The sequence below is a fragment of the Pongo abelii genome, chromosome 2, assembly GCF_028885655.2.
Source record: "Pongo abelii isolate AG06213 chromosome 2, NHGRI_mPonAbe1-v2.0_pri, whole genome shotgun sequence".
Taxonomy (NCBI): domain Eukaryota; kingdom Metazoa; phylum Chordata; class Mammalia; order Primates; family Hominidae; genus Pongo; species Pongo abelii.
Window position 1 is genome coordinate 188,282,416 of NC_085928.1, and position 121,896 is coordinate 188,404,311.

At 36.6% G+C, this 121,896-nt stretch overlaps 1 long non-coding RNA gene across 1 annotated transcript; it reads right to left on the reverse strand.

The window, feature by feature from the left end:
* Window positions 1-5,412: 5,412 nt before the first annotated feature.
* On the reverse strand, window positions 5,413-102,051 carry LOC134761130 (uncharacterized). The gene is made up of 5 exons (XR_010139417.1): window positions 101,932-102,051; window positions 88,487-88,555; window positions 62,889-62,941; window positions 12,841-12,990; window positions 5,413-6,344 (listed from the first exon to the last, which is right to left on the reverse strand). It is a non-coding gene; the product is annotated as an uncharacterized LOC134761130 (long non-coding RNA).
* Window positions 102,052-121,896: the final 19,845 nt, after the last annotated feature.

Sequence of the window (121,896 nt, forward strand, 5' to 3'; positions counted from 1 at the left end):
CCAATCACAATTCTCAATCATGCCTGTCCAGCGAAATCCCCATAAAAGGCCCAAGAGGACAGAGTTTAGAGAGCTTCCATACAGCTGAACATGTGGAGGTTCCTGGAGGGTGGTGCACCCCTGGAGGGCATTGAACCTCCACGTCCCTTCCCATACCTCACCATATGCGTCTCTTTAACTGTATTCTTTGTGACATCTTTTACAATGAACTGGCAAATGTAAGTAAGTGTTTCTTTGAGTTTTGTGAGCTGCTCTGTCAAATTAATGAAATGTATGAAGAGGGTCGTGAGATCCCATATTTATGGCCCATTGGTAAGAAGCACAGGCTAAACAACCTGGAGCTTGTGATGGGCAGTCTGGTGGGACTGAGCCCTCAACCTGCGGGATCCAATGTTGTCTCAAAGTAGATAGTGTCAGAATTGAATTGGAGGACACCCAACTGGTATCCACTGCAGAATTGCTTGCTTGCTTGTTAGCGGGGGAAAATCCTCATACATTCAGTCACAGAAGTCTTTTATGTTGATTGTTGATGTGTGATAGCAGAGAAAAAAGTTTGCAGTTTTAGCGATTCAGATCCCTGGTGCAAGGTCAGGAGAGGGAAAACAGGAAAAGGAGCTCCATTTCTCTTCTTGTACTATGATAAGAGAAGTGGTGGTTGTGGGCTGACTGCTAGAAAGAGAAAGAAAGTACCATGGGCCAGAGGAGGTCCCTGACTGTGGGCTAGCAGACTATGACCTATGGAGAAAGACACCAATGAGAAATGCCTGCAAAGCACCACTGTCTCACTGTGTCCACTTCTGGCTCTCTAGTTACACTCCATTATCCCTAACTCTTGTGTAAAAATGTCTATTACTAGCAAGATTTTGTGTTTGTGGGCTTCAGGATATGAAATAAAAGGGGCAGTAACCATCCCTAGGACAAAGATGTGTGGAGACAACACAGCAGCTGCAGGAGGGAAGATGATGTTATAGAATACAGAATTTAACACTAAGAAAGAATTTAGAGTAAGTGCTATTCAGGAGTAAGAAACAGCCACGGAATTGCTAAAAAATGGGAGACAGGAGCATCATTGAACATCCTACAGTGTGTGGAATAAGGGCCAAAGCCATTTTATCTAGAGATTGAAAGAAAGTGGGAGACTTCAAAAGGCTAGAAAACTAAGGACTGGCAATTACACACTGAATTATAATTACTGGGTTTTCCATTTCCCCAAAGAAACTCGAAGAATTGGTTTATATTTTCTCTCTCCTTAAGTCTATGTATTTATATTTCATGAATAAATAAGAGAAACAAATAAATAACTTTTGGAACAGAAGCAAAGACTTCAGAAAGACCAAAGTGGAAGATACAGATATGGAAGTCATCTATTATATGTAGGATTTTAAATGGAGATGCAGATAAAAGAGAAAAGTTCATATAAAAAGAAGAGAAAGGATGTTTTCAAGTTGGAGAACAATCCTATTAGGATTAGAAAGTGAAAAAGCCCTTGTTCTGTGTATTAGTCCATTTTCACACTGCTAATGAAGACACACCCAAGACTGGGCAATTTACAAAAGAAAGGTTTCTTGAACTTACAGTTCCACGTGGCTGGGAGGCCTCACAATCACAGTGGAAGGCAAGGAGGAGCCAGTCACATCTTACATGGATGGCAGCAGCCAACGAGAGAGAGAATGACAGCCAAGCGAAATGGGTTTCCCCTTATCAAACCAACAGATCTCGTGAAACTTATTCACCACCACAAAAACAGGATGGGGGAAACCGTCCCCATGATTTAATTATCTCCCACTTGGTCCTTCCCACAACACATGGGAATTATAGGAGTACAATAATTCGAGATGAGATTTGGGTAGGAACACAGAGCCAAACCATATCACTCTGTAACACATATACGAAATCTACCAGCTCTACTGATTTCACTATTCTGGTGACACTTGCCCTACCCCTGACTTGTGGAGTCTATTTGCAAGAGTTACTCTCTACTAAACAGATTTTCTTGGTTTCTGTGGTAACACAGGGAAGAAATATCTGCAACTAGGTGGAGTCACTAACTGTCTATTCATGGTGCCTCGATGTGACTGAGACTGCAGGTGACCAGTTCCAAATATAGTTTGAGTTGTCTTGAAGAATTCTGATTTCATTTTTGTTCTTATGCCTGCCATCTCCAAGTCTACTAACTTTGATTCCTGAAAGAATATTTAAGATCCAATCTCCTTGATCATTCTACCTGGCCAATGTACAATTCCAAGTGGAATATTCAAAATTGAAAACACTGTAGAGGAATAAGTATGCATTATGAAGAATAAAATATCTTTCTTAATCTCTGAAGAAACAAATAATGATCTCCTAAAGGATGAAACAATAGCAATGTTCTCTAGAATGGAGTAAGTTTAAAACTTACCTTCAAACTTGGTAAAGAGAAAATCCGGGGCCTTGCTCTTTAGGTGTGGTCTGTGGGCCCACAGCACAGGCATCAGCTGGGAGCTTGCTAGAAGTACAGACTCCCAGACCTTGCCCCAGACTTACTGAATCAGAATCTTTATGCAATTCTTGGGTTATTAATATGCACACAAATTTTAAGGAGCATTGTGCCAGAGTACTGAAGAAAATCCCCAGAGCCTACCTTGGCAATAGTGAAGATCTATGGAAAGTCAAAGGCAAAGGTGGATCCTCTCACCCTCTCCCACCCCTTCACCACCAGAGCAGTTTGGCTTTAGTCTGTGTCTTTTATGTATTGAGGTCCCATATCAAACTTTAAAAATATAACCTATTGCTTACAGAATGTTTAAAAATCATCCTTCAATGTAGTGAGCAGAATTATCTTTAGTCCAAAAGTAACTAAAATATTTCCCAACCTGTAGGCTAGGGCTGCTGGTGGATAGACTCACCCACACCACCCACACCTGCTTTGTCTGGAGCCTCAATTCTTAACATCTTACAGTATTTTAAAAATACTTGTAGATGCCATTAAAATAATGAAACATACTCACTTAAAAGTGGAAATTAAACAAAGAAGGACAGGGATATCTAATAAAAGCTTGATAGTGCTCAGCAAATGGAGAAAGAGAGAAGGAAGAATAGCAACTGAAATCTAAATCATAGAAACTGGAAGAAGAGTGGTTTTCAACCAGCAGATGGTCAGCAGTGGCAAATATTCAGAGAAGAGAAGCAGAAAAAAATGGTTTAGGAGATACTAAAATGTAACTTCTATGCACAGTTTTCAGTTGTTGATTTATTTGTCTGTCACAGGAAGCAGAATACAGTGGGTTATGTCATTTTATAACCATAATAATGTTCTGAGCCATACCAGCTGCCTTGGCCTGTTGCTGTGACCTCAAACGCAACAGATGAGGACTGAGAAAGGAACATTGGATTTGGCAATTAGGTGGTTATTAGAAACCGCAGAGAGAGCAGCTTAAATGAATAATAAAGATGAACTCCAAACTGCCTGGGGGTGAGAAAGGGAAGCTAGCACAAAGGCAAATTTAGATACTTTTTCACTCTAACAAAAATTTTGCTAAGAGGAAACAAAAAGTAGTTTGAATAGATACCAGATTTAGGGATAATTTTTTTAGATGCTGGAAAGATAAACAAGTTTGTATATTGAGGGAAACAAAAACAATAGAGAAAAGGATTGAAGAGGGAAAAAATAAAAGGGATGGAACTAGTTCTTATGAGAGACTCACTGGCATAGGTGGAAAATGGAATTATTTCTGCTCTACTCTTTTTATGACAACTATTTTATTATGAAAATGCTTAAATATATAGTGAAGTTGAAAAAATGTTTCAGTGAACACCTATATATGCACCACTATATTCTACCATGAAGATTTAACTCTATTTGATCTATCATATGTCTATTTACTATTCAACCCTTCCATTAATCCACTTATTTTTGATGCATTCTGATGTAAATTGCTTTCCACTAAAAACTTTGTTATGAATTTCATTAATAGAAGTTTAATATTTATTTGGCTATGTAGCAATGTGGGGTGTGGTAATATCTCATTGTGCTAATAGTGTTGGGTTTTGTTTTACATTTTGGTATTAGAAGGTAATCATCCATGTCACCATATTACAGCCCTTTTGACAGATTACAATTGTTAGTTTATATTTGTCACCTCACCTAGAATGAACTCCTTACAGACAAGGCCACGTTGTATCATTCAAAAGAATTTTTTTAGGTCAAATTTATATACAATGAAATACAAATTTCACATGTACATTAAATGAGTTTCAACAAATGTGCATGTTTACATAGCCCAAATTCCTATCAAGATTAGAACCTTCCCACCACTCCAGGAAGTTTCTTCATATCTATTCTCAGCCAATCCCACCACACACCCCGAGTCACCCAGTGTTCTGATGTTTTTCCATGTAGATTATATTTTCCTGTTCTAGAACTTTATATAAATGGATTAGTGCAGTATGGATTCATTTGTACAAGGCTTTCTTCACACATCAAAATGTTTTCAGGGGACATTCATACTGCTGGGTGTAGCAATAGCACATTGCTCTTTATTGCTGAGTAGTAATTCATTGTTTAGCCATTCTCAAATAAGAGACTTCTAGTGTACCCAAAGCGGCTTTGAACACTCTTGTACAAGTCTTTTTAGGAATATGTTTTTTCGCGTATCTTGAGTAAATACTTTGAAGCAGAATTACTGGGAGTTATAGTAGTTGTATATAAAAAGAAACAGACATACCTTTTTCCAAAATACGTGTACCATTTTACCTTCCCATCAATAATGTATGAGAGTTCTTCTTCCTCCAAATCCCCTCCAACATGTATTACTTTTGGCCTTGCCATGCTGCTGGGGGTGTAGTAATATTCTCACTGTGCCAATAACGTTGGGGTTTTATTTCACATTTCGGTATTAGACGGTAATCTTCCATAGCACTCATGTTATAGCTCTTTTAACAGAAGATTGTAATTGTTCTTGTTTGTCACCTCACCTAGAATGAACTCCTTACAGACAAGGCCGTGTTGTATTATTCTTTATTTTTTTGCTAGTATTTAGCCCAGTGACTGTGTTCAATAAATGCTTGTTTAATTTAATTGAATCAAACATGTTCCTGCTGGCAGTTCTAGCAGCGGAGAAGTCAGCATGGAAGCATCTCCCTCCCCCTTCTTGTCTGTTTTTAGAGGATCAGTTTGCCAGTGGCAGTATGAATACAGAAAAGAATGACAGTCCCACAGTAGGAAAAACAGCATGGTATGTTCCAACTGAAAGCAGATATAAGCTGGGAGTTGACTCTTCCTAATATTTAGATACATATTTCAGAGTAAAACTTGACTCTGAGATAAACATTTCAGGTGGGTTTTTATCAATTATATTTCAGCCATCTGGATTTTTGCTAACAGATACCACAGACAACTACAATGTGGATAATAATCAGAAAGTAAAGCACAACTTCCAGGGAATAACAAAGCGTATTTTATTTCCTTGAAAACAGCACAAAGCTGAAGGCTAAAGGCTGTTTTATTTGTATGTAGTAATCCACAAGAAATGTGATAAAATCTTTGAAGCATATTATGTTCTTGTGATATACCAAAAGAAAAAAAAAGAAAAGAAAATCAAACAAAGCAGCAACACAGCTTTGGCTTAGAAACATCTGAAAATAGTCATATACAATGGCTCTGAGTTTATTCATATAAGATTGAAACATTATTTGTCAATTTACTTCCAAGAGTACATGGATGGAAAGCAAACTTTACAAAAAACTATAAAGATGAGAAATGCAAATGATTTGTGAAATTATGACAAATCAAGAAATTCTTTTGTTGTAACAAGGAAATAGATGATATGTTAGAAACATTTTCAAAGAGAAAGTTATTATTTGCATTATCCCTAAGTACTTCTGGTCCACAGTATTTTTCAAACATTTATGAAATATTAATATATAACCAGGTACCAGGTACCAAGATCTGATATATGCCATTCAGAATATGATATCTGAGAATGAAGCGATTCTACCTGTTAGAATTCTTTTCACATTTCTTCTCATTCCTTTGCTAAGATTTGAAAGATAGTACTCTATTCAGGAGAAGGGAAAAGTGGATTATGAAAATACATTGAATGCCTTCTATGGCAGGCTCTACTAGTTGTCCACAAAATGTTTTCCTTTCTGGAATGGCTCTAGGCCATTGGTGAGACACGGGTATATTTTGTAACCCTCCTTGCATTGAAGAATAACCACATATTGATTCTCAGGAGAAAAGTGTGAACAAAAGTGATGCAGACTACCTTCAGGGCAAAACTTTAATGAAGAAAACAAGGCTTCTCTGCTGTATGTCTTTCCCTAGGTTTGAAGGGAGAGGATTCCACGGTGCTTGGACGGTAAAGCTACAAGGTAAAAGAAGCAAAGTCCTCTACTCATACACAGACAATATGCAGCCTTCTTACCAGGAATACCTGCACTCAACTGTTGAGTGATGACTTTTATTTTGTTAAACTACTGAAGCTTTACTAACTATAAAACAAAGGGCCAATGGTGACCTTTGTTACTTCAATATTCTAACCAAGTTTGCACAGCTTAGAACAACAACAGCAAAACTAGGATTTTAACCCAGGTCTGCCCGGCTTCAAAATCTAGACTACAAATTAAGCCCATACATCATCGTAAGTCATAACATAAACTTTTCAGAAGTATAGGAAACCTTAGAGATAATTAAGTGCAAAGTTGCTAATTTTATAAAAGAAAACTGTGTTTACGTGATTTAGTGGACTTCACATAGGTCTCCAAGTGAAACAAGAAAAGTTCCCGTGTCCCCCTCGCAGGGTGTGCAATGAGGGTGTGGCTCACTTCTTCAGTGCCCTGCTACTCAAACCTCTAGCGGAGCATACAGACTGGCAGGCTGTAGGGCTCTGACTCCACAGCAGTGTCTAGGGGTGAATGTTTACAGCTCCTGAAGCCCCAGTGGGCATGTGTTACAGGGTGCTCTGTAGTTTTGCTCTTTTAGTTTGCCGTCTATAGGCGGCTTCTGTTAACCAGCTCAATTAGACCCTCTACCTTGTTGCAAGGACAGAGGGCTTTCTGTATCCCGGGTTCTTGCCTTGGTGTACTGGAAGAGTCGGATCACATCTGGGCTTGAAGAAGAAGTGCAAGGTCTTACTGAGTGGAAGTAGCTCTCAGCAGATGGGGGAGCCAGAAGGGAAGTGGTTTACCCCTGGAGTTGGGTCGATAGGTGGCCCGGGCTGTCCTCCCACTGTCCCAGCCACACTCCACGTCCTTCTGCTAGTCAATGGCCTGCCGGCATTCCAGTGCCTGTCAGTGTGCTCTTCTGCCGGCGTGAACCCCTCAACGTCCTCCTGATGTCCAGCCACTTGTCTTCTTCCGTTGATGTGTTCCTCTGCCATCCAACAGTTTCTGCCTGCCTGCTAGGGTCTCGGGAGTTTTTATAGGTCTGGCATGGGGGCATGGCAGGCCAGGGTGGTCTTGGAAAATGCCCACATTTGGGCGCCACGGCAGAAGTGCTTGTCCTCACCTAGGTCCCTAGGGATAGAGTCCTAGCCAGGGACCACACCCTCCTCTACCTAGCATTTCCCTTCCCCACTTCCGTATCATTTAAAGGGACCACGCTCTTCCCTTCCCAGCACTCCCTATCATAAGCAACAAATTTGGGAAAAGCAGATCCAATATGCTTTTTACTATATCATAATATTGAAATGAGAAATATTTATTTAAAAAGGCTCAATTTATAATATATATTAATTAATGCAAGGAAGTAATTTTCATTATATTTAGAATTTATCCCTGACTTTATTACAAAAATATGTTTACTCAGAAAGGACAGAAATAGCTTTGCATGTCACTTTCTCTTCTTGTTTATCATGTGTCTTCTGTTTTATGTATTTGTAAGCATTTTACCCACTGGAAGAAGGCTTATAATTACTTTTAAGCTACTGAGTTTTCATCATGTCATGCATAAAATACTGTAGAGTGAAACAACTATTCTTCAACATAGAATCATGAATTGTAGCCATCGGAAAACTTTTAGAGCTCATGTTATAAACTTCTTATTTTACAGCTAAGGAAACTGAGGCTTAGAGAGTTGAAATAATTTTCCTAAATATACAAAACTAATTACTCATGAAGCTGAAATAGACTGCAGATATCAGCCTTTTTTCCTAACTTACACCCTCAAATATGAAATAAAATACTAATTTTAGAATTTTTTGGTAACAAATATACCCAAGCCAAAATAAAAAAATCATAGAAATTAAGAAAAATAATAGGGTAATACATCTCAATTTGGATATTCATCATAGTAAGAAAAAGTCATGGTAATCAAAGAGATTATGGGACAATAATTGTAAAATGGACATTAATATCTGCTAACAAATGTGTAGTGTAAAACTGGTTCCATTACTAGGATTCCACATAATAACTATCTTTATTATGTCTATGATTCTATTGTAGTTACAGTCTTTTCAGGTCTACTAAAAGAAGGCTTTGTTCTAGTTATAAGAAAGTATATATAAAGTATATATAAACCTTGTTATTTGGTTTTTTTTCTAACACAATTCCCATGAAGTATCATCAAAAAACACTATGTCAGAGAGAACAAAACCTCCCACAAGTCTCTTGCTCATTGTGCAATTATCAAAAAAAAGTGGTAAAATCTATGCACATTTGTTTCCAATTTCAGTTTAAGGGACCAGGCTGTGAAATCATAAATCATGAGTCTCTGTAACCATCTTGCTGGATGAACACCAGCATGAGAAACCCTGGAGTGCTCATTAGCCCAAAGTTTTGGCTGCTCAGGACTCACATCAGTTACCCAACAGTGGGCGTTTGATGGGAAAAATCTTTGCAGGGGTTTCTGAAAACTCCACTACTGAACATTTGCCAACTATAGAATAAAAGCATGTATTGGTCTTCCAGAAAGAAAATGAGCATTTATTTTCATACTATTATTGAAAGCCTGACAGATGCAATTATGAAAGTTCTCTGATTAAGGATAGGAGACTGCTGTAGGACAGAGACTTAAAGGAGAGTGAACTGTAAATTATCACAATTTGGCTTATTTTTCCTTTTTTTTTTTTTTTGAGGAGTCTCTCGCTGTCTCCCAGACTGGAGTGCAATGACACCATCTCAGCTCACTGCAACCTCCGCTTCCCGGGTTCAAATGATTCTCCTGCCTCAGCCTCCGAGTAGCTGGCATTACAGGCTCCTGCCATCACATCCAGCTAATTTTTTGTATTTTTAGTAGAGATGGGATTTCACTATGTTGGCCAGGCTGGTCTCAAACTCCTGACTTCATGATCCACCTGCCTCGGCCTCCCAAAGTGCTGGGATTACAAGTGTGACCCACTGCACCCAGCCTGGCTTATCTCTCTTATTAGATCATTGCATTTAGTGGACTTAAGTGCAAATGTTGAAAGGCACTGAAGTTTGGTGTGTTTTGCTTAAGAAAGTAAATACAAATACTTAGAGAAATACAAATACTTAGAGTAAGTAATACTTAGAGAAATACTTAGAGAAAGTAAATACAAATACTTAGAGAAAGTAAATACAAAAATAAATAATAATGAATATAATTAAGACTATGGAGAATCCAGCTGAACTGGAAAAAAAAGAACCCTTAATTAAACTAAGCTCTAATTTTCCAAGGCCAAAATTTAATAATTTGATGGGGGTCATTTCCAAACTACCAGGATCAAATGGTTACTGGTGATCTAAGCTGCAAGAGGTAAAGAACCATTATCTAACCTTACTTTTCTTTACACTGCATTTGTGGAAACCAGCATTATGTTTTAGTCACAAGTGAAACTAGAAACTTTTAACTTGGGCCTCAGAAAGCATCTAACTCCACCACCTTCCCAAAGGAACAAAGATTTTGGATAGAAGTGTTGCACCTGCAAGGCTGGACACTGTGGCTCATGCCTGTAATCCCCCCCACTTTGGGAGGCCAAGGCGGGCAGATGACCTGAGGTCAGGAGTTCGAGACCAGCCTGGCCAACCTGGTGAAACCCTGTCTCTACTAAAACTACAAAAAAATTAGCCAGGCGTGGTGGCATGTGCCGGTAATCCCAGCTATTCAGGAGGCTGAGGCAGGAGAATTGCTTGAATCTGGGAGGTGGAGGTTTCAGTGAGTCAAGATCATGCCACTGCACTCCAGCTTGGGCAACAAGAGTGAGACTCTGACTCAAAAAAAAAAAAAAAAAAAAAAAAGAAAGTGTTGCACCTGCTAAATGTTCAACAGTTACTGGTTTTGAGAGACAATCGGGAAAATGCACCTCATCCTATACTCTCATTTTTCATTGCCCAAATTTAGTTCCTTTCCTAAGTGGGTCCTTCTGCTACACTACTACTCAATTCCTCTGCTATGCAACACTGAATATCTCATTGGTATAGCTCTTTATCCTACACAGCTGTAGAGTCTGATGGCCCCAGTTTCTCTACATTCAGAGACATCTTTCCAATATTCAGATTACAGCTGCTTTGCTTTGCCTTACATACGGTAGCTGGTTGTTTGAGGCAGAGAGGTATGTTATATGGAGGCTGTATCTGAAGCTTCAAGATCATTTTAGTATTTAGAAACTCGAGTGTACTGCCAGTTACTGTAAAAGGAGCAGATTTGAGAGTTTCCAAAACGTTAGAAGCAATGTCTTCTCTATACAATTAGTGATGAAAAGTAGTCTACCCAGATGTTTGGCTTCCAATGGCCATTTCAACACTTTGGATTAAGTCATTGTTGGCTGCCTACAATAGCCACAGAACAGGCCTGACTAACAACCTGGATTCTGAAGCTGAGTAGGACTGGCAAAGGGGTAGATCCTGCAAGTTCTCAGTAAGCTTGTTGCCTCCGTTAATTAGACATCTAGTCTCTATAAATCAAGACTTTAAGAATAATCTCTGGTATCCTCAGTTGTGCTACACATAACACCCACTGGAGGAAAAAAGTGAGCAAAATGATAGAAAATATATTCACTATATCAATGTGATCATGAAATAATGTAATGTGAATTGGGCACTTTACAAGTATGATTGTCCTTATGGGATGTGATTCTATGGATAAGAGAATAGAAAGTGACTGACATTCGCTTGTTAAATGCTTTAGTTAATAGACAGGATGCTTACTTTCACTTGAGCATCACGAATTGTTTGGATGCAACATGATTCTGGAACACAGATGTCAGGCAAATTATGCCTTTTAGGTCTGGCCCCTGGCCTTTCTAAGTTCCATGGAAATGTGGGATGATTTTCTATTCCAAATTAGCTAGGGCAAAGCAGAGAGGATTCTGAGGGAGGCATCTTTGCAAGAAGAGTGTCTTTCACGATTTAATTTCCATAGCAATTTAAGGAAATGGTGTGGGGGCGGGGACAGGCAGAGAGATGGTAAAATAATTGCTCAGATCTGACAGGGTGTGAGAAAGCTGAGCAGTTTCATGTGCATAATATTAACCTCCACACATTTCCAAAATGGCCTCTTTATTCAGCAAGAATATTCTCAACATCTATGAATAGCGATTTTGAAACTGAGTGGCATCAATGACAGGTCAGAAAATGCCACAGGGCATAACAATATATATATTTTCAAACTCAATCTGAAGTTTCTTGTAACATCAAGTTAAGTGGTTTTAAAATATATACTGACATCTCTCAAAGATTATAAACTTGTAGTTACTTCTGCCTTCTGTTTTATTAGAAATTCACAGTGACAACAGTCAAAATAAAATCTGACTATGGCTATACACTAAGATGATTCTTTTACATGGAATTTAAACATGTAAAAAGTGGTAAAAATTTGGTTGTTAGACAGAATTCAGTCTTTTATAAAATAGCCTGTGTTTACAAAGATGGCTTTATGCATTACACAGAAGATACAAGGTGATAGTACTTCAAATAATAACTACGAGGTCAGGTGATGAAGTGACTAGAGCATTACCTTTGAAACCAGATTCATGGGGATGTTAGTCCCAGTTCTGCCACTCACTGACAATGAGAATTGGGTGAATCAGTTAACCTCCCGGATCTCCATTTCCTTGTTTGCAACAACAATAATACCACTTTATAGGACTATCAAGAAAACCAGTTTCAGCATAAGTGAGGTTTATCTCACAAGACCATAATATAGAAGGCACTCAATAAATGCTTCTTCTTATTTATTTTCATCCACAAAGAACCACATACTTTTTTTCATTCTGCCTGCCTCATAAAATTAGATAATAAGATTACAATTTATTAAATGAAAAACATGATTCTTATTTTCTTGATCATTAAAAAAATAAGTTAACTTCAGGTGAAATAATGTTGACCAAATTACAATTCTTAGTTCACTTGGTAACATAGTAGCTGACTCACTGACTCCTTCTGTGCTATAAACACAACCTGAGTCCTTCTGAGAATAATAGCTTGAAACTTATATTTAAAATTAGACAGGGCAGCCTGGGCAACATAGCAAGATTTCATCTTTACACAAAAATGAAATAGTAGCTGGGTGTGGTGACACACATTTGTGGCCCCATTTACTCAGGAGGCTAAGCTGTAAGGATCACTTGAGCCAGGGAGGTCAAGGCCGCAGTTGAGTGTGATTGGGCCACTGCACTCCAGCCTCGGTGACAGAGTGAGACCCTATCTCAAAAGAAAAGTAAAATTAAACAGGAAAAATGTTTTAAAATGCATATTGATTGGATGAATCAAAACATTAAAAAAGTACATCCTAGAAAATAGTTTTTGGAATTTCTATCTTTAAAAAAAGAGATTTTAGGTAAAATGACTACTTTTATTTCAGAGACAAAAAAAAAAATCAAGCTCAATTTGGATCACTCCACTCCTTAGGCTAAATAGCTATCAGCCCCTCCATAGCATGTGACAAAATGCCCAAATTCTTACCTGCACATTCGATAAATTGTCCCATTGTTTCTTCTATCCATAACTTTGTTCCATTGTTTCTTCTACCACATTTTCCACACATCATTTTTGTATACCAATGTGTCACTCAAAATGAGCTTCTCATTTCACACATGTCATAATCGAAGACCTCTGTGGATGCAATCACTGTGTTTAGAGTATTTTAGAATCTCCTTTACCATTCTCATGCCATCTACACGTCTTAATCACATAAATTCCTAAAATGTCAGTGCACATAACATGTTTTCCTCAAATCCATTCCAAATTTACATTCCTTCTCTGAAATCTTAGAGAAATTCTTCCTCTCTCTCTCTCGATGGATTATGATGGGAGATTTTATCTCTTTTTGTTGTATTACATTTACTTATTTGTGTCTTTCTACTACATTATAAAATCTTAATAGCAGAAACCATGTAATTCATCTTGATCTGAATAGGCAGGAGTATTAAGTTGAAAGGTGCAGATCTTAGAGAAAGACCTTCCCAGCTTGGACACACCTTTCATTGACTACTGTGTGGCATTGAACAAATTACATCTGCTCTCTTAGCCTTACCTTCTTTGCATGAAAATTCATACAGTTAAAAAAAAAATGAATGAATGTACACTTTCCTAATATAGAAGCAGTGAAGGTAAGGGAAAAACACCCAATTGTTCTGCAAGATTTGAAATTGTTCAATGGTTAAAAACAAACAAAAGACTATCAAAGAGCTATTTCTTATTTCCAGATTGTTTACCAAAGCTGCTTTTCAGAAAACCAAAGGGAAAAGTTGAAAACGGCATTGAAAAGGGCAAAGAGCTTTGGAGTGACAGACAAGAAATCTTAGCAAATGTGGCCCTGATTCTGCCACTTGATGGCTGTGTACTCTCAGGCAAAACCTTCACCAGTCGAAACGTCACCTTCCACCTCCCCAATACGAAGTGAGGGTATGAGAGGTATTAAGTTCTTACAGATTTTCCCCCCTGTGGTAGTAACAGTTGTCCAGTTCAAGCTAGAGGCAAATAATAAGAACCAAGAAGCAAGCAGAAATGCCCAACTCCCACCTCAAGGTCAGAAGACTGCAGTGTAAGCCATTCCATAAGCTCAGACGTCACTTCTACAACAAAGCCTTCCTTAAAGCTACTATCTAGCCCAAGGCAGAGTACTCCTTCTGCTATGAACTAACTTTTGTTTGTACTTTTTTGCTATCACTAATCACCTTGTATTTTCTTATGTATCTAGTATGTCCGTCTCCTCTCACAGTCTATGGATTTCTTGAGGATATGGATCATATGTTTTATTATGTTCGTTACCCCATACAGCTTGTAGCTCAATGAATGTTTCATTATGAATGAGTGAATCAATGAATGAATGAATAAGTGAATAAATAAAAACTTAGAAGAAACAAAAGTTATTAAAGACCCCCAAAATGGAATTTTATATATATGTCAACTAAGGTATATTAAAAGTAGTTGCAATATGTATATAAAATTTCAGCAGTTTTTACCTGGTTGCTTCATGCCTCGATATGTATCTTTCTATTCTATTTGAATGGTATAATTTGCTATGTTCGAACTACTTTAGTTGTGTGTTTCTTGTTTTGTTGTTAGGGAGCTATAAGATAAAGGAAGAAATCGGCACCAGCTTCTGCTGTATCATTGACTTGCTATTTCCAAGTCATGAATATCAACCATAGGCTAATTTGGCTATCTTGCTTTCTGACAACTTTAATTTTAGGCTTTTATAACATTTATAACATTATAACATTTAAGAAAATGTTTTGTACATCACACCATTTAAAAAGCCTAGTTAATGACTTCTCATCGGTATAAATTACAAACTATTTTCCAACAACAACGGGAAGGAACTGTCTCAGTATATTTATATAGGAAGGTGACAGCTGCTTAAGTGTAGGTGACTTACTATCAAATACCAAAATAAATTCACTTAAAAAAAATGTGGGCCATGCGCAGTAGCTCATGCCTGTAATCCCAGCATTTTGGGAGGCCAAGGCAGGCAGATCACCTTAGGTCAGGAGTTCAAGACCAGCCTGGTCAACAAGGTGAAACCGCATCTCTACTAAAAATATAAAAATTAGCTGGGCGTGGTGGCACATGCCTGTAGTTCCAGCTACTCAGGAGGCAGAGGCAGGAGAATCACTTGAACCTGGGAGGTGGAGGTTGCAGTGAGCCAAGATCATACCACTGCAGTCCAGCCTGGGTGACAGAGCGATACTCCATCTCAAAAAAAAAAAAAAAAAAAAAAAAAAAAAAGTATGTTTGGCTCGCTAAATTCTGGTAACAAGATAATGCCTGACAAAAATCAATAAATTAGTAGATGATGTTCATTAAAAGTTTTCTCTCCATGACATCACTCACTTTAATGAACTGATGTCTGCTATTATCAGCTAACATTTCTTAAAAGTAGTTACAAAAGAAATTACCCTTGGAAACCAAAGATTAAAGATAAATAGAACTTTATTTACCTAGTAATTTTGATGTGAAAACAGTTCTCACAGAGGGCTTAACAACTGCTGTCAAAAATAAACTTTCCAAAAGAATTCTAATCTTTTTTTTTTTGTTTTTGAAATGGAGTCTCACTCTGTCACCCAGGCTGGAGTGCAGTGGCACAGTTATGGCTCACTGCAACCTCCACCTCCTGGATTCAAGCAATTCTCCTCCCTCAGCCTCCCGAGTAGCTGGGATTACAGGCGCATGCCACCATGCCTGGCTAATTGTTTATTCGTGCACTACCATATGGCCATATACCTACAGCACACAGACCTTCTTCTCACATTCCTATCAAATCCTGCTATAAGGTTTTATTTTATTTTATTTTATTTTATTGTTTTGAAATGAGGTTTCCCTCTATTGGCTAGAGTGCAGTGATGTGAGTAGCTGGGGCTATAGGTATGTGCCATAACACCAGGCTAATTAAAAAAAAAATAGATGTATATACAAACATACATACACACACACACATTCACACACACACACACATTCACACACACACACACACACACACAGAGTGTAGACATGAGGCCCAGGCTGGTCTTAAACTCCTGAACTCAAGCGATCCTCCCACCTTGGTCTCCAAAAGTGTTGGGAGTACAGGTGTAAGCCACCGTGCCCAGCTCTAAGATTCTTGATTTGTACTGAAACCATTCTGTAGGGACATCCTCCCAGGGTATTTGCATTCTCAAGAGGAAGAAAAGATACTTGGATATATCAGTTTAGTTTTAAATGCTAACAAAAATGATAAGCAAAAGCATCCAGGATTGTCCATGGATGAGGAAGATTTCCAGGGTTCCTGAAGTCATATGCACTACCTGGCCTCTTGTGCCTTGGCATTCAGTTGAATTAGCACCTCAGCCATCACTGTGTCATACTCCATAGGAACAATATTATAATTAAAGACATAATCTTTTAGTGATAGATTATTATGATAATAATAAGCTACATTGCTCATGTGTTTGGTTTATTGGTAGATGCCTTTGTCTAACCAGCAAGTGGACACATGAGGACAGGACATGTGGTATATGTAAAGATGATTCCTGACCCAGAGGACACACAATTAACAAGAGCTCCTGCTGTGGGATGAACACAGTGCAGACTCCATACCTGGCATTTTTTTCTCAAAACAACACAAAACCCCAAGGGTTTAATTAGTTTACCTAAGAAACCACAGCTAGTTTTTAAAGGCATTTAAAGAGACCTCCAACTCTAATACCTATGGGAACCAACGCTCCTTGATGTCTTTCTCAAACTAAATCTCCTATGTTTGATACATACTAAGCTATAGTCATCCTGGTGACTTAAAAAGCATGATTAGTATAACCTGGATGTATTTAGTAAGTTACATAATGTCATGCAGCTCTATTTGTGCCTGAAAAAACAATGAAAATGTTTCCTCTGCTGACATCAAATACTTCACTTGTTCCATTTCACTTTGGTAGTGCTTTCAAAGCCTCTTGAAATTTGGGGCACTCGCTTGAAAAATTATTTGATTATGGGATATACAATTAATTGGTTTTTGCATTTGAATTTATTGCATAAACATTCAAATATTTTTTAAAAAGGATTGTATGTAGTAAAAAACTGTTGCCATGGGAGCTATATCAATCTTTAATATGAACAATAGTATTGTATTTCTAAGGAGGTTTTCCTTCCTTCAAAACCTTTGGATCTGCAAGCCTGTGACGAATTCTGCTTCTTAGAATGGCTCTCAGCCAGGTAAACCTGTATCCCGTGTTCTATGGCACAAGTCTCTTTATAGATTCATTGATTGCAATCATTAGTAGTCTGCTGAAAACTGGAATGAAATAGCTATGAAATAACAGATGCTTGTTTATCTTTCCTCAAGCAGACAACATCGCAGCTACAACTCTCTTTGAAATAACTATGGCATCATGCTCTAATCACAGTTTATGCAAACACCATGCAGTTGTAGAGTGCTCCTCAAGACATTTTTATACAAATTAATTTATTCAATTTTTGAGAACAACACATGGGTTTTAAACATAGAATTATAATATTCATTTTGCAGATGAAGAAACTGTGGTTTCTGGATGCTGAACAACTTGTTTCTGACCACAAAACTAGTAAATGGCAAAATTTTGCTTTTGTATAATAGGCTGTGGACATAGGCATAGGATAATCACAGTTTTAAGTATTCATGGGCCCTCAACAAGGAACATGATTTGTACAAATTTATACAATTTTTGGTCAAAACTTTGAAAAATACTGTGTCTATTAAGACTGATGCTCAGATGTAAGTCGGTTACTAGTGATTGGACCTAGCTAGGTCCACTGGCGGTAGCTACTGCCCAGCAGCTGCACATCAACTTAATTTTATTTTTATTACTTATCACTATTTTCATAAATCACATACATATTGTGAGTTATTCATTTGTTCATCCAAAAGAAATACCTACTAATCAACTCTGTGAGGAGTGCTAAAACGGTGCTGACTTGATCCATGAATTCAAGAAGCCTGCAGCTATGGAACAGCTATTAAGCAAGAAATTAGTAATAAGCTATGACGATAATTCTAAGATTAGATAATTTTTATAAAACTGTGAGATCTAAACTAGGCATTGGCTAGAAATTTCTCCATGGAAAAGGTGAGATATGCAGAATAAGTAGGAATTCCACAGTTTAAAGAGAGGAGGACAAAATAAACAATATTTATTTTATTTTTTGTTTTACTTTACTGCCTTTTGTGCAAGAAAATATATTTAATAATAATAATGTTTATAAATTTAGGGATTTGCCGCAGTCTCAGGATATACCATGGTGAATGTCAAGGGTATATTCTATCCTGAGTTTTCCTTTACCTACTTAACTGGGTTGGTTAGAACATGATGCACTTAGAAAGTCATGAATTTGATTGCATTCCTAAATGATGATGTTTTTCCTTGTCCCAAGCATGTAATCTGTGGTCATAACTCTGTCATAAGAAAGATTGCCTAAGAGAATGTGGATGGAGTAGTGAAATTTAATTACTAGTGTTCAAAAAAAAACAAAATTGAAGTACAGATGCTACTGACATCATACACTTTTCTGTTTACCTTAAATTAAAGACATCAGCTTATTATACAGTTTATACACATACTATAAAAACAGAGTCTTATATTTCTTTCTGTAGTGGTTGGAACAAAGAATTCATGTTAATTTGTATTGCTTCTTATAAACATTCTAATTTTTTTCAAAGTGTCACTAAGAATTTTGCAAGATTTGCACTATATGTTCTTGAATATTCAGTAGTTATAGTACTATATTTTACATAACATCTGTTGGAAATATCATTATGTAGCATTGTGTGGTTCTAATTGATAGCATATTTTAAAAAGTCAAATCTAAATTTAAAATTTCTTTTTTGCATAATGGACAACCCCAGCTCCACACCAAGATTATGTTCAGGGAAATTAGAGTACAATTAACACAAAATACAAATAATATGTATAAAATGAAATATATTTTAAAATATACCCTGAAATACTGATATTATTCAGGTTATTTCATTTATGAGGTCTTATAATGGCACTTTAGAATATTAACCAATTTATAGAAAACACAGAATGTCAAAATCGATGTAACTTTTTTTTTTCTTGAGACCAAGTTTTGCTCTCATTGCCCAGGCTGGAGTGCAATGGCGTGATCTCGGCTCACTGCAACCTCTGCCTCCCAGGTTCAAGCGATTCACCTGCCTCAGCCTCCCAAGTAGCTGGGATTACAGGCATGCGCCACCAGGCCCAGCTAATTTGTATTTTTAGTAGAGACGGGCTTTCTCCATGTTGGTCAGGCTGGTCTTGAACTCCCGACCTCAGGTGATCCACCCCTTGGCCTCCCAAAGTGCTGTGATTACAGGCGTGAGCCACCGCGCCCGGCCCTGAGGTAACATCTTAAGGACAACTCTTTTATAAATGAGAAAATTCATTTAGTTAAGTATAAGGTCAAAATGCTAGTTAGTAGTAATGCTGGAATAACTCAAATATCTTCACTCAAAGTCTAGTTCTCCATAGGCTTCACCATGCTACCAGCTTTCTATTTCATAGAAAGTTCAAAATATTTTCAAATGTTTCACTTTCAAATGATTCTTTAATCATTTCGAATGCCTATCTGTGTATAGTATGTATATAAAAACAGAATTGAACCTATAACTCAAGAAAAATCTAATCACGTCGTTCATTGCTTTTGACCTTTGTGGATACTAGCATGGTTACTAAATAGTTTAAGAATCATTGCAAAGATATCTTGTAACACAACAGTGAAGAATAGGAAATTAACAGAACGGATAGGAAGTCAGAGATATCAACATCTTTGATTATACCTTTCTGTATAGCTAGTTATCATCTACATATAATCTATCTAGCCATCCATCTATCTAAAAAAAAACCCATTTTTCTATGTATTTATGTAAGACGTATATTTATATGTATGTATGTATCTATCTGTCTACCTATCTGCTGTCTATCTACCTTGCTATCTGCAAAGAAGCTGAAATTACTGTATTGCCATGAATGAAGAGGCAGTCATAATATTCTATACTGAGTAGTTAAGTCATTTCTTTTCATGGCCATAATTAAAACCAGAGGATAAAAACTCTCCTCCTCCCTCTACCCCCTTCTCCCCACTTCTTTTAGCCATGTCACATTTCAATGAGCTATGTGACTTATTCATAACTGCTGGATAGAGGAGGTGGAGACAACTCCAAATCAAACTAGGAAGAAGACACTGAATCTGTCCTAAGTATTGACCTGTGTATATATACATATAGTCATGTGTCATGTAACAACAAAAGTATGCTTTGAGAAATGCATCATTAGGCAATTTTGTTGTTGCACAAATATCACAAAGTGTATTTACACAAACTCAGATGGTATAGCCTACGACACACCTATGTTATATGATACAAATGCTCCTAGGCTATAAACATGTACAGTATGTTACTATACTGAATACCATAAGCAATTTTAACATGATATTTGTTTTTCTAACCATATTTAGGCACAGAAAAGGTACAGTAAAAGCACGGTATTATGATCTTACGGTATCACTGTTGTACATGTGGTATGTCATTGACCAAAACGTCATTATGTGGCACTTAATTGTAATTGTTTATAATTGTTATTAGACAAAGTTCAGCCTGAAAGTTGACATGCAAAATTAAACAACAAAGAACTCAAGATAAAATTGCAAGATTCCTTATATGTGAAGAATCAATGAACACTAGGCTGGCAACACTGTTCTTAGAAGACCATTTGGGTGGGCAGGCAGAGTGCTTCTATTGTGATAAGCATGCAGCAGAAATTCAGTCATCTGGATGAGGATGGGCAGTGCTCACATTTGGGACAGAGGCCTTTATATACATCTAGTAGAATGAACATCGGGAAGGTATAGAACAAGGCCTCAGATAATGAGCTAGGAGACAAAAACTCCGGTTACTAGAACTGCAGTACAAGAATAAGAATGAAAGGGGAGGTGAATTGAGATTTAAACCAACAGGAGTGTTCCTGGCAATAGAACTGCCTAAGCCTCAGGGCCCAAAGCAAAATATAAACTCAGATACAAGGGACTTAACTTGCTGTAGTCTTACAACTTTGAGTCTAAATCATACCACCAAATGATGCTGCCTCATCCTAAATTCATCTCCATTTTCCATGCAAGTAAGTAATGTGGATATATGTCTGTATGTACATTCTCACTTGGTATTGTCTTTCATTTAATCTCGATTTCTGTAAGTTTTTCTTTAGATTTTTATGGATTCCGTTTCTGTTTCATATCAGATTATAGTCATTATCTAAAAACACCAATGTGAAAATTCATTGAAAATTTATCCTGTAATTTACTTTGTGATTGGGTTTTTTTTTTACCTCTACTAGTTATTTGGCAAATTAAACATGGTAACTGTGCTGATATATAAAATGGCTGAATTCAAGATAAATGCTGTATAATGTCCACTGACCACAATCTCAACAAATACCTCAATGACATATGTCTTTGAGTAGATACTTTAATTGTAGTATTCTTTTCTTAACATTGGAGACAGAAACAAAAACACAGGAAATAGGAAAACAAGTTTCTGAGTCATATCTTAATAGGACTACAATATATTTTAAATCTGTATGCTAGGTCAAGAATACTAAATTGAAGAAGCAATTCCTATAGCAATTGGTCACATAAAGTCATAATAAGACATTTCTCCAAAGGATTCAAAGCATTTTTTACACTGAATATAACTAAACCCTTTTGAGGTATGTAGAAAGTGATTATAAACATTTTCATTATGTAAATAAAAAGAGGAAACACACAAAGTGTTCATATAGTAAGAATTCCAAATTTAGATGAATGCATGAGTCTAAATCAACTAAAAATGTAGTATTCATAGTATTCATATTACCTTTTTTTTTTTTTTAATAGATGGAATCTCACTCTGTCACCCAGGCTGGTGTGCAGTGGTGCAATCTTGGCTCACTGCAACCTCCGCCTCCCGGGTTCAAGTGATTCTCCTGCCTCAGCCTCCCGAGTAGCTGGGATTACAGGCACCTGCCACCACCCTCAGCTCTTTTTTTTTTTTTTTTTTTTTTGTATTTTTAGTAGAGGTGGGGTTTCACTATGTTGGCCAGGCTAGTTTTGAATTCCTGACCTCAAGTGATCCACCTGCCTTGGTCTCCCAAAGTGCTAGGATTACTGGCGTGAGCCACCATGCCCGGCCTCATATTACATTTTGAATATTTTATATAAGCAACAGAAAAAAAATGTTGCCTAGATTAAACCAAAAGATATCATGCCTAGGGAGGAGAAGGAGGAAACATAGAAGGGCAGCTGATGAATCAGACTCAAAAGACAGTTTTGAGGATCCAACAAGTAGGAGCTAACTGTCAGCTTCATCTGTCTACCATCACATGATTTTTTTTTTTTTTTTCAAAGTGTCAAGAGAAAATTGGATTGCTTTTGATACAGGCAAGTTCTTGACTTCATCCTGGAAGGAATTCAAGAACTGGCTGGTGGTAAAAGAAAACAGCTTTATTGAGGCAGGGTTAGAGCACTGTGACTGCTCCTGCTTAAGGAGCAGGCTTTTCAGGATTAGCTAGAAAATGGGCGGTAACTTTTGGGCATTGCAATGGCAATGGTAAACTACCATGGTGCTGGTAGACATGTCTTATGGAGCCGTGCTTTCAGGGTCTCTTCCCAGTTTTGGGGAGTCTACAGTCTGGTCCGGAGTCTAGTCCCACCTACTGAGTCTAGTCTCACTTTAGTTTGGATCAAGTGTTTGCCATTTGTCTAGAAAAAGTTCATAAGTAGTTCTGTCAATCTAGTATGTATTCTGAGTAAAATATATATAAACATATATATATAAACATACATATACAAACATATATTATATATATAAATTTTTAACCAAAAGATAAGAAAAAAATAACAAAATATTAAGGTAATTAATATGATAGTAATTATTTTTTCTTATGTTTTTCTGTTTTCCAAGTTTTATACATTAAGAATTGTTTTGTGTTCAGAAAAGTAACATTTACTTAAAAATAATGGTTCATGAAACACAGCAAAGATAATTTACTTCAAGAGGAATTGAGTTTGTTATCTTATTTTCCTTAAACTCACCTATTGATCATATCCCAAGGATGTGGAGAGCAGTACTATGAATATTCTTCTGTCTAAAAATTGGTACTACATAAAATGCCTCACCTACACGTTTTTCTCTTTCTTTTCATATGTTCCCAGGCTGCTCTTTTTCCTTTCGTTTTTAATGTACAGTTGAAAATGGGATGTTTTATTTTGCAATCAGCATGTTAACCTTTCCTTTAACATTTTCCCTACTAAGTTTAGATACATTAAAGCACAGCTTTTTTTCATCTTTCAAGTGTATCTTTTGTTAATATCAATTGATTACTAAAATATTTTGTTGAAAATAATTTTATTTTTAATTAACTGTGGGTAGCCTTTAAAATTTTAACTTTTGAATTGATAATTTATGCTACATTTGCTTTTTCCATTAAACACGGAACAGAGCAGTCAACTCAAAAACAAATTCCAAAAGAATTTGACAGGATATACAAACGGTTTTTGAAGTTTATTGGAAAGGAATCTCTTAAGCTAGGATCACAGCCTTAGGTGATTGTGAGGAAGATGACTAGCCCAGAAGGAGCCCAGCCAGGGAAGTAATGAAAGGGTTGTTTTTCTATCTTTTGAAAGACTGGAGTGGAAGAATGAAAAATATTTACCAGAGACAAATAATTGGGATAGATCTACCTGGAACATATTTAGAATCTACTTTTTATCTTTCAGGCCTATGGAATTTGCTCAAAGTTGTGGAGTAGTAATGGCTATCACTTAAAACATTTTTGAAATTGTGTTATAGTTCTTATGCACTTGTAATCATAATTCTAAAATGATAATTTTTAAACATGAAGTTTTTTCATATTAGGCAAGTATTATGTTGGTATGGTAGAAATACCACAGGTCAGAAGTACAAAAATTTTGTATTTTCCTTCTTCTGCCATATTCTGGCTTGATGACCTTGGATTTTTTACTTAATGTAAGTACAATGTCCTCTACTGAAGAAAAAGATTTAGGACCAGCTGCTGCCATTCATAATTGATAGGGTCATTACGTGGATTATCATTATGTGAATTCAATGAAATATATTTTTGAAATGCTTCAAAAAACTATAAATTTTCATAGAAATATAAGGTGGTAATACTGTTATTATTATTATCATTGCAAGCATAAAATGAGAGACTTGAGTTTCTAAATCATTTTTGATTTCTGAACTATTGATATGTATCATTATTAACTAGCATTTCAAAACAGAAGTAATGTAAGCATCGATAATAGTTTCTTGAGATCAATGAAAAAGAATATTATGTAAATCCCATGAGTTTTGATTTGTATACATTATTTTGAAAAATTGACTTAAAAGCTTCCTTTGAAAATGGATGACATTTACAGCAGCTTCCTATGAATTCTTCATGATTTTAGTACTCTTGAAAGTGACAGATTGACAGCACCAGTTACTGTTTATCTCTAGGAAAAGGCATCAGCAATTAAAACTTCTAAAGGTCTTGGTGAAGTGCCACCTCACGACACAAAAGGATGGTGGTTTGGTCTCCACAGGCTGTTTAATTCTGCAGAGACCCCCAGAAATGGCCTCATTTGCACTAGTGGTTTTCATGTCACAATCCATTAAGAGTTGAAATGGAGTCTGCTGATTTGCTTTATGAGCTGTGGAACAATACTGTAGAGCAAGTGAGAGCAGAAACAAGCCCTGGAATGGGAAGGCTTATATCAAGTCAGGCTGGATGGGTGGGGGTCAGCCATGTGACCTCTACAAGAGACTCTTATACAGACCAGGGGGGTGGAACACTTTTTATATAAAGTGCCAACTCGTAAGTATTTTCAGCTTTGTAGGTGACATACAGCCTCTGTCTCATATTATGGGGGGACGGGGGGGGCGTTGTATGTGTGTGTGTAGGTGTGTGTGTGTTTTACAACCCTTTAAAAATCTAAAAATTATTTTTAATGAGGGGGCCCTAAAAATCATGTCATGGGTTGAATCTGGTCCACTGGCTTAACTTGTGGACCCCTGTTATATACAAACAAAGACATTTGTCTGTGTCAGTCATGTCAGTGACTCTCAGAATATGCTCTACCTTACTCTAGCCTCTTCAAACTTTCTCAAAGTTTTGCTCATAGTTCCATATAATTTAATAATTAGGCCTTTATCCCTCTGGCTTAAATTTCCCTTTCTAAAAAATGAACATTACATACCAGTGAAAAAATTAAAACCTAACTGTGATGGTTAATACTGAGTGTCAACTTGATTGAATTGAAGGATGCAAAGTATTGGTCCTGGGTGGGTCTGTGAGGGTGTTGTCAAAGGAGATTAACATTTGAGTCAGTGGACTGGGAGAGGCAGACTCACCCTCAATCTGGGTGGGTGCCATCTAATCAGCTGCCAGTGAGGCCAGAATAAAGCAGGCAGAAGTAAGTAGAATGGGCAGACTTGCTGAGTCTTCCGGCCTTTGTCTTTCTCCCATGTTGGATGCTTCCTGCCCTTGAACATCAGACTCCAAGTTCTTCAGCTCTTGGACTCTTGGGCTTACACCAGCGGTTTGCCAGGGGCTCTCAGGCCTTTGGCCACAGACTGAAGGCTGCACTGTCAACTTCCCTACTTTTGAGGTTTTGGGACTCAGACTGACCCACCACTGGCTTCCTTGCTCCTCGACTTGTAGACGGCTTACTGTAGGACTTTACCTTGTGATTGCGTGAGTCAATTCTCCCTAATAAACTCCCTTTCATATATACATATATCCTATTATTTCTGTCCTGCTAGAGAACCCTGACTAATACACTAATGTTTGCCGGTTATTTAAATGTATCCATTCTACTCTTCTTATTCCTCATTCTGTCCCTGTCCTGTGCATCAGGTGAGGCATAAAAGCCAAGCAAGTTCACGCCTGTAATCCCAGCACTTTGGGAGGCCAAGGCAGATAGATTGCTTGAGTCCAGGAGTTCGAGAACAGCCTATGCAACGTGATAAAACCCCATCTCTACAAAAACTACCAAAGAATTAGCCGGGTGTGATGGTGCATCCCTGTGATCCTAGATATTCGGTAGTCTGAGGTGGAAGGATCACCTGGCCCCAAGAAGCAGAGGTTGTAGTGAGCCAGCCGAGATGGCACCACTGGCCTCTAGCCTGGACAACAGAGTGAGACCCTATCTCAAAAAATAAATAAATAAAATAAAAGCAAAACAAGTCAGATGCAACTGTGAATATTCCAGGCACTCCTCCAGAGCCCTTTCCCTTTGCTCTCCACTGGAGCCTGGAGTGTGCTTCCTTTCCATAAGCCCTGAATCCTGAAACATTGCTTTCTATACCTGAAGCTCCTTGGTCTCTCATGTTTTGACTTTTGGCCCCTGTGCTTTGGGCTGTCCTCCTGTGACTTATTTGACTTCCCTGGATTTCACATGCCCTAAAGTTTTAAATGAGACCCAAATTATAGAATCCATTTTACTGAGAGATATGAGAATTAAATGAGATAATCCAAGTAAGGAGTCTAGCATATAGGTATTGAAAATCAGTATTTATCAATAGACAGAGCAGTAAAGGGAAAGAATTTCTGGGTTCTAAATGTGTGGCAAAAGAGTGGTAGAGAAGTTGGGGGCTTTTCTACATTTGTTCCTGCTTTCTTGGGGTACAAGATCAGAGGGAGACAGAAAAATGATTATTTTCATAATTATTCAGAGAGTGAATCCAACCTCTAGCTCTATTATTCGTATTAGCAACAACAGGTTCTATACAAAGAGTGGAAAAAGCTTTGCTTTGTTATCTAAGCAGTATAAATTCGGACTTTTAAAGCAGTCGGGGAGCAGCAGCTGTACTGTACTTCTGTTTAAAAGGTTTTGTTCTTTCTCAGACTGTCTGTCATACAGACATTTTCTTCTTTACCCAACCCAAACTCCTTAGAATGGAACAAAAACAACCTCACCACCTATTCCTTGCCACTTTCCTGTCCTACCCTTCTTTCCACATGGACCCTCTAGTCTCTTAATGCCTGTTGCCACTCTATGATCCTTTATGCTTTTTGCATGTTCTCATTTTCCCATGCATTTTCTCTTGCACATTTTCATTTTCACATGAAACGCTTTTCTTAAGTAATCATGTTTATCAGCAACGCTGTGAAGCCTTACCTACCACCCCTTCTGACTCCAGACTGAGTTGTTCTTCCCTCCATGTTCAAAAAAACCTTTTGTGCAAATCTCTGTGAACATTTTATTCACTGTTCTGAAATTATCTGTTAAGCATATTTGTCTCTCCTAGATTGACAGCATATCCTGGACAGAAGTCTTGTTTTATGCATCAGAAATCTCTGGCATCCAGTAGGGTGTCTCTTGAACTCAGTAGTCTGTTGAATAGACTAATGAGTTCTCCATGAATTGTTTAGAATTTTCTGGCAACGTTTTTGCAATTTTTGTTAACCTCATGTCTAACTATAGATGCGAATTTATGTGAGTTCTGGGATTCTATGTCTCTAATCATGTTTATAATGCTCTTTCTGGTCAGAGCAGTAGGTTCTTTGTATTGAGTATTCTGATAGAAACATCACAACTTAAAAGATCTGGATCTATAGAATTCTGATGTGCTAACACCATTCATCTATTTAGAAAATTGTTGTGAATCAAATATGTGGTAAATGCTAGAGCTAGAGACAAAATCACATGTTTTTTGCCCCCAGGAACCTCTCAGGGAGAGAAAGAAGCAGACAAGGCAAAAATCCAGTGTGATAAAAGCCATCATGCATGCAAGCACAGGTGCTATGGTAACAAACGGAGAGGACATATAAGCCAAATTAAATAAATAAATCATGGGATGATATTGTCCCTTCTGACATGACACATAAAGTTAGCTGCTTTTCTGTGGTTCCAGAAAATCATGGGAAAATCTTCCTAGAGAAGTCATCAAACGGGTTCTCTAGCTGGCTTTCTCCCTTTCCCACTAGAAAGGTGAAAAGAGACCACCCCTTCAAAAATCTTTGGACAGGATCCTGTTGCTCACTCCTCAGTGGTCCTTCAAGAAAAATGTGGCCAATTAGTTCTTTCATATGTACAGGCCATCTTATAACAATTCAGGAAAACTTGGAAAATCTGTTCTACATGCCCAGAGGTCTAGGTTTTACAATCATGTTAACTTCCCTTTTTATTTTCCACTATTGCTTATTCAAGGGCTATTATTTTCAGCCATTGTAATCTCTAGCAAAGCAAAATTTATTCTTTATTTGTTGGTTAGAGATGCTTCTCTTAAAGCCAACTGATCCAAATGTCACTGGTAGCATTTTGGGTTCTGCTTGTGAAACCGCCCTCTACTTGGCTTTGCCCTGTCTGGGTAAGTGTCTGCTCTCTGAACATGTTCCTCCAGATGACTTGATTTCAAAGATTTTCTTCCACTCATCCATCTTTGTCTATGACCCAGGACTGTATTTTCTCCTAATCTAAAACGTTCTTCTGAATCTCTATTTGTCATTCTCTTTTATTTTTTTTCTAATAGATTCAAGCTCCTTCATTCATAGCTTACCCTTCAGGGCCTTTCATTTCTATGAAAAGCTACAATGTATATTATTTTCAGATTAAAATGATGCTTCTATATCTTTATTAATAAGGAATTTTTCTACCCTCATTTGATGACTCTGAATCTTAGGTCCAGGCACCATAAACTCCTTTTGAATAATCTACTTAAACATGACTATTCTTCTTATCTCTTCTCACACCTATATGTATATAACCATTAGTGCAACTGTTACTTTGTTTTATTAGGTTATATCAAGCCCAGGTGAATGGGCGTTAGGGGCATTTGCTCATTAGGTGGATATAAGCATTCTTCTAGATCTAACTCTTAAAGTGGCAGACATGGCCAGGTGCAGTGGCTCATGCCTGTAATCCCAGCAATTTGGGAGGCCAAGGTGGGTGGATCACGAGGTCAGGAGATCAAGACCATCCTGGCTAACACGGTGAAACCCTGTCTCTACTAAAAACACAAAAAAAATTAGCCAGGCATGGTGGTGGGTGCCTGAGTCCCAGCTACTCAGGAGGCTGAGGCAGGAGAGAGGCGTGAACCCAGGAGGCAGAGCTTGCAGTGAGCCGAGATCGCACCACTGCCCTCCAGCCTGGGCGACACAGCCAGACTCCATCTCGAAAAAAAGAAAAGTGGCAGATATAACCTAAATAACCCCCAATATGCATGCTGTTATATAATCCCTCCCATAAGTGCAGGAAAAAGTTGAGACTCTCATCTACTTGATGAAATATGACAAAGGTGAAAGGACAGTCACTCCCATAGTTGTGTTACAATATATACAACTCCATCTTAGTAGACTGGAGGGATCCTCTTCCTGGCTTGGAAGAAGTAAGCTGAGGTGTTGTGGAAGAGCCTGTGAGAGGCTCATGTGGGAATCTGTGGGCAGACTTAGAAGTTGAGAGTGGCTTCCAGCTGACCACCAGCTAGGAAAGGGGAACTTCAGTACTACACCCACAAGGAACTGAATCCTGCCAACAACCACATGAGCTAGGAAGAGGACCCCAAACTTCTGAAAGGAGCAAAGCCTGGCTGACACATTGCCTATAGCCTTGTGAGACCCCAAACAGAAGACCCAATTAAGCCATGTGTGATTCCTGGCCCATGGAAACAGAGATAATGTATCTATGTTGTTCTCAGTCTTTAAGTGGGTGGTAATTTGCTATGCAAGATAGAAACTAGTACATTTAATTGGTTTTGCACAACTCAGCGTCACACTCATTTGAGCCTGACAACCTAATATATAATTCCCAAAATGTTTTGTCAAAATCATACTGATAACTTTGAAACAGCATACTTCCTATGTGCCTCATTAGGTATTACAGGGAATAGAAGATGAAGTGAACATACTGATATATATTTAGTTTACAGTCATAAAGTGAAGAAGTATCCAAAAACAGCAACAAAAGAAAATTGATTCTATGGTACATGTTAAAGTCATCTAGAATGCCAGAAAAGGAAAGGATTCGAGGATTTTACAGAGCAGAACACCAACTCCAATTTCCAAGTAGATGGATAACACCACTTTGAAAAGTCTCCATCCTCAATACCAACAATAAGGAGAAAAAGATATATAATATGTGGTCTTTAAAAATTTATAAGAATATAAGATCAGTATAATACCTAACCATACTGAGCTATTATAAATACATGGAAAAGAGATAATATGTGAAAATCCCTAGCATAGTAACTGGCATAGTATGTATAATCAAAATAAGCTGAATGAGATGAAGCCTTAATTTATACTTATAATGTTACAACCCTCTGCAAGTACCAGAAGGCTGCCCAAACAGCCTCTCCAATATCTAGGCCTTGGAGACTAATGAATCCCAAAGAGAATTACGTAATGTAATGGTATCTTGATAGCTGTCTCATGTCTTTCATTCCAAAACACTGATCATAGATACTCTCCAAGCCCTCTATGGCTCCCTACAACTTGCACTAATACACAAAATTGAATAACCTCATGGTGAATGGCAGCTCCTCAGTAAGCTCATATTTTCTCCTTTATGTTGGAGGAAATGTGGGCTTGCTGAGGAGCAGCAATTCAACATGAAGAGGTTTCTTATGATTCCAGCCAGCATTTGGAAGTACAGGGGGCAAGCATAATGATCCAGAGCAATTCTAGATTATTAAGGGGAATGGACCCTCAAGAGCCACTATCTTTTTTCTCCACTCATTTGAAAAGCCGAGTAAACTTGTGTTGCAGAGTACTTCCAAAAGAGAAGCCCTTCCTGCAAAAGATATTAATTTGTGATCAATAAAGCTAAAAGGGCCTCTTATAGAATGCCTAAGTGGGACTCAATAGGTAAATCTATGCGCCACTTTCATTTCTTGTCAGTAAATAGTGTAGTAAAGCCAAAACGTTCAGTACACGTGCTACACGCTATGCAAAGAAAATGTTCCATTTCTCATCCTTTTTTCTTTACTTGGCAAATGTCCTCTTTAAAGTCTCAATTCAAATGCCTCCAATGTCTGAGAAATCTTTTCTGACTCCTTAAGGCAATAATTACCTTATTTACCTTCATACAATACCCTGCTTATATTTCATCTTGTATTTCACTTATCACTAAATGTTTATCCTAATATTATAAAGTCCTTTGTGATAGAGACAACATGAGTGATATAGATTTTATATTTATGTCTTAGCCTAGGACCTGAATCATTATAGAAATTCAAAATCTGTTTGGCCAACAAACAAAATAATCTATACAAAATATATGCAAATAGAGGAAGAATTCCCCAAATGTCAGAGATTCAGTCAGCATCACAAAAGTGGTAAACCTCAAAGATAATTAGTTTGCTTTCAAAACTTAGCATTGACCAGAAATCCTCTACCCCAACCACCAGCTGTCATAGAAAAAACCTAGCACATTTCATAATAAAATAGTTCTTTTGAGGCATGTTTATTATATAATGGAATCTCTACAAATATAATGGTTTAGAATTGTGTTCTCATAAAATAAAATAGGACAAGAAATAAAGAACTGCAGTATTTCAACAACCCAAGTTAATGGCCCAGGCTCCTTTTATTACTACACATACAGAGAATCATCACTCTGTGAGTGCTGTGGAAAGAGAACCTCAGGAGATCTGATGCCAAAACAGGTCACGTGGCCAATGTTTCAGCTTCAATGCAGAGAGGGTCTAATAATACAAGTTATTTAGCAGTCAGTGTGTCCAAAAGCTCTTTACAACCCTAAATAATCCATCATCTCCAAACTCCCTGTGAGATCGGTAAAAATTATCATTCAGTCTTTACAGATGGAATATTTGAAATGTAAAATAGCATATACAAGGCCAGACAGGAACTCAGCACCATGATTAAATAAAAACTCTGAGTTCCCAACATCCAAGCCTTGGCAAAGGAATTTGTCACATTGCCTTTTTATATATAGAGCACGGAAACCCAGGGGGGATGCATAAGAAAGAACTCTGAATTTTAAAGCAATATGGAAATATTTAATTCAGGCTGAAGTTAATAGGTAATCAGCTCAATTCCTCCCCCTCTTGCCTGTGAGTAGCTAGCTGTCAGACTGGTAATTAGGTGACTTGGAAAAACCTACACAGGCTGAATACTGACAGAGGTGGGAACGAGAAAAATTAAGGGACAATGAAGACTTACATGCTGTCATCTATGCCTTCAGGGAACTTAAAAAAGAAGTATTAGCACTAGCAAGGCATTCACCTACTTTGGGTTATTCTCTACACAGAATAGAGTTTCATGACCCATGGCAGAATTTTATAACCGATTTAAGGAAGTTGTTCATCCTGAGAGGTCTTCTTTGCTTTGGACTCCTTGATTCACATTTCTTGTAGCATGTGCTTACATCATCCTGGCTCGATTTAATGACCAATCAATGAAAAACTAGGTATTTCCCACAAATCAGCACTAGGCAAGGATTTGCATCTTGCCTGCTTCACAGAAGTCAAAGTTCGGTTTATAAATTCATCATATAGGAATCTGAGTCCTGACAGCCAAGACAGAGTATAACCCCAGGAAGTAATTTATCTCCCCATCCCCACAGAGATGCTGTAGCTTTAATAACTGATAACAGAGCTGTGGGATAAGCAGGGCATTGGCCATAAATGGAATGTTCTAGTCTGGTGTTCCTCATTTAGGTGCTTTTTGACCTTTGGTGGCTTCTGACATCATGAAATGAGATACAGTCGCTACCTGCTAAGGGACAGAATGAAGAGGGATGAGAGGAAGTCTCAGTGATTCTCTGCTCAGGTGATTTGCAATACCAGAAGCCAGAAACTGAACTTCCCCAGGAATCTCTCTCTCACCTGCATGTTTGCTTGATACACCGTTACAGTTGCCCCATTACAGTTGCTCAAGAAGAAATGGCTGAAATGGAGCTGCTGCCTCTAGCTGACCAGGATTGGAATGCTCATGTAACCATCTGACCTTTTCTGACAGATAAGACATGGTAATAAAAATAAGAATATGCTTCTCATGTCTGAGTGCGATATAATTTGCATAGCATTTTCAAACACATTTCTGAAGGAGATCCTCCCTGTAGCCCTGGGAGGGAATTGGAATTCGGATGAGGTTTTTCTTTTCCATTTATTTATTTATTTATTTTTTTAGATGACAGAACTTAAGCCCATTGTGCTTCTGTGATTTTCCCAGATTAACACAGGTATTAAGTTGTTGAGTCATTTCCAAGCATTTTTGCACAATTAGCTATTTGTCCTATCCCTGTCTCCCTGTCCCCAAACCAAAGCAACTTATGTTTATTCAAATGAGGTAGAGATCTAGATGACCTTCCAGGACCCTTCCAGTGACAGGTATCAGTCACCATATTAATAGCAATATGTCTCTCAGAACTAGCCCAAGGATTTAGTAGATTTCCAAATTACTTTGGAAGGGGCAATGATTATAGTATTTTAGTTGGAACCAGAGAATCACACTCCAAGAAGATTATACATGGTCATAACTTATGTATTTATTTCAGTCTGTTGTGCCAAGAGCTAGAAGCTTACAATCCAATAGGGAAGATAGATATTAAATGAAGAAGTACACAATGCCTTAATTCCTACAGTGCTATTCAAAGGATGACAATACTCCCCTGGATACCAGCTAATATATGTCAAACTTCTTATCAGTAAAGAAATCACAGGTTGTTAAGAGAAAATCATGGCAGAAAATAAAGCCAGTTTTGTAGATCATGATTTTTACTATTGTGGAGCTGATAGAAAAAAAAAAAAAAAGCAGAGTCTGTAACTACAGAAAAAAAAAATACAGCTGAAAAAGTAACCCTGTGGTCTTCTTGCTAGTCACCACTTAAGGAAGTAGAGATTTTTCCAGACCCTTCTGTCACTCTGGGCAGGTGACTGACTTATAACTCAGGTGTGCATTTGCCTGCTTAAATCTGCCACAGTTCCAAACCGTTTGCCATGCTCTATATATAGAGATGACTTCACCCTCTGTTGGAATGCAGCAGCTGTTCAGTAGTGCACACTGATATGCTTCAGAGACTTAGGCCATATCTAATTGAACACTTCAATACTGCAGAGATAGGCACCTTGGAAATATTTAGATAAAATACCTTTGGCCAGATGGAAGCTGGCCAGAATACCAGCATAAAATCTTCATCTCACAGGACTGCTAGTGAGCCTTGGCGGGGGGCTCCATGGAGGGAGGTGGCATCAGGAGAGATGCCAGTCTGTCCTATCCACCCCCTGCACTGTAAACATGACACAAAGAATAGTAGGAAATAGGAGAAATCAGAATTTTGCTGCTTCCTCCTCCTGCCCTTGGCAGACCAAACAGAGCCTACCCTCTGTGAAAACAATCTGAATGTTAATGGTGCCTCCATGTCAGGAAGCTTCCCAGTCGTAATATTCCCCCACAAGACTGTCCCTTCCCCTAGAGGCCAGATTTCCAGCCCTGGAAATTGTTTGGCAGGTATAGAATCAATGGTACTTTTTAAACATTTATTTGCCTAGGATTCATTGCTAATCTTGCTAGGAGAAGCAACCAGCTATCAGGCCAGTTGGCTGGGAACTGGCCAGAAAGTACTTCTGGTTTTGCTACCCATGGTCCACATGACTCCAGCAAGCCTGTGTTGTGCTGGATCTCACTTTTCCCATCTGTAAACTTTAGAGATTGGCAGATTTAACTTCAATTTCTCTTCCAGCTCTAAAAGAACCTGTGCGTATTTTTCACAACACAACTCCCTCTCCCATTCTTTTTTCTTAGAAGATAAGAAAAAGAAAAAAAAAAAACATTAGCAGATGATAATGAAAACATCTTGCATTTGCATGTAATCTATTGTTTAGATAAATATATCCACCTTTAAGCCAAAGTAAGTGCTATTATTTTCATTTAGAAGAATCAACAGAAACACAGAGAAAATGAGTGGTTTGCCCAAATCAAGCAATTAGAAAGTACATTTGAATCAGGTCTCTGTCTTATCAACGATGAAGGGATCATTAACACACTAATGCAATTGCCTCTCCAGATGTGTCATTTATATAGACTCAGGAAAAATATCGAGGTTAGGAATAATAAGTATCTAGCTTTGGGTCTTATCTATGCTTGGATTTAGGGGTTTGGAAATAAAACACACAGTCTGGCCCTCTAGGTTCACAGTGCAGTAGGGGCACTGGCCTAGTGAACCAATGCTTGCCTGCCATATAATGTGGTAAAACACTGAATAGGACATCAAATTTATATTTGGAGCTTTAGAGGGCTGAAGTCAGGGGAGGCTTTGCAGAAGTGTGTATGTGCTACCCAGGCAGAAAAGAGTAGTGGAGCAGGGGGCAGACAGTGAAGAAAGTGCTAGGGAGGTTCTACAAACAAATAGTGTGTGAATGACTGGAGTTTAGAATGCTTGTAATAAATACTGGGCCTTTCACATAGCAAGATACACAACAATCGAATATTTGAACATCCAGGTGGAAAAGTTTATTGGCAGCTGGATATGAGAGTCTGATGCTCAGGGTTGAGGATGAGGTGTAAATACAAAAGCCATTGAGCCTCAATTTTTTATTGCATTTTTCTCTCTCCATTTCGAATATTTTAGTTTCTCTGAAGTGACTGAAAACACAGCAGTGCAAATGACAACCATTTCTGGACAGAGTCACTAGGGTGTCTGCAGTTTGAAGAAAGAAAGCTTTGTGAAATGTATCTTTGAGCCAGGGGTTTGTCTATGTGCAATTATTGCTTTAAGGACATAAGTATAAGTTAGACAATTATGATCTAGAGGAAGGAGGATAGGGAAGAGAGTAAGAAACAAGGGAAACAAAGTTCAGGTGGAGCAAAGCCCACTTAGTGAGTGCTCAATAAGTTTTACAGAAACGCAGAAGTGAGTGTAATCATTTGTTCCTAATAAGTAGTGCCCAACAAGTTTCACAGAAGCTCAGAAGAAACTCAGGGGTCAGGTGTTGCTGTTCCATTGTTTTTAAATGAAGTGTTTGTTCAAGGTACTTCTAGAAATTTATTTTTAAAGCTTAACACTATCAGAAAACATTTCAAAAATTGGTAAAAATTACAATTACTTTTTTAAATATGAGAAAACCTTTCAAAGTAGAGAAAATATTACAGTTGGCCATTCCACTGCTCTAAACCAAAAATGAAGTTATAAAGCTTCTCAGTAACCTGTGTTTCACATCCCACACATCACCCAGTAAACTATTTTCCGAAGAAACAGGAGAATATTACAGAATAAAAAACCTTAGAAATGGGAAATAACTATGTGTGAATGTTGAGGGACACTCAGAAGAGCAAAACCCAGTGGATGTTAAAGAAAACATAACGGGTTTAATCATATTTAAAAGGCCTATTCTATTGCTATATACACTAGAGGACAGTGAATATTTATTCTCTCCACCAGATATTACCATGATTTTAGGTAAGACAAAAGTAACTCAGATATGGATTTTTCTATTATTGGAAATATATTGTGTTGGCATATCCTCAGGTATTATCTTTAAATCCTCACCAAACACTGTGTAGTGGATATTATCAGTTCCATTTTAAAGTCCAGGAAAAACTCAGAAAGGTGAATTGTTTTATCAAAGTCCTAGCATATGTTAGAGTCCAGATTTGATTCGAGGCCACTGACTCAATATCCACCTGGTTACTGCCTACTTTTGTATAACCTGCAAGCCTATGAATTTTTTTTTCTATACAGTTAAAGAATTCAAAAGAGGAAGAAATTTTGCAACATATTGAAATTATATAAAATTCAAATTTCAGTGTTCATAAATAAAGTTTTTTAGAACACAGCTACTCTCATTTTTTATATATTGTCAATACCTGCTTTTGCACAAGGGCAGAGTTGAGTAGTTGTGACAGATAATGAACAATACACAAAAGAAACAATGTAAATAACTATTTCAAGGCTCAACCAAATGTAAGGCTCAATAAATGCAACACTGTTAGTCTTTTATTTTTCAAGAAAATACTTGGACTATCATGATAATGACAAAAAAGAGATTCCACACCCAAAACTTAGTCATATGTTGTTTTAGGAGGTAAGTACCTCCCAAAAGACCCACAGACAAAAATATAGCTTTTTTTTTTTTTTTTTTTTTGAGATGGAGTCTCGCCCTGTCACCCAAGCTGGAGTGCAGTGGGTGATCTCTGCTCACTGCAACCTCCACTCCCAGGTTCAAGTGATTCTCCTGCCTCAGCCTCCTGAGTAGCTGCGATTACAGGCACCCGCCACCACGCCCGGCTGATTTTTGTACTTTCAGTAGAGCTGGGGTTTCATTATGTTGGTCAGGCTGGTCTTGAACCCCTGATCTCGTGATCTGCCTGCCTTGGTTTCCCAAAGTGCTGAGATTACAGGTGTGAGCCACCACGCCCTGCCAAAAATACAGCATTTCTTATATTAAGAGGGTAGTCTAGACTGATTCACTATAGCTATATTTTATGACATTATACCAATCAAATATTCAGAGTCTTAATTTCTCCAAGAAAAAAACTGTGATGCCTGGTCCAAACTTGAATAAGCACATGGAAACATAAAGACCCAGATTAGTTGCAAACATTAAAATCTTAGAACTCTTTTTATTTACTGCTATATACATATATATAAAATATATTAGTTTTACAAACATTTATAATTTTATGCTCAAGTATTGCTTTAGCCAAGGTGCCAGTTTATGGAATGCCTGCTGTCCCATGCTAAGGTGTTTGGTTTTATCTGATGGTGATGGGGAGCTACTGAAGACTTTCAAATATAGGATCAATATGTGGGTTATCATAAATAAAGGGTCAGCTGATGAACAGTAGTCCAAGAAGGCTACCAGTGTATAGACAGAAGGGGAATAAAATGACACCAAAGAAAGGGGATTAGAAAGTTCAAGATAAATGATTTAATTGCCATGGCAAGTGCAACAAAAAGTCCTATAAATCAAGGATTTAAAAATATCCATGGATTGGTCAATTAGAAGGTTATCAGTGACTCAGCAAGGCAAGGTTCATAGGAGTGGTAAGGCCAAACATTAGACTGAAATAAACTGAAGAGTGAATTAGAAGAAATTATAGACTGTTCTTATCAGAGATTTGGAGGAACAGAGCAGAGAGATCGAACAGTTGCTTAATGAAGACGCAAACACAGTATTTGTTTGTTTGTTTGTTTATTTCTTTTCCCTTTTTAGGGTAAGAAATGTTCAAACATGTTTATTGGATGAGGAGAATGAACAGGGGTGGGGAGGTGAGAGTAGGGGAAAATGAAAGATATTAATTGAAGAAGCTGAATATCTAATGGAGCAAATCTTGGCAGGAGTGAGAGGAGATGTGGCCTCAGACATGGCCAGGGTTTGGATTTAAACAAAAAGTGAGGCATCCTTTCTTCTGGCACTGAGAGGAAGGCAATGAGTTTGATGGCAGATATAAACTAGCTTGTGGAGTTATATGTAAGAAAGATTTGGAGAATATTATAGCTATGACCTTGGTTTTCTAGATGAAGGAGGCAAGGTAATTCGCTAAGCATGAAAAGGTAGGGGTTGAGTAAGGATTTTAATAGACCAGTGATTTTTTATAAAGTGTAGATACCCCAAATGTAAAGACAGGTATTTCCTTTCTTTATTTTCCTATTGCTGTCATTTAAGCATGATAGAAGCACTTCTAGAATCTACAAATAAATATTTGTTCCCACTCTATCGGATACTTCATGATGGCTTTCTTTTGTTTTGCAATTTTCTTGTATTTTTTCCCACATTCTACTGGTTATATATTGTTGTTCCCCAGATTAGATAACTTTGAAGAAATATTTTGTGCACCTAATTCATCTACCAACCTCAATCATTGTTTAATTCTCCCTGGACTTTCTGTTTTGGATTATCTTCATTTTACAAGTACTTTTCTGTGGTTAGATATTTCTTTTTTTCTGTTTTATGTGAGATTTGTTTTAAGGACTTTGTTTTTAAGATCTTATCATGGAAGAAAAAAGATTTTCATTTTTAACATTATACTGACCTCTAGAGTAGAAAATGTTGAATATCACCAACAAAGGAAAATAGCATGTTAACTGGCATGGAAAAGATTTGTTTTTAAAACTCCAATAATTCTCATTAGGGGAGTACTCATTTAGAGGAGCATTCTTTTACTTGAATACATAATTAAAATAAATAATTGTATTTTCATACATGGCATCACGGGAAAAAATGTGAAGAGAGTCTCTATAGTCTTAGCCACAGTATAATATTTTTGGAACAAGATGGGCTGAGAAGTCATAATATTCTATTTCACATTTATATAGTGATCTTTCTCTAAAGGAAGTCAAGATCTTAAATAACAAAACACGGAAGAAAAATTGTCCAATTTTTTTTAGACATATCAAGAAAGGTAGAAAGGTGGGGAGTTATGAAGATCAAAAGGCATCAAGATTGAATAAGAAAGAGAGTCAGAGAGTTACAAATTAGATTGAATAACTTTTTTTTGCCACCATTCTTCCCTATTCCACAGCTTATTAGTGAAAAATTAAAGATCCAGAAGGCTGTCTATAATTTGCAACTTGAATTTCCTGAATTCCAGTTCAGCATCTTCATTGTATAATATAGCTTCTCCTACTAGGAAGATAAGTGATATAAGAACCACCAAGTTTCTCATTGACCTTGAGTGGTGGTCCTAATCACAAGGAAAAGGGACACCAGACATGGAACTCGAGTTTCATGGTGCTCTGTGAAAACATCACTTTAAGGTATTAGCACTAGTCACAAGCTTTCTGAATTCAGCTGCCAGATAAAGACCCCTTTCCTAGAAAGCTACCAGGTCATAAAGAGATTATAGAAGTGTCTGATAGAGTACTTCTATACCAGATGCCTCTGGAATAGAGCAGAAAATTCCAAGTATAGTTAGCTGACAGGGCCAGAACATGTCATTTTAGTATACCAAGCATGTTCACATACTCTTCTAATTTAGGTTTCTCAACTATCCAGGAAAAAAAGCAGAGATATCCCTTTTTTTAAACAAATAAATGTTCAGGGGAGTTAAATAATATAGGCTTCACACTGATGTGAAATAGCAAAACTGGCATCTGAACTCATGTTATCTCATTTTAAGCCCTATTTCCCACTCTTCCTTCAGCACTTGAGTATTCCTCATTGACTTCACCACTTTGCTACTTGGGCAAGGCTTATGATTAATGACGGTTTGTATGGTAGGAAGTTTTTCTTTCATAAACAACTTTCATATTTACTGGGTTTGAAACTAGTCTTTAGAAGAACTCCCAAACCACTGGGTTATAAATTGGTCTTGATGAGATAAAGGAATGATTAACAATATTAAGTCATTTCCCATAGGTATACCCCAAGGCTGTTCCAGAAGCTTGGCAGTAGGCAGCTAGCCTTTGAAAATGATGTCAGACTCAAAATGAGGCATAATTTTGAAGTATATTTGATTTAAGTAGAACCCTAGACTGAGCCTCCTTTTTCTGTCTCTCCAACCATAAAATGCCACGCCATTCATATCCATGTACCGAGGCTGTTGTCTATCATACATACATGTATATTTTGGAATCATTTATTTGCATCTTCAGATTAGGCAGCTATGGATGCAGGGTCACATCAGGCACGACCAGAAATGGGTGATGTGTTTATTTTGACTCTCCACTTATACTTTGTATCCTTTTCTTTCATATTGATACCACCTAAGTTCTTAATAATAACCAATGCCTTCTAATCTTGACCTCCAAAAGATAATCTCACAGAAGTTTCAATTTACACTAAAATGTAAATGGCAGACAACAGCATCAACTTCTACTCACCCCAGAAGAATATATATTTTACAAGTATCAAGTCTTTACACAAAATGGGAAAAAATCCATCATAGTGATTGTGGATTTTCCTACAAAGATGACAAATCTTACTGCCATCTTCTACAATGTAGCCTCTTTCCCATTATCCCAACAAGGAGCAAAAACTCTATTCCCCAAAAAAAAGTCCAGAAGGAGAAAATGTTTGTTTACCAAACTAAGAGTTAGAAGGAAGAGAAAGCTAAGAAACCTCCATTCATCCCCTATGACTTTAAGAAAAAAAGAGAGCAACTTCATGTGTATTGAGTTTCCGTTACATATTATTAACTATAATAACTCTCTTTTATGTACTATCTGATTTATTTCACATCACTCATGAGTTTCTTAAAACTCATGATAGAGGTAATTTGTTACCATTGTAATTTTTAAGAAACATGCAGTTTTGAATGTCAGAGTTGAAAGTGGAACTCAAGATTTTTAAGCCAACTGCATTTTCACCACTGCCACCTGTATATGAACTAGTAGGTATTTCTGTTGATACTCTTGGATCTAAAAAACTTTGTCAGCACTACCTCCCAGTGTACTGTCTCTAGATTCAAACTGCATGGGCTCAGTCTCAGCTATACTATTAACTAGCAGCATGACTGTAGTCCGGGTATTTAACTCTGCTGAGCTCAATTTCCTTATTCGCCAGAAAGGTATGATAATAGTACCTACATTGTTAGGATTATCGTGAAGATTAATTGAACTAAACTACATGAAATGCTTAGCACAGCAGCTCAATAGCTGTTCAGATATTATTGCCATTACTGGCTAGGTCAGAGGTGGTCATTTTTGCTTCTTGCATGTCAGCTCTGATTGAGCATTTCGGGAACATTGTGCTGAGAAGAATTCAGAGAAGACCTCTGTAGAAAGAGTACTGTGCCTGATTTGTCCCTAAGAGCAGGATGGGCCTAAGGGAACCAAGTGTTCAGCAAATAGGCTATTCTGGACCTAGGTGAAAGCCAACTCTCCTATGGGTCTTGAACAAAATGGTGCTTTAAAAGATAAATGAATGTTTAATGAAGTAAATAAATATGTGAAGTAATGAATCAACTTAAGGCCTACCCAGTGTAGGTCTATATATTAGCTGAATTTAGTGTCAAATTTTGAGTCCACTTTCTCAGCTTTTTAGTCATCACTCAAAATAGGTGAGTTCTTTAAAACTTCAGGGGATCTCAGAGGAAAGACATTAAAAGGCATTGAAAATATGCAACATCTTTCTTGGTAGATAATGTAATAAGACAAAAGGACTTCTATCTCTAAGAGCCTATGACTCTAGGATTGGAGTATGTCCCAATTGGAGTTGTCCAAGTTTGTGGCATGTTGGATGTGACATTGTACAAAGAAGCAGAGACATGTAGTTCAAATTTAGAACCAGTAAACACATGGCTGTCCACAGTAAGTTCGGGTTGGAGTATTGAGTTTTCAATATAAAAATGAAAACTATCTTTCCCGGCCTTTGAGCTCTGTCCTTCACCTCTGAAAGTTTGCCAGGTTAGTTTCAGAAGCAGGCGTACATTTCTAAAAAGAGAAAAAAGATCTTTAACACAAAAATAAATAACTTTCAGACTTACGATGTAAAGACCTTAGATGAAGTGACTTGAGAAAATAAGGGAAGTTAGAAAAGTCTCATGAACAACTTTGGAGAAAATTATTGAAAATGCTATAAAAAGAATCCAACAATAAATTGAGCTGTTTGAATTTTTAAAAAATCAATAGACTGCAGCTTTAGTTGCTCTTTTTACTTCTTCTAAGACTAGGAAATACCAAATTATTTCATCTTTATTATTATTCCTTGTACTGTATCTATATACCTTGAAAAGAGGTGCCATGGTACAGGCTGAGGCTCAAGAGAAAAATGCAAAAAATTAAAGGGGGATGGGAATGACCTGTTTTGAAAAAGACTACACTTATACTGTTGAAACTGAACCTGAATACAAAGGATTAAATAAGGTCTTTTGTATGATTATGAGCCTCTTAAAACAGAAAATTATGAGCCATATTTTATTATTAATTGAGAGGAGCGTCTACCAGGGCTCAATGACTATCTTCTTTCATTTGTGATGCTATAAAAAAGCACCACAGACTGGGTAACTTATAAGCAATAGAAATTCTCACAGTTCTGGAAGCTGAGAAGTTCAAGACCACAGAGTCTGTATCTGGTGAGAGCCCTCTTGCTGTATCCTTGTGTGGCAGGTGGTGGAAAAGCAAGAGGGGATAAACACTGTGTCCTCACATGGCAGAAGGGCAGAGGAGAGAGAGGCCACTCGCACAAGCCCTTTTAATAAAGGTATTCATCAGTTCATGAGAGAAGAATCCTCATGACCTAAACACTTCCTGAAGGACCCCACCTTCCAACATTGTTGCTTTGGAAATTAAGTTTCCAATACATGAATTTTGGAGAACACATTAGGACTGTAGCAACGAGTACCTTGGAGCCAAAAAGATCCAAAACTCATTTTTCAGAGAATATATATGGCACAAGGTATCTGCAGAGCATACTTTGGGAACTACTGGCGTATTGCTGCAGGGGTATGATATTAAATGTTTAATGATATATGAGTATAAGACAACCACTTGTACACATTTTTATGGCTTACAATGCAATATTGTGTGTTTTTATGCATTTAACTCTCCAAATTACCCTGTGAGGTCTGTATAACAATATTCACTTCAAAGATGTAGAAAGAAAAACCCACAGAGGTGAAATAACTTTCCCAAAGTCTCACAAGTAATTATAGGCAGAACCAGGACTCAGGGTTAGAACTTTGGCTTTAAGTCTTATGCTGTTTCCAGTAGTAACAGCAGTAAACTAAACTGGAAAAGGTTTTGGCATACATATCAACTTTTTTTAGGAGTATAACTATGTTATGGGCCCAAACTCATTAATCTCTCAATATTTCAGAGAAGTCGATAAGAAATTTTTGTATTCCCATTTTGCAGCAGTTGTTTTTCTGTTTCCCTTCACACAGACCCCAAACAATATTTGCTATTCCTTAAATAATGCAGTCTACAGAACCAATTAAATGGAGCGATCCTTTTGCCTACTGCTATGGATTAAGCTGAAAGCCTCTGAGGGGCTAAAACAAGCAGTGTCCACATTGCTGCCTTACACTGAAGTTACCAACAACATTTACCTACTGAAGGGATGCAGCTCTGGCCTGCTTTAATTGCTTTAAGTCAAATCCTGCCTCTGTTGTCATAGTTCTCCGGGAGAATACAGATCCCTAGGCTGTTTAAATGATTTTAATAAGAACAACAATTGAAATCCTTTAAAGATCAACAACAAGGTGAAGATTTTTAGGAAAGTAAACCCAAACAAAATTGGTCCAAAAATATTTGAGAAGTCTGCAACTGATGACTATGGGTGTAACAAAAACTGGTCAGATTGATTTTTTGTATATATTTGGGCAAGCTGCTTCACATCTTTGGACCTATTTTATCCTTCTTAAAAAGAAGGCTATTGAATATATATTTAAAACAAAGTTTCTAATATCATCTTGCCAACCTATGAAGTGTAAGGGAAAGCATTTTTGGTGCCTAATAAATGTCAGGGCCTTCTTTTATGCATTTCTTAATACTTGGGCTAATCATTTAAGGCTTTTGACACTGAATTTGAGCCTATGTCTTAATATGCATATGGGTTTTGTCCCCAACAGAAACTGGATGTACTAAAACACTGCACATTGATTAGGGGGCAGGTACAGTTTTCAGAGGTGGTGATGATACCTTTTTCATTCTTATTTTCAAAATAGAGACTGTAGCTTCAAAAATATTTTGTAATCCCTCGGTGCTGTCCTTCTAAGATTCTTTGGGTCTCTGAAAGCCATGAGTGTTTGTATCTAAATAAGAATCTGGAGCTAGCCTAGAGATTCTGAAGCTTAAGGAATCAGTTTTCTTCTTTTGGGTCTGTAGGGGAACAGGGAGACCAGCAAACTTTTTGCAGAATGTTCTCTTCCCCTGATAGTGGAAAAAAAAAAAAAAAAGCAGAAAAATCAGCAACATGATATTGAAATCTCAACAATGACCTTTAGGAAATGTTAAACGGATAGTGGCAATGATTGTGGAAAGAGAGTAGTTTTTGAACAGGGTTAATTTTCCCTCCAAATCATACTTTGAAACATTAAGTTAAAGCAGTAAGTTTTGTGATCACAAAATAAAAATTGCCAAGAGCATATCATTCAAGGCTAAAAGTGCTGAGAACAGGAGAAAGTTTAAAATAGAATTATGTGTTTCTTAGATGTCAAGATACATAAGCTTCCATATGATCACAGACATAGTGCTATTTCAAAATGCTCCTAAAATGGATTCTATATTATTTATTTTCCAAATTTAGAATTTGACATTTTTGCTAATTAAACAATGAGATTATATGTGAAAATTTTAAAAAAGACAGCTATGATTACAGGTCTTGCTGTGGCACTTTAAGTACATTTAATTCACTTTTCTAACAACAATTTAATAAATTAGGAAATATTTCAAAATGTAAATATACGTTTTATCAGTTTGCAAAGTGATTGCTTTGGTGGTAATAGATTCTTCTTAAACACCAAGTCATGACATCTATCTCATTCCTGACTGAAGTTCCTGGCCTATTTTGGTGAATGTACTATGTGTATTTAGGGTGGAAAAGTATATTCTGGAGTTGTTGGATTCTTGTTCTACAAATATCAACTAGATCAAGATGGCTAACAGTGTTGTTTATATCCTATAAGGTTTACTAATATATTTTTGTAGTTGTTTGAAAATATTATTTTATTACTCAAAAAGTTCCCGTAAGATGAAAACAAAAATACCATGATATTAAAAGTCTTCACTGAAACCACATTTGGCAAAATATCTACTTAAATTACATAGATTTACATAATTTTAATAATCATCATCAAAGAGTCCAACACTGAATTCACTTTACTCATTTTTCCTACAAATATGTTTTGTATAGTTTCTTTTTTTTTCTTTTTGTAACTTTCATTTTAGATTCAGAGGTACATGCACAGGCTTGTTATATAGGTAAATTGCATGTTACAGGGATTTGCTGCACAGATTTTTTTTTCACCAAGGTAATAAGCATAGTGCCCAATAGATAGTTTTTCAATCCTCACTTTCCTCCCATTCTCCACCCTCAAGTAGGCCTCAGGGTCTGTTATTTTCTTCTTTGTGTCCATGTGTATTCAATATTTAGCTTTCACTTATAAGTGACAACATGCAGTATTTGGTTTTCTGTCCTGATTAGTTTGCTCAGGATTATAACCTCCAGCTCCAACCATGTCACCACAAAGGACATGAATACATTATTTTTATAATTGTGTGTTTCCCATTTGCTTGGTTGATTTTCTCTATCCCTTTATTTTGAGCCTATCCATGTTATTTCATGTGAGATGGATCTCTCAAAGACAGCATACCAATGAATTTTGCTTCTTTATCCAGCTGGCGATGCTGTGCCTTTTAATTGATGCATTTAGCCCATCGCCATTTAAGGTTAATATTGATACATGCAGATTTAATCCTGTCATCATATTTTTAGCTGGTATTATACAGACTTGATTGTGTAGTTGCTTTATAGTATCAATGGTCTATGTACTTAAGTGTGTTTTTGTGGTTGCTGATAACGATCTTTCCTTTCCATATTTAGTACTCCCTTCACAACCTCATGTAAGGCATATCTGATGGTAATTCTTTTAGTATTTGCTTATCTGAAAAGGATCTTATTTCTCCTTTGCTTATGAAGCTTAGTTCGGCTGAATATGAAATTCTTAATTAGATTTTATTTTCTTTAAAAATACTGAATCTAAGCCCCCAATCTCTTCTGTCTTGTAGCATTTCTGCTGAAAGGACTGCTGTTGGCTTGATGGGGTTGCCTTTGTAAGCAACCTGTCCCTTCTCTTTAGCTGCCTTTAACATTTTTTCTTTCATTTCAACCTTGGAGAATCAGGTGACTCTGTGTCTTGGGAATGATCATCTTGTAAAATATCTTGCAGGGGTTCTCTTCATTTCCTGGATTTGAATATTGGACTCTCTAGCGAGGCTGGGGAATTTTTCATTGACAATATCTTGAAATACGTTTTCCACGTTGCATGCTTTCTCTCCCTCATTTTCAAGGATGCCAATGCATCAGAAATTTGATCTCTTTACATAATCTCATGTTTCTTGGAGGTTTTGTTTCTTCTTTTTATATCCTTTTTTTCTTTATTTTTGTCTGACCAAGTTAACTTGGGAGAACTGGTCTTCAAGCTCTGAGAGTCCTTCCTCAGCATGGTCCACTCTATCACATCAGTTTGGTTCTTTCTTAAAAGGCCATTTCATCTTTTAGCTCCTGTATTGCATTATTGTATTCCTTAGTTTCCTAGGATTGGGTTTCAATCTTCTCCCAAATCTTGATCATCTTCTTTCCTATCCATATTCTGAAGTCTATATCTGTCATTTCTGTCTTTTCAACCTAGTTAAGAACCATCACTGAGGAATTGGAGTGATCATTTGGAGGTAAAAAGACACTCTGGCTTTTTGAATTGCCAGAGTTTTTTGCACTGGTTCTTTCTCATCTTTGATATTACTGTCCTTTGGATGGGGATTTTGGCTTTTATCTTCTTTGATGCCCTGGGAGTTTGACTGTGGCATATGATGGGTTCGGTCAACTGGCTTCATTTCTGGAAGATTTTAGAAAGCCAAGGCTCAGCTCGACACTGCTGGGCTGCATGTTTTAACTCTGGGGGGCTGGTACTGGGCCCCTGGCCTTGTTCTCTGGCCCCTCAAGGTTAGGAAGCTGCTGCACTAGAGAGACTGAGGTGTTCTTGTCCACTGGCCACCACACTCTGATGGGGAGGGGTGCTGGTCAAAGCATGTCACTGGAGTGGTGGCAGTGGGATCCATGCTGGCTCATGCATACCAACAGCCACAGCAATGTGGCAGGGTGCACACATGTTGGCTTGCGCATGGCGACTGTGGGAGCAGGGAGGTGGTGTTCCTGCACATGTTTATACCAGTAATGACAGCACAGCAAGGGCAGTACACTAGCAGAGATGGAGTTGCTGGTGTCCATGTATGCATTCACACTGGCAGCATTGGTGGTGGTGGTGGTGAGGGTCGGGGGGAGAGCAGTGTTGCCAGCCTCTGTGCACACATTAGTGCTGGCACAGGAGTGAATCTGCATGTTAATGGCAGGGGGAAGCAACAAGGTGGACTCATACAAGCACAGCGATGGAAGATGGCCATGAGCAAATGCATGTCAGTAAAGCATTATGGGAGGGCTGTGAATGGGGTGAAGCTGTGGGTGGGCTGGTTCATGTAAGTGGGGCCTGGTCTGCTGGAGTTCTCTGATAATCAGGCACAGTCTGCCATTGAAGGAGCTATGATGAGGGTTCCTAGAAGCACCCCTGTTGGGTATCCGAGGCTGCACTTCAAGCAAGCATGACCAGACTGGCTCCCCAAGAGAGGCCAGCAGGCAAGAGAGCATCAGATCAGGCATCAGGCCACATCCTACGAGCAAGACTGCCCTGCTTTGTCTAGCTCTAACAGTTATATTGAGGTTAAACTATCCCGGAGAAGCATAGTGAGCCTTGGAGGATGGATGTCCCTGGCTGTGCTTCACTGCGGCTCTTCTGACACCACTCTGGGCTCTGCACAGGCTGGAGTCTTGCCCACATGACCTCTCTAAGCAGCTTTTCCTACCATCTCAGATGCCCATAGAGGTTGAGGGACCTAACAGAATGGGTCCATGGTGAAAGCGGGCCACTCCTCACCTGTAAACTCACCCTTCCCCCAGGAGTCTCTGAGGGCCAGGTCCAAGTCCTGAGGCTCAGCTGCACTACACTGGGTTCCCAGCTTCCTCTCTCTTCAGCCCAGCATCTGCATCCTCTCTGCATCCACTCTTAATGCTTTCCATCAGAAGATCTGCTCAGAGGTGTGTTATAGTCTTTCCAGTGTCCCGGTCTCTCAGTGGGAGATATTTCTCCTGGCTACATCTAGTCAGCAATCTTGGCAATTCTCCAAGGTTCTACTGATAAAACAAACAGAAAACAACAACTATATATATATATATGTATATACACATATATGTAATACACATATGTATATGTATATGTATATATGTGTATATGTATATGTATATATGTAATACACATATATATATGTATATTAGTTTCTAAGACAGGGAGAGATTTTAAAATGATTGTCCAATTATTTATTTCTTCCTTTAATCCTGTTTGTGCTTTATATGTTTTAAGGTTCTGTTATTAGGTGTATACATATTCATGATTATCATATGTTCCAAATCGATTCACCTGTTAACATTATAAAATAATGTTCTTTATATTATTAATACTTATATGTTAATAATACTTTGTCTTCAAGTCTATTTTATCTGGTATTAATATAGTTTCACTAGTCTTCTTCTGCTGCATTTTCTTATTGCATGATATATCTTTTTCTATCAATTACTTTTAACTTGTTTCTTTATATTAATGTGCTTCTCTTTGTGATAGAATATAGTGTCATCTTCCTTTATTTCTAATAATCTCTGCCTTTTAATTAGTGTTTTTAATCAATATTTAATGGCATTATTGATTAGGTTAAATTTAGGTCTACCATTTTATTATTTGTTCACTGTGTATAACATTTCTCCCTCTTTCCCCATTCTTGTCTTCTTTTATTTGTAGTGCTTTAGAATTTAGCTTTTTAACTATATCTATTCACATTTTTTCTTTTCAAGTGGTTGCTCTAGGGATTACTATGTGCACCCTATTTTTCTCAGTCTACTTAGCGTATTAATATGTAGAAACTTTGCAAAATAGTAAGTTCATTTATCCACACACCCTCCACTATGTTTTATGTAATTTTAACATCTGGGTTATCTCTAATTTGTCATCTGTTGTTTGCCTTTTTCTTTGCAATAAAGCCACATATTTCTCACACACACATATGAGTAATTTTAGATTGTCTCCTGGAAGTTGTGAATGTTATGTTGTATAGACTCTATTGTATTATATTGTTTTAAGGAGTATTGTTTTGTTTCAGCAGACAATTCACTTAGTTAGAATCATATTGTCAATTCTCATGCCTGTGGTGGGTGGTGGCTCAGATATAAGATCAATTCTTAAATCTTTACATGTACGCTATTTTCAGTTTGTGTCCTACATAACAGGTTCAAGAGTCAGCCAGTGACAGGCTAAGTTAAACCATGAGACTTGGGGTTCACCTTCTCTGTGCCTCAGCTTTCTGAGTACCTTCCTTTATTCTCTGGTAGCCTTGGTTGTTTGATCTTCCTTGATGGCCAGAACGACTGGGTTCTCTATCACAGATTTGCATTTGTTTTTGCTTTCAAGGCAATGCCTATGGCCACTCTCAGGGAAGAGTCACAAAATCCAAGGAACTCATTTTATACCAGTCACTTGCTACAAGTTTCTACTCCAATCCAAAATCTACCACCACTGTTCAACCTCTAGAATCCTCTGTTAGATTTTATTGTTGTTGATTTGTTTTTCAAATTGTATAGCTGTTATTTGTAGAAGAAATTGGCCTATTAGGCACCCACTCTTCCAGGACAGAAGGCCAAATTCTCATTAATTTCTTTATTTCCCTTCCTCTTGAAGGAAGGGCCTGAGAATCATTTAACTCCAGTTATCCACTTCCAAAAGCATATGCTGCTAAGTCTTGTATTTTAATTACCTTGATGTTTTAGACTCCAAATTACATCATTCTTATTGTTTTATGCTTTCAATATTAATTCAGCTCCACAATACATCTTTCTTACTGTTTTATACTTTCAATATTAGTTCACCTTTACTTTTCTTTGTACTCTTCTTGATGCACTACCCTTCTTTCTATATTTCTGAGCTCTAGCTTAGATTATTTTCTTCTGCCTGAAAAAAATTTTTAGCATTTTCTTTTTATTATTATTATTATTATTATTATACTTTAAGTTTTAGGGTACATATGCACAATGTGCAGGTTAGTTACATATGTATACATGTGCCATGCTGGTGTGCTGCACCCATTAACTAGTCATTTAGCATTAGGTATATCTCCTAATGCTATCCCTCCCCCCTCCCCCCACCCCACAACAGTCCCCAGAGTGTGATGTTCCCCTTCCTGTGTCCATGTGTTCTCATTGTTCAGTTCCCATCTACGAGTGAGAACATGCAGTGTTTGGTTCTTTGTCCTTGCGATAGTTTACTGAGAATGATGATTTCCAATTTCATCCATGTCCCTACAAAGGACATGAACTCATCATTTTTTATGGCTGCATAGTATTCCATGGTGTATATATGCCACATTTGCTTAATCCAGTCTATCATTGTTGGACATTTGGGTTGGTTCCAAGTCTTTGCTATTGTGAATAGTGCCGCAATAAACATACGTGTGCATGTGTCTTTATAGCAGCATGATTTTTTAGCATTTTCTTCAGCGATGGTACACTGAAAAATTTTCTCTTTTTTTTTTGTCAGGAAGTGTCTTTATTTTACTCTCACTCTTGAAGAATATTTTCAATAAATTATAGTTATAGGTTTGCAATTATTTCATTTCACCACTTTGACAATACCATTTATTTTCCTTTCTGTCTTTATTATTTCTGTTGAAAATTTGGCTTTCATTCTAATTGTTGTTCCCTGAAAATAATTTATTCATAAAATCTATATTAATATTTTTTTCTTCGAATTTAGCTTCAATACTGCTATGATCATAAGCCTGCATGTGACTTTCTTTTAAATGTTTCTACTTGGGATTTGTAGGATTTGTAGGCTCCTAAGCTTGATGCTTTTCCTCAATTGAAAACAAATTATTTATCATTACGTTCTCTAGTATCATTTCTGTCCTATCCTCTCTTCCCTTTTATTTTGGGATTAGATTACACATAAGCAGACCTATATACTGTCTCTCTTTTTTTCTCTTTTTTATATTTTCTAGACTTATATATAATTTTGTTTTGTTATTAGAAATTTATTTCTAATCTGTAATCTAGTCTACAAATTCTCTCTTGTCTGCTGTTAATTCCACCATTTGAGTTTTTCACTTTGGTGTTTAGGTTTCTCAGTTATAGAATTTCAATGTGGTTCTTCCCAGTTTCAAGCTTAAATTATTTTATTCCTGCCCTTAACTTCTTAATTTAGTAAGCATACTTATTTTAAAACCTGGAATTGACAACTTCCCCCAGTGGATCTGTTTCTATTATTATCATTATTGATACTACTTTCCAGTCATATTATTTTTACAACTTGCATAACTAGCATTTTGATTTCATGTTTTAAATATTGTATTATTATTTTTAAAATGTCAGCCTTAATTTTAGATACAGGGGTACATGTACATATTTGTTACATGGGAATATTGCCTGATGCTGAGATTTGGAGTATGGATCCCGTCACCCTGGTAGTAAGCATAGTACTCAATGGGTAATTTTTGTAATCCAACCCCTCTCCCTCCATCCTCTAGCAGTCCATAATGTTTATTGTTTCCATACTTATGTCATATGTGCTAGTATTTTCAAAACTTTGCAGATAGTTTGAGTAATAGAAACATTTTGTTTTTCCCAAAAGTATTTAAATTTTTATATTCGGAGTACCTAGCCATCTGGGATTACTCAAAGCTGAGATGCCCACAAAGCTGAACTACAGTCCCTGCAGAAGCCATCTTCTTCTGTATCACAGTTACTCTCTAGTGAGGCTCTTTAGAGTTCCATCTCAGTGTAAGGAAGATGCATCAGGACTTTTACTGGTGGGCCTTGTACCCAGAGGTTTTACTCTAGCCTTGAGGCTATCAAATGAGCCATCCATCCTTTTATTCTTTCAGCTCCCTTGTAGATTTTTTTACTTACTCTCAGGTGAAATATAACTCAAATTCCTCTGATTTTCAATCTTTCCACACATCCCAGCCTGATAATTCCTCACTATTATGCTATCTCCCTATTACTTTCAAGCAAAATTTTTTATATATCAACAAGATTTTCAGTTGACTTCCAGGGGATAGTTGGACCAAGTTACCTAATCTGCCATTATAGGAAGCAGAAATGTAAAGTTAAATATTTTTTTAAAAATTTATAGTATAAGAAGACAACTATTATTTAACTATAATAATATTATTTGCTGGGGTAATTACAGCAAGTTAGGGAAATAATCAAATACTACCTGCAATAGTCAAAATAATCAAATCTATGCACTTTATCAAAATTTTTAAATTAGCATATAGTATTTACTGTTTTTATAAGAAAGGATATTTTTTCAAAGCATTATTTATACATACTACAGAGTATTCTTTATTTAGACATATCACGACTTACCCTACTGTATCCCTTTTTCACAATAAATATCATTCTGCATAAATCATTATTATATTTGCTAGCAGTTTGGGTTATCAGTTTTTCCTTTCATTTAGAAAAATGGCTGTTGTATTTATTTAACATAACCAGCAAATATTCATTGCTTAGTTCTATTTTACTAATTTCTTTTATAAATATTATTATTCTGTTTTTCCACAAGTTCCACAAGTTTGACCTTTTTTTCTGACTTTCTATCTTAAATACTCAGTTCACATATTTCTACTGGCTTTCATTTTTAAAAAATGTGTTTAAGGCCACAGATATGTCATGGTTACACTGTTATGTTGTTCATTTCTAATATAATTCATTATGTTATATCCTGTTTATTATGTTTTATTGTTAAATTTCTATATATTTTACAACTACCATTATTTTACTCTTTTACCTGAGTGCCCTCAGGTAAAAAAAAAATTACAATGACTAATTTTTCATATGACTCAAAAAAGTTTATAATTCTGACACTCCTGACCTATGACCACAGACAATGCCCATGAGATTTAAAATTATATTATAGAACAAAAATGTGTCATTTTGGTTTGATAGTAAATGTTTAATTTAACCTTTTCATCCTTAAACCCTATTTTATTTTGCTCTATTGTATTGCTTGCTCTGAAGAAAGCGGTTGCCATGTTGTGTGGATTTGAAACCTACCAACAGTAAAATCAGAGGGCTTGGAAGCAGATTCCCCTGCAACTGAGCTTGAGATGACTCCAGACCTGGCCAGTACCTTGATTACAACCTTGTCAGTGACCCTGAGACAGAACCATTCAGCTAAACCATCCCAGGTGGTTATAGTCTGTGAGAAAAATAAACGTTTGTTGCTTCAAGCCACTAAGTTTTGGAGTAATGTATTACACAAGAAACAGATAACTAGTATATGTCTCATTTCTTTTCTACCAATATTAAATAATTAATAAAATTTCAAGTGACAAGGTAACATATAGGAAAAAGAGAGTATGGCTAAACCAAGATGTTTAAAACAAAATTATGGTCAAGTCTCAATTGTGTATAAGTAAGGAAATAGAAAGTACTAATCTCTCCAGATATGATGATAAGAAACCTGGCTATCTGTCCCTGGAGTCAGGAAATAAAAATCCAATGTTGAGAACCAAAGAAGATGAATGGAGTTAAATGAATAGTTTATAACTTCCCAAATGCAGTTCATGTGAACAAAGTTCATGGCCATGGCCCAATCTTCACCATCTTACACCTTATTGAGTTGTATCACAGAAGTGTCATTGGCTTACTTGCAGACTGCTGATTGAAATCTGCTCTGCCGTCAAGCTTCAGGTTCATGGCAGTGCACTGTATTCCAATCTCTTTTGTCCTTACATGTATTTAACACAAGGAATTATGGTTTAAATTGAACCTAAAAGCTAAAATTTCTGTGACAGATATTTATTTAAAACCAAATAAGAAATGCTATGCTCTATCAAATCCTTTGGGAAGAATCCTCAAGAGAATTACATTTCCTGCTGTGTGTTTTATCTCTTTCACAATATAAAAGATGGGACTTTTCCTTTTGGGGTGTTTTAAGATCTCTGACATCTGGTTTAGAAAGTGATGAACGTGCAACTTCAGTAATATCTTGCTTTTGTCACAGGAAACATCAATAGACAGAACTATGCCTGTGACGTTCATACTAGTGCACTCTATCATAGCAATATTTTTGTTAAAATTTGGACTTGGTCCTGTCACTTGACTTGTGGAGAATGGGTTATCTTGTTTCAAAAATCTTTGCCAACTATCAGTCATCATTAGTAAAAACATCTTTTTTCTGCCCCGTACTGTCTAATAATTCAATATACATACTTTCCCAATCACATCTTTATTGTCTTGTCCCCCCTCATCCTCCTTTGCTCCAATTTTTCATTTTAGTATAGCTGTTCCAATTTCTGGTGCCTTTTGAAAAATTGTCATAAAGCTTCCTGTCTCTCTGTTTTTATTCTCTGACCTTGGCTAACTGGAAGTCCTGAAACCTAAAACAGACATTTTTAATTCTACTTGTAAAAAGACCACCTATGAATAACTATAAATGTATGATTACAAACAAGAGAGGCATTTGGGGAGACATTCCTTAGCAGACTCCTCTTATAAAGCAGTGCAACATATTGCATAAGGGCTCAGGCTTTGGACACAGGTGGATATGGGCTTACGTTCTAGTTTTGCTATTTGACTATGTGACCATGGGGAGAGTTATGTATGTTCTCCAGGTATCAGGTTCCCTATATATTAAATGGTATTTGCCTAGAATATTACTTGGGTTTAGATATAATGATGTATGTAAAGTGTTTTTTAAAAAGAGCTTGGAATATAATAAATGCTCAGAAATTATCAGCCCTACCTCTCCCAGGAAAGGTTGGTTTTGGTTATGCTATAATATCATAGGTTTTTCTACAATAATGAGATAGATAACTTTTTCCTTTATTGGATATAGAATGAAGAAATTTAGCTCACAAGACAAGCATATTAAGGGAATTATGTGGCCTTTTTAACAGGGTTTACTTCAGGTCCACAGCAGTATATGTGAACACACTGTTGACTGATAAGGGATGTAAAAACTACCTCTTAGGCCTGGTGCGGTTGCTCACACATGTAATCCTAGCCCTTTGGGAGGCCAAGGCAGGTGGGTCACTTGAGGTCAGTAGTTCAAGACCAGCCTGGCCAACAAGGTGAAACGCCATCTCTACTAAAAACACAAAAAGTTAGACAGGTGTGGTGGTTCCTGCCTGTAATCCCAGCTACTCGGAAGGCTGAACCAGGAGAATCACACGTGAACTCAGGGGGAGAGGTTGCAGTGAGCTGAGATCACGCCATTGCACTCCAGCCTGGAGGAAGAGTGAAACTCCATCCAAAAACAAAAAACAAACAACAACAACAAAAAACACCTCTTATTAAGTTCCTGATCTATATGAAGAAATGTATGACAGCCATTAGATAGAAAGATAGATGATGATGATGATAGATGATAGATGGATAGAAAGAAATGGAGTCATGAGAACATAGAATTTGAAAAATTAAGAAAGCTTAAGTAATTGGTAATGCAACCCCTAATTTTACCGATGAAAGGAAAGAGATGATGCTGAATTTGCAAGAACACAATTGTCTCAGATTCCTTTCTCATGTTATTTCCACTACACCAAAATGTTGACTACAGACATTTCCACAGAATCTTGCAAATAGCACCAAAAAATTCATTTGCAACTATTTGTAAAATGCAAAATATTTCAAGAATTTGAAATCGAAAGACCCCTTACAGAAGTTTATTGAAGATTGTTACTTTTTGATAAAGCAAAATATTTTGCCTAAACTAGATATACACCTGCATTTGAATCTATTTCATTGTCCTACCAGACAATAAACGGCCTTTGAAGGTAAAAATGGATTTACTACTTAAAATCATTCAAGCATATGCAGTCAGAACTGTTGAAAGCAGTAAGTGCAGTTATCAAGTAAAATTCCCAAAGTGTATAACCTTCTCTCATCCAGCATGTTAAGCCTTTTGGCAAAGTTTATTAGCATTTTAAAAACACTAAAATGAAAAATAAAGTCTCTCTAATTTTAGAATAAACTAAAATGTACTGAATCCCAACGCTTCAGGGACTTTAAGAAACACTTTCAAAGGGGGAGGATACAGCCAGGTAGAACAGCTCCCACACAGGGCCTGAGACAGTTGGCGTGCTTTTAACAGATCTTCAGAGGGATGGTATTGAGAATGGACAGAGGGAAGACCCAGAAGCTAGGCTGAAGGGGGAGAAAGCTGGAAACTCCGCACAGGGCTACTGTGCACCAGAACTCATTTTTGGACCATAACAGCACTAGGGGAATGGGTGAGGTGAATTGGTAAGGAGCAACCCACTCTTGCCACAGGCCTCTGAGGAGACCCCTTGACTACCACTGACACATGAGTTGGCAGAGAGACCTGCTTAGAGAATTTGAAAAATTAAGAAAGCTTAGAGAAGTGGTAGGGGCAGAAGCCAGCTGATATGGAAATCAGAGGGTTTGGTGTGAGAACATCTGCAGCAGAGCATGTCCAGGGACAGCCATCTTCTTAGGCTCAAGTTGCTCCCACTGAGACTTTAGCCCTCGGGGAACTGTTGGACCTGATCTCTGCAGGGTGGTCTTGCCCATCACATGGGGCTGGTCAAATCTAAACACCCTTTGGTCTGCTGTCCTCTCCTGAGACCCCAGCCTGGCCATGGCTGCTTGCAGGGCAGTCTTGGGTACCCTTGGGGCCTGAACAATAGCTTCTGTGCTGGTTGACCATGACTGACCAGTGGAGAACTCCAGAGAGGCAGCCCCTATGGTGGTACATCAGCCAACCTGCTCCCTCTCCATACTGCAGTTTCTCCTGTGACCGTGGTAACTCCCTACATTGCTTTGCTGGCACCTGTCTGCATAGGCAGGTTTGCTTTTCTTGCCCCACCCAGGCACAGGAGTTCAGTCTGCCTGCCCTTCCCTTACTGCCCTGCCATTGCAGACAAAGCCTTGGTGGGCACAGAGCCAGCAAGGCTCACCACCTTCCTTGTAATAACATTGCACAGAGAACAGCAGATCCTCCTCCACCCTGAGCAATCACTCCTGCTTGTGGGGTGCAGAGAAAGCGCCCAGACCTGAACTTGCCAGCACCTCACCCTGAAGCCAACACCACCTACAGCACAACCATGTGCAGTCTCCAGCATGGGCCCCTGCCAACCCAGCTGCATTGCCTCCAGCGCTGTGGTACATGCCTGCAGGGAGGCAGGCACTCTGGCACCCACTAGCACTCTACCATAGCTGCTGCAGCTCAGCTCCCTCAGTGCAATGAATTCCAAATCTCAAGGATCCAGATCCAAAGAACAAACTCAAGGCCCAATACAAGTCCCCCAGAGTTAGAGCACACAGTCCAGGAGTTGGGAGCTAAGGAATGGCCACCTAAAGTCTCTCAGAAAGAAAGCCAGTTGGCTGAATCCACCTTCTACTACAATCAAACCCTCAAGGTCACCAAACAGGATAAAAGAAATAAAACCCATTTGAAGGTCAGCAACCTCCAAGATTGAAGGTAGATAAGCTCTCAAAGATGAAAAAGAATCAGCAAGGTAACTCTGAAAACTCAAAATGCTGCAGTGCCTTCTTTCCTCCAAATGGCTGCATCACCTCTCCAGCAAGGGTTTTGAACTGAGCTGAGATGGCTGAAATGACAGCAATAGAAATCAGAATATGAATAAGAAAAAAGATCATTGAGCTACAGGAGTATGTTGAAACCTAATGCAAGGAAAGTAAAAATCACGATAAAATAATGCAGGAACTGACAGACAAAATAACCAGTATAGAAAATAATATAACAGACCCAACAGAGCTGAAAAACAGTACAAAAGTTTCATAATGTAATCACAAGTATTAATAGCAGAATAGAACAAGCAGAGAAAAGAATCCCAGAGCTTGAATACTGGCTTTCTGCAATAAGACAGCCTAACAAAAATAAATTAAAAAGGATGAAAAGGAACCAACAAAACCTCCAAGAAATATGAGATTATGTAAAGAGACCAAATCTTCAACTCATTGGTGTCCCTGAAAGAGATGGGGAGAATGCCAACTTGGAAAACATATTTCAGGATATCATCCATGAGAACTTCCCCAGCCTAGCTAGAGAGGCCAATATTCAACTTCAGGAAATACAGAGAACTCCAGTAAGTTACTTCACAAGAAGATCATCCCAAGACACATAATTATCAGAGTCAAAATGAAAGAAAAAATGTTAAAGGCAGCTAGAGAGAAAGGTCAGGTCACCTACAAAGAAAGCCCATTAGACTAACAGTCAATCTCTCAACAGAAAACTTACAAGCCAGAAGTGATTGGAAGCCAACATTCAACATTCTTAAAGAAAAGAAGTTTCAACCCAGAATTTCACATCTGGTCAAACTAAGCCTCATACATGAAGGAAAAATAAGATTATTTCAGACATGCAAATGCTGAAGAACTTATTACCACTAGACCTGCCTCACAAGAGTCCCTGAAAGAAGCACTAAATATGGAAAGGAAAGACAATATCAGCCACTACAAAAACACACTTACATACACAGACCAGTGACACTATAAAGCAATCACATAAGTCTACAGAATAACCAGCAAACATCATGATGACATAATCAAATTCACATCTATCAATACTAATCTTAATGGTATACAAACTAAATGCCACAATTAAAAGACACAGAGTGGCAGGCTGGATAAAGAACCAAGACCCATTAGTATACTGTCTTCAAGAGACCCCCCTCACATACAACAACATTCATAGGCTCAAAATAAAGGCATACAGAAGAATCTGCAAAGCATATGGAAAACAGAAAAATCAGGGGTTGCAATCCTAGTTTCTGACAAAACAGACATTAAACCAACAAAAATTTTTTTAAAAAGACAAAGAAGGGCATTACATAATAGTAAAGGGTTCAATTCCACAAGAATATCTAACTACCCTAAATATATATGCACTCAACACAGGAGCACCTAGATTTATAAAGCAAGTTCTTAGAGACATTGAAAGAGACTTAGATTCCCACATAATAGTGGGAGACTTTAATGTCCCACTGAAAATATTAGACAGATCATCAAGACAGAAAATTAACAGATATTCAGAACCAAAACTCAGTACTCAAATGGACCTGATAGATATCTTCAGAACTCTCCATCCAAAAACAACAAAATATATCACCACATGGTACTTACGCTAACGTTGATAACATAATTGGAAGCAAAACACTCCTTATCAAATGCAAAAGAACTGAAATCATAACAATCTCTCAGACAACAGAGCAATCGAATTAGAGATCAAGACTAAGAAGTTCACTCAAAACCATACAATCTCATGAAAACTGAATAACCTGCTCCTGAATGAATTTTGGGCAAATAATGAAATTAAGGCAGAAATCACAAAATTCTTTGAAACTAATCAGAGCAAAGATAAAATATACTAGTATTCCTGGGACACAACTAAGACCCTGTTAAGAGGGAAATTTATAGTACTAAATGCCCACATCCAAAAGTTAGAAAGATCTCAAGTTAGCAACCTTACATCACAACTGAAAGAACTAGAGAACCAAGAGCAAACAAATCCCTAAGCCAGCAGAAGGCAAAAAGTAACCAAAATAATAGCTGAACTGGAGGAGATTGAGACATGAAAACACATTCAAAAGATCCAGGAATTAAGCAGCTGTTTTTTTTTTTTTTTTGAAGAAAAATAATAAGGTAGATAGACCACTAGCTAGACTAATAACAAAAAAAGAGAAGATTGAAATAAACACAATCAGAAATGACAAGGGGCATATTACCACTGTCCTCACAGATATACAAACAACCATCAGAGACTATTATAAACATGTATATGCACAGGAATTAAACAATCTAGAAGAAATAGATTAGTTCCTGGATACATACACACTCCCAAGACTGAGCCAGCAAGAAATTTAGCCCCTGAACAGACCAATAACATACACTGAAATTGAATTAGTAGTAAAAGGCCTACCAACCAAAAAAGGCCTAGGACCAGATGGATTCATAGCTGAATTCTACCAGATGTACAAAGAAGAGCTGGTACCATTAATGCTGAAACTACTCCAAAAAATGGACAAGGAGGGACTCCTTCCTAACTAATTCTATGAGGCCAGCATCATCCTGATACCAAAACTTGGCAGAGATACAACAAAAGAGAAACTTCAGGCCAATATTCTTGATGAACATTGCAGCAAAAATCCTCAACAAATTACTTGCAAACTGAATCATCCAGAAGCACATCAAAAATCTTATCCACCATGATCAAGTAGGCTTTATCCTTGAGATGCAAAATTGTTTCAACATACGCAGATCAATAAATATGATTCGAACGAAAGACAAAATCCATAAGATTTTCTCAATAGATACAGAAAAGGCTTTCAATAAAATTCAACACTGCGTTATGTTAAAAACTCTCAATAAACTAGTTATTTAAGGAACATATCTCAGAATAAGAGCCATCTATGACAAACCCACAGCAAACATCATATTAAATGGGCAAAATCTGGAAGCATTCCTTTTGAAAACCTGCACAAGACAAGGATGCCCTCTCTCACCACTCTTATGCAACATAGTATTAAAAGTCCTGGCTAGGGAAATTAGGCAAGAGAAAGAAATAAAGCCCATCAAATAGAAAGAGAGGAAGTCAATCTATCCTTATTTGCAGATGACATAATCCTGTATCTGGAAAACTTCATAGTCTTGGCTCAAAATCTGCTTAAGCTGATAAACAACTTCATCAACATCTCAAGATATAAAATCAATGTAAAAAACATCATTATCTTTCCTATACATCAGCAGCAATCAAGCAAAGAGCCAAATCGGGAATGCAATTCCATTCACAATTGCCACAAAAAGAATAAAATACCTAGGAATACAGCTAACCAGGGATATAAAATATCTCTACAAGGAGAGCTACAAAACATTGCTCAAAAGAATCAGACATGACACAAACAAATAAAAAATATTCCATGTTCATGGGTAGGAAGAATCAGTATTATTAAAATGATCCTACTGCCCAAAGCAATTTATAGATTCAATGCTGTTCCTATTAAACTACCATTGAGAGGAGGAAGGAGAGGATAAGAAAAAAATAACTAATGGATACTAGACTTAATACCTGGGTGATGAAATAACCTGTATAACAAACTCCCATGACACAAGTTTACCTGTATAACAAACACACACGTACCCCTTAACTTAAAAGTTAAAAAAAAGAGAAACACTTTCACATACATCATCTTAATCTCATGACTCTAAAAAGCTAGTGGAAATCTTTAGTTAACTGATGATGAAATTAAGGTTCACAAAATTAAGTTACTGATCTACAATGACACAAATACAAATGATAAATATAAATATAAACCACATAAAAATAAAAACATAAATATAAATAAGAGAGCCAGGTCTCCAACCTGAGTCTCAATTCCAAATGCCATGCATTAGACTGTAATTATTTCAGAAAGCCTCTTGAATTTTTGGTTTATGTGTTTGTTTTACCGCAAAAAGTCAATAATAAAGAATGTTCAGCTTGGACACAGGAAGGGGAATATCACACACCGGGGCCTGTTGTGGGGTGGGAGGAAGGGGGAGGGAAAGCATTAGGAGATATACCCAATGTAAATGACAAGTTAATGGGTGCAGCACACCAATATGGCACATGTATACATATGTAACAAACCTGCACGTTGTGCACATGTACCCTAGAACTTAAAGTATAATAATAAAAAAAAGAAACATTTAAAAAAAAAAAAGAATGTTCAGCAAAATGGAAACAAATTAAGTATGATCCTATTACCTGGAATAACTTTTCTATTTTTCATGTGTTCCCCAATGATATTTATCCAAAAGCGTTAATAATTTTACACAGCTCTAATCCCAGTGTTTGTTAATTTTTATTAAGATTTTGACTTACTTAACATGCTACCATGATTTTACGTATGCTTTTTGCTATTTTCATGATTGTATAATATTTAATTACTTCATTGGACAATGATTCATTCTAGTTTCCACTAATATTGAATAATTAATACAATAAAAAACGATTTTGTACATATAGCTTTCTACTTTTGTTTCAATATTTCTTTATGCTACATTTCCACGAATTTAAGACTCCTGAATTAAGAGCAGATTTTTAAATGTCTTTTTATAATATTGACATCTTGCTTTCCAAAAGCATTATATAAATTTACAGTGTGTTATTGCATTTAGTGTTCATAACACCCCACAATCACAAAATTCTAGTGAACCCATGATTTGTGGGAATTTAGTGAGATTTACGCTAAGTCCAAGGTAAGCGTATTAGTCTGTTTTGTGTTGCTGTAACAGAATACCATAGACTGGGTAATCGATAAATAACAGAAATTTATTAGCTCACCTGTCTGTAGGCTGGAAAGTCCAAAGTCAAAGAGCCAGTATCTAGTGAAGGCTCTATTGATGAGTCCACCCCACAGTGGAAGGCAGAAGAGCAAGACAGGGCAAGAGAGAGAGCAATAGGGAGTAAACCCACTTTCATGATAAGGAACTCAATCCTGTGATAATGGCATGGTCTATTCATGATCTGAACACCTCTTATAGGTCCTACCTCTTCATACTGTTACAATGACAATTAAATTTCAACGTGGGTTTTGGAGGGGACAAACATTCAAACTATCACAGTTACCTTATTAAGATTCTAACGAAATGGGGGTACTAACAATCCTCAGAGGCCACACTTTTCAATCAAACCAGAACTTGTTTCTAATGTAGAAAGAAGGCAGCACATTCTGAGAAAGATGGATCGACAGGTAATTCTGTCATACTCTTTCTTACTGGTGTTCCTTTCCTATAATAGCCAACAATGATGAGAGTAAGAAAAGGAAAAACAGGGCAACTTATAGTTCCTTTTTTTTCAGCCCTTCCTTACTCATAAGTAAGCTAAAGATAGTGTTGACAGAATGTGCAAGTGTCAAGAAATGAAATAAAAACAGCTAATTAAGGTTGTGCATGATATCCCCTCTTCGGATGAGAATAAAAAAAGTGCATGTATGAACTATGAAATACAAATTGTTCAAATTTGTGATTCTGCATATAAAAGAAATGTTTTTATATTTGCATATAAAACTGGCATTTTGCAATTTAAACAGTAAAGTTCATGCTAATAATATAAAATTTTAATTTTTTTTTTTTTTTTTTTTTGCTTAGAGCAACATTAAATAGTGAGTATGATATACCACGGCAAGTCAAGAGAGAGACCATGGAACAGGAAAAAAAAGCTTTATATTTTAGTACTTTAGTGGCACTTTTTTCCTGCTTTTTAAACAAGGAGCTCCATATTTTCATTTTGCACCAAGCCCTGCAAATTATGTAGCTGGCCCTGTCTTTAAGTACTGAGAAGCTGTCAAGTTTATAGTGGTGGATACACATTTTCAAACTTCTGATTTTAACTTAAAAGCTCAAATTTTATCATTGGCCACAAATACTGTCAGTTTTGTTCCCTGAAGTGACAAGCTCACTTCACCCTTCTTTGAGAAAATGTGTACCAAATTTCCAAGTCTGAATAACCAGTTTCCTTCAAGAAAAAATAACATCTCATGAAAAAAGAGGCCAGTTCAGCTCTCAACAATGCCACAGCCATATAAGTACACTTTCAATGTAGCAGAAATGCTTTATGCATACTTCCTACTTACACATAATATTAAAAAGACATGTAACCAAAGATCAAGATTTAATAAAAATTCATAATTTTAATGCTTCTTCCAATACATTTGTAAGTAAAACTTGCTTTTTTTTCTGTATGTGCTTGGCAACAAAGAATACAATGTCTACCAGTAGAGTTTTATTTTCTTTTTCACATTGCCTTGATTCATGCTACATATCTAGCAGTGTTCCCTACCATGGTATATGCATTATCTGTGCAAATGCCAACAAAGCAAAAAATATAAATAATTTTTAGTATTATTATGAAAATAGTTTTGATTTCATAGACCTCCAAAAAGGTTCTCAGAGGCCTCCAGATGTCCATAGGTCATACTTTGAGTATCACTACATTAGCTAATTCATTGCAACAGGGAAAATAAAATAAATCAAAGAAAAGTAATTTGTATTTAAAACAAAATTTTAAATTATGCTTTACTAATATGTAATATACAAATGGACACTGGCATCATCATTTTTGCATGTCAAATGCTTATTAATCATATATAATAGAGAAAATATCCCAGGGGAAGAATAAGATTTCCTCAACCCCAAAATGTTGACAGATTACTCATTTCTTCTTTCATATTTTGATTTATCACGTCAAGTGGATTGCCAGTATTATGCATTTCTACTAATCCTCACAAAAGTGGTCACGTGATTTTCAAATATTTGTGCAAGAAAACAAGGGGCTACAAATAATAGAGCACAAGAAAATAAAAATAAAATGACAAAACCAGCACTTCTACTCCTGAAGTGAGTTCTTTGTCAGTCACATTCTTAGGTAAAAATCAGTGATGAACTAATCAGCGATAACAATAAGCCAGTCAAAAGTGTTGAAAATTATCAAAAAGATGGTTTGATAATAAATGATGAATCTAACCCTAAAAAGTGTACACTGTAACTTGTACACACTTAAGACAGTAACACTTATATATACATAAATGATTGTTAATAATTATTAAAAATTAAAATTATGTAAATAAAATGAAAAGGACTGTCAATTATGACTCCACTAGAAACTAAAGTTATTATTAATCTAGTTCTACACACATGAGATTGATAAAGAAGAAAGATGTGAGGGTGAAATTTATGTGTCAACTTGACAGGGCTGAGGGACACCCAGATATCTGGTATAATGTTATTTCTGAGTGTGTCTGTGAGAGTATTTGTGGAAGAGATTTGCATTTGAGTCAGTAAACTGAGTAAAAAAGATGCACCCTCACCAATGTAAGTGGGTATCATGCAATCCATTGAGGGCCCAAGTAGAACAACAATGCAGAGGCAGAGGAAATTCTTTCACTCTCTTTTTGAGCTGGGAGCTCTTCTTAAGCCATCTTCTCTCAGCCTTAGACATCATAGTTCCTGGATCTCCACCCTTCAGACTTCAGAATTTATACCATCAGTTCTTCTGCTTCTCTGGCCTTGGTGTGTCCAGAATTGGTTCCTTGCAGTGGTCTCGCTGACTTCAGGAATGAAGCCACACTTCTTAAAGATGGCGTGTCTGGAGTCTGTTCCTTCAGGTGATCGGAGTTTCTTCCTTCTGGTGGGTTCGTGGTCTTGCTGACTTTAGGAGTGAAGCCACAGACCTTCACAGTGAGTGTTACAGCTCTTAAAGGTGGCACATCTGGAGTTATTTGTTCCTCCTAGTGGGTTCGTAGTTGTTTGTTCCTCCTAGTGGGTTCGTTGTCTCGCTGACTTCAGGAATGAAGCCACAGACCCTCGTGGTGAGTGTTACAGCTCATAAAGGTAGTGTGTACCCAAAGAGTGAGCAGCAGCAAGATGTATTGTGAAGAGTGAAGAAACAAAGCTTCCACAGAGTAGAAGGGGACCCAAGCGGGTTGCTGCTACTAGCTTGGGTGGCCAGTTTTTATTCCCTTATTTGACCCCACCCACTTCCTGCTGATTGGCCATTTTACAGGGTGCTGATTGGTCCATTTTACAGACTGCTGATTGGTCCGTTTTACAGAGTGTTGATTGGTGCATTTACAAACCTTTAGCTAGACACAGAGTGCTGATTGGTGCGTCTTTACCAAGTGCTGATTGGTGCGTTTACAATCCATTAGCTAGACACAGAGTGCTGATTGGTGCATTTTCACAGAGTGCTGATTGGTGCATTTACAATCCTCTAGCTAGACAGAAAAGTTCTCCAAGTCCCCACCCGACCCAGAAGCCCAGCTGGCTTCACCTCTTATTGGGACTCACACTGAATTATACCACTGGCCTTTTTTCATCTCCAGCTTGCAGGTGGCATGCTGTGAGATTTCTTGGCCTCAATAATCACATGAGCCAATTATAATAAATCTCCTCTTAAATATCTATATATATCCTATTGGTTCTGTCTTTCTGGAGAACACTAACTAATACAGTAAAGTACTCTAACTGAAAACTAACCAAAGGAAAACAAAAGACTGGTAAAATAATACTAATATTAGACAAAATAGATTTAAGAAAAATTATTAAAAATACAGAATAGCATAAAATTGTAATAAAAAGCCCACAAGGAATATATAGTAATCACAGATGTGTACCACTGAAGATATATTCTTGAAATGTATGAAGCAAAATTAACATTATGGAGAAATGGAGAAATCTGCAAGTAAAAAATAAATTAGATTTTCAGATTCTCTTTCTGAAATTTATAGATAAACCAGCTAAAAATAATTAAGGACATAGAAAAAGTGACCTACACTATTAGTAAAAAAGTGTTTATAAATTTTACAATATCCAATAAAGTTAGATACATTTTTATTTTTCTGCCCCAGAATTACCAATTATGAGCATTCATTTAAATGTTATAATACAGAAAAAATGGAAACAAACTAAAGGTTGGCTAAAAGGGAACACAATAACATGCATGCAATTATTAAAAATAGACATGTCATTACAATATTTTTAAGCAAAGAAAAAAAGACAGTACAATGCATATAATTTAATATGTGTATGTAAAAAAATACATAGGTACATATCAACAAAACATGTTTTAAAATAAATTTACAAAACATTCACTATAAACTGTTGAGAGTAGTAGCCCTTGAAAAAGAGTGAAGGAGAAATTTGAATTTTACTAACATACATGTATATTGTTTGAATTTTTTGAAGGCAAGAGGGTATTTAAATATTAACTATATAATAGAGATACAGAGAGACCAAGGGACAAAACATGGACAGATCCCTAACTAACTTCAGGCTGCTGCAACAAGAACAGATAAGAAGCTCTATACTGGCAAGAAAATGGGAATATAGGTGTTTCTATAAACTGTGAAAGTGTAAATTAATATAATAGAAGGAAATTTGTCATGACTATTGATCTCTGATTTATGATGTAAATGTTTTCTGGTCAGTGGCTGCATGGCAAGCTATGATAAATCAAACTGGATTATTATAGAAACAAAAGTGAAAGTCAATTCATACAATACCAAAATTAATGTAATTTAAAGAAAATTTGTGCAACTATTAGGCATATATAAGTTAAATTATAAATGCATTTTGAGTGGGTAGGCTGGGAAACCATTATCCCAAGGAATGGAATGCCTCAGACATAAAATATAAATCTGATGAAATTGGACTGATCATGCTTCTTGCCCCAGTAAATCTTCCTTTAGCAACAATTACTCATCGCTGTGAAGAAATCCAAACAAATTCTAAAAAATGGGATTTTATTCTCAGTTGATTAGATGTACACGAATAACTTTGAGTTTAAATAGTGTAGGAAGAGATAATTATTCATGGAAGCATTTTCAACAAATGTTTACTAGGCAAAGGGCAAATGTCTCTAATAAGAGTGTGCAAAGAATGGCTGGCACTAAACTTAAAATATTCTTGTGAGGAAATACATTTTCCCCTGCAAAACACAACATGAAAACATTATCAGGAGTATGACCACAGTGAGCCAGAGAACAGAAAATTGTGCTATCACAACAATGTTTACTTGGCCTTAATCCAGCGTACTCTGGATTTAAACTGTAATAAACTGGCTGTAAAGAGCTAGGGTATGGGTCAGTCATTACTAGACCAAAATAATTGTGTAAGTTTGTATTTAAAGACTATCTAGAGAATAATATTTTTAAAAGGAAGAATTTTGCAAAAAGGATTGAAGAGGATGAGAAAATGAAATAATTGTTTGTCTTTACATACAGGTCAGAAAAAAAAATGAACGAAAGCAAGGCCTGAGAAAAAAAGGAAGAAGAAAATGAGATTTCGTACCCTTGCATAAGCAAAAGACAAATAAGCCCAAATTTTAAAACACATTTATACACAAATTATTAGCACCAGTAAGTACAGTAAAACATTATGACAACTAACCTGTAAAAAATAAACACTTTTTTCTAAGTAGAAACAATGTCAATTTAATCCCAATACACAGTTTAGAAAACAAAAATTGTGAGCTCTTAAAATGAAGATATTAAAAATAAAAAGTAATAATTAGAAAATGCATTTTATATTATCAACAAGATATGCTACATAACTCCATTTCAACAAAATAAACAGATTCTGATTTCATACATGAATGCTTTGGAAAAATCAGCCAATCACAAATCGTAATTTGACTAAATTGGTCCTTTCTTAAAACCAAAGTAAGTGAATCAACTCAATAAAAGTAATCAAACTTTTTTCCTGCCATAAAAGAGGGCTACAATTAATGAATAAATAAGTGGTAAATTGATGAATGAATGGTTGAAGGTAAACATATTTCAATTAACATTAAATACAGATGTAGTCACTAAAAATATAATTTTTTAAAGATAAAATGTGAAATAATAATAATAAAAACAAAACTAACGTTCTATAAAACTAACCCTCAAATAACAACCAAAATACAATTTGAAACACATGGAAAGTACAGGACATTCAGAAGGGAAGCAAATAGAGAAAACCAAATAATATTTTTTTCAATACAAGGGGAAAGTATAGGGTATCACACACTAAAAAGAGAACCAAGTGTTGAGTTAACCCAGGCCCATTTCTTCTTAAGTTCATTCAAACTAACTGAGAGGTAGAGCTGCTGATGCAGTAATTGATGAACACAGATCAAACAGGATTTTTAAGTCGTGGGGCAGGTGCTGACAGCCCAGGATGATGGCTGAATATGACAGAAATGTCAAGGGAAAAATATCAAATTTCTTGCATCTCTATACACTGAAATGGATGTTTTCTTCTCAGCATGAGGATGTTCAAGTTGAGAATTTATTTCGCAGATTGAAACATTACTCCTGTTTTTATTCTGTCTGCATTACATTAGGAAGAATCTCTCATATAAAGCCAATTTTATTTTTTTAAATCTCAAGGCAATGAGCCTTAATTATTCCCTGTAGATTGACAATTTTAGAACAAATGTCATACGATAGTGTGTGAGAGTGAGCTAGAAGCTGGTAAGTTAATGGGCAGCTGGCCTATTATCAAGGCAAGGAAATTCCTTGGCTGTGCGTCATTAGACTTTACCCTGCTCACTCCTTAGACCCTGTTGTTAAAAAAAAATCACAGAAGCATGGAAGCTATGCAGCATATGCAGGGGAAATAGTTGTGATACAGTGTTGTCTTTTAAATTCCACAGGAAAAAAGCATAAACACTATGATTACAGGCATGCAAAACACATAAACATTTTTAAAAGATTAAAAGAGAATATTTAAATATTAACAGATGGGTTGTATAAAATTTTTTCAGAATTTGCTAAATTTTTAGTTGGTTATATAGTCATTAAGTTTTAAAAATCACGTGTAAACACATTTAGATCTAAGATCATTTAGACTGAAGACTACTTGGGCTTCATAAAAAAAAAAACTGTATAACTTGAATTCTTGGCAAAGGGCTCAAATTTAAAATAAAAAAACTAAGTATATGTTTCTAATTATCTAATAATATAGAATACCCTTACCAAATTATCACTTTACTTGCCTTAAATTTCTACCTTCAAATTGCTTATATTAGTCTAAATTTTAATATAAAATTAGTATATAAAATGCCTCTAATAAAATTTAGTCAATAAATTATAGTTGTTTTGTTTTGGTTTTGGCTTTACTCTTTTTTTTTTTTTTTTTTTTTGGCTTTACGCTTACAGTGAAACTAGATATGCTAGCCAAGATGACAGGCATCATAGCTTCTATTCATATGGAGGCAATTAAAAGAATAAAATTTATAAAATACTAGGAAGCCACATGAGTGCTAAACCATACAATACCATAAGAGAATAAGACAGTATCAAAGCTTTTTTCCCAAACCCTCTCCCCATAAACTTCCATAGAGAGGAACAAAGCTAAGTGCCAGGGAGATTGTGTCCATCACCAACAGACATCTATTCAGTTGTATATTAACATTTTCATCTCTCTATTTACATAATGGCCTGCCTGCTAGCTATGTTTGTGCTTATTTTTCTGAGATGTGTAATAAACATTATTAACTTTTTTATATATAGCAAGTTTTAAAAGGCAGTAAAAATACTGTCAGTTGTAGGAGGCAGTAGAGTATGATTACTGATAGTGTTATTTTGATTTAATAAACTGATTTCTGAATAGCCTATTTATAATAGAAGGGCCCAATTGTATAATAGGGTTACTAAATGCAAACACAGTTAGAGAAAGGTAATATTTTTTAAAAAATGAGAGAAAGATAAGATATAGTTTTGGAAAACTGGAAGATATAAAAGAGAAAATATAGCTAGGAGGCAACTATATTCACACAAGAGTTGTGAAGTCTTCCTGTAGAAAGGAAAATTGAAGAAGAAGGCAATAAAAAACAGACAGAGAAACCTACAAGAAAATATACTGGGCTTTGTCATTAATTACAAGCATTTGAACTTTGAGGAGTACTAGTGGCCCAACTTGAAAGGAGGATGAGGACAAAAGGGACATTTTTAAGGATAAAAATGAGAAGTTTGGCTATGGTCACACTGAATTTTTACTTTTTAGGAAATTTCAACAAAAGTTTTCTTGTAGGTAGTTTGAACTAAAAAGCTGGAGCCTGATGGAAAGATTTGGCACAGGATTAGGATTTGGGAACAATTGATTTATAGATGATGATTTAAGACAGAAATACAGGATAGCAGCTTCTACAAAATAAAGTTTGAGAAGTCAAGAAAGTCTTGAGAAGTCAAGAAATAAAGTTTGGATATTTCTCACGGTTAGAGATGGAAGAAGAAAGGAGACCTGGTGATGGAGGGAAGATAAACCACAAAGAGATGAACCAAAAAGGGAAACTGGAATCATCTACATCAATGAGAGTAAGGGGAAGGAAAAGTTTGGAAAGCAGTTGAAATTGCCAACAGAATCAGAATAGCCCTGAGATGTCAAAAAGTAAGAGGACTAAGGAGAAGCTTTTAAATCTGATTGTAAGAACATCATAACAACATTGTAAATACTGGGTTCAATTCAATGGTAGAGGCAGAAGCAAGGGACTGGGTGGTCAAATGGATTTGTGTTGCTAAAAAAGAATGATACAAAGTATATCAACAGCTACAAAGTACAATAAAATCTGTGAAAAGTCTGTATTTATTTAGATGAAAAGAATTAGATTTTTAATATATAAACATTGAGAGCAAGAAAAAGCAAAATAAAAACTGATGCTTCTAAAAAGAGGAAGATAAGTATGAGCATAATGTCCTTCAGAGGGGAATATGGGATCAGTACCAAGATTATGACAAGAATGGTTAGCTTCAGAGGGAAAGGGTCATTGAGACATAAAAACAAGGACCTATAAGGAGGCTTAGAAAAAGACTATACTTTCAAAAACAAAACAAAACAAAAAGACCAGAGAGTTGTCCAATGTCAATAACGACAAAGATAGAATTGAGGGATAAAGAAGCATACCTACCAAAAAGGAGTGTAAAAAATCTGTCATGTAGCACTAATGAAATGCAAGTGCATTGACTGTTCAAGGACCAAATTCACATCTTGTTTCAGCTAGGAAAAAACGGAAAAGTATGATGGGGGATGAATATGTGCAAAGACAAAGGGAGAAGTATAACAGGGCCTGAATTCAGAGTATGATAAATTCAGTGTGGTAGGAGCATAAGCGTGTGTCAGAACATGATGTATTCAGGGAAGAAACAAATGATACCTTCATTAAGAATGATTCTAGGATAACAGTGAAAATCACTTTTGTTACTTGCCCTAAAAAAGAACACCTTCTCTGAGAGCTAAGTCACCTTATATGCCTTGAGATATAATTCCCACATTTCTTTACAAGGCAACCCCTTCAGCTCCACCTCACACACTTGATGTGTACGTTGACAATAATTTAATGAAATTGAATCCTGGCAAAGCTGGCCAGGTGTCAAAGTACTTTCCATTATGCAGAAGTTTCCTTGCCAGTGTTTACCATCCAATGTAAATTGAAAACCTGGTTAAGTACTTATATAATAAGTAGAGTCAACCAACATAATTATGAGTCTTTTTCATTTCACAATTAAGAAATGGCCTTATTATAATTATTTGAAGAAGTGGTGTCCTTTACACTTTCCTTTTAAATATATAATAAAGCACCAAAGAGTCTTCTTCTGTGAGCAAAATCAATGCTTTTAATTCTAACATACTAAAAGTAAAGTTGTTTTATTTTCTGTGACTATATCTGAAATTACTGACTGAAAATTTTTTGTGTGCAAAGTCTTTTGCCAATTTATTTATACATTCCTTCAACAACATTTTATTATGTACTTAAGTACCAGGAACCATGCTATGTGCCCAAGACTGTGGTGAAGTAAATCAAGCAATTCCTAGTCTCATAGAGCTCAGAGTTAAATAATAACACAAACAGATTCAGAGGTAAGAAAAATATAAGTGTTCTACAGAAAAGAAAAATGTGATCCTATAAGAGTGTAACAATAATAACAAAAAACTTAATCTAGTCTGGAGCTTGGTGAAGGATTCCTGAGAAAAAGCAAACACCACCATAGAAGACTCAATTGTATGCTGCCAACAAGAGACTCACATTACCTTCAATGACACTCATAGACTGAAAGTGAATAGATGAAAAAAGATATTTCATGCAAATGCAGACCAAAAGAGAGGAGAGGTAACTATATTTATTTCAGACAAAAGAGACTTTAGGCCCAAAACATAAAAATAACACAAAGAATGTCATTATATAGTGATAAATGGATCATTTCATCAAGAGAATATGAGAATTGTAAATATATATGCACCCAACACCAGAGCACCTAAATATACAACGCCAACACTAAAAGATCTGAAGAGAGGCAGGATACAACACAATAATTATATGGAATTTTAATACCCCACATTCAACACCAGACATATCATCTGTCTGGTGTTGAAAGTCAGAAGAAAATATTGAACTTGAACTACATTTTAGACCAAATGGATCAAACAGATATATACAAAACATTGCTCTCAACAGCAACAGAATACACATTCTTCTCAAGTGTACTTAGAACCTTTCATAGGATAGATTACATGTTAGGCCATAAATTTAAGAAGGTCAAAATCATATCAACTATCTTTGCCAACCATAATAGTATGAAACTAGAAATCAATAACAGAAAGAATCATGGAAGATTATCAAATATTAGAAATTAAATAATATGCTTCTGAACAACTATTGGATAAAAGAATAAATTAAAAGGAAAATTTAAAAACATGTTGAGACAAACAAATATGAACATACAGCATATTAAAAATTATGGTATATAGCAAAATCAGACTTAAGGGAAAGTTTACAGCAATAACACCTACATCCAAAAAAAAATCAAATAGACAACTTAATGTTACACCTTAAGAAACCAGATAAAGAAGAATAAACTAAATCCAAAGATATCAGAAGAAAGGAAATAACAATGTTGCAAGCAGAAAGAACTGAAGTAAGAGACTAGAAAAACAATATATAACATCAATGAAATCAAAAGCTGTTTCTTGAAAAGCTAAACAAACTTGACAAACAGCTAGACAAAAAAGAAGCAAGACTCAAGTAAACAAAATCATAAATGAAAAACAAGACATTACAACTGATAAAAAAATACAAAGGATAATAAGCAACTACTATGAACAACTATATGCCAAAAATCAGACAATCTATAAGTGGACAAACTCCTAGAAATATATAACCTATTAAGACTTAATTATGAAGAAATCCAAAATCTGAATAGATCAATAGCAGTAAGAATATTGAATTTGTAATAAAAAGTCTTTCATCAAAGAAAAGCCCAAGACCAGATGGCTTCATGACTGAATTGTAACAAACATTTAAGGAAGAACAAGTACTAATCCTTCTTAATCTGTTCCAAAACATTGCAGAAGAGAAAGTACTTCCAAACTTATTTTGCAAATCATTATTACCCTGACGCGTAACTCAGAAAAGAATAAAAAAAAAACAAAAAACTACAAGCCAATATCCCTGATGAACATAGATGCAAAAAACCACATGATCATCTCAATAGATGCAGAAAGAATAGTTTGACAAAATTCAACATTTTATTATAAAAACTCTCAATAAATTAGGTATAGAAAAATTTCTCTCAACACAATAAAGACTATATATGACAAATCCACATCTCACATCACACTCAATGGTGAAAAGTTGAAGATTTCTTCTCTGAGATCATGAATAAGAAACAGATGCCCACTTCCACCACTTCTATTCAATATAGTACTAGAAGTCCTAATCAGAGCAATTGGCCAAGAAAATAAATTACATCTACGTAGGAATAAGTGAAATTGTCTCTGTTTGTTGATGACATGATCTTACACAGAGAAAATTCTAATGATTCTACAAAAAACTGATAGAACTGATAAAGGAATTTGGTAAAGTTGCAGGATATAAAATCAACCTATAAAAATAAGTAGATTTTCTATACAAACAGACTGTCTGAAAAAGAAATTAAGAAAATAATCTCATTTACAATACATTTACAATAGGATCAAGAATAAAATACTTAGGAGTAAGTAATTTAAAGAGATGGAAAATTCATATACAGAAAACTATAAAACATTGATAAAAGAAATTGAAAAAGATACAAATAAATGGAAAGATATTCTATGTTCATGGATTGAAATAATTAATATTGTTAAAATAGTCATACTACCATAAGCAGTGTACACATCCAATGTAATCTCTGTCAAAATTTTAATGTCATTCTTCACAGAAATAGAAAAAGAATCCTAAAACTCATATGGAACCATAAAATTCCTGAATAGCCAAAGTCATCTTGAGCTAAAAGAAGAAAGTTGGAGTCATCAGACTACTGGATTTCAAAATATATTACAAAGCTCTAGTAACCAAAAAGCATGGCACTGGCATAAAAACAGACATATGGATCAATGGAATGGAATAGAGAGCCCAGAAAAAAAATTCCACTGAATATCCACATACAGAAGAATAAATACAGACCGTTATCTCACTGCTTAAAAAAAAAATAGACTCAAAATCACTTAAACATAAGCACTGAAATAGTTAAACTACTAGGAGAAAACATAGGGGAAAAGCTCTATGACATTGGTCTGGGCTGTAATTTCGTGGTTACATTCCCCAAAACACAGGCAACAAAAGCAAAAATAAACTAGTAGGATTGCATCAAATTTAAAAACTTCTGCATACCAAAGCAAACAATTAACAGAGTAAAGGGATAATCCACAGACTGAGAGAAATATTTGTAAGTCATACATTGGATTAAGGGCTGATGTCCAAAATGTACAAAGAACTCAGAGTACTCAACAACAAGAAAATAATAACCATATTAAAAAATGTGCAAAGGACTTGAAAAGACATTTCTCAAAAGAAGACATGAAAATGTCCAACAGATATATAACAAAATGCTCAACAAGTCTAATCAGAGAAATGCAAAGTAAAATCACAATAATATATCACCGCATAACTGTTTTCATGCTAGGGTCAGGGGAGTTGATGTTGAGTAGGAAAACAAATGTCAGTAACCAAAGGGTACAAAGTTTCAGCCAGGCAGGAGGAATGAGTTCTGGTGACCTATTGGACAGCATGGTAAGTGCAGTTAATAGTAATGTATTGTATATTTCAAAATAGCTAAAAGAATTTTAAATGTTCTCACCACAAAGAAATGATCAATATTTGTGGTAATGAATATGTTAATTATCCTGATTTGATCATTCCACAATGTATATATACTTGTATTAAAACATCACATTGTATCCCCTAAATATATACAATTATTATATGTTAATAGAAAACAAAATAAAACTTTTTCTTAAAAGAAGTGTTGACTAGGCAAAGTGGCTCATGCTTGTAATCCCAGCATTTTGAGGCCAAGGTGGGCGGATCACCTGAGGTCAGGAGTTAGAGACCAGCCTCAACATGGAGAAACCCTGTCTCTACTAAAAATACAAAATTAGCGGGGTGTGGTGGTGCATGCCTGTAATCTCAGCTACTCGGGAGGCTGAGGCAGGAGAATTGCTTGAACCTGGGAGGCGGAGGTTGCGATGAGCCAAGATCGCACCATTGCACTCCAGCCTGGGCAACAAGAGCAAAACTCCATCTCAAAAAAAAAAAAAAAAGAAGTGTTATGAAAACAAGAGATAAAATGATAAACAGGCTTAACCTCAAAGAAGGAGTCAGATTACTTCCTGCCAGCAGACTCAGGGAAAGTTATCTTTATTTAAAAGATACTATAGCCACACTTTATTGACTTTGGTCCCTCCAGGTTTTCATTCTTAATCAAGGAATGAATCTGTCCTCAAAATAAGCACAGAAAATATCTCCCACCAGGACATACAAAACAGGAAGAGGTTTTTTTGGAGGATGTTATAGTGTTAGTAAGGGGTCATATCAAATCATTGGTTTTAAACATTTTCTAAAAGCATCTTTGCCTAGAGTAAATAAGAATGAGGCAGTGTAAGGCAGAAAAACACATAACTTTCTCAGGCTTATAAATAAGGGCTCAGAGCAAGAGAAGTTATTAAGAACTGAAAGAAGCTGTCTAGGCTTTTCTTTAAAAAAAAAAAAAACAGCAATTCTGGCACAAGGAAACATATTATCCTTTCATTCATAGAATGACATAGAATGATATTTCCTGTCTATGTATTGAATTTATTTTGCTTTCTTAATGTAGGGTCTCTCAGTATGTGGTTTCACATTTGTTTATGCTCATGTAGCCAACTGTGCATTGCTACAAAAAGGAATCCTAGGTCTTAGAAAAAAAAGAAGAAATTTTGTTTCTCCAAAATGTAAATTCCTAAACAATTTACTATTCCCTAAAATATAAAATTTGAATGAAAATATTTCTTTTAACATTTTGTAAAAGGCTTGTAATAGTTATCACACAAGCAGCTAAACAAAATGGAGCTCTGTTTACAGAGCACAATCACTGTAACAAGCTGAGCAGCAGAAATGTCAGCAATTGCTATCCTTTCATCTCCAGTCCTGTTTTGATGAGTTTAAAAAAAAAAAATAGCAAATCAAACTAGTATCCAAAGTCTCATAAAAAAAATCAAATGTGGTAGCCAAAATGATATTATAGAATCCATTTTTGCATTCCTGGGCAAGATGGCCGAATAGGAACAGCTGCAGTCTGCAGCTCTCAGCAAGACCAATGCAGAAGGTGTGTGATTTCTGCATTTCCAACTAAAGTACCTGGTTCATCTCACTGGGACTGGTTAGACAGTGGGTTCAGCCCATGGAAAGCAAGCAGAAGCACGGTGGGGCATTGCCTCACCTGGGAAGCACAAGGGATCAGGGAACTCCCTCCTCTAGTCAAGGGAAGCCTTGAGGGACCCTGCCATGAGGGACATGGCTATCTGGCCCAGATACCACGCTTTTCCCATGGTCTTTGCAACCCACAGCCCAGATGATTCCCTTGGGTGCCTACACCACACGGGCCCTGGGTTTCAAGCAGAAAACTGGTTGGCCATTTGGGAAGACACTAAGCTAGTGTGGGAGTTTTTTTGGACCCCAGTGGCACCTGGAATGCCAGCAAGACAGAACCCTTCACTCCCTGGAAAGGGGACTGAAGTCAGGGAGCCAAGAGGTCTTGCTCAGTGGATCCCACCCCCATGGAGCCCAGCAAGCTAAGATCCACTGGCTTAAAATTCTCACTGCCAGCACAGCAGTCTGAAGTCGATGTGGGATGCTCAACCTTGGTGTGGGGAGGGGTGTCTGCCATTACTGAGGCTTGAGTAGGCTGTTTTCTCCTCAGGGTGCAAACAAAGCTGCCAGGAAGTTTGGATTGGGCGGAGCCCACTGCAGCACCAGAAAGCCTCTGTAGCCAGACTGCCTCTCTAGAGTCCTCCTCTCCAGGAAGGCCATCTCTGAAAGAAAGGCAACAACCCCAGTCAGGGGATTATAGATAAAACTCACATCTCCCTCAGACAGAGGACCTGAGGGAAGGGGCGGCTGTGGGTGCAGCTTCAGCAGACTTAAATGTTCCTGTCTGCTGGCTCTGAACAGAGCAGCAGATCTCCCAGCATAGTGTTCGAGCTCTGCTAAGGGACAGACTGCCTCCTCAAGTGGGTCTCTGACCCCCGTGCCTCCTGACTGGGAGATACCTCCCAGCAGGGATCGACAGACACCTCATACAGGAGAGCTCCAGCTGGCATCTGGTGGGTGCCCCTCTGGGACAAAGCTTCCAGAGGAAGGAGCAGGCAGCAATCTTTGTTGTTCAGCAGCCTCCGCTGGAGATACTCAGGCAAACAGGGTCTGGAGTGTACCTCCAGCAAATTTCAGCAGACCTGCAGAAGAGGAGCCTGACTGTTAAAAGGAAAACTAAAAAGGAGAAAGCAATAGCATCAACATCAACAAAAAGGACAACCATGCAAAAACTCCATCCGAAGGTCACCATCAGCAAAGACGAAAGGTAGATAAATCCCTGAAGATGAGGAAAAACCAGCTCAAAAAGGGTGAAAATTCCAAAAACCAGAATGACTCTTCTCCTCCAAGGGATCGCAACTTCTCACCAGCAAGGGAACAAAAGTGGACAGAGAATGAGTTTGATGAATTGATAGAAGTAGGCTTCAGAAGGTGGGTAATAAGAAACTTCTCTGAGCTAAAGGAGCATGTTGTAACCCAATGCAAGGAAGCTAAGAACATTGAAAAAACGTTAGAGAAATTGCTAACTAGAATAACCAGTTTAGAAAAGAACATAAATAACCTGATGGAGCTGAAAAACATGACATGAGAATTTTATGAAGCATACACAAGTATCAGTAGCTGAACTGATCAAGCAGAAGAAAGGATATCAGAGGTAGAAGATCAACTTAATGAAATAAAGCATGAAGACAAGATTAGAGAAAAAAAGAATGAAAAGGAATGAACAAAGCCTCCAAGAAATATGGGACTATGTGAAAAGACCAAACCTACATTTGATTGGTGTACCTGAAAGTGATGGAGAGAATGGAATCAAGTTGGAAAACACTATTCAGGATATTATCCAGGAGAACTTCCCCAACCTAGCAAGACAGGCCAACATTCAAATTCAGGAAATACAGAGAACATCACAAAGATACTCCATGAGAAGAGCAACCCCAAGGCACACAATGGTCAGATTCACCAAGATTGAAATGAGGGAAAAAATATTAAGGGAAGCCAGAGAGAAAGGTTGGGTTACTGACAAAGGGAAACCCATCAGACTAACAGCAGATCTCTCTGCAGAAACCCTACAAGCCAGAAGAGAGTGGGGGCCAATATTCAACATTCTTAAGAAAAGAATCTTCAACCCAGAATTTCATATCCAGCCAAACTAAGCTTCATAAGTGAAGGAGAAATAAAATCCTTTACAGACAAGCAAATGTTGAGGGATTTTGTCACCACCAGGCCTGCCTTACAAGAGCTCCTGAAGAAAGCACTAAATATGGAAAGGAAAAACCGGTACCAGCCACTGCAAAAACAAACCAAAATGTAAAGGCCATCAACACTATGAAGAAACTGCATCAACTAATGGACAAAATAACTAGCTAGAATCATAATGAAAGGATCAAATTCACACATAAAAATATTAACCTTAAGTGTAAATGGACTAAATGCCCCAATTAAAAGGCGCAGACTGGCAAATTGGATAAAGAGTCAAGACCCATCGGTGTGCTATATTCAGGAGACCCATCTCACATGCAAAGACATATAGAGGCTCAAAATAAAGGGGTGGAGGAAGATTTACCAAGCAAATCAAAAGCAAAAAAAAAAAAAAGATCAAGGGTTGCAATCTTAGTCTCTGATAAAACAGACTTTAAACCAACAAAGATAAAAAAAAGACAAAGAAGGACATTACATAATGGTAAAGGGATCAATGAAACAAGAAGAGCTAACTATCCTAAATATATACACAATACAGGAGCAACCAGATTCATAAAGCAGGTTTTTAGAGACCTATTAAGAGACTTAAACTCCCACATATTAATAGTGGGAGACTTTAACACCCCACAGTCAATATTAGTCAGATCAATGAGACAGAAAATTAACAAGGATATTCAGGACTTGAACTCAGCTCTGGACCAAGCAGACCTAATAGACATCTACAGACCTCTCCACACCAAATCAACATAATATACATTCTTCTCAGAACCACATAGCATTTATTCTAAAATCAACATCATTATTGGATGTAAAACAATCCTCAGCAAATGCAGAAGAATGGAAGTCATAACAAAGAGTCTGTCAGACCACGGTGCAATCAAATTAGAACACAGGATTAAGAAACTCACTCAAAACTGCACAACTACGTGGAAACTGAACAACCTGCTCCTGAATGGCTACTGGGTAAATAACAAAATTAAGGCAGAAATAAATAAGTTTTTTGAAACCAATGAGAACAAAGACACAACATACCAGCATCTATGGGGCACAGCTAAAGCAGAGTTTAGTGGAAATTTTATAGCACTAAATGCCCACATCAGAAAGCAGGAAAGATCTAAAATCAACACTGTAACATCACAACAGAAAGAGCTAGAAAAGCCAAGAGCAAATAAATTCAAAAGCTAGCAGAAGGCCAGAAATAACTAAGATCAGAGCAGAACTGAAGGAGATAGAGACACAAAAAACACTTCAAAGAATCAATGCGTTCAGGAGCTGGTTTTTTGAAAAGATTAACAAAATAGATAGACCACTAGCCATACTAATAAAGAAGAAAAGAGAGAAGAATCTAATAGACACAATAAAAAATGATAAAGGGGATATAAACACTGATCCCAGAGAAATACAGACTACCATCAGAGAATGCTATAAACACCTCTAAGCAAAAAAACTAGAAAATCTAGAAGAAATGGATAAATTCTTGGACACATACACCCTCATAAGACTAAACCAGGAACAGGTCAAATCCCCAAATAGACCAATAGCCAGTTCTGAAATTGTGGCAGAAATTAATAGCTTACCAACTGAAAAAAGCCCAGGACCAGGCAGATTCACAGCCAAATTCTACCAGCGGTACAAAGAGGAGTTTGTTCCATTCCTTCTGAAATTATTCCAAACAATAGAAAAAAAGGGACTCCTCCCTAATTCATTTTAAGAGGCTAGTATCATCCTGATACCAAAACCTGGCAAAGACACAATAAAAAAAGAAAATTTCAGGCCAGTATCCCTGATGAACATCAAGGAGAAAATCCTCAATAAAATACTGGCAACCTGAATCCAGCAGCACATCAAAAAGCTTATCCACCACGATTAAGTCGGCTTCATCTCTGGGATGCAAGGCTGGTTCAACATACACAAATTGACAAATGTAATCCACCACATAAACAGAACCAAGGACAAAAAACACATGATTACCTCAATAGATGCAGAAAAGGCCTTCCATAAAATTCAACATCCCTTCATGCTAAAAACACTCAATAAAGTAGGTATTGATGGTATTATCTCAAAATAATAAGAGCTATTTATGACAAACCTACAGCCAATATCATACTGGATGGACAAAAGCTGGAAGCATTCCCTTTGAAAACCGGCACAAGATAGGGATGCCCTCTTTCACCACTCCTATTTAACATAGTATTGGAAGTTCTGGCCAGGGCAATCAGGCAAGAGAAAGAAATAAAGGGTATTCAAATAGGAAGAGAGAAAGTCGAATTATCTCTGTTTGCAGATGGCATGATTGTATATTTAGAGAACCCCATCATCTCAGCTCAAAAACTCCTTAAACTGATAAGCAACTTCAGCAACATCTCAGGATACAAAATCAATGTGCAAAATTCACAAGCATTCCTATACACCAGTAATAGACAAACAGAAAATCAAATCATGAGCAAACTCCAATTCACAATTGCTACAAAGAGAATAAAATACCTAGGAACACAGCTTCCAAGGGATGTGAAGCACCTCTTCAGGGAGAACTACAAAACACTGCTCAAGGAAATAAGAGAGGACACAAACAAATGGAAAACTCATTTATTCCTATCCATGCTTATGGATAGGAAGAATCAATATTGTGAAAATGGCCATACTGCCCAAAGTAATTTATAGATTCAATGCTATTCCCATCAAGCTACCATTGACTTTCTTTACGGAAATAGAAAAAAACTACTTTAAACATCATATGGAACCAAAAACGACAATCCTATGCAAAAAGAACAAAGCTGGAGGCATCACGCTACCTGACTTCAAACTATACTACAAGGCTACAGTAACCAAAATAGCATGATACTGGTACTAAAACAGATGCATAGACTGATGGAACAAAAGAGAGTTCTCAGAAATAACACCACATATCTACAACCATCTGATCTTTGAAAAACCTGACAAAACAAGAAATGGGGAAAGGATTCCCGATTTAATAAATGGTGTTGGGAAAACTGGCTAGCCATATGCAGAAAACTGAAACTAGACCCCTTACTTACACCTTATACAAAAATCAATTCGTGATCAAGTAAAGATTTAAACATAAAATCTAAAATCATAAAAACCCTAGAAGGAAACCTAGGCAATACCATTCAGGACATAGTTATGGGCAAAGACTTCATGACTAAAATGCCAAAAGTAATGACAACAAAAGCCAAAGTTGACAAATGGGATCTAATTAATCTAAAGAGCTTCTGCACAGCAAAAGAAACCGTCATCAGAGTGAACAGGAAACTTAGAGAATGGGAGAAAATTTTTGCAATCTATCCATCTGACAAAGGGCTAATATCCGGAATCTACAAGGAGCTTAAACGAATTTACAAGAAAAAAAAACTCCATCAAAAACTGGGCAAAGGATATGAACAGACACCTTTTAAAGGAACAGATTTATGCGGCCAACAAACATGAAAAAAAAAGCTCATCATCTCTAGTCATTAGAGAAATGCAAATCAAAACCACAATGAGATACCATCTTACCCCTGTTAGAATGGTGATCATCAAAAAGTCAGGAAACAACAGGTGCTGGAGAGGACATGGAGAAATAGTAACACTTTTACACTGTTGGTCAGAGTATAAATTAGTTCAACCATTGTGGAAGACAGTGTGGCAATTCCTCAAGGATCTAGAACTAGAAATACCATTTGACCCAGCAATCCTGTTATTGGATATATACCCAAAGGATTATAAATCATTCTGCTGTAAAGACACATGCACACATATGTTTATTGCAGCACCATTCATAATAACAAAGACTTGGAACCAATCCAAATGCCCATTAATGTTAGACTGTATAAAGAAAATGTGGCACATACACACCACGGAATACTACACAGCCATAAAAAAGAATGAGTCCATGTCCTTTGCAGGGACATGGATGAAACTGGAAACCATCATTCTCAGCAAAATAACACAGGATCAGAAAACCAAACATCATATGTTCTCATTCATAAGTGGGAATTGAACAATGACAACATATGGGCACAGGGAGGGAAACATCACACACCCAGGTCTGTCAGGGGGCTGGGGACTAGTAGAGGGATAGCGTTAGGAGAAATACCTAATGTAGGTGTCGGGTTGATGGGTGCAGCAAACCACCATGGCACATGTATGCCTATGTAACAAACCTGCACGTTCTACACATGTATCCTAGAACTTAAAGTATAATAAAAAAGAATCCTTTCTTGCATTTTTATTAAAGTTTACATAAAACTATTCAGAATCCAGACTTACTGCTATCTAAATTTTAAATCATACAAATGCTATTGTGTGTGAGAGTATGCTTGCACACAGATGGGCAGCCTAAAAAAGCCATATTCCTCATAACAAATGGTGCTATGAATTCTTAAATGAATGTAAATAAGGATTTACGTTGATGTATCTGTGGTCCAAAAACCCTACTGCGTTGTTACCCCATAGATTTAAATGCTGTAGCGATCAATTCATCTAGTACAAAGAATAAAGCATTATACTATTTCTCAGTTTCCTTCTGCTCTCTCACATTTTTTAAAGGCTATTAATTGATAGTGTAAGATTTTTCTTCATTAATAAAATATGGTTTATTCTAATGGTCATTATAGTAAAGATACTCTGCAGTGAGGCTGTTAAAAGAGGGTATGGCACACATCTGGCAATGCTTACTTCATTCCCTGTGAGCATCAAGCAACTGTCATTCTGCTAAATGAGTTGTCATTAGCAGTCAGATTTTTATTCCAGCCTTTTGGAGAAACACAGAAAGAAATCTGACTTTGAAGTAATGTCTATTGGAGGAGCTTTAATAGAGATGAAGTCTTAGTAAATCCCTTCTCCCATGTTCCCCATCCTAATATATTAGTAGTCTTTCTAAAATGGGAAGGTATTTGGCATGGGACTGGTGACCTAAAATTACCTCTGAAATCTGGCAAGGTATTTCAACACTGGCATGAATATTGTTTCCTCTCAGCCAGCATTTTTGGCAGGCATCTTATGCATTGCAAGTACCTACCAAAAATGGGAATTAGATAAGGTGACTTGCAAATATGAATTAGCAATGGTTTCCTTTATTCAGGTTGGAATTTTCATAAGAAATTATGGTCTTAGCTTTCTTAGTCTTCCTTTGTAGTTACACTATGGCAATTTCAAAATTTTCCCTGAAGACAGACCTTATTGTACTAACAGATTTTCAACCTCCGGATAACTCCCTTCCTCCCTTCCTCCCTTCCTTCCTTCCTTTTTCCTTCCTTCCTCTCTTTCCTTCTTTCTCTCTTTCTTTTCTTTCTTTCTTTTTTCTTTCTTCGTTTCTCTCATATAAATAGTATATCTTCATGTGCCCATATTTCATTTTATCATGCCAAAATTTATATTTTTCTCATTTACTGTGTTTCTACTGAACTCTCAAATTTGTACTAAATGAGGAAGTGGTTGAACTTTTCAGAGACAAAACGTTATCATTTCATTAACTCAAAAAACATTAATTAGATCCCTATGAGGGCAGTTGTTTCCAACCTGAAATTCTTTGCTACCTAAGGGTTCCCAAAGATATTAATAGAAATCTGAAGTTACTTTAAATATTTCAGAGATTTAATTAGCTATAATTTGTATTTGCGTGTAATGAGACTGTATAGGCTAAATAAAATTGCAACTTTCTTTGCTTTGGCTACAGTTATATCACACCTTTGATAATCCCAAGGTGATCCCAGAAACTTCACTTCATGGATACATCATAGTATGTAATATCTCCTGAAGTGATATATATTATATCTGAAAATGAATGGCACCCCTACATATCCTTATTTTTTTAGCTCCAGACTATAGCTATTAACATAAGTTCTCATACATACACACACACCCAAAAACCTGTAAATCATATTGCCACAGCATACTCAGGATAATAATGATAACCTCAAATACAATGAATTTGTGAAAAAATAAAGTTTTTAATCCCTTTATAAGAGTCATCAAATGGTTAATGAAGAGTATAGGTCAACATTGCTGCCTGGAGATGAGAACTGGGCAGGCACCCAGGCTCCCTACCAGCTCATTCATCAACTCCATAACATTCAAAGCAAATACAAATCTGGGTGAAATGACTGTCACTGCGTCATGTACCTCCATGAGTGTTTAAACCTTCAGAGACCAATGCTCTGCTATAGTTCAAGTCACACATACCACTGTTTATCTCAGACTGAGGATGGGCTCTTATTGGCATGTACACACACTTTTTTTTAAAAAGTGAGGAAATTATACTAAATAAATGCAACTTGAACAAAACCTTTCAAAATATAAAATCCATTGATGAGGGGTTGGGAATAACAAAAGGAGGCTTGGAAGGTGGAAAGTGTAACATTTAGCATTTTTGTGTTTTGTCTTGCTACAGTGGAATACTACATAGTGAGTAATTTATAATGAAAAGAAATTTATTAGCTCACATTTCTGGAAGTTGGGAACTCCAAGATCAAGGCACCGGTGTCTGGAGAGGGCTTTTTTTCTCTTTTATCCCATGGTAGAAGGGCAAACAGAAGGGGTGTGTATGTGAGAGAGAGAGAAAGAGGGAGAGAGAGAGAGCACACAGACAAAAAGAGGGCCAAACTCATCCTGTTATAGATAAGCCCTCTCCCATGATAACAAACCCACTCCTGCAATAGAAGCACTAATCTGTTTATGAGGGCAGAGCCCTTATGAACTAATCACTTCTTATTCGGGTCCATCTCCCAACACTGTTGCATTGAGGATTAAGTTCCAACATATGCTTTTTATGTTTTTGTTCGCTTTGTCAAAGATTAGTTGGCTGTAAGTATTCGAGTTTACTTCTGGGTTCTTTATTCTGTTCCCTTGTCTATGTAGCTATTTTTATACCCATACCATGCTGCCTTGGTGACTACGGCTTTATAGTGTATTTTGAAATCAGGTAATGTGATGCCTCCAGATTTGTTCTTTTTGCTTAGTCTTGCTTTGGCTATGTGGGCTCTTTTTTGGTCCCATATGAATTTTAAAATGTTTTTCTCTAATTCTGTGAAGAATGACATTGGTATTTTAATGGGAATTGTATTGAATTTGTAGATTGCTTCTGGCAATATGGTCATTTTCACAATATTGATTCTACTCATCCATGAACATAGGATGTGTTTCCATTTGTTTGTGTCGTCTATGATTTCTTTCAGCAGTGTTTTGTGGTTTTCCTTGTAGACGTCTTTCGCCTCCTTGGTTAGGTATATTCCTAAGTATTTTATTTTATTTTATTTTTTTGCAGCTGTTGTAAAAGAGATTGAGTTCTTGATTTGATTCTCAGCTGGTCACTGCTGGTGTATAAAAGAGCTACTAATTTGTGTACCTTAATTTTGTATCCAGAAACTTCGCTGAATCCTTTTATCAGTTCTAGGAGCTTTCTGGAGGAGTTTAGGGTTTTCTAAGTAAACAGTCATATCATCAGCAAACAGCAACAGTTTGACTTCCTCTTTACTGATCTGAACCCCCTTTATTTCTTTCTCTTGTCCGATTGCTCTGGCTAGGACTCCCAGTACTATGTTGAAGAGGAGTGGTGACAGTGGGCATCCTTGTCTTGCTTCAGTTCTCTAAGGGAATGCTTTCAACTTTTCCCCCTTCAGTATTATGTGGGCTATGGGTTTTTCATAGATGGCCTTTATTACATTGAGGTATGTCCCTTTTATGCCAATTTTGCTATGAGTTTTAATCATAAAGCAATGCTGGATTTTGTCAAATGCTTTTTATGCATCAATTGAGATGATCATGTAAGTTTTTGTTTTTAATTCTGTTTATGTGGTGTATCACATTTATTGACTTGCATATGTTAAACCATACCTGCATCCGTGGTATGAAACCCACTTGATCATGGTGGATTATCTTTTTGATGTGTTATTGGATTCAGTTAGCTAGTATTTTGTTAAGGATTTTGGCATCTATGTTCATCAGGGATATTGGTCTGTAGTTTTCTTTTCTGGTTATGTCCTTTCCTGGTTTTGGTATTAGGGTGATACTGGTTTCATAGAATGATTTAGGGAGGGTTCCCCCTTTCTCTATCTGGTGGAATAGTGTCAATATGATTGGTACCAATTCTTCTTTGAATGTCTGTTAGAATTCTGCTGTGAATCTGTCTAGTCCTGGACTTTTTTTTGTTGATAATTTTTAAATTACTATTTCAATCTTGCTGCTTGTTATTGGTCTGTTCAGGATATCTAATTCTTCCTGATTTAAGCTAGGGGGGTTGTATATTTTGTCTGTAGGAAGCTAATAAAAACTACCCTGTCCATAGGAGAAGGGAAACAAAAGGCAATGTGGAGGAGTGTAAAGTGTATGGAATCTGAACCTACTTCAATGTGAGCTCAAATCCCACCTTCATTATTCATTATTTACTGGCAGTTTGACAAGCTATTAATTGATCACAAGTCTAGTTTCTCTGAGATAGAATGTCTCCTGGTATACTTCTCTGTTGATACATAGATGACACTTAGTCTTTGTGCTTTTTCTTACTCTGTGTTGTCGTAGAGTTTGGTGCTTGCCTCTGTTTCTGCAGCTACATCATATTATGCTTTTATGCATTTATTCATAATATTCATTTTTCAAGCACTTACTTGGTGTGGTAGGCCAGTTCCAGATGCAGGAGAAATTCACACAATGCCTGCTTTCATGGAACTTAGAATCTAACAGAAAAAGAGAGATGATAAAAATAAATACATAATAAATATTTAAATAAAAATCATAAGATTGTATCAGTTATATCTAAAGAATTAAAGTGTGTAGTAGAGGGCAACTTGCAAGCTACTTTAGACTCAAGTTTAGGAAAGGCTTTTCTGAGGGAGTGAAGTTCAACCTGAAATAAATTACAAAAAGGATCTAGCCTTACAAATATTGAGGGAAAGGGGGACCCAGGCTGAGGAAAGAGCTAGGACAAATGTGCCGGGTTTTCCCTGCTAGACCATGAGTTCCACCTCGGTCTATTTTTATGTGTTTGTGATTGCTCACATGTTGCATTTTAACATATTACTTTATTTCTATGTAGCACTAGCTATTACTGCAGTAATGCTGTATGACAACCATACGAATTCCCTGCTTAAAACTTCAGTAAATTCTTCTCATTGAACTTAGAATAAAATCCAGAGTATAAAGTAGAAGCTCCATGACAATAAGAGTAACATATGTCTGGTTTGCCACAATGTCTCCAGCACAGGTTTTGGTGTCTGATAAGAAGTAAATGCTTGGGCTTGTAGAATAACAGTAAACAAGTACGTGAATGAAACTGAGCTCTGTATCCCAGCCCATCAATCTCCTCAAGGGCTTGCAACACACTTTCTCCTTTAAACCAGTCTCTTACTAGTACTGGCCCTTTGCCATTCAGCACATGCATTTTTCCCACCTGAAAAACAAAACTAACAGTAACAACAACAACAATAACAAAACCTTTCCTTTGGCCCCTTTAGCTGCCAACCCTCCTCCTTCTCAAGTGTCATAACTTCACTTGTCATCCACACTCAGAATATCATTTCCACCCACAGTTTTCAAGTTATCATAAGATACATAACTGCCAAAAATCAATGGAGTATCTTTTTTTCTCATCTTACTAGACTGCTGGACTTCCTTTGGTGCTGTTAATCTCCTTTTTCTGTAAAGTCTCTCTTTCCTAAGCTTCTGGTTTTCCTTTCTCCAGTCACCTCTTATCTTCCTCATGGGCTGTTTACTTCTCATCTTCCCACCCCAACTGGTTTACTCTTACCACTCTATTTCTTTTACTATATGATAAGCCCTAAAGAAATCACCCAAACTCATGGCTATAATTAATACCTATATAATTATGACCCTGTGATTTATCATTATCCCAGATATCTTAAAGTTCCATATAATAATGGCCATTATTTATTGATTGTTCATTATTACTTGGGAACTCTGCTACAAACTTTAAACATGTGGTTTAATTCCTCAATGCCTTTTGAAGTAGAAATATGATGATTTTCATTTTGTACAGGAGGAAACAAGGTCTTATACAGTTTAAATGAATTGCTGAAGGCCACACAAATCGTGGCATATCTGGGATTTGAATTCGGGCTGCTAGACTCCATGATTTTGATCACTATATTATATTGCTTCATATACAAGAGTTATTTAAGTTGATTATTTTCAAGTATCTTAATTGCAAATTATGTTGAGTATAATTCATCAAGATACAAACTGACTTTCATATAGCAAGTCGAGAAGCCTTTCCTAAAAATATGCTCTCTTCCTAGAAAACTGTATGTTTTACTCTTCTTTCTAAATTGCATGTCTGTACATCTCTTCAGGAAGCTTCTCCTGGAAGAGGGAACTTCAGGATAAAAGAAAATACATGAAAGCACAAAATGTGTCTTCTTTGATCAATGGTTCAAGGATAAGATTTCAGTCTGATATTTTTGTTCTGTTTAGCTTTGTTTTACTTGGCTTTTGATTAATGCTTGAGTAGACTCTTTGCACCAGGAAATAGTGGATGACCAGTTTACTAATAGCTAGGTTTCTTTTCTCTAAGAGTCTGGATGAGACAGACAGATGTGTAGCCAGATTATTAGAGAAACAGATAAAACAATGAAATGTCTAAAGGCTGGAGGCAAAAAACAAAAACAAAAGCTAAAACAAACAAAAAAACCACTGAAAAACAGATGATGGCCAAAGACATGGGTATACAATCAGATTATTTGTGCTCTCTATCCATCTTGCAACTTGTCCATGGGAAAATTATTTAAACAAGCTAGCCTCATAGTTCTCATACATAAAATAAAAATAACTGAACTACCTGCCTCTTGGAGTTGTTGTGAATGGTACTAAGATATGCTATGGCTAGGACAGTGCCTTACACACAGTGAATATTCAACCAAAGATGGTGAGGCTGTTATGGTCCATGCATTCTTCATATAATTCTGATTCACATGCTCTACTAGATGATCACATGCCAAACAATTATGGCTACAGTCCATGGAACTAGAGTTCACACTAACAAGCATGTGGATTGGGTGAAACACTTATTTCAGGATCTAGTTTAAAGACATCAGTATGTGTTTCTAACCCCACTGATATGGTTTGGATATTTGTCCCCCCAAACTTCATGTTGAAATGTGGTGCCCAGTGTTGGAGGTGGGGCCTGTGGGAGGTGTTTTTGGGTCATGGAGGCAGATCTCTCATGGCTTGATGCTGTTCTCACAATAAGGAGTGAGTTCTTGCAGGATCTGGTTGTTTAAAAGAGTGTAAAACTTTCCTGTCTTCTCTCTCTTGCTCCTGCTCTCACTATGTGACATGCCTGTTCCTACCTGCCTTCCACAATGAGTAAAAGCTCTCTGAGGCCTCCTCAGAAGCCAAGCAGATGCTGGCTTCATGCTTTCACAGCCTGCAGAGGCTTGAGCCAATTAATCCGCTTTTCTTTATAATTTACCCAGTCTCAGGTATCCCTTTATTTCTTTATAGCAATGCAAGAACAGCCTAATACATACACCTTAAAAGACGAGAGATGCTAGCGAGCCATAACTGCTTAATGAAAAGAACATCACCTAGAATTCCTATCCACTTAGCTAGGTGCTGCCATATCTACCAGTTTGTGTGGAATAGAGAGAAATTGGATTTAACTCTGTCTTGTGTCACTCTTATACTTGACTTCATCAAACTTTCTGAATACATAAATAGTAGGAAAATTGAAAGGTAAGCCCAGGGAAACCGATAAGTATTTCACATTTTTACATAGAATGTTTAAAACCTCAAGGAAATTGGATGAGACAGATTATACCTGGCTGTTTAGAATGTGTTATGAGTAAACTATATTATGGAAATTAATTAGAAGCTTAAGGGAGATGCATTACCAATGTCAGATTCTAATTTAGATGGATTGGGTGGTATGGTAATTTAAATTCACCTCATTTTGTATATTCTAAAGATTGACACTTTGGGGCGGTTAAGGTAACTTTTCTGACTCCGTAGACAGTGTGACACGAGCAGCAGTCACCCTAAGGCTTAAGAGGCTATGATTTCCTCCCGGGGAATATTTATACTCTAATAAAATCCTAATTTGAGGATCTATCCATTTACTGTACAATAGTGATGACAATGTGAGGTTGTGCAAATCCGGGTGCTGCATATTATAGAGAGCCAGCACCCATCTTCCCATAGTGCTTACACTGTATAGCCCCAGAACATCTTTAGTCATGAGATTCATTGTTACAGTGTGGACTCTGAGAAAGTGCATACAAAATGAAAAAGAATGACATGAAAGGAGGAACAAATCCTCCTTTTGTGCCATTCTTTCTCATTTGGTACATATTTTCTCCACAGCGGCCCTAATGCTGGCAACATTATAGCCCCTCTTCTAGATCTGACCTTCATGTAGCTGAACTATATGATGCTCCTGAGTACACATCACCAATATACAGACAGTTCTGTAAAAACAACAGACTAGGGGCCCTTGGCAGGACTGGCAAAAATGCTCTCAGCAACAAGGTTGATATCTTGTCCCTGGAGTGCTTGGTGTATGACTTCTCCTTTCCCAACAGAACTATGACTTTGTCCATCTCCTCATGTAAGAAGGCTCCTCACAACCATCTGTTGCCCTCATCACATCTTTGACCTGGACATGGATCTTACAGATCAATGAGCCAAACTGGCATCCCTGATTGTGTGCAAGTGCCATGGTTGCCCATACATAGTCATAATGAGAACTCAGTGTTCTTTCATACATTTGAGCAAAAATAACATACCCAGATTCATACACGTAAAAATAATGCAAATCCTCCTCAAATCTCATAAATGCATATCTTTCTCAATCAAATAAAACTATACTTGAGAAGAAAGTAAATTCATCCAAAGGCATGTTCATTTTGAAGTCACTGAATGCATGTGTAAAATTACTCTGTTCCCCACACATACTCTAGTAAATACCATCTATGATTAAGATTATCCGCATCATTTTGAGTTCAAGCTTACTTTCACTCTTGCACAAAAATTAGCAAAGTCTCATCTGACAAGGTTGGAGGTGGTTCTTCCATTGAACGGAGTAATCAGGTTCACGTAAAGAGAAATAACACAACATTAGAACGATGTTTTTCCACATTTTCCTGATGACTCACTTTTCATATACTTGTATGTGACTATCTCTTTTCTAGGGGCCAGTGCAATCCTAAAAGATTTCAGCTGACAACAACAAAAAAGTGTATCAGGATTGAATTAAGATGTGTTAAAATTAACACACTGACCTTTTTTTTTTTTTTTTCTTATTTCACTCTGTGTGATAAAATACTAATGTGTGACCCGGTGAGCTTTGGAAGGAAGCTTCTCATTTCTGATATTCTTCCTTCTGTCACCATTACTTTTACTATATAAATCTCAAAGTAAGTGGAAGGGGGAATCTCAATGGGTAGAAGCTGTTCCCACTCCAGTTGCTAGAACAAGTAGCGACAGTGCATCCACCTAGGAGTCCTTGTTCAGGTCCACATGGCCTCTGCTGCTGGGAGAGCACGGCTGGCTCATCACTCAAGGAACTCACGCTCCCATCTGAATTAATAATAACTGGCATATGAATAGCACTTTCATTTACAAATCCACAAATTTCTTCCATGTATATTATGTGAAATCTGTCCCAAATCCTACAAGTTGGAAATTTTAGGAATTAAAATCTCTTATTTTACAGCTGAGAAAGCAAACTCAGGGTGGTGATTTATCAGGGCATACAGCACATCAATAGTGGAGCTAGGTCTCAAAACTAGATATTCAGATGTAAGGAAAGGTCATGTTGCTAATGTTCTGCACCTTTTTTTTTTTTTTAGAGTATCTGTATGCCTAAACACAGCCTTTTGCACCACTGTGTGTACTCATGTATCATTACGTGCCTGCATGTCTGTGAAGCAGTCTGTCAGAAGTCTTTCACATAGAGAAGAACAAGGAAACACACACCCTATTTCGGTAAAAAGGAAGAGATGATTGCTGCTTGAATGGGTACACGTGCTTACATACAGACACATCACACAAAACTCTATCATATCACAGATTTACTTTCTAAAAACAGTTTTCTTACAAACTGGTATTTGTATTATTATGAAATATTTGTATAAATTATGACCACAGTACAAGTACAGTCCTGTATACCTGTACACCAAGTTAATGCAAAAGAACTATCATCAATAATCCTAGATTTCCCTCTCCATTCACCAGGCTTCCATTAGCTATGGCAACCCAATTAAAGAATGTATTGAATGGAAATGAATTAAATTCAACCAGAAAGAAGATAACGCTCTTTGTATTTCTCATATTGTTACATCATTTTCATTGTTTCCTTAGGGAAGGAGGATGAATAGCATTTGTTCAACATTTTCTAATACAAGCGTAACTTCAGCATACAGTATCTGTTTCAACCCTCCCATTAACCCATTAAATTAAAAGGTAATTTTATTATTCCTGTTTCCCAGATAAAAATATCTGAGTCTCAAAGATGTTCAATTACTTGTCTCAGACCTAATACTCCTAGGTGCCATACCCAGAATCCCAATGTAAGTGTCAATTGATTTTTTTTTCCTTTTTAATTTTTTTCTAATTTTTGCAGAAACATAGTAGGTATATATATTTATGGGATACAAGAGACATTTTGATACAAGCATGCAGTGTGTAATAATCACATCAGGGTAAATAGGGTATTCATCACCTCAAGCATTTATCCTTTGTGTTACAAACAATTCAATTATACTCTTAGTTATTTCAAAATGAACACTTAAATTATTTTTGACTACAGTCCCCCTTTTGTGCTAGCAAATACTAGGTTTTATTCATTCTTTCTAATTTTTTTTATCTGTTATCTGTTAATTCTTAAATTAATGTGACTTCCTTTTTACCCTGCTACATGCCAGGAGTATCCCAGAAAGAAGAAGAAAGAAGGAAGCTGGACTGCAGGAATTGGGGAAGTAGGCATGACTCTTGTTCCTTGCCGAGTTCTCACTCCCACTGTTGAGCTACCTGTGTCGTCCCAATCTTTCATAAAACAAGGGAGTTTCTGTAGAACAAATCGAAATGGAAAGGAGATGCCAAGCACTCATGAGGGATCTCTGTCAAGTCACTTAATATCCAGAACGAAAGCACAAGAGTGCCGTATCAAAGAGTTAATGAAGGTGGCTTTCATTGCCACAATAATCTTTATCACCTCCTCCCTTCAATAAAGATATATTCTAAGTAGAAAGTTTGCTTTATATACAAACAGCTTCAACACAACCCCTCATATGCACACTCTTCCTTCCATTCTTTCAACCAGATAATCACACCTAAATTTTTTCATATGGAAATTTTGAGGACCCTCACTTGTTTCTGAGATGGTCCTATGTATTGAGGATAATTCTTTTTCACTTCCTAGAAAGGGCTTCCGTCCCACTCAGAATAGCCCACAATATACTACTATGGTAGTGATGAGAGTGTGTAAGGTACAGATCCAAATCTCAGAGATGGGAAAAGGAAAGTTCATATTCAACTTAGACCAAGAAGTTGAGGTGAGAGGATGGGTGAAGGCAGAAGACAACTGGAAATGTTATGGGGTATTAGTAGAAAGTGTTCAGAGTAAAACTCATGCACACATGCCCAAGGTCAAATTCCAAGAGAAAAAAAACACACTAGGAAAAATAAATCATTGGGAAAAAAACAGTTAAAAATGACCTCAATACGATGGCAATTTAGGGATGAAATAAAATCAAAAGTGGAAAGAGCTAGAAGGGCTTCATATACCGCAAAACTTAAATTAGCTTTGTTTTGGAGAAAGTTTACTAACAGATGCCAGGTTCAACAGAAATGCCTCTGGCAATGGCAGAAACACTAACAAAAGAAATCTGCAGCTGAGAAACAAACTGCCAGGTCGTTAAACAAAGAGGCACGCAGCCGGGCACGGTGGCTCACACCTGTAATCCCAGCACTTTGGGAGGCCGAGACAGGCAGATCACGAGGTCAAGAGTTCAAGACCATCCCGGCTAACACGGTGAAACCCCAACTCTACTAAAAATACAGAAACAAAATTAGCCGGGCGTGGTGGTGGGCGCCTGTAGTCCCAGCTACTCAGGAGGCTGAGGCAGGAGAATGGCGTGAACCCAGGAGGCCGAGCTTGCAGTGAGCCGAGATCGTGCCACTGCACTCCAGCCTGGGTGACAGAGCAAGACTCCGTCTCAAAAAAAAAAAAAAAAAAAAGGAGGCACACTACTTTAGCACCAGCATATTAAAAAAAGACCGGTGTCTGTGCACTGGGACATTGCAGGAACATTCCACATGAAATATTCTTTTGTAAGATACATAGAGCTGCCACACACCAAATTTCTGCTTTGGATCCTAGAACTGTAACAAAATAACAATAAAATACAATTGGTATAACTCTCAAAGTTCCTTAAGCAAATTGTAAGCCAAAATTTATTTAACCTGCCCACGTATGATTTTTTTTCTCACACACTTCAAGGAGTGCAGCCATAAGTGTGGAAGAATTTCGTTCTGGTCAGAACACAGAACCAAGATTGTATAATTGTTAAAATCTCATGAAAGTGATCAAAAGTATCTCATTAATTCGTTTATGTTCTCAAATATTTAATAAGAACCTACTATGTACATGTTGAACTCTATTTGACACTGGGAATGCAAAGAGAAATACAGCAGATTTTAAAAAATGATTCATTGGGTTTGGAGCTCCAGATTCTGATAAATCCAGAAAGGAACCAAAAAAATCCAGAGAATAGCATCATTTGAGGGGCAGCAAGCTCCCAGAGGTCAGTGAGAATGGTCAGCTTGGAGATCTTTGTGGATCTTTGGAAGCTTGTTCTCTTTAAATGTTTAAAGTGCTGACTTAACAAAGACTGGGTAGATGTGTTCCATGGGGCACCAGAGGACAAAACCATAGAAGTTATAGGGAGAGATATTTTGACCTAATAAAATTAAGGAGCAAAATGGGCCAGCTTACAAAGGCTTTCAGACCGTGGATATATCCAAGTAGAGGTTGAATAATCAACTTGTTAGAATATCCTAATGGGGCTTTTGGCTCTTGAATGAAGTTAAATTTAAATCTATTAATCTAAGATAGTAAGACCAGTGGTGTTGGAAGACTCAATCTCACTGGTTCCCTTTATATGAAAAAATAATAAGATTAGCATTTTATAACTTTAAAATTATGCTATGTTATTTGCCTTGAAAATAATTTTAGTAATAAGATTATTAAAAAGTAGACCTATAACAAGCAACAAATACTTCCACCCTTGGGGATTAGGGTGGAATAATAAATTTCTTCAGTTCCTTATGCTCCTGTATCTCTGATTTCCTTTTTTAAGTCCATTTGTAATAGTTGTGCCACAAAATTTTACTCTGAGAAAAGAATAGTGCATCCCCAAGGGCAGGCCTGAGCCTACTTACATATTGGGTACAGTGTGGTCACTAGAAGTACATTGCTGTTTTAGACAGAAATATCTCATTACCACTGGTTGGTCATGAAAGTCACGGTTTGACTACTTTCTGCCCAAGTATGAATTACTTGTATGAATGTTACCTATTTTAATGGAATGTCTGGTCAGTCAGTAGTTATTTTAGTTCTGAGTATTATACAGCAGCTATCTGTAGGCTATTAAATTGCTTTCCAAATCTGTTGAAGCAGCAGTTGTTACAGAATTAACTGGGTCAACAGAGTCTAGAGACTAATAAAGTTGAATCAGAATTGGATGCCTCTGTTAGATAACCTTCACCCTCTTTGAAACCATCCAACAAAGTCTTTCATACTCTTGCTTCTCTTTCTTACAAGAGATGCTCTGGTTCTTTATCACTAAATCCTTTTTATTGCCTTTTTTTGACATTTTAGTTTCTTCCTGGTATTGGATAAATAAAAAGTACAGCAGGAATACATAAAAGTGGGTAATGAGGAGGGGATAATATCTATCAGAATTAATGTAGTACAGAACTATATTTAAATAGTGTTGTACTAGTGCAAAACCAGACATGTCTAAAACAGAAGCTTGTCATAAAAGAGATACTTCCAACAAGTGAAAATGGGAAAATTACCTAACTACTCGGGGAGGGTAGAATGTTAGATTATTACTTTTTATCATTATAAGTTTTATCAAGATTAAATAATTACATATAAAGAAATTAAACCGTACTGACAGTAGGAGAAAATAAACACTTTATATGACATCGTGGTGGAGAAAGTCTTTCTAAGCATGATACCAAAAGCAGAAACCAAAAGTACGAGACTCATAAGTACAACTAATTAAAAAGCAGGATATCACATATAACAGCAAAGGAAATAATTAAATGCAAATGATAAACCTTGAAACTATTTACAACATATATGATGTATTAATACAAAAAAATAGCTCTTAAAAATGAATAGAAGCTGAGAAAAACGTATCCCCCCAAAATAGCCCTAAGAAATGAAGAAATGATAAGAAGATATTTCTGTGGTTTCTAATATATTTGATACTTATGTGGTTTTCAATATTTGCCTATTTTAAACGATACTGTAATGTGTGTGTTTCTACATATATTAGTGTATTTATTCATAAAGAGAGAGATTCCTATTTGGTGAGATTAGTCATCCCATGTCTTGACCTTCTCTGTATGTAGGTGTCTCATTTGCTTCATACAAATTCCAAGTCATCTTCCCTTTGATTTATTTCTATCTGTCTATCTAAAATAGACTAATATGGAATTAATGATGCAATTTGTGTGCTAACCAGAGCCCACTCTGAGTCACAACCATCAGATGTATCAAAACATTATGTTGTACATTACGAATATATAAAATGTTTGCAAATTACAAAAGAAATTAATTAATAAAAAAAAGACAGCCAGGATAGAAAAAACAAATGAGGCACAAATACATATTAATCTTAAAGCCCAGCAGCTGGGGTGTTGCTTCCCATGACTTTATTCAGCTGGAATTCTCCTTCTCTGAGCTTCTCTTTCTCTGAAATCCTTATTCAACTGTTCCTCTGAGACAGAATTCTTGTCACATTTGTTTGGTCATTCCAGTTGCTAACACAGAATCTGGCATGCAATATGCACTCAATAGTGTTTGATGCATGAATCCATGTGAAGGAATAAGCTGTGTTTCTTTTCTTCTTTGGGGTCATCATGAGAAGACAAGGGGCAAATTTTGTAAAGATAATTGTAAAATGTGTACATCTAGTGAGGAGGTTAGTCCTATCTACAACCCAAACTCCTTTTCCTGCAACCAAAAGGATCCATGTTAGAGGAAGACCTGTGTGCCTAAACTTATATTAGATCCTACCATTAGTCTTCAAGATAAGACCAGACACAGACTATGCCTGGGAGGAGATGGCAATCTAGTGAAATAAGTAAGTTATAAATGCACACATGACACAGACACAAAAATTGAAAAAAAAAAGAGAAGAGTATGCAGACAAATATTTGTTCAGATTTAAAAGAGGTTTCTGGAATGATTAGGAACGCAGATAACTAACAGGCTGGAGAAAGAGTCCACACTGTGCACCACTTTGGCCCTGCTCCTTGGCTGTTTTCCACCACAATTAGTTGTCTGGCAACCTTGCAAGATCTTAATAAAAATAACTCATAAGATATAGTCACATCAGAAAAATCATCAAAATGAGTGATTGCAAATGTTCTGAAACGGTCATGAGCTAAATAAGCATCTAGGATATACATTTTAAAAATTGCCTTATCTCTTTTATCTCCAAAGAAAACACCAGAAGGATACTGTCATAACTTCGGCACTCTCACCCCATCCTTCAAAATCTATTAATATCACATTGTGAAGTTGGTGCCATTGTCAGGAGTCCAATACAATCCCACAGCATTTCTTTCTTTTATTTTTTCCTTTCTTGGAGAAGTAACCTTTTTCTAATCTTGTTACACGCATTTTTATGCCTTCTAACCTAGTAAACACCAGATGTATTTTTTGCTTGTAATTACATCAGATTTCATGACCTAAAAGAGCATGAAAGAATATAATTACACTATTTATATAAATAATATACTCAGGAGATTGTGTAAAGCCCATCATAGTTCACAAAGCCCATTTGCACATAGTTGTTGTCAACTTAAAACCACTCTATGATTTGTTTGGACAGATTATAGTGGTTTTTTTTTCCATTTTAAAAAGGAGAAAATTGAAGTTTAGAAATGCTAAGGAAAATTCTCAAGGTTAACAGAGCATGCAAATGGTAAAATGATTCTTGAAAACCATTCATCTGCCTCTAAAACTATGATACCCTGTTCCTATGCGTGGGATGCACAATTGAGAGAAAGAGGGAGAGAGGCAGCTGATCTTCCCTAGTGCCCCTAGCATAGTAGTTGGGAGGTCAGGCAATTTCCTAAATTCAATGTACTGTCATAGCAATAACTCAATCCATAACTCTTTCCTTATTATTCTACATTTTCCACTAGAAAAAAAAATGGCACTTCTCTGGACTGGCTACATTATTTACAGGAACAAATACCCTGTTCTTAGGGTCTTCCCAATGCAAAATTGGAAAAAGTATAGAAAAATGTTCTCCTGGTATTTTATTACTAAATCTTTATGTATACATCTTAATTTTTGGATACTTCTATTTCTCTCACAGCCCCAGAAATCCAGCGTTTCTTAGGACTCTCGCTATCCTGAGCAATCTACCAAAATCACCTTCTCTAAGAAGAACCCGACGTACTTCCCTGTTTTGGTCATCTTTTCCATAGAAAGAGGAAAATAAATGAGTTCATACTAAGACATTAACGACAGTAATTTGATAAATGGACTTCTCTGTTAATGGCAAAGCTATTTCTTTTATGAGTCTCTTATTGGTTCATTTCAGATATCAGTGACAGGCTGCAAGGGAAAATATTTGGAAATGGTTAGTCTTACTAGCAACTGCTACCCCTAAACCTCACCATGACATTAATTAGATGGATATTTTTAAGTCTAGCATCCTAGATTTAGATTAATAATTTGTCTATATTGCTTTTAAAATGAAGAATTACATTTTAAATGCTTAGACTATTACACTGAAATATTGTCTGAATAAAAATAATAAACTGTCATCAACAAATAACCACTTCTACTTTCAACATGTCAGAGAAAACTATAAAAGACAGAGAAAAGAGACTGGATACTGTGGAAGTTTCCCATTGGGTCCAAAGGAAATAAAATGTCCCCTTTTCCTGAGCCCATTTAAGCCTTGATTACATTAACTTTTAGAAAATGCACAAAGAAAATACTTCAGAGAAGGGTCTTAGTGGGATAAATTTGTATATTTCTTGGAACTCTGGTAGCCCATGAATGACAGCATATGTTAGTGTTAACCTTGTGTTACATTTCTGAACCAGTGTCCAGCTCAGCCTCTGAGGCCATCTGCTTTCAGTGCTGAAAATAACCAGAGATGACTGAATTCTTGGAACACATTTTTCCTACTGTTTTATTAGAAAAACATTTCCACCCTAATCAATCTCTGTGTTTTACCTCAAGCATATATTTGACGAACATCCTAGGTTTGGTTCTTTAGTACACACAGTAGACTTTATATCCCCAGGAAAGCAATATTTGACGTTGGAGAAGTTTCAGTGCACATGCAATGGAATCCTATAAAGTCTCACTTGCTTTTCTCTCTGCTCTCAGGAGGAAAAGGGACATGTACTAAATGAAACCACAAGAGCAGGGAGATAAAGGAGCCCGTGTGCTGGTATTTTGCCTGCGTTAATGCTTTCAGCATCCTCCTCACTCATTTAGATGTTCTAGTTATGTATTTTTTCCCGTATCCCATCTATTGTGTTTTCTTGCCTCTTTAGATGGCTCTTTGTGGCTCTCCTGATTGTCTGTATCTGACAGCTGAGGCACATAATCTAAAATGTGTGCTCAGATAAATGGTGAAAACAGAACATCTGAAAACACGGAAGTATTCCTGGCTGACTTTTGATTCAAATAGGATCTTCTTTGTCTCAATTAAGCAAGCCTACTTGAACAAAGATAGCTAAAACACTGTTTTCACACAGACATTTAAAAAAATGTATCAAATAAAGCGGAAAAAAAGGACATAGAGGATGATATGGGAAGAACATTACTTACTAAGTCATTGCCTTTAGAAATCTTGAAGACATGTATTGAATTGCTTTGTTTCTGAACTGGATGGAAGCTCTGCAAAAATCCTCCTGTGACTTCTTTTATTGCCTTCATTCAGTTTTATATTGTTTTGAAGGTCCAGGCAGGGAGGATATGTAATTGGACATTTGGTGAATGCAGAGGAGTGAGATTGTGTCCAAAGTTATTAGCTTATCTTAGTTTGAAGAGCAAGGAGAACATTTTATTTCATCTAACTTTTTATAGCAATCAATTAATCCTCTGTTTCAAGGATAACAACAGAATGCCTTTATTCATTCTCATGGAAACATTGACATCTAGTGGGTCACTGCATTAATGCAGGCCAGTTCAAAAGCTGGGGGAAATTCTCAAATCTTTGTGATATTCAGTGTGGTACGCTCTCTTTAATTAATTTGGCCCATTGATCTCACTAGATAGCTGCTGTTTATAATTGTGTATTTTTAAAAAATGATTCAAAGAAAGCTGTAGAAAACAAAATGAACATATCTCACCAATAGCTTTCATGTATGTTGTAAATAAATTCTTAAGGACTTTTTTACTTGAAGTTCTAATTGTTGTTTGTAGGAATCAAAACTCATAATGGGTCACTGAGTTTTACCAATGATAGAAGCTCTCTATTCGTGTTGGGAGACCTGCAGAGCCTGGCACAGTAGTTCCCAAACTTTTAAAATTCACAGATGACTTCGATAAACAGTATGAATACTCAGCCAGGAAATTCTATATTTGAGCAGCCACACTAAATTTTGCACACAACCCCAAGGAGTGCATAAAACATTTGAAGGTCAGGCTGTAAAAAACAAACAAACAAACAAACAAAACCTGAACTAGTAATAGTGATAGGAAACTCTTGGAAACTCTTTTTTTTTTTTTTTTTTTTTTTTTTTGAGACGGAGTCTCGCACTGTCGCCCAGGCTGGAGTTAACCTTGGGTTGCAGTGATCTCGGCTCACTGCAAGCTCCGCCTCCCCTGTTCAAGTGATTCTTCTGCCTCAGCCTCCGGAGTAGCTGAGACTACAGGCGCCCCCACCACGCCCGTTTAATTTTTGTATTTTTAGTAGAGACGCAGTTTCCCCATGTTGGCCAGGATGGTCTCCATTTCTTGACCTTGTGATCCCCGCCTGCCTCGGCCTCCCAAAGTGCTGGGATTACAGGCGTGAGCCACCATGCCCGGCCGATAGCAAACTCTTTCATACCACTTACTATCTGTCAGGTACTGTTTTAAGTGCTGTTCACATATTAGCTCATTTAACCCTCACAACTCTTCTAAGAAGTAGCTATTATTATTCACCCTTTCCACAGAAAGAAACAGAAACACAGAGACATAAAAATATTGGCTTGAAGCCACACAGGCCCTAGCAGGTAGAGTTAAGACTCAAACCTAGGTAGGCTGGCCCCAAATTCCATGTTCTGTCACACTGTCCAAAGCCTTCAGAGATGGCTAGACAGGCGGATGGAAACCTTAGACACTGGTTTCACTATGGCCAGTCTCTTTAAGCAATCTCTTCAGACTACTGTAATTACTTTCTATCCACCATTGCCTAGAATTGTATTGCAACAGATAGACGTGCATTATCTAATGAGAGGATAAGAAAACAAGCAGAGAAATACGGCAATGTGTTTTGGGTCCCTTAAAATGGAGATACAATGCAAATTTGCATTACTAGGACCGGCAAGTCCTGTAGTCTTGGGCCGACAGCCACTGGAAATAAAAATGACCCATACATCGATCACAGAAACACTGAACTTGAGCAAATATTGTCAGTTCTGGGGTGGCAGGAGATGTGATAGATCTTCTTTGTGTTATAAGACCTTTAATCTTTCACCTTCATACTTTGTACTTCAAAAATTTCTTCAAAGCAAACTACCTGGATTAATTTTCCTGTGGTCACATTAGAAGAGAAGAGTTACAGCGTCTGCTGCCTAGTATGCAATACTCCTGGAGTGCAATGGTAATGAGGTTAGAGAGAAGTGTTCAAGTACATACTAGGTTACTGCCATCCAAGATGTCCCAGCTGTATCATCCTACTCACGTCCTTCCCCAGAGGCTGCTGGGAGATTAAAGAAAAGGGCTGTTGGACGGCCAGAAACCTTCCTGAGTAGTGTCTGTCCCCTAAACCCCTAAACACTTGGCTGTGATAAAGAATCTCCTTTTGAACCCATTTCTAGATGACAAGAGAGGGAGTGGAAGGCCATTTCCACTTCTTTGAAAAATCTGTTTATTTCCAAGGAACCATTTATAAATATGGGAGTCTCTCAATTACCTTTGTCATACAATTTTCCTTTGAAATGGATATGGAGAAAACTTTAAAAGCATTCTTTTTGAATTCTAGGAAGTTTTCCCTTTCTCACCTTTGGCACAAATATTTAACCAAGCTAGAAATCATAATTGCTGTTTCACAAATGAAACTGGGTTTGTTAATGCAGAATTTTTGATGCAGATAAAGAGAAAGAGAAGTGAACATCCACGGATGGTAAAACATTTCCTCCAGAGTGTCCTGACGAATCTGAAAGAAAGGTACACGTGTTTTCCAATTAAGAAAATGCCTGCCGAGCAATGGGTAATGCCATATGTTTGAGTCTCTTAAATGGAAATGAACGGTCAAAAGCTTTTTGCTAAAAAAGAAAAGGATTGCTATTGCTCTTGTGCCCTGGTAATCCAAACTTCTGAAATCTCATCACTTCACTTCTGTGAACTCCACTGTTATCTTAAGTGCACTTGGACTATTTAATGTTGATGTCCTAATTCTATAATTAATACAAGCAAATTTACCCTTCTCTACTTTGCCTTTAAAAATACCATTTTTCTCATTCCAAAAGAGAACTCAGTAGATTCCCAGCATAGTTTTCAGTGATTTAATCTTCCATGATAAAGTCCTGTGCTTTATACTTCACCGCTGGACTATCAATGTCTCCTCACAAACCCTTGAGGGATGAAATCAAAAGGCTTTTGAGATTCGGAAGACACTCCATCTACTGCCTCACCGTTTCCTTATTCTTTTCAGAGCGATATGAAAGACTTGCTCAATAAATGTTAAATGAATAATAAAGGTCAGAGGAAGGTCATAATTTCTTTTGAAAGAGGCACATTTTCCTAAACCCATCAAATTGAAATTTTCTAACTACAGGGGAAATATGTACCCTCATTAACAAAGAATGGTCCTTTCATTTTCCACTCAGGACACAGACTTGTGTTCTCCTGATCTAGGTATCTATATAGAACCGTATTAAAAGGGACTGTGACTCAATATTTTGTAAAAATGGTAGAAGGTTTTACTGTAAAGAACTGAAACCTGCAATATAATGAGAATCAGATGTGGCTTACAACATATAGTACACAACTAAGAAAGACTGTTATGTTGGTTCTGAGACTGAATACCTCTTTGCTAAGGACTGAGGGAACTCCTTTGCCAGTGGAGTTAAACGACTGAGTTCTGCTTCTGTCTGGTTCTCCTTTGGTGGGTGCTATGTTGCTATTGCTCCATTAGAGTTTGTGCCAAGACCTTTAAAACTCAGACTAGAACTTTGTTTAGCTACTTATTGAAATAATTCAAATAATAAATAATGTTAGCATATATATATATATACTCTTATGACTATAATATAAATAGTATCATTCATTCAGGGTTTACTGTGCTAAGTGTTCTAGTAAACACTGCATTGTGTTTATTTCACTTAGTTATCCCCTAGTAAAAGATAAGTTTCATGAATGCAGAGACATTTTTTTCTTATACACTATGGAACCACCCATGCCTGGAACACTGTCTACTGTGTAGCTCGTTGAATTAATGAATGAATGTTGATGGTATTACAATATATATTTGACAGATAAAAAAAATTAAGGCTAATCAATGTTGCTTTGCCTCTACATTATCAAAGAACAAGTCCCTCTGCACACAGCTAGTAAGTTTTGGGCTGAGGTATAACTCGGTTCTATCTAACTTCAAAAGCCAACAAATATATTTCAAAGTAATGAAGTCTATTGCCATGAAAAGCATTGCTTTCCTTCCAGATGTTATTGGTAAATTGTTAGCCCTATGTCTCTACTCTGAGTGAGACACTTGGCTTCTCAGTGTTCTGCACAGTGGACTCCATTCTCTCCTCTGCAATTAATACAGAAAGTATTTTAAAGTCCTTTGTTGGCACTCTACCTACATGGTGCCCAGCTGGAATGTGGTCACCTGTTTGTGCAGGAATGTGACATTCTTATGTGTCAGCATTAACTGGTACATAAACATTATCTCATAACAATAGCTCTGGTCATTACATATATACTGTTTTATTTTTACCAAATATTATATAGGTTTTATTGAGTCTCTCTAGTTTCTCAGCTATTTACCTTCTTTACACTGGAATTTTCACAACTTATCTCCCCAAACTAGTTTCCTATCCCCAACTATTTTTGAAAGTTACAAGCTACGTTCAGAAACTGAATGATATTCAGACTAAGAATCTTATGCTCAAGATGACTTAAGCCAAATACTAAGAAGCAGTAAAGAATGTGCTTCCTGGGCTAAATTTGCTTGTGAATCCTTTGTTTTCTTCCCTCCTTCAATGAAGCCTGGAAGAAGAAATCCTGGGTAGTTGAGGGGGTCCTGGCTGACCATTTACTAGCCGTGTATGATTTGGAGCAAGTGCTTTATCCTCACAACTTTCAATCTGTAAACATCGAAGTAGTTTTATATCTGCGTTCAGGGTTTTTATTTTATCTTTGAAAATTTTTAATTTGTTATATTTAACATGAACATTACAAAATTCAAAAATGCCAAAGAATATTTGGTTACATGTAAATCTTCCGCCACTGCTATCCTCTAACTCAAAACCACTGTTTCTTATGTATCCTTCCAAAGAAATCCTTTGCATAGTCAAGCAATTTTATTCATTTTTAACATCAAAGGTAGTTTACTATACATAGTTTTCACATTTGTTATTTACTTATCAATATTTCTCAAAGTCTGTTAAATATGTAAGAGTGCACCAAAAGCTTACTCATCCTTTTGACAAACTATATAACTTCTGTACCTTATAAAATTATTTTTAGATTTAACATGGAAGAACAAACAGATGAAAATATTCAAGACATTTTTGTAAAGAGAATAATCATAAAGGGAAAGTTTGTCCATCCCACCATCTAAATGTCCAAGTATACTCTAAAATAGTAAAAGAGTTCAATATTACTACATGACAGACCACAAACAGAAAGCACAGCAAAAGGACCTAATGTATATAGCTATCTGGTATATAATAAAATCTGTATAGTAAATGAGATATTTGGAAAAGGTTAAATTAGATTAGTATCACATTCCAAATATATTCTAAATGAATTGAAGGGTTAAGTGTAAGAAAATGAAACCATAAAAGAAGCAAAAGTAAATACTCTATGTTTATTGCAGTCTTATTCACAATAGCCAAGATATGGAATCAATGTGTCTATCAATGGATGAGTGGATGAAGAAAATGTGGTACATATACACAATGGAATATCAGCTATTGAAAAAAGCCTGAAATCCTGTCATTTGCAGCAACTTGCTTGAAACTGGAGGACATTATATTAAGTGAAATAAGCCAGGCACAGTAAGACAAGTATCACTTGTTCTTACTCATATGTGGGAGCTAAAAAGAGCTGATCTCATGGAGGTAGGAAGTAGAATGGTGGTTACCAGAGGCTTGAAAGTGTGTATGTGTCGGGGGTAGGGAGTGAAGACAGGTTAGTTAAGGGTATAAAAATACAGTTAGATAGAAGAAATAAGTTCTGGTGTTCATTAGCACAGTAGGATGACTATACTTAACAATAATTTATTATACATTTCAAAATAGCTAGAAGATTTGGAATGTTCCCAACACAAATAAATGATAAATATTTAAGGTGCTGAATATCTCAATTACCCTGACTTGATCATTATATATTGTATGCTTGTATCAAAATATCACATATACTCCATCAGTCTGTACAGTGTGTGAATAAAAATGCTAATTTGAGACATAGATGTGTAGATAGATATAGGTAAACATCTAACTGAACTTGAAGCTGTAAGACGTTTTTAGGTATAAAATCAAAATTAAAAACCAGGGAGAAAAAGTATGATAGATTTGACTATGTACATAGTAAAATTTTTGTTGTGTCAGAAAATTAATAGACAAATTATAAATAGAAAATTTTTGAAACACGTATGGCAGACAAAGGGCTAACAACCTTTATGTTGAAAGAGGTCTTACTAATAGTTAGAAAAACGTAAACCACTCAATATAACGGAAAGTAAAGTACATGAGGTGGCAAGAAATATACTGAAGAAAAACATATACAAAGACAAATAAACATTTTTTAACGTCCAACTTGCCAGTAATGCAAAATGGTAAGTAATACTAAAAAGAACATAAAATAGCATTTCTTTCACCTATAAAGTTGGGAAAGATAGTTAAATGCACAATTCTCAGTACTGGCAAATATTCCATGAAATAGATGCTCTCATACCTTTACCATCATTCTGAAGGGTAATTTGATATTATGATACAAGGGCTTTAAAGTTGTAAAATATTTGCCCATATTTTCATTTTAAAGAGTTATTCTAATAAAATAATCGGATGTGTATTAAAATTTTATATACAATGATGTCCACATAACACAGTGAAAAGTTCCAAAGAACTTACATGACTATTAATATGTCAGTGTATAAATATTTTGCTACATTATGCACCCGTTAAAATAACATTTTAGAGAAAATATGATGACAAGATAAGTTTGTCATACAGTTAAATTTAGAAATCAGATTATAAAATTGTATATCACATAAGTCTAAGCATATATAATTTAAACATATATATAAACAAATACATGATCATGTGTTATATGAATCCAACTTGAACATATATTATCTTCTATAAAAAATAAAGTTTGTGTAAAACTGTTAACTCTTTTTAGGATGAAATGATAAGAATTTTCTTTTAAGTTATGTACAGAAAAGTGTTATCTTTATAACTAGAAAAAGTCAATAAATATTATCTTTAAAATTAGAATTATAGCAAACATCTTTGACTTAGATATTTAACTGTTATTATTCAAGTGTCACATTATTTGTGCCAACCCTTACTGAATGTTGCTTGGATATGGAATTTTCTTTTAAAAGGAAACAAACATATTTTGAATCATTCTCAGGAAATCTCTAAGCTCTAAATTTAAAGTCCAGAAGTATCCCCTGGAGGGGTCCAAGTATTATTAATGTTTCTGCTTCACTTTGAAACAGCTATCTAGATTTTTAAAAAGTAATTGTTGTGTATACAAACACTGCTAAGGCTCAATTAAGTGGCCCCAGTTAAAATACCAGTAAGAGAGACAATGTACATGAAAGAACTCAGATTGTTCATGTTGTTACTGTAAGCAACAGCCATGGGATTTGCCAGCCTAAGTCAGTGTTTTTGCCTTAGCCAGCCATAGCTAAGATGTGATATGCTCAAGTTCCACCCTTGGCACAAAAACAGGAATTAGTCTGGTAATTTAGGTTAGGGATTCATTTCAAAACAAATCACATTGTGTGTGTGTGTGTGTGTGTGTGTGTGTGTGTGTGTGTGATTTGCCAACTAATTTTTCAGTTTCTTTTCATGGTTTTCTGAGAAAGATCAAACCGATGATTCAGTTAACATCACTCGAATTGGCAAAAAAACTAGTCGTGCACAAGACAATCATTACTAATGTGTTTAAACATCCTTAAATATGTTCTGTTTCACTTCTTTCACTTTATTAGGACAATCAACTCCACTTTAATTTTCCAATACTGCTAATCAGGGTTCAATCCCCAAAAGCAAGTAAAACTGAGATGTCCCTTAATTATCAAGAGATCCTACTCTTCAGATCTGCTGATGCCCAGGGTCAGTAAAAAATGTCTCAGTACTCAGATTAGCAATACTTGTGGTTTATTTTACATAAAATACTTCTCCATTGGTATTTCTTCATTGATTGATATATGATAGCTGATATCAGTGTACATCAATCCAAAATATGCTGTGGTGGATTTTTGCTTAAAAATGGGAAGAAGTAGATTTCGGCAGGCCAATGCTGCCCCTGAGAATAAAAAGAAAAAAAGCCACATAACATATGGTAATCATCTGTTTGAAGTCTTCACACTGCTACAACAGAAAAGAGAAATGGAAAAACCATAACTCCAAAGAGGGAAGAACATAGCAGAAATAAACAATTCTGTAGTTATATTTACCCTTGTGGCATTTGGCAATTTTGTGCATGGGCCAAAGGATGAAAGTTATGTGTGTAGATTAAATGACGCCCAGATACCTGGTAAAACATTATTTCTTGGTGTGTCTGTGAGGATGTTTCTGGAAGAGATTCACATTTGAATCAGTAGACTGAGCAAAGAATACCCATCCTCACCAATGTGGGCAGCATCATTCAATCCACTGATGGCCTGAATAGAACAAAAACATGAAAGAAGGGTAAGTTATTTCTCTCTCTTCCTGAGCTGGTACATCCATCTTCTGCTCCACAACACTGAAGCTTTTGGTTCATGGTTTTTCAAACTCCAGGACTTATACCAGAGGCTTTCCTAGCCCTCTTTTCCGGCCTTTGGAATCAGCTTCATTGGTTCTCAAATCTTCAGACTCAGACTAAATTGCAACACTGAAATATACATATTTAACTGAATTATCTATATATGTAATACATATATATTGCATATATACATATAACTTGTTTATTTATACCATGAATACTGTTTCTCTGGAGAGCCCTGACTAATACAATGAGAATCTGAATTATGTACTCAGACAAGAATGCTACAAAAGGACAGAGAAGACAGAACTAAGCTTTCGGCAGAGACATGGGGAGTCTGAATCATATTGCTAGCTTTCCTCTCATGACAGTTACCAAATTCTGGAACAGTAGCAGGCAGGAAATTAAAATCTAAACAGAAAGCTTCTAAAAGACTAAATAAAGCTTATACAATCTCATATGGAGATAGCATTAAACAAGTAAAAAGGCAACCCACAAAGCTGGAGAAATGATTTGCAACACATATATCCAACAAAGATTTATAGCTATAATATGCAAAGAACTTCTACAAATCAATAACACATGATATATTTAATTGAAAGAAAACCAATGGGTAAAAGATATTACCAAGTGTTTCACAAAAGCACATATCAATTTGCATTTGCCAATAGTCATAAGGAAAGGAGCTCAGTTTCATTAAGAATCAGAAAAATGAGAATTTAAATCACAAAGCAGTACTACTACACACCAAAACAAGCTTAAATTAAAAAAATTAACAATTCCAAATGTTGGTAACAATGTAGAGCAGCTGGAACTCTTATATATTGCTGGTAGGAGTATAAATTGAAGAAATGCTTGGCAGTATCTACTAAAGCTAAGCTGTGCATATCTTTGACCCAGCTATTCTACTTTTAGATACAAACTCAACAAAATGCATAAGTATATTTCCCAAAATACATGTCCAAGAATTTTCATAGCAGTACTATTTATAATATCCCCATATAGGAAGCTACTCAAGTATCTAACAACAGTAGACTGAATAAATAAATAGTGGCATATTTAGACAATAAGTACTACTCAGCAGTGAGAATGAACTGTAACTATACACAAAAATACAGATATAAGTCACAAATATACAGCAAAAGAAGCCAGGCTCAAAATATTGCAAAATTAATCTATGGTGTCACAATTCAAGATAGTGGTTACTCTTAGAAAGCTACCAAATGTAAGGAGACAGAAGAGACCTTCTGGGATCCAGGTGACGCTCTGTTTTTAATCCAGGTGCTGATCATATAAGTTTGTTCACTTTGTGAAAGTTTATTCTGCCATACACTATTGATCTCTGTGCTTTTTGTAGATATATTTCAATTAAAAGTTTGCATCAAAACGTATATGTGTTTATAAAGCAGAGTTGCCATTAGCTAGCCCAAGATAACAACTCCCATAGACTAAGAGCTGTAACAAAATCTCAGGGAGCATTCAATTCATCGGTTAGACATACACAATGAATACATTTTTGCCTATCAAATTACTAAACAAATATTAATTAAACACCTAATGCTATGCTAGTGGTAACAACTTAAGGATAAGATATATTCCTAATTTCATGGTATTTACAAAATATTTACAATCCATTTTTGGGAGACAAGATTAGAGATAAAATAATAGCAGAGTTTGAAACTAAAAGCTAATCTGTATATGTCTTTTCTCCCTCACTGTGTATGTCTTTTCTCCCTCACTTCCCCTCTTGAAATACATATTCTTTTAAGAGTGGGTTAATATTAATTTTGTGCAATCTTGAATCTTGGAAATTTTCAGCTGATTCCATTTGGGATGTTGCTCCAGCCACCAAGATATCTTTTGAGGATTATATCTCTTGCTCACAAAATATAATTACATTACTTGGAAATGACAAGACTGGGTCCTGAAAATCTACCAACTCAGAGCAGTGAGGAGCAGAAATTATCCTATAATAGGATCCTATGATCTTATTACAGGTTCTCCGAAATAATCACCTTCTTAACCACCAATCAGATCAATGTTTTACTGTCTCCTTGCCAAGTCTCACAAAAGACTGCTCTTATGTAAATTCCCGTAGCTTTGGCTTTCTCCTTCATGTCACAGGTTCTGCTCCTTCCAAAAACCCACTCATGTCAGATTCCACTTCCATTTGGTCAATAACATATATCCCGGTTTGGAAAGCCACTTTCACTGGGCTAGGCCATTGATTTATCCTGTTCTCAGCATGCATATACCATTCCTGTCCAACTCTTGATCTCCAGATGCCACCCACAGGTATTCTGATTCAATTATTCTAGAGCATGGCCTGGGCTATCAGTATTTTTACACTATTTTTTCTCTCTTCTCTTTTGGGAACTCCAATTAGATGGATATTTGGCCAATTAAAGTTATCCCCTATCTCACTGATGTAATACTCATATTTTTTCAATCTTTTAATACTGTTTATTATAGTTTCTATTTACATATGAGTCATTAATCTTTCTTCTGCATTGTCTAATATGCTGTTAATCTCATTCAATGTATTTTTTATATTAAACATTGTAATTTTTATCTTTAGACATTTATTTTGGATATTCTTTATATACTTTATATCATGGTTTCTGAGGACACCCAACTCTGTCTCCTCAACTCAGGGAATGCCAGGCTTTGCCTGGTATCTTCTCTTCATGCTGCAGCGTGGAAACTCTCTAGACAGTTACCTGGTGCAATCATAGTGTTCACTTTGTTCGCTTTTCCTCTCCCAGGTATAACTGGTCCCATGCTGCCTAAGGTCCAATGTCTAAAAAATTTCTGTTTCAGGAATTTTTTCTGGAATTTTAGCTGTTTTAGGCAGAAGGGTAAATCCAGTCACAGTTTCCTCATCTTGGCTGATGGCAGAATATTTTTTTCACCTTGTTTGAGAAGTTTTACTATTATCTGCCCACATAGAGATGTATTTCTTTTTCATCTCATCTTTCATGAATATTGTCTGTGGTTTCCAAATTTAATAGCGCATATTGTATGTAAATTTTTAAAATATTGGAATAAAACATAAATATAGTAAGTACAAAAATTCCAAGTGTGCAGCTTAATGTGTTGTCATGAAGTAAACATACCCATTTGACCAGCATCCAGATCAAGAAATTTAAAAATCACCAACACTCCAGAAGCTCATCTGTGACCACCTCCCACCATCTGCCCTCAAAAGCAGTGACCATCTAGAATGTTAGTGTTGCAAAAACTATTTTATCCCATTTTAAAATTTATATAAATGGAATCAACCACTTGACTAAAATGACATTTAGAGAAAAATTATTTTAATAACAGCAAAATACACATCTTGAAAGTACATATAAAATATACTGATTTTTGTCTACTTTTTCTATTAATTAGACAGAGGAATGTTGATCTTTAACTATCTTTGTAGATTTACCAATTTTTCTTTTGATCATTTCATCGGGATACATACATATATATATGCACACATATATGCATATATACATTGGGATAGATATATACATACATATATGAAGATTTGTAATTGGGTACATAAACATTTAAGATTGTTATGTCTTCTTGATGAATTAATTTACTTATCATTATGTAATATCCCTTTTTATCCGTGGTAATATCCTTAATTTTGAAATCTATTATGTCTTCCATTAATACAGCCACTCCAGTATACTTGTAATTAGTGATTAGAATATAATCTATATCGTAATCTATAAAAATAAGAAGAGATTTAGTAAAAACAAAAACAAAAACAAACCTGTAAGTTAACTGAAGAATTGTAGTAATGTTAACTAAGTCACTCTGTTGATCTATTGAACACTTTATAACGTATAAAGATAGAATATAATCTATCTTTTTACTTCTTACTGACCTGTACTCCAATAGACTTAATACTTTTCCCTCCCAAATTCATACACTGACATCCTAATCTCCAAGTTGATGGAATTAGTAGAAGGGCCTTTGGGAGGTGATCAAGTCCTAAGGGTAGAACCCACATGATTAGAATTAGTGCCTGATATCATTTGGATGTTTGTCCTCTCCAAATCTCATGCCGAAACATGATCCCCAATGTAAGAGGTGGGGCTAGTGGGAGGTGTTTGGGTCATGGGGGCGGATCTCTCATGAATGGCTTGGTGCCCTTCCCTTGGTAAAGAGTGAGTTTTTGCTCTATTAATTCACACACAAGAGATAGTTGTTCAAAGGAGCTGGCACCTCCACCCCTCTCTCTTCTTCTCTCTCTCTCTCACCATGTGACACACTTGCTCCCCTTCACCTTGCTCCATGAGTAAAAACTTGCTGAGGCCTCACCAGAAGCCAAGCAGATGCGAGTACCATGCTTGTACCATCTGCAGAATCGTGAGCCAAATAAACCTCTTTTCTTTACAAATTAGCAAGTCTCAGGCATTCCTTTATAACAGTGAAAAACAGCCTAACATGGTGGCTCTTATAACAGAGACCCCAGAGAGCTAACTAGCACCTCTGCCATGTGAGAACACACCTAGAGTGTGCTATCTATAAACCAGAGAGTGGGCCTTCACCAGATGCTGAATCTGCTGATGCCTTGATCTTGAATGTCCCAATCTCCACTACTCCACTACCCACTACTGTGAGATATAAATTTATTATGATTTTAAACTACCTAGGTTCTAATATTTTATTATAGGAGCCTGAATGGACTGAGACACTGTGTGTTCATATGTAGAGACAGCATGTTTAAAACGTTCACGTTTCTTCAGCTGCCTACAATAATCTCTTCTTATCTTTGATTTTTAGCAGTAAACATATACAGATATGTTTACACTGTAAACATTCTTTGTGGGGTACTCTGAGCTTCATGGATCTGTTATTTGTTGAATGATCTGTTTTGAACAACATAGATCTGTTTTACATTAATTTTGAAAAATCCTCAGCCATTATTTATACAAATATTTATTCTGCTTATTTCTATATCTTTTCTCCTTCTGAGATTCCAATTAGTTAATATTTTAGACCATTTGATATTGACCCACATCCCTGGGGTGTTATGTTGGCTTTTTTGTTTGTTTGTTTTGTTTTGTTTTAGCATTGTTTTTCTCTTTGTGTTTTATTTTGGGTAAATTCTATTAGCCTACTTCCAAGCTCACTCTTTCCTCAAATGTGTCTAGTCTTCTGATCAACCTGTTGAAGGAAATCTTCACCTCTGATAGCCCATTTTTCTTAATTTCTAATATTTTGCCATTTAAACTAATTTTTATCTCTCTGTTGAAAGTCTCCATTCCCTCATATATATTGTCCACCCTTTTTATTAGATATTTTAACCTGTTAATTATGGTAATCTTAAACTCCTATCTAATTGTTCTAATAGCTAGATTCTCTCTGTGTCTAGTTCTCCAAATTACTTTATCTTTTTACAATGGGTCTTTCATTTTCTTTTTGTGAGTCATGTAACTTTTGATCAAATGCTAAACATAAACATATCAAATAGCGGTAGAGTCTGAGGCAAATAGTATTTATTCCTAGAAATGAGTTCTCTCAGGTTGTTGGTACAGGGAGAGTTTGACTCAATCTAGTCAATAATTGAGTTGGGTTTGGCTTTTTTTGTTGCTGTCATTATCCTCAGTGACCCAGTCGTCAAATACCTTCAGCGTTGGGCTGCCATCTTCTGCACAGAGGATGGGGCTGCTGGAGGGGCTCTATTGTTCTTTTTCTATCCCTCCATTTCAGCAGTTCCTGAATGTCTGAATCATAGAAGGAGTCTCTTTACACCCTTTTCCGTCAGCGGGTTGCTTCTGCTGGTTACTTAGTGTTAGCTGCATAGTGGGGGTGAGGAGGGTTCTTATTCCCCTGGTTCAACCTCAGGCTAAGTAAGGCAAGAATTCTTCATATGGGTCTTGTGAATGAGGTATTTTTAGCATTCCTTCCCCTTCTCCTTCTCCTTCCCATAGCACCCAAACTCTTTTTAAAATCTGTGTCAATGGTCAGGCAAGAGATGATTTTCTGGTCCTCCACAAGTGGTAACATATCTCTGCTTTGTACTGGTGCATGATTCTTGACCCAAGAGGTTTTTCTGCTCTTTCTTCAGCATTCCTTATGTAAGAGTGTTTTCTGTCCTCTCTCAGTCTCCAAAGCCCTTTGTTCCCTATGGAAGAAGGATCGGCAGAAGTGGACAGTGTTTTTGCCTGCCACTCAGTGGCATTTAGTTAGCTCCTGCACATCTACCCCACAATAGGCCAAGGGTCGGGGGCTTTCCAGCCTCTTGCCTTGAACCCAGTCTCTCTGTGAGCACCTAGTAGAGGCCCATGGAGAACAATTTGTGAGTTAGGGCAAATGCTCCTTGTGTTTGGGGCTCTCCATTTATCTAAACTGAAATCTTAGCCCACTCTTGGTCTTTAAAAAGCTTTTACATTCTTAGCTAACTTTTTTTCTGACATGCTTCTATGAAAGCTGTTTATTCTTCCCATCCTCTGTAAAAGTTGAAAAGGTTTGTGTCAGCCCTCCCTATGTCAAGGGATCTGTTACTATTCAGAATTCAGTTTTCTTCATTGTCTTGTGACCTCAGGACTCTCTGATGGCTATAATAAAAGCTATGATTTTGTAGATTATCTGGCTTTTTCTCATTGTTAGGCTAGGGGTAGCAGTCTTTTGAGTTCTTGGTATCCCAAGTGGAAAAATAATTTACTTGCTAGGACCTTGATTGATATTAAAATCTACAGATACCTTTTGGAAGAATTTCATCTACACAATATAAGCTTTTCAATCAACGTATGATTTACTTTAAAATTTTTTTGAGTGGTTAACTTATCAATAATTGTTGTTAGCATAATTGTACTAATATAATATTGTATTAATTGTTATATTAGTACTATAAATAGTACTAATGTTTTAAGCATGCACATTGACTCATGTTTGGGAAAATTACCCTTACTGACATTCTACATCTGCTCTGGAATAATGAGGTGGCAGAGGTAGGGAGCAAATTTGAAGGCAAGACAGTAATACAGTAATACCCCCTTCCTTCTCACTTCACAGGGCATCATATCACCTGCTCAAAGATAAACAACAACTAGTGAGTGACAGACTATAACCCTGGTCTTATCAGCCCTCCAGTTCAGGAATCTTTCTTCTACATATTACATATGCTAATATACTTTGTAAAGATCTCTTGTTTTTTTTTCTTTTTTAAAATAAAAAATAATAATTACACAAATTTTTCGGAACATCAATAAGTTCATGACTTTTCAAACTTCTAATATCTATTCTTATAGCCAAAACTTTCAACCTTGGATTTTTGTGCTAAATCCTGATAAAAAAGAAGCCTTTACTTCTATAGAGTCTTCTCATATTCATCTTTATTAGTGCTTTCATGTGAGCCTGTCATTTTATGTCACTTTGCTTCTCATATACATTTGAATTCTAGGTAATCTTTGGGATCTCACCACTTGAAAAATTATTATTTTTTATATCAAAATTGGCAAAATGTCTTTAAAATTAAATAATCTAGCAAATAGTCCTTGCCATTCTCTACTTGAATTTTTTTCACTGATACATATTAGATGTGCATTTTTGGGGATGCATGTGCTAATTGGATACATTCATATAATCACGTTAGGGTAACTGGGATGTTCACCACCTTATTTATCTTTTCTTTACACCAGAAACATTCAAATTATTCTCATCTAGCTATTTTCAAATGTACAATTGATTAATATTAATTAAGTCACTCTGTTGATCTATTGAACACCAGGTCTTATTTCTTCTATTTAAGTGTATATTTGTATCCATTAACCAGCCTCTCTTCATCCCTCCCTCCCCTCTACTTGATTTGAAGTTACTGAAATTAGAAAACTAAGCCTGGATTTCAAGTTAACTAGCTGATCATCTTATAATTCAAGTCAGTGTGGCCAATGTCATGCAGGAACCTCAATAGCATGAGCTGGGAAACAGGACCCAGACATGAGGAAAAGGAAATATCAAAATTAGTAATGGGGCAAATTACCCTACACAAGGACAGATTCCCTGGGGAAAGGTGATAATAGCATTGAATGAAATGAAATAAAGTAGCTTTAGTCTGACATTTACCCAGAGTTACTGCTTTCTTTAAACAAAGTAAATGAAAGTTTTAAGTTTTTCCAATCTTCCTTTAGATTTATGGACTTCTGATGGACCTTTCCTTGAAAAGAAGAGTTCACCAGAACAGGATCCTAAAGAATTTTAGTAATTTGCCAAAATAAACAAACAGAAAAAACAAAAACAAAACAAAACAAACAAACAAACAACAGTCAGTTAGGAAATCAGACTGTAATCAGGCTGTCAGACTCTTGAGTAGGGTTTAGCAAAATATAGACCACAGGCCAAATCTGACCTGCCACTTGTTTTTGTAAGTAAAATTATATTGGACATGGCTATGTCTATTCCATTTTCCATGTGCATCCATAGGGATATTTTAAACTGCAAATTTAATCTTATACTTAAAACCTTCCAAAGGCTTCCTACGGCTCCAAAATCCTTTATATGACATAAAAGGCTATTCATAATATGGCCCCTGCTTACCTCTATAGACTGCACGTTTCTCACTATTTCCCATCTTACATTCCGGTTGTACTTTATTCTCTTGCCTCTGGGCTCTTGTACATGCTCTTCTCTTTGGCTTTAACAGGATGATCCTTTCTCTTTTTGTGATTCCAGCATAGAAGCCATCATTTCCTTAAGCAATACTCAGACACTCAAGAGTTCCATATGCTCCCATAAAACTCAGAGATCTATTACTAACAGTGATCATGCTACTGTTTATTTTGTTTGTGGTATACATCAGAGGTTGCTAAACTACAGCCCATAGGCCATATCCAGATGCTATCTGTGTACAGTCCACACGCTAAGAATAGTTTTCACATTTTTACATAGTTGAAAAAACTCAAAATAAAAATTTCATGACATACAAAAAATTATATAATATTCAAATTTCATTGTCCACAAATACAATTTTACTGGAGCCCAGCCACACTCATTTGTTTATGTATTGTCACACACTGTGAAGGTATTGTAGACACAATCATGAAAGAGAAAGCACTATCCCAGTTTTCACAGAGTTTGGTATCCACAATATCTTCCCCAATGTGTAGCTCAAAGGATGCACTCAATAAGTATCTGTGGCATGAATAACGTGTGAATAAGGAAGTAAAACTATTTTGCCCAGTAATTAGTTGCAATTCAGCATAAAATCCAGCCAGATTTACCATTTCCTGGCCAAGTTATCTTTGCCACTACATCAGGTCTCCTTTTCTATGACTGTAGAACAACATTATTCTTAGATTCTTCATAAAATTTAAATTTCCTCCAATTTTTTCATAGTCTGGGATGTCGCCTACATTACAGGTTTGAAGATGCTGAAGTGTTCATGAGAAAACCTCCCCTGTTATGCCCACAAAGAGCAAATAATGATAGAGGAGCACTTCTGCTCGAAGCTCTGCTTTAAAACAGCATTTCGATAAGTTCAAGCACACCTCAAAAGCAAAGCTTATTAAAAAAAAGTATATAAAAGCAAGCACCGTGATTAACTATATCCAGATGGGAGAAAAATGTGTTGACATTTCAGCAAGAACAGCCTTCAATTCAAGCCAAAAAAATCCTCATTTAAACTTTCTAGTCAGCCAAAATTTCCAGCTGCATGGATTCTCTTGTGAACAAACAGGCCAACACACAGAATAAGGTCACTGAAGAATGTGCCAGTAATCACAAACTGTAATTAAGCGGTAATGACCCCAACCTGAAGCTTTCTTCAGGATTAATGAATACCTGAAAGGCCAGTGGCCCGAGGCAGCCCTCATTCTATCTAGGATGCCCTGGGATAAAGTGAGTGCTATAAACAAAATGTGTTTCCAGCTTATATCATCCCCTAAAGTTATCTTTTCCACTACTGTCTCAGAGTTGGATTTTTATAGCACTCATTGTGAAAAAGGCCAAGTTTAATCAAAAAAAGATAAAGGAAAAACTGAAATTCAAAAACAGCATAGAGGATTTCTTTTGGATGAGGCAGTGGGGGTTAGTATACATTTTACTTAGAATATTTCGCTGTAATTTCCAGCTTTGCTCTCCTCCTCAGAAACATGAGGATAAGAATATTTATTATATGCCAGATGATACACATAAATTTACCACTATAGTAAAAGTAAAATTAAATTACAATTATTATTGTGAAATGTGATATACAAAATGTCATCCCTCAAGTTCAGAGCTCTAAAATAGAGTCAAGAAGCCATTCTAACGACTGCCTGCAAGACCTGCAACCATGCAAAAAAAATCAAAAAACAAAAAACAAAACCCAGAAACTTATTATAGAAACTTGCCTGGAACTTTTAAACTGGGCCAAACCACCAAACCACAACATCCTGGAAACAGCTGAATTTCTCTAGCACTGCAGCTCCTCAATGGCAACAACCAATGAATTATGGACCCATGTGCTATGACAGCTACCTCCACGAATGATAATTCTTTCAAAACAACTTGTGTAATTTCCCTGAGCGTTCTAAAAAAAAAACAAAAAAAAAACAAACCACAAAAAAAAAAACCCTACACTCTTCCCTCTCTTCAGAACACAATTTGGCTTCTAGCTAAATCTGTGTCTCCCAAATTGCAATTCCTAAGACCCCAATAAACACCTTGTCTTACTGCTTTGCAGTCTGACTTTTCACCTCTTCTTAGTTGGCATAATCAATAACTTTTAAAATCATCATTGCTATGACTTTTAATTCCTCAGCTTAACTGATGAAAAAAAGAAAACAAGAAGATCGTTCTGTAAGTTAAGCTACCATCAAAATATAAGCCAATATTTATTTGCTGCTTACTCTACAGCAAGCACTTAATAGATATTCTGTCTTTTCCCTTTGAGGTTGAACATCATTTCCTTTCTACAGTGAGGAACCTGAGAATCAGGATGGTTAAGTAGCTTTCTCTAGGTCATCCTAATTAACGTAGGGGTTGGAATTCAAACCTAGGTTCCCATTACTCCAAGGCCCAAACATAAAATATGCATTATGACCTTACTGATAGGAACGTTCTCTGTCAATCATTTAGAAGTGATGAAATAGATTTTTATTAATTTATTTTTTTGAGATGGAGTCTGGCTCTGTAGCCCAGGCTGGAGTGCAGTGGCGGGATCTCTGCTCACTGCAAGCTCCGCCTCCCGGGTTCACACCATTCTCCTGCCTCCCTCTCCCGAGTAGCTGGGACTACAGGCACCCGCCACCATACCCGGCTAATTTTTTTGTGTTTTTAGTAGAGGCGGGGTTTCACTGTGATAGCCAGGATTGTCTCAATCTGCTGACCTTGTGATCCGCCCGCCTCGGCCTCCCAAAGTGTTGGGATTACCGGCGTGAGCCACAGCACCCGGCCTGAAATAGATTTTTGAGGGTAAGAATATCGATAAATAAATGGAGCTGGTGATACAAAATC